Source organism: Sipha flava, unplaced genomic scaffold (assembly GCF_003268045.1).
Source record: "Sipha flava isolate LNK unplaced genomic scaffold, YSA_version1 34_pilon_pilon, whole genome shotgun sequence".
NCBI classification, from domain to species: domain Eukaryota; kingdom Metazoa; phylum Arthropoda; class Insecta; order Hemiptera; family Aphididae; genus Sipha; species Sipha flava.
This window is the reverse complement of record NW_020273045.1, coordinates 2,904,300-3,048,478: the sequence shown is the minus strand read 5'-3', so window position 1 is coordinate 3,048,478 and position 144,179 is coordinate 2,904,300. Positions and strand designations below refer to the sequence as shown.

Sequence of the window (144,179 nt, the reverse complement as noted above, 5' to 3'; positions counted from 1 at the left end):
GGTCGTCCACACCCTACGCCCCAAGACACAATACCTGCAATAAATTATTGAAAAAAACCGTTATAAATTAAAAAAATACCGTTTTCATGATATTAGACGCAAAATTGAGTAGGTATGAATGCAACAGAAATATTAGAAATCATAGAAGTCGATAGCACGGTCGACTCTTACGTTCCGATTTCAAAGTTTATATTGCGCGCTGAAAATTACACTAAAAATTCATGTTCTTTATGTTATAACGGTTCTTCTGAACGAATGACTCACCGACTATTTCCAATTTATCATCGGAATCGCTGTTCACCAACAAAGGACCTCCGCTGTCTCCCTGTAATAATGGTAATATTGATTACTATAATTAAGAATTTCCAGGTAATCAATTTTAAGCATTCGGTTAGAAAGTTCAGGTGTTATGATTTCATCAAACTGTGAATTCCGTGAAATTTTATGACTAGAAGGTTGCATAGGTATTATGCGTGGGAATATTATATAATTATAGCATTGGCATTTATCGATCATCGGACTGGACGGGCAATGTCATGGATGTGGTTTTTTTTTAAAATTAAATTCATAAATTCGTAAATGTATATATACAATTATATTAGAGTCACATAAAACAAGTTTGCTCTTATGGTTAAGGTACTCTTGTACGGCAAAACCGAAAATATTAATAATGCAATCGGGATTGAAAACATCACCAACCTGACAAGAATCCTCAACACCTTTTCCCGCACAAATCATATTGGCGGTAATTCTCTGTGGCCGATATTTCGAAGCTCTGCACTGCGCCAGCGATAATATTGGTACTTGGACTTCTTGTACAATGTCGGCTAAATTTCCGCCCTCGGAAACTCGGCCCCAGCCAACCACCGTTCCTAGTTTTCCAGACGGTTCGCGGGCTGTAATATAAACAAAAGTATGATAAGAATTAAAAAAAAAATATATATACTATCTGTATGGCAAATAAAACTCTTATCAAAGTTTAATTTTTTTTTACCAACAACTTTTAAACATTTCCGTTGTCATTATGACATTATTATTATGTTTGTGGTAACTCAATTATTTACGTAACAGGTATACGTACTTGCTGACGGCAAACATATTGGACGTACTGATTTGGAAAACGATACTGACTTCCGCAGTCGTAAAAGAGCTACATCATGGTTGTACGAATTCACGTCAAAATTTCGATGACGCACGATCGAAGACACCACCCGGGTGACCGTTTCTCCGTCTGTCGTTATACTCTGATCGTGTTCGCCGAATACCACTCGAATACGAGATTTTTTTAACCTATAGATTACATAGGTTAATATTGTGTTAAGCTGTTTGTTGGAAAATCAATATAAAATAAACGAGAACAGATATTCAATCATCATTGAACTATCATAATGTTTATTCGGTCAATGATAAAATATAATTTCATTAACGTGATGTTGTTTAAAGAAAAATAAAAGTATTTTTCTAAGTTTATGGATCTTAATCAAACACTAATCGTTATAAAAGGAAAACGAGTATTTTTTTTTAACTTTCTCCAAGTCTTCAATTAACATCAGGTAAAAACTCGAAATCACGCTGCCTACATATTATATTCTTCAAATAACAAGTAAAAGTGTAAAAGGTGAATATTAAACAAAACGCAGCCGGTGAATATATTTATCATGATAGTTTACATCCAAACAAAAGTATAATTTCTTATATAATTACTCCTAATTTAACTGAACAACTTGCGTTATAAAAAATTAATAGCAATTAATATCGATAGTTACACATGTAAGTATTATAATTTAAAAGTAAAAATTTGTATGTTTTCAAGTCGACCAAATCCGTGCAACCGATATTGTTGTAAACGATGCAATACAAAATTTAAGATTAAAATTTGTGGTTTGTGCATTTGAAATTACTCGTATTTTCATGAATAATTTCGCAATGGAAAGTTATTATGTATGTGAACATTTCTATTGAATAACCTCGTTGTTTATTGCATGCTGGCACAGCAAAATTTAGGACAAAATCTTTCAGTGACAGTGAATTAAAATAATGACAACGCAAATTGGTAGGGAGGGAAGTATACGATTCGGGTTTTCTATATTAAAGTTTACACACATACACACTCGCACACATACTCGTATTTGGCTCGACCGCGAGCTTGTGGTTTTGAAAACCAATATACATATACAATATAACGTTTTGTGAGTACGATATTTAATTTTCACGAAACAATACGCGGTATATTCGAAATCAAACACGTAAAGTATATAGAATCGGTGTCACACACGCGTAGCGTGTACATGACGTATTTATAAAACGTACATGATATGCACGTATAGGTGTACATAATTTTAGATTGATTGACTTCTGTTTAAGCATATATGGGGCGATATTCTGACGGGATGTTACGTATTGTGATTAAAATGACAATTCGTCGTAGTACGACGAGACGACGTGATCGAAATACCGACGAGCGTTTGTCGGAAACATTCAGTCGACGTTACCAGCACACGCGGTACTTGGATCCGAACAGGTATTGTGTATTTCGGACATTTTTTACTTACTTCCGAACACAATGAGCTGCGGTCAGCACGTAATCGCTGTTTATGAGCGACCCGCCGCAATGGAAATGTCCTTCGTACATGAGTCTGGCTACCCATGGATACCGGTGCACTCCGGTAGGACGGCCACCAACTATTCGGATTTCTTGGTTGGGCACTCCGCAATCTGAAACCAAACAGCGATTTTATCTACCACACATTCAATAAAATGTTGGTCGGAACACACACACACACAAATAAAATAGATAAGAAAAATATTTTCGTATCATATTATGAATATTCTACAACGTGGATGAACAAGACTTTATTGGCTACTCAAATTTAATAGTTTATATATCAAGAACCGTGGGCTGGAATACCATCAAGTCCGTATAAGGTGAACTCGCATACGGTAAAAATTGAATGTTAATACTACACTCTTCCGGTTCATTATGTTCCCTTAGCAATTTCTGGAATTATCATTGCGTCGAAGCTCCAGAAGACTGTCTTTTTAGTTTTTTAAAAATTGAGATAAGTGGCAAATGTTCTTTGAATCTATGGAAATTAAAATTACTTATTTTGCTATTTCCAATTTATCATATTATATTAACACGATATGAATATTATGATATATATATATATATATATATATATATAATGAATATAATAGATGTTATAATTATGTTTACAATTTGTAGCAATGTCACGGTCGGTAGTAACTACTCGTATTTTTCTAGTGAAATCTATAGTGATGAAAAATATGCTCTGAAATCTAGCCATTGTACATTGAATAGCAATTATATTCATGTAATATACAATGAGTTGATACTTGTTACGGATATGTTTGTAATTAACGAATTGAAAATATCCATCTTTCAATTATTGTTATCGAATCGCACGTGTTTGTTTATTAGTCAGATAATGACTAAGTATGATCGAGAATAGCAATCCGACGGACTTGTTGAATTTAACAACCGTTAATCATAAAGAACGGGAAATATTCATTGAATGCATAAATCCTAGAGGATAGTAATTTTACCACTCGATGGGAGTTATTTTGATTATATGATAGACAATTATTACTATTCGAAAGTATTGTTTGAAAAAATTATTTTTCAGGGGAGAGGTACTATTTGTTCAATGGTATAGATATATTGAATGTGATTGTTTTGTCGAATATTGACGCAACGAAAAACAAAATGTTAATGTGTTATTTTAAATTTCTTAGTTTTAAATATTATATACTCGTATATATACATACAAAGTTATATCTTACTGGTTGTATATTTGTTCGAACAAAAAACCGGTAATCATAACAACGCAATCTGAGATTCGCACGAAATGTTAAGCTGTTCAGGACATTTACATATATTAAAATTAAAATCTGTTTATTGTAAACCAGAACTAGGCTTAGAGTGCAGTTAAATCCGGTGTTAAAACAAATTGGTTCTTTTCTTAGGGAATTGAATTTCTACATTATACTTGATCGAACCGTGTATGCCGGAGAACAGAGTTGTGGCACGAATATATAATTTGATGTGGGCCAATCTCAAATCAAAAGCTACAATATTTTAGTGCGAATTCTTAAAGCGACGCGAAATACGTTTCGTCGCGACAATATATTTATAAATCAGGAATAATTTTACCTAACATAAACCGTATGGCTGGTATAGATATCAGATATAGGATGTTACTTATCATAGGAACAGTGTAGCGTTCGCAATTGTATTACGCGCGAATTGTATCTATCAATATGGTATTACTGCCGAGGGTTCATAGATACTTACTACAAGTGCAGTTGGACACTGGTAACTTTTCTTCTGGTTCATAGCTGACTGAGCCGAATATGTCGTCAAAGAATATTCGCTTGTCACCCTGTCTGTTGGACAGGACGGACGAGGTGCCGGAATCGCTATCGTCCTGCGGACACAGACAATGCATCGCTTGTATCAGATTAAAATATATACGCGTCATAATTTATTATTATTATCATTCACGTCTTTTCAGAGTATATATATATATATATATATATATTTTTTTTTATATTGTCGTTCTTTTCATTCTTTCTAGGAGACGGCGGCGGAACTACTTTTACCGCAGAAAGTAAACACAAACTCTCGTCGAGTGCGCAGTCTCGAACCAGTTTATACGAAGAACGTTGAGAAAGAGAGAACGCGGTTGCGACGTTATTATTATTATTATTATTATTATTATTATTAATGTGATAATACGAATAGAGATAAAAGGACGTCCGAATTTTCATGAGTTACGTTTATGACGATTTCTCGGATGCACGAGTACCTACAGTGTGCGGATGCCAGGAGCGGATCCAAGGATGATAATCACCCTTTTTCAAAAAAAATAAAAAAACTTTAATTCGAGGCTTTCTAGACGTTTTAGACGTAACCGACACGGTTTAATATACGTATTTAAAATCACTCGATACATTGATATAAAATAATTAAAAATATGGTACAACCGGATGAAGTTATGTTATTTTATTCCAACGTTATGTTTTCTTAAACGTGTGCCTCTTGAATTTTAAAAATCCTCCTCGCCCGGATCTACTCCCGGACGTTTGCGCTTCGTAAGCGCCATGGGCCGCACTGTTCACGTGATCACGTGCAAACGGTTCGCAACCAGACATGGTGCGACTACGAAACGTGCGTCTATCCCGTTAAAAATTCTCTCGTATTTGAATCGCCGAACGCTCGTTACATTTTCGTTCCACTTGAGGTGGCCCCTTAACGGATGTCACTTAACGGGGAACGCTTAGAAGAACGGAACGTTTTTATGGTGAGGTACTTACCGCGGTGTCCGGGATGGTCGCGGCCGTCACCATGAACAGCGACAAACATAACGAGCACAAGTGCAGCGGCAGCTGGTGCGGCCGCATCGTCGACGGCAGCCGAGCACCATAAACGTGCGAGTGCTGGTGGCCTGGTACGCGCGCGGTACACGTGACGCGGCAGCTGTTGGACGTGCTGTTACGGTGCGGAGTCAATGTGGTGCGTAGTCGCTGCGGCGGATCCGGTGGCGACGGCGGCGCGTGCACTGCGACGGAATATTTTCACGCCGCGCTGTCCTGCGACTGCGGCGGCTGCGGCGGCGGAAAGAAAGTGCACCCGTCAGCGGACCGGACGCGAGTAAAAGCGGATGGCCGGGCGTACACCGTTCGCGCGCACCGGTAGCGGCACGCGCGTATCGTACCGTCCACGGCTACCTATACATGTAGAGCCGCTACTCTCACTTTCTTGTGCGCGTCCACGACCTTGACGCCCCGCCATCGACGCGCGATCGCACTTCTGGTACGCATCGTCGTGCACGCTCGTTACAATATTCTAATGATACGGCCGTACGTCGCATTCGTTTTCTTTTGTCGTCTCACCGCCTCTCTCTCTCTCTCTCCCACTCATCGTATCTCTCTTTTTTTTCAACATTTCGTCACCTCTTTTCTTCTTCTTTATTTTTTTTTTTTTTAACGCTCGTTCATGTCCTCGTAGTTTTCATTATCCGCACATGGCACATCACGGCCGAACACCGTCTGACAGCGCTTGTACATCGAACGGTAGAAGGTCCTCAAACCTAACCCGAACTGTGTGTTAAAAGCAACGACGGGTTTTCGGGGGAGTAAAAATAATAATAATATCGATCTCGTGCAAAACCGTTGTCTGCTGGCTGCGGTTCGTTGTATTTCACACGATTCGTATGATTATACGGTGCCGTTTAATTATTCGTTCGAATAATCGACGGGCAAAAAACCTTTTTACTAAACCATTTTCATTATTATCGGGATATACGAGTAGAAATACAAAAAAATAATTTATACAAATATAAACAATATAGAATATGCATGTACAGAAATAGGATATTTAACCATAAAAAATAAAAATAACAAATAAATGAACAATAGTAATACAAATGCCTGTAGACACCATAAAATCAATAAAAAAACAAGTATAAGAACATAAGTAAATAAAAATGAATTAAATTTTATGTTTTAATAATAACAGGATTATAGCCTTAAAAACTTGGGTGGATAAAACAAAAAAGATTAGCGGTGATTTCGTTAGCAATTAAGCTCTGGAAAAAACAGGTTTGTGCCACTATTCAATTTAAATTTAGGTATGTAGAACAAATCCGAATTTCTTGTAGTACTACCAGATATTCTAAAATAAATTAGATATATGGGCTGTCTATAAAGCCATTTAAATATCGTAAACAAATATTATAATGGTTAAATCACGTTTAATGGATAGAGAATCAAGACATGGAGAGTCCTAGATCAACTGAAAAATATTACTAGAGATCGGGCAACGATTAATACAAGCAATATTTTTAATAAATTTAAATTGAACACTATCATAATAAACGAAATTCGAATTTATAAGATATTAATTGAAATTGTAGAGGATTATAATTAGTGCTCTTAAAATTCTCTGTCGTACCTAACACTGTACTGAAGAATATTTAATTTAAGCGTTTTTTTCTTTTTCAATTAAGAATTATTCTCGTGCCCGACTACATATTTATTAATACTTACCCTACATACAGTAATGGTTGAAACCCGTTTTAATAAATAAGTTCTATGCGATTCGGCGTTGGTGTTTGTATAAATTTTTCGTTATGACTGATTTGCACATGAATAATGCACATTTGCTACGGCACCATTGTTTAGCAGTTAACAGTAATTCAACTACTTTCTGCAACTTTTAATTAACTTGTTATACTGAAATGTAATGACGTCTTTAAATATCGTTAAAAATAAAGGTAGCTAAAGATTCTGAGATACACTATTTGATAATCGTTCTAAACATAATGAAAAAGTTAGACATTGTGTGCTTGTAACATTTGTATCAATTCTAATTATTTTTGTTGAAACGTTACTATTTTAATTCAGTTCATACATATTAAACTCGTACAAATATAATGAGTTAGACAAGTGTTAAATAACATACATATGTATTAAGACACTTGTCTCACTATATTAACTTCGTCTTAGCACAGTATTGTATACACTGAAATTTAATGTGACAATATTTTTTACTTTTTCGATTCAGTTTTCACCAATAGGTACATAAAATAGGTCGATTGAAATAGTTTGTATTTGATAGTGGTCGATAACAAAACATATATATGTGTATTAGTAAGTTAAATATAATAAAATCAAGATAATTTTTCATGAATATGGAAATAAATTTAAAAATACACAAGAAGAGTTATCAGAAAATTTATAGTTTTAAAATCTAAAAGAAAATTTGACAAAAGTGTATTAGGTCTGATAAAAGAATGTTTTAATTTAGTCACCATAACGATTTCTTTGAGGCGAATATATATAATGTATTGTATCAGAATGTTGGAATATAGAATTATAATTATTCCTTTCCAGGAAGATTTTTTAAAAAAATTATATAAAAACGAATATAATACTATTGTATTTGAAAAATAATTTAGAATACTTACAATCCTACAACAAAAACTACTAGAAAATCTGCAAATTTGCTGTTTTACAATTTTTAAGACGTATTAACGTTAGTTAATTCGTGTTAGAATTTCAATCTGAAATTATGCTGCATGAAACATTTAAAGTTATAATTTCTTCGAAATATTATCAATTTGAATTATCTCGCCGCTAAACAAGAAATATTCATCGCCACCAATGTAGATATACTAGCTTTTCAAGTAATTTACATACCGTCGTACAATGATTTTGTATCGTGTGGTGTAACTTCGTTATGAGTATCTAATAATTATAATAACAATAATAATAATTAATGAATACGAGTATAGTGATCCGACAAAGATATGATTGACGAACACGATATTATAATATAATAAATATCTATACACCATAACTCTACCCAAGTACTCATGTTATATACCCACGGACTGCCATACTTCTAATGTGTCTACAGTATCCTATGATATTTATATGTAACATATTATGTGGCACACTATAATGTGTATGTGTGTGTGTGTGTGTGTGTGTGTGTGTATGTGTGCACTATATGTAGCTTGGAAAAAAGGAGCGTCGTATTGTAATTTTTTTTTATTAAAATAGAAAATGTACAATCTCTAACATAAATACAATAAGCAAATAGGATATTATGATGTGGAGAATATTTTCACGATAATTAGTATGAAGAGGGACACAATCCTTATGCGGTATTATCTCGCTGAGGCATGGTTTTCGCCTAAGGCGATCTACTACCACATGTAATCTTGTATTAAGTAATTATATTTATGAGTTTTTTCAATGTCAGGCGCAAGTTGATGTAAGTCTTTTCACTCAGTTAATCATATGATACTTATGCATATTCTCAAAGAATCTGGTTTCGGCGAACCACTTTTATCTTGGTTTAGATCCTTTCTTAAAGACAGGTACCAATGGGTAAAAGTTGTTGATGTTAAATTTAATTTGTTTCTGGCTTCTTCAGGTGTCTCTCAAGGGAGTAATCTATCACCAATATTGTTCTCACTTTTTACTAATAATCTCCATCGTGTATTACACTACTGCTGCTTTTTTAGCTTTGCTGATGACATCAAAATTTATCTACGCGTATCTATACTAGATGATAACAGAACACTTTAATCTGATTTGAATCGTTTTTCTAATCAGTCTTATATCTTGGGTTTAACACTCAACTTCCTTAAATACAAAATTATGACCTTCATTAGATCCCGCTCTCTTCTTATATCACAAAACTTCCTCAATGGTAATACTGTTTCCCGCGCTGTCAACTGTATCACGGACCTAGGTTTCAAGCTTAGCTTAATCTTGACCAAAGTAATCACATTGAACATGTGTGTTGTAAGGCTCTCAACATTCTTGGTTTTATCATGCGATCAACAATAGACTTTAGACTAAAATTATCGTTAAAAATGCTTTTTTGTGCACTTGTGTGTCCCATTCTGGAGTATGGGGTTATAATCTGGAACCTTCATACTGATGATAATTCAAGACAGCTTGATAATATTCAACACAGATTCCTACGATTTGCTAGCTTCAAATTGAAAATGCCTTGTACCGCTCACAATTATACGTCAGTAGCTACTAATCTAGGCTTGATTTCTTTAGCTGAGCATCGATGTATCGCTGATATTAAATATTTTGCAGGATTATTAAACAATGATATCGATTCACCTATCCAGTTTTCTCTAATTTGCTTTAAAATTCCATCACATTCGTCTCGTTCCTCAGCCTCCTTCTATGTTCCGTTTTCTACTACCAACTTATGGCTAATGAACTTTTAAGGCGTATTATGTTGATTGCCAATGTAGATCCTGCCTTTAACGATTTGGTAATTACTTGATTACACTATGTTATAAATAATTGTATAATTTTAATTTTTATCTCAAATATTGTAAATTCAAAAAGGGCTCAGTCTATAATATAAATAAATATATAAATTATGGCTGGGGATTTTATAAATCTCTGGACCAGCGTCTTTTTAAACGACGGGGGGGGGGGGGATATTCAGGCAAGTTAACTCGCCCTTGAATGGCTATAAGTGGATTAATGTAAGTGATTAGTTTGGATTGGAATTTTCGGTAATGGTTGGATGCAACTGTATTCATGATTTCATTGTTGAGGTAAGTATGGAGCGAGTTGTAAGAAATATACCAGAGTGCAGAAGTTAATAAATGGAGTATGCAGTATTTAGACTGAGAATATATAACACTAGTACACGAATATGTTTTTATTGAATTGAAAAAATAGAATCCGATCGAGTGCATTTTAATTGTCGTGTTAATTTATCCGCTAAAGCAGCTGCTATTGATCCGGATGCATCAGTGATGACCAGACGACGTCTGGAGATTTGTTTTGGGCCCACTACAATATTATTGTATGCTCAAAAATGTTATTTTAAGATTACTTATATTTTATACGCTTATAAAATGCGATAAATGTACAAAGTCGGGATCAAGACAGAGTTTTTTTCTTTGGGAAAACGAGTAGCAATTATTATTTTTATTATTATTATTTTTTTTTTTAGGCCAGTCTATTCGGTTTGACCACAGAAATTTTCAACCACATGCGTATAACATTGTTGTTATTGCTATTTTTGTTGTGTCTTGTGATCGTTTATTATTTTTCTATTCGTATATTCTAAAAACCGTTCGAAAGTTGGCTGAAAAGAATGAAAAATTGTGGTCGCATAATGACTCTGTAATAGAATTACTTAATAATATATGTTAAATATGTTAGGGCTGGGATTTTGATATCCAAAAATATCTTGAATCTTAATTATACAAAGTTAATTGTAAAAATATAAGTAATTTAATTTATTTTGTATAGTATAAAAATGTAAAAAAAAATGTATTTATTGAAATTATTATTTTGATACCGTTACGACATGAAAAATAATTTATTTCACTTATCTATACACTATTTATTTATAATTCGATAATGTTTTATGTAGTATACAATAATAAAAATTCTCAGTTATACTAATGGAGTTCATAATCACGGAGCACAATAATTAAACAAATATTTTAAAAATATCAAAGGATTCAGAACAAAAAAATTATATTAAAATAATCAGTATCATTTCATTTGAAAAACTTTTTACTTACAATTCTACGATTTTATATGTAAAAAAAATTTGTAAATACATTGAAATTCCAGATTTATTAATTATATTTGAATACGTTTTGGTATAAGCACATGAATTTCACGCACCTATTCGTAATTTTTATTAATAAATGTTATAAAAGCGCAGTAGGAAAATATTAAAACATAATAATTGAAAATCAATTATTATTTAATAATACAAATACAGTAATGCCATAATTACAACTTTACGCAAAATATTGCATTTTTTATATCTGATTAATATTTTTATTATCTAAGTGCTTTCGGCATCACAAACCGGTCTTCTTATAAATATATTTGTATTCGTTGTATTCAATTCGTTCCCCGGATTCGATTTCTTTCAATTTCTACTTTTGTATTATATATGCGATTTACTATTATGTGTTTCCCTGTAATATTAAAAGTATTAAGATTTATTATTAATTTCCAAAATATTTGGTCAAAATCTTTAACCGTTTTAATTGTACTGTTAAAACTTTAGATTGTAAACAATTTTTTAATAAGTTGTAAAAGCTACGGAAAAAAAAAACATTTTTCTAAAATATATATATTGAATAAATTATATAATTTTACAAAAAATAATGTAACTTATGATGTGTATAGTGTTTAAAATTTAAGTTTAATTTTATTTATCCGAAAAAGTTTTCTGATTCAAGAAAAAAAAAAATAAAAAGTCAAGTTTTTATTCAAACAAAATATTTTAAATACCCACTCTAAGGATGTTTATTAAAAACAATAAAATTAATTAAACTTTTCTTTTTTACAATTCATAATTATATTACAATTTGGTTACTAAGAATTTTTTTATTTAAATGTAGTTTACTGTATAAAGAAGTATATTTTTTATTAAATAGAGAATTAAAATATGATTTATGTAATAAGCTGATAGTTAAATTTGTTACTTTACTACAATAGTTCGATCGTATTATAAATAATAGAAGTATATTTACCGAGTGTTTATGAATACTATAAATTCTGTTGTAGCCATAATTGTATAACATGTTCGATCGCTAGACATTAGAAAGTATTATGATTTTATAGATACTTTTTTCTATCGAAACCCGGAGATATTCAAAATGTCAAATAATAACCTTAAAAATATTATAATCATAAGAACAAATGTGATTATTTAAAAATAAAAAAATCAGAATAGTCTTCGTCATAATTATTATACCCATTGGAATTGATTAATCGTAGTGATTATTTTTAATAACAATAAGTATTTGAGTGAAAACAAAAAATTATAATTATATATAATATAATATTTAAAATATGTAATGTTATTTTACATAGTATTGAATGTTAAATACTACATCTGAAAACGTTTCAAATTTTATACTAATTTAAATAACGCAAAACGCTAAATTGTTCAAAATATTTTAACTGTTAATAACGGTAAACGGAAATTTTTTTAAACGTTTAAATTTTTATAACGTTTAAACACTTAAATTGAATAGCATTTAAATTATTTATAACGTTATATGCTCAATTGCTTGTATTGTTTAAATGTCCCATAACGGTAAACATTATGTATTATTTTGATATAAGTCCTGATCCATACTTAGTGAAAAATCAAATAAAATACAAGCGAAACTTTCAAAACACAAATAGATATTAAAAAAGAACTACACAAAAGACCATTCTAAGTGAATCCGGCATTAGATTAAAAAAAAAAAAAAACCACAAATATTAAGAATTCACCTGATTTAAATATTACCAAAAATTTTACTTGTACATTTTGAGCTTGAATTAAAGAAAAAATTTGAGTCCCCCCTAGAAGTCAGTCTAAATACGCCCCTGGTTCTTGAGGATCTATCTCTTATATTTTCCGTGGGTAGGCCCCTTAGAGGGGCACCAATTTTTTTTTTTTTGCGCCGGGGCGCAAAATGTTTAACTGACTATACGAGTACTTACCAACATGATATAAATTTAAGAAAAAATTTGAAAAATTAGAATAATTTAGCATATTTTTCAACCTCACCCAAAAATCAAAAATTAAAATTAACCATTTACACAGCCAACAGATACGTTTTTTTTTTGTGTCAGATATAATACATTTTATTAATTACACACGGTGTAAATATTATTATAGATTTATAAATACAAAGCCTATATTATATTATTAGTTTTTACAATTTCAAGTCAAGTGCTTTGTTTTCCGAAATAATATTACATGTGTAACATAAAGTTGATATAGTACAAATTCTATCAATGTTTAATTTACTTCTAAGAAGTTCAATTCAAGTTATCGAATGTCAATTGCATACTTTTTTATGGATGACGGTCGAATGTTGATTTACTTGGTAACCTAAAATTTAATGAATAAATTAACTTAATTTAGTAATAGCGGTTTACGAACTTATAAATTATATACGAATATGGTTTTATAATGCAAAATAAATTACGTATTAGAATTTTTTTGGTACGTAGTTTTTAAAAATTATACTTATTAGATAATACGATTAGAAAAATAAATTGGAAAATGTAATTTTATTGAAAATATAAAATAAAGTTATTAACCGAATGGGTTGTTAAAAAAATGCGATTAGTAAATTTCATAGGCCCACTATATACACTATATACAGTATATTACTACACGAGTAAGTATAGAATAATATATATTTAATTATTAATTTCACATACAATTCCTGTACATTATTTTTTGGGATACATTCATAGTATATACAATATAAAATAGTGTTCGGAGAGACGTATTTTAAAATCACAAATATTAAAACAAAAAAAAAATAGTATTTTTTTTGTTTGAATACTTTTTGACAAAACAACACTCATAAGTTTAAAAATAAAAATAAATGGCGAATATTACAAACTATAAAAACATAAATAAAATGGACTTAAGTAAATCATTGAAATCATCTGAACTTGTAATATTAGACATATGAGAGATTTGAAATCATTATTGAAATTATTTATTTTATTAAAATTTTCTTATTCACAAAATAAAATCCAATAATGATTGAAGTATTGTAGAACTTGTTTTTGTTCAAACAAAATACAAAAAGCAAACACTGCAGTGTTTATTGGTATATTTTCGGATTAATTTTATTAATTTTTCAACAGTTTTCCAAACAATTGAAAAAGCTAACGAATAAAACGATTAGATTAACGGAATACCAATTTTCGACAAAATCAAAAGTAAGAAATTGTACGTGCGTTTTACTAACACCATCATTATCAACATTTGATTTAATTTTCAATAATTAAATAATAATTTAATAATAATTAAATTATTGTTTTTCAAAAACTATTTATAGATATTTGAAATTGTCATATTTCTTTAGTTTGTTTTGTAAAATATTGATAAAATAATTTTTGTCGAAAACAATCTTGAAAATTTAATACAAATTTCATAATACGTATTGTTTTTACTGGAATAAAAAAATATTGAAAATCATTGAACATTGAATTTTAAAATTTGATAAAATTCGATAAAAATATCAAAAATCTGCATAATTTCTTGATGAATAATCACCAACAGTTTCGAAAATTTCACCTTGATCGGTAATCAGTCCCCGTGGCCCGCCCACCCCTCTATCTGGACTTACACTTGATATTAAACGTACGCAAGAGACTTTGAACACTGACCAATGATTCGATACATGTACAATTGTACAAAAAATAAATTTAACAACATATATGTAACAGGATAATGCCTAGTTCTACGTCGTGTATGATGAACAATAAAATATGAGAATATAATGTAATGCGTTGTAATGATATAAATATAATAACGTCGCTTGTTTGCATCGCGTAAGTCACAAATGCACTATATTATATTATATAGAAAAATGTACGTTAATATTGCGTTATGATGTCACGCATTTGATTGAATGAAATGTTTTTCACGAAGTAGAAATATGTGCGCGTATTTTGTGCCCACGTCGAATGTGTCTACGTAAAAATGCAATTTTATCTGAACATTTTGCACGATTGTTATGCAATTGAAATTGTACATAGCCGTATTTGCGAACGACCGATCCCTTTTTGTGCACATTTTCTTTTCGTGGTATTATTTTTTTTCTAGCGTATTACTACACATACTCTAAACATATATTTGATCGTATGTACAACTTCCACGTAACTTGGCACGACAAGTTTTGTGCGCACGTACATGTTTCAAAAATGCATTTTCCGAAATGTATCGGTTTGCCGCGCTAATACAAACGCATCTGCAGTATGTAAAACTCTAAACCGCGTGGGCAATGAACGTAAACATACAAAGCATACAAATAATAAAATAAAAAAACAAAACGGGTTTTTGCAGTTCGCATGTTGTCTTATCGTTAGTGTAATATATGCATTAGATTTATGGTTATTTTTATTTTTTTCGTTTATGAAAGCAGTAAAAAGATTGTTGTCCGGCGTGCCACCCGTTTTTGCGAAATGTACTTACGATACGATCAAAGTTAATTTATAGAAATATCAAGTGATAATCTTGGTAATAACAACAGGTATCCGTAGTTTGACTTTTGTTTAAAATCAAGTTGTAGTCATTTTCAAATGTTTCTCTGGCCGTGAGGAATTGGGTAAACCCTTTGCGATCTCTTCTCTCAATTTATGGAACTTTTAAATATTACTTCGATATAAACTATGCTACATTTATGCTATGCTAATGAAATGATGTGGGCTTCGTTCATTTGGACCATTTGTTAGCTCTTAACTGTAATCGTCAACAAACGATGATTTTAGTAGATATCTTTGTCATTTTGAAAAAAAAAAAAAATGCAAAAGGTATTCTATATACTTTCTGCAGTTGCGTTTCTCATACATTAAAATAAAAAAATAAATAAAACAGTGATACGCTGAAAATTACAAAAAAATTGTAGTCGAGTGTCTCATTTTTCAGTCCCCTGCGTTCGATCACCACCCGAGCATTGTGTAGGTACGCCGCATGACGTATAATTACTATATAAAAATTTAATTTTTTTCCTATTACGTTCATTGTTGTGAACCAGTGCTCGCGGAATACCCTTACGTTTGCACTTGTTTTGAAAAAAAGGGATTTTCAATAATACGTTTGCGTGTTCATAGACCAGACGCCTTCGTCCGTCTTTAACATACACACGCGAAAATTACAATACATACAAATCACCATGGTAATATTTATATTAATAACGTAATCATATTGTACGTAAAAACGCATACGTAGGATATTAAATATTTTATAATATCAAGATATCTACTATTCACCTTCGTGTCGATCACACTGACAATACCATCGATACATGATTATTATTATTTTACATATAATATTATAAGTACACGCGTAAGGCGCAGAAACTTCTAGTCCGTACTTTATTCGCACTTAAGTATATAGTTAGTATATCTACAACTCACGTGTTGTTTTTCCCACGTATGATTTTCCTACTATTATTGTTACTATAACCATCATATAATATGTATTTGAAACTATCATAACCATCCGGATGATATTGTAAAAGTGGTAAAATGGATTTTAAATGCAATAGTGTTGTACGTTAAAAATAAATTAGGATCATTTTGGGAGTGGCGCATATAATATATCCTAAGCATTATAATAGTAAAATATTTTTTTTATCAAATTAACAGAATTTTGAGTGGATGCACATACTCTTCTTATTGCATCTATAATTTAAAGTAATTTATTTTGCATAGTGATTATATGCAGTGGCGTACTTAAATGGAGGAGGCTAACCACTTTTTTGGATAAGTAAGTAAGAGAGGATATGAGAATTAACCCTTAACCCCCCCACACTATCTACCACCAAGTTTCTAAACGTAATTCAAGCATTCTAGTATAGTTTTAAAAATATTTATTAACATATAATTTATAATAATAATAATAATTTTGGTTTCAGTGTTCAGTCATTTGCTCCACTCTGACAGCTGCATCCTTTTAGGCGAATTTCTGGCAAATTCAGTTATTATTTCACTTTCATCGAATTGCTCTTTTTTATTTATATTAGCCATAGCTAACCAATTCAGTCTGTTTTCCGACATGGTGCTTCTTAAAAAAATTTTGAAGCGATTAAGTGCTGAAAAAGTTCTTTCCGGAGTGAAAGAGGTAACTGGTAACGTGGCGAATAATTGTAAAAGTATTTTAATGTTAGTTCGAAGATTGGTACGATGAGAGAGTGAATCAAGAGCAGAATTCGGTTTTGGAATAGTATTTTGACTCCTTTGTTGCCTCCAATGAACAGGTCAGCTCTGATTGTAGATGAAGAATTATCATGGAGATCTTGGACATATATTTTAGCAGTTTTTATAATATTTTTATCGTCATACATATTTAAATTGGCCGGAATAAGTCCTTCAAGTGGCATAACGTTAATAAGCCTTTGATTTAAACGAGCATCCATTGATTCTATTAAATAGTCAAGATACATTATACATATAAACATAGCCCATGGAGGGGGCTATAGCCCCCTTAGCCCCCCCTCCTTGGCCACGCCACTGATTATATGGTATTTAAATTCAAGGTTAAGATTTAAATAACACTTTGGAACTTAATTTTTTTTTTTTAAATGGATGGTTTATAATATGACTTAAGTTCAATTTCCAATTAATTGAGCTTACAGTACACTTATTTTTTAGTCAAAAAGATAATTGATGAAAATTATATTATGTAAAAAATTGTCGTTTAAAATTGCAGTTACAATAAAAATATGAACATAAATTTTAGTTTTTGTTATTTTTATGTGGCTTTATATATTTTTTTTATATTTTTTTTATATATTTTTTTTTATATTTTTTTTATATTTTATTTTTATATTTCTTTTTTATTAGTATTTACAGCAATAAAATTAAATATCCAACATAAAGAAACTACGAAACTATTGATAATTGTCAAAGGGATGGATCGTGATGATATTTAAAAGTTGCATGACAAGTTTATTTATTATTTAAATTGTCATTTCAACAGAAAAGTATCTCAGGTGAATTGGATTATTTTCCCAATGATTATGATAAGAAACTGAACATTAAATCGGTTTTTTCGAAACACGATCATGATTTAAAAATAATTAATGTAATAAGTTAGTTATTATTTTGATAACGATTATGTATGGACGAGATAATACGGTAAATGGTAAAAAGCATAATGTTGATTTCAAATATTTTTGGCATAGCAATTTCGAGTAGTTTTTAATGAATATTACACCGTGTTGCATACTTGAATACTAATTTAACGGTTCATTAGGGATTAACTTGGTAATGGCAGACAATTTGATTCCTAATCGACTATCGTCGATCTCTGGTGAAGTCTTGAGCCGCACAGCATCAATTGTTGTAACGGGTTTAATACATCAGAACCACCTATAATCATCATTATCAATTGAATTGGAAATCGCCAGTGTTTATTATATCTTAATAACCTACACAATTATAGCTTTGGACTGATCCATTGATTTTATGAAAGTGAAAATGTTTGTACTTCTGATGATGCACTCATCACCTACCTAACGCTAAAGTGGAAACATTTATAAAAATATCTTACACGATTTCTATGCGTTTGGTTCAAAATCAAACATCATTGGTTTTTTAAAACCATTCAATTTATGTATATATGTGTGTGTGTGTGTGTTTATAAAATGTACTATATTTTTATATTAGCTATCAAAGGATTTTTAACAAGACGCGTGTAGTATATTTCAAAAGAAATGTGATCACAGATCAATATTTCAAAATTAAATTCTCTTGGTTTTGTCTTGACTTGGAAAATATGTGGTAAATTACTATATATTTTAACAAACGTTCGAAATAACTAGTTTAAAAACATACGATTAAGTAAGTAGAAGTATTTTATGATGTATTAATGTTATCATATTAAATAGATAACATTTGTTCTTAAAATATAAAAATATTATATATATTAGATTAAAAAAATATACTTATTCACAATTAATTATTATTTGTTATTTATTTTTTGCCTATTGTTGGATGGCGAGGTATGGGTAGGAGTAGGATAAGCTAATGGTTTTTGAATTCCTAAAAATTTTACACCAAATTATACGATTAAATGTACTCTATATTTTTGTAAATCCTTATTGGTTTGTGTCCTATTTACATGCACTATAATACTATAATTGAAAATACAGTTTAATACCTACTGAATAGTAAAGTGATGGGCATTGTTATGAATAATCGAAATATAAGTTATGACTGCAGCGAGTGAATATATTTTGTAGAGCATTTTGCTCAAAATACGTGCAGTATAATAAATACACATTACAAAAATTGCAGCCTTCGTTTAATAATGCATGTATCCTCTCTATACATGCACGTCGCAAAAATATACAATACGCGTTCAATAAATTGCCATCAGTACTTATTAGTTGGTTCTAGTTTATATATTAAACTGTCCGCAGTGCTATTATTACGGTGTATGATTACGGATTACAAAGGATTATTATTTGGCTTTTCCGTTTTTACGTGGTATACCACGATATCTATAGATATCGCTACGTTATTGTGGTTATGCCTTAAGTACCCGACATAAAAAAAAAAATTTAAAAAACAATAAGAGAAAAGAAAGTATTATATTATCGTAACATCCAGTGATTTATATTTTTCCTACTAAAAAGTAAGTATATACATTTCGAAATTATCGTATCGTATTACCTTACATATACTGTTTGCGAAAAACGACATCAAATTATTGGTTACATTTCAAATGTTCAATACGGTTTAGTGTTCCGACTTCTGAGTAAAATGTTTCATTGTTATTTAATGCAAAATGATTTCTTGGTTATTAACAATCCCATAAAATTGAAATATTAATAATAGTTTCATAGTACTGAAGGATAAAAAAAAATTCAATAAATGTTTTATATTTTTTTGTATGCATAAGATTTTGAAAAAATAACGTTTGTGTTCGTCCCGACTCAAAACATTTATATTTTCTCGTTGACCTAGATTATAATTTTATATTATATTATATCTCAATATTGTGCACATCATTATGCATAATAATAATTGCATTTATGGTACTTAGTATTTAATATATAGAATGAGCAATTACTATTTGCTTTTTGATTTTTTTATATAATAAGTCTTGACAGGATAAAAGTTATGGGATAAAATAATATAATGAGTCTGACCTGTGTTATTATATTAGAAACTCTATAACTATTTATGACGCAGATACCGAAACAGCAAATAGCTAATAAGCTATGGCTCTTTATAACAAAATATAAAAACCATGCGTTTCCACTAACAAAACACTAAAAAGCAAAAAAAAAGAAAAAAGACCATTGTGTTTTCATGTAAATATTCTTGCTCTGTGTTCAAAATTTTACATTTCGTGAAAATTAAATATCTCGGTGAATCAATTTAGATTGTTTACCGTTAAAATCAATCTTTATATTTCCTTAGTACCTAGCACGAATAAGAAAATAAAAAAACAAAAATGTACATTTTCAATCATCTTTTTTCATACCGACAAATTCAATTTAAATCTCTGTTAACGCTCGAAGTTTGCGTTCGGAAATAAATATATGTTTATTTTTAATTTTAAAATTATTATATCAATCTTGACTTATGTGAATATAAACCAATTATCGATAGTATACTTTATACCCGGGGCGGCCAAACGGTCGATCGCAGACGATTTCTGAGTCGATCATGTTAGAATTTATTTTTAGGCCACGTGCACTTCAACAATGCCCAGATCAACAAAATAAATATTAATATGTTAATTAGATTTAAGTATTTCGATTAGAAATTATTATACTATTTTTAGTAATTAGTTTATAATACTTTATGTATATTTATATGCACTTCAAGAAAGTATGTTTCTTAATAATTATAATTATTTAATAATAAAAACATTTTTCCAAGAAAGTCGATCTTCAAAGGTGAAGTATATTTTTAGTAGATCGTGGCCGAAAAAAGTTTGGCCGCTTCTGCTTTATACACTTTCATGGTTATAATATGTTACTCTATGAAGTATAAATAAATATTGCTCTCCATGGATTGCATAGTATAAAAAATCAATGTAGGACTTTTGGATGGGTCCGTGGGGTCGTGGTAACATTTCTGTTTGATTGTTTGAATATCAAAACAATAAAAAATAATATTATATCATATCATATACTATATTGTATATCATATAGTTTGTTATATTTCTTGTACATTATTATATTCCTGAAATCTTTCATTTGCCTACATATTTTATCAAATTTGTTAGATATTAGCGCAATAGATTATATTTTTATATCATAGTCCCATTTGATCAATTGATTGATTATATTTTACTTATTAGTCAAAATGTGTGCATCAGTGAAGCTACAAATGTATGTATGTATAGTGGCGTTTTTTAAATTAATATATGTTATACGAGTATTGTATTTTTTTATTTTATGATTCTAGTTCTAGCGAATTAAAATATTTTTGAAAATAAAGGTACAAAAAAAGAACGAAAATCTCGTCTAGATTGGAATTAATGACTTGCCGTGTATAATATTATAAAAGTTCTAGAGAAAGGATGGAGACAACATTTTCAATATTAAAATGAAAATTTATTATTGGATTATCGCAAAAATCTAGGATACTAAAATTTGAATTTTGTTAATTATTATATAATTGTTGTTAATTTATACTTAATTGTTTTTATCGGATTAATACATTTAGGTAGATATCAAAATTATTTATGATTATAAAAAATAACAATTAGATACAATTAGAAGTACAAGCTGATTGAGATGTACTTTTTAGTCCACTCGAAACTTGTTAAATTCCTTTAAAAAATTATAATAATGTATTGATGTTGATAAAAACATGTTCAGAATAGTTCAAAAGTATAAAATTAAGAGACTATCATATTATTTTTCTAGATATTTCCCAAAATATTTAAATTCATTAGTAACAATTTTGTTTTGTTTTGTAATTTTCTATATTTTCATTATTTTCAATATTTTATGATTATATGTTGTTACTAAATTATATGATATTATATAATACTATTTTTATTTTTTTTGGTATTCAAATAGTCACATTCAAATGTCATTACCCATAATAATTTACGTTGAAATAGCCATGTAGAAATGTTCTTATTCGTTAAATTAATACCTACTCAATAACATGAAACTTTAAATAATGATATACATATAATATAAATATGGTATACATATAATATAAAATGTGGATACATATAATAAGGATAACTAAATTACCATACGAATATAAACTCAAGAAGGGGCAAATAAGTGTATCATTAATGGCTGGATATGGCAAAATTAAAGTTATCATAAGACCAGTTTATTATTGTTAAATTATAGCGGCCCAAGAGCTAAAACTAAAATTAAGATTGAACTGTAAAATGTATACGACACGATGGTACGACTACACTATGATGTATGAAATTACTATTGTCGCAAACATGTCATAGGTATTTAAATGTGTGTAATAATCTCAGAATAAGTTAGTTTGTCAAAAAATAATAATTTATATCATGTTTTTACAAGTTACGTTAACATAACATAGAATTATAAATAAATTAACACCGTTTTCTCAACATTTTATCAAGTAAATTTTATTTTTAAACTTCAGTGACATCCAAGGCTGGATTTAGGGTGGGTCTAGCCGAGGTGGTAGCCCCGGGGCCCCCTCGAGCACCCAAGTGAAAGGGGCTCAAACAATTTTAAGCCGATACACATTTTTTATCATACTAAAATTAGTAGTTTTATATACATACATTTTATATACCTATTCATTTTATAATTTTATAATGCAATTGGCAATTTGTGAAATAGTTAAAAAAAATGTATCGTTCTGTGACCGTAGCGAGCGGCTTTGTAAAGCATGTTTTGTCAAAAGAGTCCATATACAATTTCAACCCCGGGGCCCAATAGGTACTTAATTCGGCCTTGGTGATCTATAATATTTTAAAAGTTAGCGCGGGTCAGATCAATATAGTACATGGATCACCAGTTGCAAATAACTGATGTTTAGTACTATATATCCAGTCTTATAACTTTTCTTATAACTATCCATATTTCATGTAGGTTTATGGTTTTCTTCTATTATTATTATTCACATAACAATAATTACGTGAATACTTAATATAGGAATCTAAGGGAAGGGAGAGTTGCCTTCACAAACATCCCTGTAGAGTGTTGATGGTTGTACGTAGAAACCATAACTTATAATAGTTTTGGCGTAGAACTCAATCAGTCAATTCGACGTATTTTAAATACATAATATAATATTTTGTACAATGTAAAATTATTGTACATGTTTGGACTGCGTTGTATTTATAAAATAATACGATATCTTGCAGGCGTCAACGAACGCTATGCGCAAACAATTTCTAATGATGTGATTGTACAAAAAACGTCTTCGATCTAAAATCATATTGACGAAAGGGTGCAGTAGTAGGTACAATATGTATACCAATATAATATAGTACACTAAAGGAGAAAATAGCCGACGCTGTCTATCTTGAGATTGATACCAAGATCAGATACAAATGCTATTATCAATAGATACGTATATGGCAGCACGCTGGGAGATGGACTTGGAACAAAAGAGAAGAGTTAAATACTTATACCATTTCATAACAAACTCGTATATATACTATATTTGTAATTACCGTCGGCCAACGACATCGATAATTCGATACGATATCGATATAGTGGGTATTTTCTCAATAATTTCGATATCGATAACTAAAAATAATTATAGAAAATTTTGTGATATCCAGATGATTAATCAGGACTCAGAATAATAAAGTTGACGGTTTTAGTACACCTTTATTACTTATTACAAATTCCCTATGATCAATATACTTTAAATTGGTGGAAAGAAAATGAAACTAAATACTCAGATGTATCATTGTTAGCCAAAAAAGTATAATTAATTAAGTATAATGGCCACTTGTGTTCCTTTGAACGGTTATTTGGTGAAGTTGGAACAATCATTACCAAAAAAAAGAAATAGATTGTTTCCTGAACTACTCAATCAGTTTTTATTTCTGAATTGGTATTTCAAATAAAATCCAAATTCCGAAACATTGACGGAAAACTATTTGAAGAAGAAAATTCATAAACTGCAAAATACATATCTATTATTTCTACACCTAATTTTGTATATTTTTATTTATATTTCTAATTTTACATATTTTTAAGGTAATACATAAAATATTGTTATAAATAATTAAAAATTAGTATACATATAATTAATAACTATAAATATATGCAAATCGATATTTTTTCGATATCACGATACGATATCGGAAAAATTAAAACGATATCGATAATTAAAAAATATATCGTTAGTCAACACTATTCGTAATGTATACATTCGACTATGTATACATTGAAAAGTAGGATCATTAACTGATGAAATTTTAAAAAAGTGTCCTATACGAGGAATTTAATCATACACGTTCGGTCCATTCGTGCCGCGAACCGTTTACACTCAAAAGAGAAAATTACAATACGCCAACAGTAAAACAAAATATGATAATATAATTAAATTAAGATTTATGAATGAAGAGTGATATCAGTTTACATAACATAATTTTGAACGGATACATATAAAACGGTCAACTGTCGAAACGCAATAATTGTGTTTGGTATTATTTTTCACTATTCGAATTAACAATATAACTTAGTTTATACAATTATAAGTACACTATTATTATAAAGAATATGTACATAATAATTGTCATAAACATTCATATTATACTTAATATTATTCGTTTTTTTTTTTTGCATAGACAATATATTAATTGTTTAATAATTATCATCACAAAAAAATAACTTTTTTATACAGTATTTTAATTTTATTTAAATTGATAATATTTTACACAAAATAATTGTTATAATAATAATAGGTTTCCTATATAGTAATAGTTATAATATCAATATGATAAATTAAAATATTAATTGAATGCCTATTAGCTGCGTAGGTTGACTAGACTTTATGTAATTTATAGTGTATAACAATTATACTATTATAATTATATTCGGTGGTCAATTCGATTGTAAACTAATAATACTATAAATATATATATATACGGTACGATAGATAATATATACATGATCATACTTACTTATGTACACAAAGATAATGATAATAATAATAATAATAAAAATAATAAAATAATTGTAGTAGTAATTATTTTAAGTGTGATTAATTTAAAAAGAAATATGTGGGTGATGTGATGATATGAGGTAACAAAATTATTCAGGAACTTTCGACTCCACAGATGCATTCATTTCCTGTGTGATCCATGATCCAGTTCAAATAATTGGCCACTCTGGTGTATACTCCAGGATAATTTTCTCTGGCGCATCCTTTACCCCAAGACACGATTCCTATTATACAACGAGATCAGTGGTGTTTAATATTTATACAACGAATATTTTCTTCAGATTTAAGTAATCACTAATTTAATGCATATATATTTACGATAATGTGAGTGTGTATGTATATGTGACGATGAATCCATACGATAAACTTACCGATCACTTCCATGACGTTAGATGAATATATATGTCTGTGCATCGGCCCGCCACTGTCACCCTAAAAATAAAATATAAATAATATAAAAATATGTGTAGTATAAAATAAATTATACAACCAAAATAAAGATATATATTTAATGCATAAAAAATAATCAATATCGTTATATTTTTGTTCGTGTGTTAAATAATTTTTGATCATGGTACCTGGCAAGCGTCCTGTTGGCCTTCTTTGTATCCAGCGCATATCATGTTGCTAGTGATCTTCTCGGGAGAGTATCCCATTTCCTTGCAGTCCTCGTTGGATATAATCGGCACGTCAACTTTTTGCAGTACGTTGGAAGACTTCTTACTCTCGCCTAGTCTACCCCAACCAACTACGGTGCCTTTGATGCCTTCGTAGGACACGTCTTCTGCGCGGGTGGGAAAAAGGCAAAAAAAAAAAAAACCGATTACTATAGACATGTCCTTAAAAGAGATCTTTCGCCGATAAGTGCATATATTTATATACAACACATACACTGCATCTCAGATACTGACCGGAATTGGGCAAGCAAGCTAAGCGCACCCACGGGCTCTCAATGGGTGCTGGATCTTTGAGTTCCAGGACCGCGATGTCGTTGTCGAACGTGTTGAGCTGGAAACCGGGGTGCCAGTGAACTTTGGCGACTTGATGCACGGACTTGCGACCGGTATCCGCCTTCCGGTCGTGTTCCCCGATGGTCACGGTTAGTTCTTTGGCTGGAAATCTGAAAACGAATGCGAACGGCCGCGCGTGTAGAGCACATTGTACAGGGGTAGGGGGAAAAATCCAAAGAAAAATGTGGTGAATCTTAGCCATCAGAACTCCACCGAGACTCACTTGTTGACGCAATGAGCGGCGGTGAGCACGTGCTTCTTGGTGATCAGCGTACCGCCGCAAAAAAACTGACCCCGTCGGGCCAAGGTGATCGCCCAGCCGAATTCGTTTTCTCGCGCATCTTTGCCGTTGACGATCTTTGCGAAAGACGATCTCCGTTCCACCGGTTGGGCTCCGCACGGTTTTTCTGCGATCATACGTTTATAGTATCGTTATTTTTAAATAACACCGTTCGTGTATTATTATTATTATTATTATTATTATTATTATTACTATTATCATTATAGTATGACGAAGTCTGATAATTTTCGAATTATTAACCATATCAATGATATCTATTCATCACTCGTCCGGAATAATATATCGAATCGAGAATACGAGATCGAGAGTATCGCTTATTGGTAATCAAAACAACAGTGTTACAGTAATAATACGATCGAATATTTATTAGCGGTAGCAGTTAAAATTTTTACGTTTTTATTTTTCATACATCCGAACACGGATTACATTTACTTCAGCTGCGGTAGGTTCGCACCCATAGTAACGGCGAGAAACCACACGCCGCCGTACACGACTTATGTCATGAACGACAGTAATTATTATAATATTAGTGTCGGAGCGCGCGCGGTATACAGCGGTGTAATTATTATCGGCTTGCGCGCGCATAACTATAATGTTCAATTACACGCGCGTAATGTGCAAGTACAGAAAATCGTGTTCCGATAAAGAGGCATCATAATCACTTACGGTGTGCGATGTTATCCTTTGCTCGTGTTTCCGGTACAAAAATAGTACGGTGTGAACATACACTGTTTATGCATAGCGTGCGAGCGTACAAATTCACCGTACCTACCGCGTTAACGAATATTATACGTCGAAAGATCTGCAGGTTTAAAATGTATGCACGTACGCAGTGTTCTAATCTATTCGTCGGATCGTGGTACGCAGGACGTTATGATTTTAGGTTTAATAACGCGCCGGTTGTTTGGCTGATTTTCCCTTTTGGTTAGCAACCCGTGACGGACATCGTTGCCGGACGACGTTCACATAATTTTTTTCCGGGTTCAATTGGACACGCGAGTCGCGGCAAATGATTTGAATACGTTGTTGCTAAAACCGCGGTTTCGAATACACGCATCTTGTTGCATTGGTGTTGCAAAATGGTTTGATAAAGAATAAAAAATTAACCGAACGGCCGAGTCACGTAACGAAATATTTTATCACGTGTACAGCGCATAGGAACACGCATCTTTACATACATTATACTATATGAAAATAATACAAGCGTCGTAAACTTTTACGTTAAAATATAATAATGCATGGCATTCGAAGAAAAAATAGAACGCAGTTAATGTGTTTTGTGTCGCTGGACAGTAGTAGTCGATGACGGGTTTTTGACGATTCTTTTTCATACGTAAATCATTTCCAAAAAAATAATGTGATCATTCATATTTAAATGTATCTAATGAAATATCGTTTTTTTTTTCCAACTGATCCGAAGAAAGTTCCATGTGTAACTATATATTATTATGACTGCGTAAAAAATTCAATTTTGTGTATTTCCGTATCCTAGTACTTATTTTATTTTATTTTTAAAATCATGTCAAATCGATTTTAAATAGTACTAATTACGTTTTTGTGATTTACATTATGGATATATGACTGCTAATAAAGTTAACCAAAAGATAATGTACCTATATTATGTATAAAATCATAAATTATTGAAATAGAAGTGTAATCGCATACGTATTTAGTAAATCGTGTATATATATATATATATATATATAACAAAAATGCACTTTGCTTGTAATTCAATAATTTTACAGTTAATACAAAACAAGTCACTGTTACTTAACCCTTTAGCTGAGTAGTCCTTTAGATCACAAGAACATAAACGGAAAAAAATAATGATTCGACGAACTCTATTATTAGCTTATGGAAATATTATACTTAATTTGAATACCAATTACACTGCTGTCAAACATAGTTATATAATGCAATAAATTATGTTTTTAAGATATTTTCTAAAATTGAGTGTCAGAGCTGGAAGAGATTAAAAATAATCAACGTGGAACCTATTCATTTTTTATAAAATGTTTACGTGCCGTAGACTATATATTTTTAAAATTAAACTTCTTTATACTAATACTTATAACTTGGGACTTATCACGAATTAAGCCCAACAATTACGATGAGAAATAACTCATTTTTATTCAGATATATTTATACTACTCGTATTAAGTAATGATGTTTACTATAGATTATATAGTAATATATATATGTGTAATATATAAATGTTCAAGTGTTAAGTAAACAACCTATAATTACGAGTACCATTTATATTTTATGAAAATAGTTAAAAAGTTTAAAAAATCATATTATCTACCTATTAATTATGTATGCTAGATAAGTATGGCTTTAGAGTTTAGAAATCATTTAGAATATTGAGTACGCCCTTGGTGGTGTTTCCACACCTTATTTTTGTTATTATATAGATTTCACACGATAACGATTCAAACTTTCGCTTGTGAAGTATCATATCATATGCATTCATATGATATACAGGATATTTCAATAAATTTTAAAAAATATCCAGAAATTATTTCAACATTTGAAATTCAGGTATACCTACTTCGACTAAGAAAACGATTATCGTTTAGAAAAAACAAGGTTTTTAAACTGATGATTTCTTGTTGCGTTTAAAACGAATATTGGAAACTAAATGAACCAGAAACCTTTCACGTGGCAGAGAAGACACCGAGCGAATTGGCAAACCCAATATTCTATGTAAGTCATTTTTCCAAAATTACGATTCTAGAAAAACGTGATGCATTTCCTATAAGGGTTTAAATCACTTATTTTGATTAATTAATTAATTAATTAACTTTATTGATTAATAAAAAAAAACATTATTTTAAACAATTTTCATTAGCTATGTAGCAATGTACGTATAAGAGAATGGTAGATTTCACTCAATGAAGTGTTGACGACCAACGTCTACGGTTCTGAGCCCAACAATACTGTGTATAACGAGATTGGAAAACCCGCAATGAGTTAAAAAAGAATTTACGAAAAATCAATAATGTACGAGCGAGTAGTTTTTCAAAACGATATTTAGGTGAAGGTCAACTATTAGGTCTCTGCCGTTCTGGTCAATTGAACGGTGATGTGTACGAAATTCAATTTCGAACGCTCATTCAATTTATAGCAATATAATAAGACGTTGATTTGCGGAAACAATGTAAACATTTAATTTGCTAGCGCGCGTGCGTATGGTAAATCAATTTGCAGTTTTCGTCGTTTCGCAGACTCGTGGTAGGATGGGATGGGGGAGGGCGTACGGTGACTTCATCAATATTTGTCCTCTATGTTTATTTTGAAAATAAAAGGGGCTCTGGCACTCGGTCTTGGCTCTTTTCCGTCGCCACCGCCGCCGCTTGTATTATGTACGTCGATGATCGCGAAAGTACGAGTGGATATTGCGTATCTCCTGGGCGCGTACGGAAAATCCCTTCGAGGCTTTACGGGCGCGTATCGATCGGGATAGCGTGCGGTAACCGTTGAAAAACAAACACGACCGCAAACACGAAACACGGGACGCCGAACAGCTGAACTATTAACGGGAAAACGCGTGGACGGGGTCCGGGGAATTAAGTGGTGCGCCGCCGACGGATCGCGGTAATGGATCGTTCGTCGGCAAGCGTGATGTTTTTTCCACGCGCGCAAACATAAACACGGCCGTGTTGCAAAGAGCTCGGAAAAGCTCCGACGCGACCGAACAAACAACACGTTTACAGCAAACAAATGCCGCACGGACGGCCGGCGGTTTGTTGAACTGGCGTAAAGACAACACGGATCGCACCGCGGCAGGAAACCGAAAACCTAACGAAATGCGCGAACGATGCACGGCTCTAGTTAGGAATATAGAGTGTCGTACAGGGTGCGCGTGGACGTTCGTCACCGATCGTAACCACGTGCGTCGCGGTTCCGATTCGAAGCGATTCGGAACGTTTCTATCGTCGTGCAGCGTTTCAAACGTGCCCGCCGTATATTACGCTCTGATGTTATATTTACCGCACGCCGTGCAAAATCCAGTCGGCTGTTCCCTGGGCAACAATTCCTTTTGGTAGTCGAACAAATGATCCTGGAAACATAAAAATAATCGCACGTGAATACGGGAGTACGAACGACGCGCGTAAATCGATTCGACGCGTATCCCGATGAACGCACGTTAAATCGCACACCACGCTCACCACCCCCCAAGGCCGCGGGCGATTATTATACGGTCCCGTTAACACGGACGCGAGTTCGTTTCGAAACGGACAAATTCCACCGGACGTAGACCGATAGCGCATTTACCACGCGTTATTATCGAGATATGTTTGGTTCGATTCCCGCCGCGGACGTAGGTGTATCTCGACGACGGCCGCGGCGATTCGCCTCAGTTCGGGGAAAGCGACGGCATGCGCCTGCTGCCGCATACTGCACTTGGTGCGGTCGACCTTGACGGGTTTTTGATTTTTTTTTTTCCTCCATTTCTTTTTCGACACTTGCACCGTGCGCGGTGCGTTTTCTGAACACCGTCAACAACACCTCGACGGTCGGACGCGACCTGAACGTGCCTAACGTTACCGGTGCCTAAGAGTTGGTCGCACGAAGCTACCGATTCCACGTGCGACGCACGAGACCGCCGTAGGCGATGAATTTTAAATTTTGAAACGATCGAAAAGACGCGAAACAATCAAAACGGAGTTGGGCGATAAGGAATCCTCCCTTGTACGTTGACCGACGTATTATTAATATTATTATTATTATGTAAATATACTGACCCACATGGTGGTGTACGCGTCGGTGATTTGAACGACTTGGACGGTGACGAACGTGGCGACGACCATCAACGCGAGTGTCGGGCGCATTTTGCTACTGCTACCGGCGTACGGAACGATGATGATGATGATGATGATGATGATGATGATGATGATGATGATGATGGTGTGAACGGGATACGGCGAGCACGATTATAACTCGCAAACGCGCCGGACGACCGGCGAGTGTTGCTCGTGCACGCGTGTGTTTGGTCGACGGCGTTCGCTGCTGCGATCGGACTGGGCACACGCGGTCGTCGTGGTGGCGGCGGCGGATTACGTGACGAGAGGACAAGACGAAGCGGACCACGGGCGCACAGGATCGGCGGCTCCGGTGTTATATACGCTCGGCGTGGCCGTCGCGCGACTGTTGAAAACGCGTACCGCGCGACCGTTAATGTGGCCGGAGAACAGCCTTGAACGCGGCTGCCGCGTAAGGTTGCCTCCAGATATTATTATTATTATTATTGTTTTAACGCGTGTGCGTGTGTACGCCGCGCGCTAATTGTTGTTGTTTTTAATGCGCGTGCGCGCGAGACCCCGGCTTATCTAATGTGCACGGTTAAAACGGTAAAAATTATGGCGCTAACCCGAGTAGGTCACCGCCGGCACGTGTTGACCGTATAGTTGACCCCGCACCACGTTACAAAACCGATACGGACGTGGGTGTCGTTGCGTCCGCGGAGCAAGGTCCACGCGTTTCCCGTCGGCCGACCGACTTGTTTAGCCGCAGTTAGGTGGTGATTCGGGGGCATAGTTCCCCCAAATATTCATCTATCCTCCGTACAACGTGTCTACGTACCGATGCAAATTACAAGATCAAGAGTCGTCTACCGAAGTGACATAAGACCCCTAGTTTCGTCCATGCCAACTTGTAGCCCCGCAACGTAAATTATACTGCACAGACGTATTCGGTCGGCCGACGGGGAAAACGGTTCGCAACACAAACGACGATCGTGCCGTGATGGTCAATGCTGATAGACGAAGGATACCTATGATGACAATATGTAAAAAAGACATCGGGTGTTGAGGAGTAGAACACTGGTAACGGTCGTAAATGGTGACCAAGTCATATTGTAATGGTATTGTATTCGCTTGAGCCGAACTACGGAGAGAAAACGCTATTTAGGTACTTGTGAATATCTTAGACACTTTAGGTACTTATTATAAAATACACTATTAACAACCATACAGTTCGGTTCTGTTCTATTCAATCGGATCAGCCGCAAGCAGACCCTATGACAGGGATGGCAAATCCATGACACGCGTGCCCGAGATGGCATGCGAAAAGATTTTGTGGGCGCGCGAACATTTTTACTATTATATATTATATAATATATAATATTATAGGACCTATGATGTAATATAATATAAATAATTAACAAAGCAATATTATTATAATTATTATTATTATTTATTATATATTATTATTATTATGTATCTAAAATAACCTTTTTATACTAATACATTAATTATACAATCAAATTATAATATAACAAAATATAATATTTTTAATATTTTTTTCGTGGCACGCTCTTAAAAAAAAAAAAAAAAATTAAAAAAAAATAGGTAATTTTGGGCACGCAGTGTTCAAAAGGTTTGCCATCCCTGCCCTATGACGTTTCGTCGTTGTACGAATCATCACATGGGACAAATGGAAAATTTCCAACTGGTTAACGTGTCGTGGTGGTTTTCACTTGAACTCGAAACCGTTTGCTAAGTCCACCACTCCACCACGTCACATTCTTCTTTCTTCCTTGTTAGGCATTTTTTTTTTTTTTTTGATTATAAAATTATAAACTAGCCGTTATTATGATTATAATTGTTCAAACACTTCGAATCCGTAAACCCGGCAAGTAAAATTCATTATGACTCCGTACGCGTACGTATAGACAATTTTTCGGTCTACTGACGTTAGATCGCATCATGTAGTCCGTATGATATTAAAATAAACCAAAACAAAATTAATTATTTCAATAATATCATTATATTTACGAAAACAGTTAATATCTGTACGTATCAAGCGACAAAATTTGATTTGGTTTCCTATATTATACTAATGTGCCTACTTTTGTATTTTTAGCTTCCTCGAAAGTGTGTAATATAGGATAACTATTGCTGATCAACGTTATTTAGAGTATTTGTACGACGACTGGATGCAGGTCTTATTATAACGAGCAGTACGACTCAAATTGGATTGTAGGAAAAATCAAAAGGCAGTTGACTTTATGAATATGAGCACCTTACAAAAATATAATTTTCCTTATAGAATGATTGAATTTCTACTGAGTATTTGAAATTTGTGTAATTTATAAACCCAACTTAGTACCTAATAAGTAATATTTATGTAAATTTACAATCTTTGCTACTTCGATGATTGCTTAATCTATGAAATTTAAATTTAAATAATGGCATACGTATAACGGAAAAGATTCGTTTTTTAATATTATACCACGCGATGATCAAAATTCTAAAACATCAATATACAATTTATTTTGGGAGGGACTAAGAAATATAATCCAAATAAATTGCATAAAAAAAACTTTTCAGTGTGATTGAGCAGCAGATAAAAATCCTTAGAATAAGCCCTGGCAGAATGTGTGCATTATTGATTTTTGTACAATAACATTTACTGGAAAAATGTTATGGGAAGAAACTCGAATTTTTTTTTTGCTAACAAAAGTATATTCTACTGCAGTATTTTTATGACAGTTAGGTATGAATATTGTCGGGAATATAAAAATAATCAAGGTTAATGACAAAATATTACGAAATTCTTAACATTTATAAACATCACCATTAAAATTACACCCATATGTTTATACGCAGGTGCGATGTATTTTTAAAGGAAATAAATTATTTTTAATGAATCAAATAATTAAAAAATTATAATTTTCTTATTTTTTTTTTTACGCATGGTTCGAAAAAGCTGTGCTCGTTGTGAGTTTAAAAAATGATTATTACATTTTTGTAATACGTTTATTTGATTATTTATTTTAAATTTGTATAAAAACAAAGAAAATATATTTAACTATATACTTATATACACATACGCTACACTAGCGTACATTTCTAACACTGTTTTATTCGTAAAGAATATATTATAATATCTAACTTTTTCGAACTCCGTATTTTTAAAAATAATTGCCCGATAATGGAAAAATAAATAAATAAAACACTATGGTGATGTTTGTATATAATATGTCTGAATATTTTTGTTGACTATTAAAAATTACGAATACTTGTAATTAATAATACCGAAGCTAATCATTGCCGTTTTCCGCCTTATTTGAGCTATTAAAACTGTAGGTAATCGATGTCATTGCAATTACAATGTTTTATCGAATATTATTTGACATAATATGGTATGATATATGAATTCTAGAAATTAATTTCCGTTTTAATTGGTGCTGACTTAATTTTACATGTTTGTGTTTAATACATTATTTTTATCTTATATAGTTTACGCCCAGATGATAGCTACTGTTATCTAAACGTCCTTTACGTTCCTGTATACAATATACTCCGCCGTACACCTGTTTATAAAATACTATAAGTCGACGATCATTTACGAGTATAACAGTATTATACCACATATAGTATACTCTACATATACTATATTATAGTATATTGTCGTGAACATTTAAAATTGTTCATTTAAATATAACATTACGTAGGTCGATATGGAACGTTCATTTAGTCAACATTCTATGACCAAGTCATAGCCATTTCACTTTTTCTAATTTAAGAGAACATATCATAGTTTCGCATTGCCTTCAATAAAAATTTTTTTCTATTCATTACGACATATATATATATAAATGAAGGCTTTTCTGAGTTGTATATGAATTAATAATAAACAATAAAATTTTTTATATATTTTCAGATATGTTATCGCGCTTTTTGGCTCACAGAATTAGTTTTAGATCAAACGATTACGCAGCATTTATGCGGTCCAATAAACGAAAATTTATTGAATATTTAATTATTATTAAATTTGATTTGTCTTCTAATGTTACCTACGTGCTAAAACGTTTCGCAGTAAATATTTGAAATAAAGTTATCACGCTTATATGATTAATTATATGTATATGAAGTAATGCACGCAAATTAATAATGTAGTATACCTCCGTAACGCTTTATGTATTATCCGATTTCGTATAATTAAAAACAAAAAATTAATTAAAATTACTTTTTGACCATTTATCCATTGCATCTGCATGGCTGCACATATATTTTATAGAGGTCATTGCGTGAAAATAACTTAATATTTGTAAGTGATTTAACATTATGTCAATGTGTATGGGTACTAACAAATTTCTAAACTATAAAAAAAATAGAAGTCAATACGAATTTCGATAATAATTAAGACGGTATAAAGTTTATAATCGAAATCGGTTTATCCAGTATGACTGAAAAAACCGAAATCGGTTAAAATCGGTAGAAACCGGAACCGGTCAAGATTGAACTTGGTCAGTCTTCAAAAATTGCCAGACCAAACCGCACTAGTATAAACTGTGGAATGTATAAAACAATTAAATTCATTATGTTCATATTATACCTTAATATATAGATATAAAATTCAAAATATTTTGTTTTGAAGGATTTTAAACAAGAATTTATTTTACTTATAATTTTAATTTTTAGATGAATATTTCATATGAACTAATAGCAGATGAGTTTTACTTTAATGAAAGTAATTATAAAAACAAAAATCATATAGGATTAGTCTTAAAAATGATTTTAGTAATTTATGAAAAACATTACACTTGCTTGAACAAAATTAACTCAATGATGAAAAAATCACTAAGGAAAAGATACTTATATAAATATATATATTTAAGTATTATATATATACTGTCACTTTTGAATATATAGCACGTCGAATCATGCGATGCCTATACGTACTGACATCTCTCCACAGCTTAAAATTCAGTTTTATTTGGGGTAAAAAGCTTAGTGCAGAGTAAATAAAAAGCTCCCCAGAGAGTTTATTCGATTTCGTATGATTTATTTAGTATTCTACTAAAACTAAAATCTGTTCAAATTTCGCTTATACGATTTTTATAACTACGTATTGACTACACGTTAAAGGGGAATTCCAGATGATGCGATGTCATTTTAAATGAAATTTATGATAAAACTGTAATTTGTGATCAGAAATGATTTTTTACTATTTTTAACATCATGATGTTTTTTGCAATTATAAAAAAGCTTTAAAAGACGCTTTGATACGGCGCAACTAAATTGACTGCTTATTTATTATTACTAATAGTAATATAATTGATCTCTAAAATTGTTTATATTAATCCTTTGATGTTCATTTTTATTTAATGTTATCGAGAACAAAATTGGAAATAATAATCACGAGAATATATAAATAAAAAACAAAAAGAGATGTTTGTATAAATAATATTATTACAGTTATTCTGTATTTTATGTACATAATATATTTTAATAAATTATTTTATTAAATATTATATTTTTTTTGTCTCGCTATCAGTTTGATATTTTATGATGGGCAAATAACTAAATGGAAGAAAACGAAATATTATAGCAAACATTTAGTCGCTGATTATTTGATTTTCAATATTTTTATGCACAAGCTATTCAAAGTCAGAAAAAAAATCGGGCATCAACAGTATAATTTATATGATCTGTGTAAGTATTTTCGTTTTATTAAAATGTAATGAAGAAGAGATTGCAGGATAAAACATGAAATACACAAGTATGGTGTAGAATAATATTGATGGTAATAGTGATTGATTATATAAGTATGAGCTTTCGTGTATACAACGTGGTTGGTTCTTTAACGACCGGAAATTACATGGCTCCAGGAGACGTTTTCTCGACCAGTACAGCAACAATTCGTTACGTATTCCTAGGTTAATCTCATTTGGTTCGGTCTCCTGTATCGATTTGACAATGCCTACGCGTTAGTTCGGAATAAATCCGGTAAACCGCGAAATCAAACGGGCCCGAAACCTTTTTGATTAAAAATGGTGCTGACCAGAATCGAATTAAATTCGAGATTTAAAAACGATCAATCCTCAACGATTTTGGACAGCCCTAAATCGCCTCGATTTTTTCAAAGAAGGAAAAATAAATAATAATAATAGTTTGTTCGAAAAACATTATTAACAATTATTACTAGAGTACAGGGTAAACATATTATTATAAAAATGGTTCAGTGAAAACGTGCTGCATACGAATATTATTATTTATAAATCAACAGATAAAAAATATTACAACTAAATAAATTATGAATAACTCAAACAAAAAACGTCCACTACTTAAACACCAGACGTTTTATTGAACGCGCAGGCAATAGTTGCTTAACCGTTTAAATTAATATTGCTGTAATTGACAATCACAAATTCTATTCATGATGCGTATCAATTTCAAAATAAAACTACACGTTTTCCGATTATATTTTGGTACTGAACAGAATTTTCATATAACTTAATGTTAAAGTCATAAGTAATGACATCCGTCGATACATTTCATTACTGTGAACATCGAAACATATAAGCACTTCAGGAAGTATGAATAGTGATAATACTTTTCTGGTGCCGTGACATTGTATATAGTGACAATAAGTATGAACAAGTGTTCACTGAAAATAGTATAATATTTACCAAATTAATTTTATAGCAAATTATGTTGATGGTTAATATGATTTTATTGTTTTTTTATGTTATGAATTCAATATAGATTAAAATACTGATGGGTGTACATTAATGTGCCGCACACGTTCAATACTTTAATATCTTCTACATAAAGTGGTATAGTTAGTGGTTTAATTAAATTTGTTTGTACATAGGTATTAATGATTTTTGCACCGGTTTTAATGTATTCTATTTACGAATAAAATTTAATATATAACTCATTGCAGGTGTGCCGTTGGTACGATAGATAAAAAAAAAAAAATAAAAATGTTTAAGTACTTATTTACGATTAAGGGTTCCGCTTCCTCGGTTAATCTGAAATTCAATTAAAAACATTTGACTTTTACAAAATGTTAGCAATTGTTTTCTGACCACAATCGTACAATACATTCATCCTCATATGTAGTGCATGTGTATGTAAATATTTTATGCTAATCTGGTTTTGCCAAAACTTTGTGGTAAAGACGCGAGTACCTACACTATTACGAGTGTTAATAAACAATTAGTGAATTCAGTAATGATTACTAAACGAAATGAGGGGGATAATGATCACTCCCCATACAAGTTAGTACTAACACAATGTGCAAAAGCGAGAATAAAAAAAAAACATATACTTCGTCCGTCTTCTATTGATATATGAGTGGGATGTTTGGTGATACACATTATAAATTTATACGTTTTCTTTGATTCGTTTTTTATAAGAAACCTAAAAAGCTAATGTCACTTTTTACCCGTGAAAACCGGATAACGGTATAGTATATTTCGTGGTTATGACTTTTCCAATAAAATGTATTATACCGAACAAAAAATCACTTTTAAGACATACATTGGAATTACATAATGGAAAAATAAATTGCTTTCAAAAATAAATATGGTGTATTTGTCGGATTTCTCTTTCATTGGAAATATCATTGCTTTTTACCTTCGTTAAAATAAATAAATATCAGCTCACAATTATTATTCTCCGAAAATACATTGAACTAATTTGCTTTTTGGATCCATCTAGAAAAACGTACAATAAGGTACATTTTAATAGATATGAATCTAATTATGAGTTGAACACCTACAATGGTGATAAATTGAATTGAATATTTCTCTTAATGATAGTAATGTAAAACTACTATTATTTTTATTCGGAAGTTAAAATTGTTCATATAATAGTTTTTATAACTAATAATGGACGTTGAATGTTTCACATTGTATATTTCTGGACTGTTTCATATTATTCTTTAGTGGTATATATTATTTTTTATAACGTTGAAATCAGTAAGTACTATAGAATTAAATAAATACTAATAAAAAATTTAAGGTAATGTCTAAATAACATTTTTACAGGTATATTAATAGTGAAATATAGCTTAATGTGATGAACTGTCGAACTAATATGTTTGATTTTATAGAAAATGAATATAAGATCGATTATTAATGCGTATTGATTTTTATTTTGGTTTTCTGTAATTAAATTAGACAATTAGAACACACGGTTAATTTTAAGGTTTGAATAATTTTATTTTAAATAAATGATAATTCATCAATATCATAATGATAAATCATAAAAATGCACAAACCAATAATGTTTTCTAATGGGTAAACTTTCTAATGAGTTATTCAACTCGTAGGTCTTGCACGCCGAAGCATATAAATTTTGATATTTTTAAAGTTTACACCGCACAGCTGAGTGTACAAGGTTAGTGTGTTCCGAACTTATTATATCTATATGTGGACGAATGATGAACAAGGATGAATAGAACTGTATTGTATACTTGGTAGCCTGTTGCATCGTGGAAATAGTTATAATGATTTCACGAGGAAAGCGATAGCAGTATTCGTCCATCGCTTCGCGATGCGTTTAACATCGATTATCAGTCGTTATGTATTATAATTATTACTTTTCAACATACACTCGTGTGGTGGTGATGTATTTCTATTTTATTGGGAGGGAGGGACAAGAAAAAAAACGACAATGGCAAAAATATCGCTGCGGGGTATATCCAACACTGACGGCTCGCGGAATATGTACAACGCACACGAGCTGTTCGCATGATGCACGGTCAGTGCGTGGTTAGCGGATTATGAAATCCAACATTTTGTACTCCGGTGTGACACGGTTTGTGTCTCAAAAAAATGATTGCTTTGCACGCGTATAAAATAATACGTGCATTATATGCGCGAAAAAAACACATTGTTAGGAGGAATACGGCAGGGGCGTGGAAGTTTCCACCCGGCCGGGTTCACGAGTTCGCCGACGACGGTGGTCGAAAACTTTTTAAAGTGCAAAAACCTTAATATTATTATTGTTGTTCATCCCGTTACGGGATCACGTCATAAGACCGTTTCTCGCATACAAAGGTGTTTTTTCGTGACGCATCTGAACGGACGTAAGTACTACTTATAAACCATAACGATATCGTCGAACACCGCCCGATATTGTAATATAGTTGTCGCGAAAGCCGTTTCTTTATTGTAGTCATAATAATAATACAATGTTCGTCAATGGTCCTGCGGCTTTCCGGTGAACAATCGGTTTTCGTGCGTTTTGTTTTCGCGCAGTTACGTATAGCGTTTTGTGTGTATAGATATTTCCACGAGCTTTATAAGCGGATTTGTCAGAGAATTTTACCGATCGCCGGGACAACAAACCGCACGCCGCGGCACGTATTTGCGACGTTTAAAAGTAAATTCGTTCGTATTATTGGACGTATTTTTCTTTTGTCAGATCAAAATTATTTCATTTCATTTTATTTTTCCTTAGAATTATAAGACGTTTATACGACGTATTGTATAAATTCGAAAAATCGTGAAAATCGGAACAACACACTGTACAATAGACATAATGTCTCGAAGTTAGTACGAACATGTGTTATAACAAAGCCATTGCGTCGGTTCGTTCGCTGCGAAAATCACACAAAAAATATGTACGGAAATTTAGTGCGTGCGCCCAAATATCGCGAATAGTGCCTACTTGTAAGAATAACGCTGGTTTATACGTGATTCGATATTGTTACATTTAGCGCATGTATAATGAGAATAATACTCGTATTTTAAAAACCATACTAGCTCAAAAAAATATCTTTAAGTTAAAAACGTTGAATTATTTTATGATATAACTATTCTGTTAATCATATTTCCGATATAAATTTTCATTTTTGTGATCGGGTGCAGACTGGTCTTGAATGTGAAAACGATAATTTATTTACTTTATTAGACTCAAAGTTATCTGATCAATGATTTTAATCAACGATTAAAAATAATTTTTAATGTACGTTAAATTCTTCTGAAGTTCGTGCAGAGAAAAATGAACTAAACCCATAATGTAATCAAATAAACATTGAATTTTTTTAAAAGTGTCTAGAGACATGTGTTATAAATATTTTCCATTAAATGATGTTAACTGAGTGATAAGGGTTTGCATTTACACTGTTGAACTAAAAAAAATAAAATTTCCATAAATAATCAATAGATGGTTTAAAAATATGAACAATCAATTAATACCTAACATTCATGATTGGTGGCGAGGAGAAGGGGTACCAGAAGGAATATTTTCTTCATCTTGGGTTTTCATTTTCTCATTTTTTCTTTTATAGGTATTTTTTAATCATAAAACCAATATTTACTAGCAAAGTTTTGATGTATGTATATTTTAATATCGTTTTTCAAAGACGATAGTGTTTTTTGAAAATAAGCTTACCTTAATTTAAGTTAAAATTAAAACGAAGACAAATATTAACTTAGCTTAATTAAAAAAAAGTTTTTTTTTTCAATGAGCTTTTGAATTTCATAGAGTTGACTGGTAACTATTATATTTTATTAATAGTAAATCAGTTTTTAAATTTTTTGCGCGTTTATCATAATCGTAACTGAATTAGTATTAGATATGCATATTGATTCTTATTTTACTTCAAAACTGATTAATTATGAAAAAAATCTGTAAAATGTTTAATTTTTTAATTTTCAAGGGATTGATGACTATAATGAAAATAATAGGAAAAAAATTAAATGATTACAATGAATTATTTAATGATGATTAGTTAAATACTGTTTAATTGTGATTAGTGATTATTTGTGATTATCCACATTGTATATCAGCGGATGGAATAAAAAGCGAAAAAATCTTAATTTAGAGATTATGCCATCATACATTATTTCATGTACTATTTCATTTACCATTAATTAACCATAGTTATTACTTGATCTGAAAAATACTATATATTTGAACCGTAATTTCAAATCACTGAATATAGGCATAACCTTTAACCATCCACTAGCCGTAAAATCTAAGATTGGATCTTTCTGACCCTTGCCACTAATGTATATATACTTATACGAGCATAAAACAATATTAAGTTTTCGAGGAACCAACCAAAATATACCGCTCTGTGTGTACATTGCAATACCCAAATAATTGACCGTACGTTGGAAATTACCAGGGTCTGTTAAATGCCCACGTACATCAAAATGTTCGAGAAAAAAATAAACCGTAAAATAAACAGGCGTATCTTCGTAAAATCAATAACTCCGACAGTATTACGAGTATATCAATATTACCGAAACGATTTGTAAGCCACGAGCAAATATATCTACGAGTATGTGTTTTCATAGCTCTCTATATACTCATTCATATCGTGGCCACCTCGAAAACTGCAGAACTTCAAACCATTCGAGGAATATTATTATTATTCAAAAAGTTATACTAAATTTCTAGCGTATTAAACCGATGAATATTTTACGGTCGGATTCGATGGTGGAATGCTAAAGTTTCGCAACGAACTCAAAGGATTGAAGATAGAACTAAGATGTAAATATTCGATTACGAACACTGATTGAGACCAATGAAGTGTGCGGGAAATATTGTATATTCTAAACTCTGAACTAAAGGGATAACCAGAAATGTCTGTTGATTTTACTGTCAAGTATTCATTTTTTATTCATAAACTTCAAACACTATTGATGGTGGTGAAAAAACGCAAAAATATTAAATTTCTTCTGACAGTTTTTTATTTTTTCGATAAAACAATTTCTTTTTTGTTTAACAAGAATGTGTTTTTTTTTCCAAAATCAAAACACATCTAAAATATGTTGCAGACAAATCGTTCTTGACAAACATGATTTTAAATTATAAAATTTAAAAAAAAAATATATAACACATTGTTCCACTGTAGGTATTGTAGTTTCTACTAGCAATATTTTTACCAACAAGAAAAACATTGCAAAAAAATTTAGAAATATGTATATTAATATGGTACAACTGACTTACTTAAAAACTTAAAATTGATGTAAATACGCATTAATTTGTTGCAATATTGAAGCTGTAGTGTATAAGAAATATTTGTTTAAATTTATTTATGATATAAAACATTTTAGCAACAAATATTTTAAAATTAAACATGTATAAGTTATATGCTACACGTATATAGCATATATATTACATTTATTCACCGACGTTTTATCTTCGGTCAGAATTGCTTTCCGTTTTCATTTTATTTATAAACGCATCATCGCTTTCAAATGTTTACAAATAGCATATTACTAGTTACATTTATCCAAGTGAATTAGACGAGGTCCAAAGTGTATAAACAGTATTCTCCTGTCTGTGTAACTTGTGCTCAGATAGGCGAGAGACAGAAATTCAGTTTTAGTATCGATACTAAAATTGAGTTTCTGCTTCTCGAAAAAAAAAAGATCCTTTAAAGGTTGATCTAAAATGTATTAATTTTTTCATTATATTCTGAGGGTTTACGTGGTGAATTTACTCGATTTATAAGATGTATTTAATCGGTCTGCCAAGCCACGCCAAACAATAGGTGTCTTACTCGTTATAATGTACAACTAAAATAGTTAGACTACAAAAAACAGTTATAAAATGATAAAAAAATAAGGAAAAGTGTTTTTTCTACAATTAATAGCTGAATGGTCTTGAAGATATATAAAGTGAAATACGAATATTACGTTGCGAGATTAAGAACCTATCACAATGTATGGGGGTGCTGAAAAGAAAGAAATAATTAATATTTTTATTTACTATCTAACACAATACAATAATTACATCAAGTATAAGAAAAAAGTAGAAAAAGAGAGTATGTATTAAATACAAAAATTGACAATATACAATTATACACCTTCTTTTTTTTTGTATTCTATACCTGTTCAAAAAAATGTAAATCTAATACAATATATTAAAGAGAAAAATCATGTACCTATTCTTATAGTCATTATTTGGTTAATAATTTTCATTTTAAAAATGGTTATTTTTGTTATCTATCTAATAATTTCAGATATTATATCTTTAGAAAATATATTTTATATCTACAGTATACGAATTATTTTTTAGTAGTTTCGATAATTATCTTTAGTAATTCCAGTTATCAATATTCTGAAAAAAGAAACGATTTTGCTATTTAAATCTAAAAATTTAATCAAAAAAAAGTGTTGGATCTCGACTTTGCAGTATAAACCGTCATACGATGACAATTTGTTATAAATAATTGTTTGGTCTTAGTGTAGAGTTACCATACAGTAAAATTATGATTGTTCATTCCGTTATCGCTGTTTTTAGCGTACATCATTGAAATTGAAATGACAAATATATTTTTTTGAACTGTTGTTTGCTGAACTGAAAATCCGAGTGTATATGTACAATATAATAACACTATTCGTGCTACAGCGAACAATTTTATCCCAATAATGTATCATCATCATTATACATCGAATCGTGAACTATTTTTAACATCGATTTAAATTGATAGTGTAAAGTTAGTTTTCGATCGTTTGGATTGGACATGGTTATTTGTGAATCAATTAACTTATTATTAAACGATTTCAAATCGATATACAATGAATAATAAATGCAACGTACACATTACGTATTCACGTACGTACACACGTTTTAACGCAGGCGTTGAACAATATCCATATCCAATCGCATCGAGCAATATCCATAGGACCCGATGTTCATCTCTCAAGTTCACCTCCACTACCACCATCCTATCCCATTACCCACGCACCGGTTACGCACACACGCCATGATAAGATCATCGTTGACGCTGCAACAGATTGTGCCGACCAACATGGCTACAACATTCGATATCACTTTTCCGGACAAGTCACTCCCGGGGCCTTCGCCACTGACTGACTCACAAGCTTCACTGGTCGACTCTCAAAATCAATAGTCCACGTGCGCACGCCATTGTTTGTACGTCAATATCGTATTTCACGTGCTCTTATGCGCGTTTGGATAGTAATAATAATAACAATACGATCGTAATTACTACTACTATGCCGTGGTAACGGCACACGCGCGCGCGCGCGCCCGTACGCGTATCGCAAGGGGACACAAAAGGGTCTTTTAAGGGGACATAAAGGGCTGCTGGCGCCGCGGAGTCGCGACGATGGTAAGATAATATATTAATAATTTGATATTTAATAATAATAATAGCTGTAGTAATAGGCCGATGACGTCCTCGTTGTATACACACCGGTCGAGCGGTCGTTTAATTACGCAGCACGAGGACGGCGCACGATAAGCCGCCACCCCCTCGACCACGTGACCGCCGAAGTGCCGTCCGGTCCCGGTGCTGGTGACGGCGCGACCACGCATCGAATCGCGGAGCCGTTCGATTAAACGCGTGATGTGGGCGTTCGGCTCTTACACCGTACACGTATAACGTTCATGCGTTTACGCTGTACATCAACGTGACCGCACGCGAGCACGTTACGTGTGCGCAAGCGAAATAATCACATTCCCCTGACCCACTTTCTACGTCCACACGTGACATAACGTGTGTTCGAAAATAGAACTCGCGTCGTTCGTGGTTGACGATTTGGACTCCGTTCTGTCAACCATGATGCCGTCGGCTCGTCCCGACCTACCGCAACACGCGCATTCCGTTAGTGCAGTATAACAATACTTATAATAACAATAATAACAATAATAGTAATACGTGAGCGAGCCCAGGTTAACCGGTGCACCGGTGCACTTGGCCACGAAAACGTATGCACCACCGAGGTATAAATGTGTATTGCCTTGTTCCGTAAAAAAAAAAAAACGAAACGTCTGTTTTACATTCATTCAATACACGGTGCGAAGGGTTACCGTTGGTTTAAGACGTTTTTAGAATATGTCCAGTGTCACCACACCGATCACGAATTCTTAAAAAAAAAAACGGAGAAATATGTAGTTACTTACCACCATGTATATGGAATGCATTTTTTTTTTAACCAGAGATCTGAATAGAGATCTATGTGATAATTGTAAAATTAGTATTGTTAGCACACGTGGGGGGTAAAATGATGAAAATACATAGAAAACTCATAGAAGATTAAATGTTATAGGGTTAAAATACAAGTACGGCTTCATTCAACGTTTTATAATAATAAAGATTATGAAACAATCAGTTTTTTTTTTTAAGTTTATTTTCATTCAACAGATAAATATAAAATATGTGTAAATTATTAACCGGTTAACAAACAGTGATTGTCAATATTATTTAAATATTTTAATTATTTTAATCATCATCATTTTCTCTATCATCTTCATTTTCATAGTCATCATATACGAGCGTGCTATTTTTTAAAAAGTATTTTGTACGTTAAATGATGAAGACACTTAAAAATGTGAATCCGTCCTTACAAGATTGAAATACCAAATTCTAAATTTTCCATTTAATCAGTTTTAAAGGTTTTAAGGGTTTTAAGACATACACTCTTAGTTTAGCTGTCAGTTTAACTGTGTGACATTTAAAGACTGAACGATTAACTATGGTAACTGTACAGTTCTTTCCAACGGAACGTCAGTTATTTGGGCTTCGAGATCTTAGTCCTATCCGGTCGACTGACAGCTCATTTAGGTTCAATCATTCAGTCCCGTCAGTTCATTCTGTTCAGTTATCGATCAGTTTTTTCATCAGTCGAGGATTCAGTTAAACGGGCAGATAAGCCAAGCGAGTATAGGCTCCTTTATATGTGTTACTAGTTACAAGTGTTCTAAGTATTGAATTTCGTTATTCTATTAAATAACTAGGTAGTTCATGAATTACCTACGAATGTTAGTTAAAATACGAAATAACACATGAAAATTATACTTTAACTAGTTATTTCAGAGTATATATAGTTATTCTATACAATTTTAGTTTGGTATATTATTTATTTTAAATTTAATTAATAATTATAACGGTGTCAGTGTTCGGAAAAAAATGGTATTTAATTTATTTGAATACCCTCCGTAGATGTTACTTCATTGTAAAAAATAAAATAAATTTACCACTGATATTACCGTTCGATGTACCTAACCTAATGTATCACATCATTGCTAAAACGATTTTTTCCGAAAACAACTTTTTTTCGTAAATCTGAATTAAACTAAATTAAGTGATGCATAAAATAACACAATCATATTACTTCTATATGATGCTTAATCAATTAATGAAAAGAAAATTTCAACTTTGAATTAGTATAATTGCGAGTGACAATTATAAGTGTTCGTAGTTTTGGAATTTTCCCAATAACCATAGTTTTAAAAATTGAACAAATTTCCTTAAATTTTCCATACACAAGATTTTATGTATTAATTTCATTATTTCATTCAATAAAACCGTTAAAAACAAAATGTTTATCAAATCTGTACCATATAGTTAATCCTGTCGTATTTTAGCGCTTTGAAGAACGTTGTGGAGAATATTTCCACTGAAAATAACCGCCTCAAACAATTATGCGAAATCGAACACAATTTAATTTATGTTTATTTCTCAAACAATGGGGTGGGTGAGTTACATTGTGTACAATATTAGATCTGTCTCGGATCATCTGAGACAATGACATGAATCTTTTATACTATAATATCAATATGCAAATAATATTTCCCGAATTCCAAAAAAACCCAACCAAAATAAAAGACTACTTAATGAATAAATCTGATGTCGACGTGAACAATAATTGTTTGGCAAGTGGATTGTTCGAAATTAAATTAGTGAATGTTTCTAAGAAATAATTTTCTTTGGTAATAATGTTGTAGTTTATTGGCTTGTTATAAAAATTTTATGGAAAACTGTAATTATTTAAATTAAATTATAAATATGTCAATTTATGTCAGACTTATATATTCATCTTCATGGTATACTATACAATGCATTCAAAAATATAACCTGCGTAAAAAAAAAAAAAAAAATACATTAAAGCTGATTATTATGAAAGGAATTTTGAAAGTATAAATCTGTGGTTTTTGGGCAGTTAGAAATAATAAAATATGTAGTGAAAAGAGACATTTAAGTTAGTAAAAGTGATATACAATTTGGATAGTGACGATAAATTTTCGCACTTTTGGTTTTCGATTTTTGACGTGAGTTTGAGGTTGGCATGTAACGCAAATTATCCTTTAAATATTAAGACAATTAACATAGTATAATACAATGAAGAAAATATGTATAAAGAAACTATTTATAAAATTAGGTTAAGACTTCATAAGTACTACTAAAAATAAACATATATTTGCATTTAGTCATAATAATACTTGAGTTTTCGTAGGAAATGTAATTATATTCAACTAGAAAAGAGAATTTAATTTCCATCAGATTCGATTCTGTAGATTTTGTGATGGAAGCTAATTAATATTTACATAATAAATTAACTACTGTTAATTGAAAATCACTTGCAGGTAAATTGTTTTCAACCGATAATAGTTTTATGAATATGTTATACAAGTCATGAGATTTGTCAGACTTCACATCACATAACTTCGCAAACCGTATTCATGTAACGGAATCAACATTATAGTGCACAATGAAAATCGGTTTAAGTTATAATTAATATCCCAGAGGAAATATAGTTTATTTTACACATATTGAAAAACAAGAACACTAAATAATTATAATCAATGGTTATGCGTGCTGATTAGTGTTAAGTTTCTTATTTATTTGTTGAATGAAAGTTAAATTAACATTATTTAATAACAATAAATAATTCTATACGATTTACACTGTGAACTGTTAATCGTGGTTTGTGATGTAAAATTGTTGTATTCATCTCCGTGGTTTAACTTCTCATTGAATCATAATATTGTTCATAACATTCAATGAAAAATGATACTTTACACGGTATGTCCGTACTTCAATCGTTGAGTACTACAGTACTAATGAATTCGGGTCATAGTATACACATAGTGTATATTTAACAATTAAATAATATAATTCAATACTTGTGTAAGTATTAATATTGGTCATGACCGTTGTATTGATAAAAGTAATTTGTACAAGTAACGCGTAAAATCGAGAGGAAATTATTTTAACAACGACTATTACCTATGCAGGTGTCAAGTACATTTAAAATTGTCATAATTGCCTAACATAAATATCCATAAATACGAGTATACGCATTTCGATGATATGTTTAATGTTCCGTTCGTCTAATGTTTGCTCTCATTTTAACGAGGCCGTTTTCACGTTTTATTGTAATGGTGTTTATCAAATGGCTGTTGCAATCCCGACCGTGAATATCGTCTTCAGACTACACAGACAGTGAAGATATTTGTTTTTTTTTTTTAAAATAATACTTATCGGTTTAACAAATAATTGTTTTAGAATCGCAAACAAAACTATATTTGTATATTTTTTTACAAACTTATAAACACGGAATAAGAACGCATTATAGGTACTTGTGAAACAAAATAATATAGAATGAACAAGTACTGCAACGAAATTTGTTTTTTATAATTATACACGTATATTAGGGATCTAACAATCTTCAACTTCTTTTTATTTTTGGACATGCATTTATACCTCGAGACGTTATCGATAACAATTTCACTCCAAAATGTTGAACCATTGACTATATTATGATGATCAATAGTATGTTTCCCAAAGAAAATATCACATCATAAAATGTCTATCTTAAACTGTTTATCGTGTGACAATTGAATTATTTGTACGAGTTAAAAGAAAAACATTTTTAACTCTTATTATCCATAGTAAAGGAGTAACTCGTAGGTACGTTTACGAAAAAAAAATATACATCCAATCGTCTTTCCAAATGTTTCGGATCAACCGCCTTAAACAAAAGAAAAATCAAATAAACTATAGTTGTATAGTTATTTATAGTTTTCAAAGTATAGCGTTTTCTTTTCAATACAATGCGCATGTATATATATATATATATTTGATAAATTACACGTGACATCTAAGCAGTGATCGAATTTCGTTCATAACGCAATACAAGGTATATAAACAGAAATAATTAATTTATATCAATTAACTGCAGTTATGAAACATCATCCCTACATCCTCTACAACGGTTATCAGAATATCCTCGAATTCATTAATCGAATGTTTCATCGAACCGAGAGTCGAACGTTCATGAACTGTAAATTATATTAAATCACATATGGCCATTCGAAGAATCAAGATGTTTTTGATTACGATAATGAAATTTCTTCGACTAATCAAATAACCAGCGTACAAACGTATCCTGTCAAACTGCACATAATTATAAATTTTGAAATCTTGTTATGCGTTGCATGTTGTTTTAATATGTTTACTTACCGGTATCTGTGTCATTATTATATGTTAGGCGATGTGCATAGTTAAATAACTTAAACGACTTCGCGTTACTTGCAAGTTGTAAATTTTAAGTAGAATAGTTTATTAATAATTAATACATGAACGAGCGCGTGGTAAACTTTTCAATATTTGTATGCATTTTTCACAAACATTTTTTTCAACGTTACAAATAAAAGAAAAGAAATTTTTTTTAAAAAAATGCATAGTACCTACTAACGGGGTCAAATTAAATATGAATTCCAATGAATTTTATTCCATTTAATTTCGCATCAACGAAACGTGTATAAACGTTTTATGTAGGTATTATTACGTAGAGCAAATTACTTTATACACCCCGTAATTGAAAAAAGGAATATTAAAAATCAGTTCAAGAAAAAATGTCACTTCCTCGGAAATAAGTGTAATTTGATCATTTAGAAGAAAATCACGTTGTTAATATACGTTGCTCTTTGACGGCGAGGGTTGGTTATTTTAAAAGTATATAAAAAATAAAATTACGCTTTATGATATTTTATGAATTTAAATAAGCCCGAGTTATTGCGAGACATGAAAATAATGTCAAAACCAAACAAAAAAAATATCCCAGAAATGTATTTATGGTCTCAGTATTTTTATATACCACGTTTAGCATTGTACATTATTCTTTGTCAAACACATAAAAATGTCATTTGTACGGTTTTATCGACTCAGATAATATTTTTTCATTGAATATACGGCTTATATTTAAATAATTAGGAAACGGAGATTAATTATTATAAATTCCGGTTAATGTTTGACACACATAAAATCCATGATTAGTGCAAATAGTTCGGTAAATATGCTATTTCAATATTGGGAGGTAATCATTGTCATCGACCGATATCAAAATAATTGTTTGTTGTATGCATTTTGAGTTTAGTCTGGTTTGCTTGCATGTTCACACGAACATCCGATTATAACTATGATTGTCATTATATGTGCATAGTATATTGTATTATATATACCGAGAATTTCAGGATAAAATATTAAACATTTTAATAATTAAATTTTATAATTTATATGCCTTTTAAATTAACATATAATTTGATTTTCATATCATTTTAAGAACGTATCGTCAATATTATGCATAAAATATTTATAATATCATTCATAGATAAAAACTAAAACAAATCATGTACACAGGGGTGGGGATCTATATTTATTTTAAATAGTTAAAATCTCAATTCCATTGTGATGTAGGAGTGAATATTAGGGATGTATCCATTTTAGGGTACCAGTGAAGATTTCCATAATCTACCGTTAAAATTGATGAAGATATTCAGTTTTTATCTATATAATCGAGCACTTATTTAACAATTTTAGTCTTACTCTTGTTTAAAATCAGAATTTAGGAGTAAAATTTTTATAACATTGAAAAATACGATATTTTTTTAATTTTTCGTTAACGCTTTGGAAGTAATTTTTCACGCGATTACGGTTCATTTGTACACAATATATAATATAATATATATTTTTTAAGAACCATTAATATGTATTATTTGGTAAGAGCGTTTAGTTGCGTAAGAGTGTGTGAGGGGTAAATATTGCGTATACTACCGTACTTGTTTGTTTGAAAATGTAAAGATCATTAAAAACCTGTTGGATACGTATACAAATTGAACATAATTCGTTAATCATGGATTCATGTCGAATTTGTAAGGCCAATTTACAAGTTACCCATCTGGTTTTATTTTATTTTTCTGCAACGTGTTTATGTACGAGTAATATGTATTATAATTTCCATCTGGAATCAAATATCGTCGTTACGTTACTGTATTCGACAAACATATAACGTCTATACCGTTAGATCTATACACATCAAAGGAGCCACTGGTGTGCGCTGAAATTAACTTTCAGGGAACAGTTACAAATGCTTTTATTTCTATACAACACATATTGAACATAACTTGATTCATGACCACAGAACTTGTTCAAAAATCGCATATACCTACTTATTCGACAAAAGTAATTAATATTTCGGTGTGCGTAAACGCTTTGTATAATGACGCCGTTGCCCAATATCCCCCCCCCCCGCAATAACAACCTTACAATGGCAGGCCGCCGCTTGTGTGCAACTGATGCGAGTTTATATTTACGGATGATTTGACTGACCAGAAAGAAACTAAATTTTTATTATTTACCGATACAACTGACTGGGCCACTATTCGTCAATATTTTTTTATATTTTATTTTTGTTACATTAATGATATGTAGGTATATTTTTGCTTTTAAAATTAAAATACTTATTTCTAATACAACAGTTATAAACAAATTACAAATACAATTGCATTATTAGTAATTAATATAACATAGTAATAATATGAAATGAATACCATTCAAATTTTTAATAGACAGACACTGATAGTTCATTATAGTTTTATTTCGGTGAAAAAATAAAAAATTGTATGAAAAATAATACTGAATAACTTAGAAATATGTTGTACAAGAATATACTCACAACAAATATAACTATTATTTAAATTATTAAAATTTTTTTTCTTCGCGATTCATTATCTTTTTTATTAGAAAAAAAGTAGGTACTATTATGGTTAGAAAAATATATTGTACAGTCATTTTAATTAGAGATGTAATGTATATTCGAATATCATTATTCGATGCTACAATACCTATTATTATTAAACGTTTTATGTTGTGTAAAAACTTAAACGAATAATTTTCGTTACGTATTGTATTATAGCATCGAATATTGATATTCGAATACTCGAATAATTCCCATTACTGATTTTAATGTTTAGAAAGAAGTATTAAAATACGACTATGGTAGTCATATCAAATCGTACCATATGTAGACTAGCTACCAATAACACGTGCCAATATTGTATTTTTTATCCTGTATTTATTAACCCATTGAATTTTGCTTTATCTAATCCGGGATGAATACTGAATGGCCGAAACCAAGAAAGAAGGGATGAATACTGAAAAATAATACACATTAAATCAATTGAATATTAAAAAATTAATACTTCAGGTTCTGTACATTTTTTTCATGGTTTAATCAATACCTTTGTTGTGCACATAAATATGCATTTTTCTTTTTTTTTTAATTTAGCAATTATCGGCTCTCTATAATAAAAAAAATATTAAGCATTTTAATCAAAGCAATGCTGTTATGTCGGTCGAGCGCAATATTAATTTTCGAATTTTAATTAGTTTGTAAACTTTGATATTCCTCATAGTATGTATACTAAAAAACATGGGTATGTTTCATTTTGTACCAATGAAAAGTTTGTACAAATATTATAACAGCAATGATAAAGTAAATGACTGCAGTTATACAATATTAATAGTGTCGCTATACGTATTTCTTATAGATTTGTGCGAGCAATAAATAAATTACATTTTCTCGTCTACTCTTAATCGAATACGGAATGCATTTTAAAAAGGCTTGTGCACCGAAATTAGAGTCTTATTATGTAAATATATATATAGTGCATTCCGTATTCGATTATAAGTAAACGAGAAAATGTAATTAATTTGTTGCTTGTACATATAAATATAAAGGCAGGTATATGCATATACCATTATTGTAAAATGTTTGGATTAAAAGCGGTTCGTTAAAAAATCGAGTTCTGTAAATAAAATTTAATTTGCAGTACATTCTACGATCTAATGAATTAGCCGCCTGGAACGTGAAATGATGCTGCCAAGCAGAGACGTAATTTTGTACAATATCGGAAATTATATAATTTTTATTCTTACCTTCATTATTATAGGTTTGTATACATTTATGAATTATAATTAGTTGTTCGGTTATAAGTAGTTCATTTATCTGAAAGATATTAACAAAATTTCATAGAACGCGCTTTCAGCGCTTGATATTCTTAAAATATAACACATTTATTTATTTTAGTTAATAATAACTGTACAACAAAAGAACACGAAAAAAAAATGAATAGAAACACTTTCTTGTCTCTAAAACAGGTACATCTAAATAAATGATTATTTTTTAGTTATTATTCTTGTATAATATAAACGATAGTAGTACTTACCTAACTTAATAACTAAAACATGATAATTTTTCAATTTACAATAAATTATATTAAATGTAGACTGTTACAATTTTTGAGTGAAATATAAAACAACCATTGTAGAGCTTGATTGGTTATATATTATATTTTATTAATTAATTCAGTTATAAAAAATAAAATAAATGTACAGCATCGTAAAATATTATATGTATATACCAACATTAATATTACGTGTACAAATAATCTATCTAATATTGTACTAAAATTGAATATAATTATCAAAATCGAAGAATTAAATTTGCATAATTAGTTTTACGTAGGTACTTAACTTACGGTCTATTACTACATATTATATCTACATTTCCAATAACATAATTGTATTGCTTATTTTTCTAACTGTTCAGTGGATGTATGGATGGTTAAATTATCAATAAAATAATATGTATATTATAATTACGTGCTATTAGATCAGGTGCATGGTGTAATATAGTATTTCACGTGTTTGTTAGCTGTTAAAAAAACTGACCGTTTTTAAACTGAGAATACCTACTATGAATACTAAATTAACTAATATTTTATTAAAGTATGAAGTATAAAACAAATAAATTGGAAATACATAATCTAGTGTTACTTTAAATCCTGAGAATACTAATTAAATGGTATCTATCATAGAATTATATATAATTGTATACAGTTCTATATACGTCACTTAAAATATCTTGTTGTAGTATCCGATAATTTGTACAACAAATATAAATAAATAATATACTGTATGGAAATGCTATACGAATAAAAGTAATAGCGGTTTCTACATGTGATTTTAAAAAGTAAAAAATATTGATTGGTCCAAACTTGAAAGATATAACTGTTTAGTACATCGTTAAGTCGGATCTTCAAAAGAACTTAACATTACTGTCGTCTGGTATTACTGGCGAAATGTTACAGCGCGATTGACTTATAGAGAAATTTGTTCTACCATTATTTCTATTAAATTTACTGCACGGTTTACAATAAAATGTAATTCTTTATTCTCGAGAAACTGCAATAGCTAAAGAGATTTTTCACTCGAATTCGATATTGCCTAGACGGTTGGTGAATGAATCACAGCAGCGTGGCAATCAAAATAATGGAAAAATATCAGTACATTTAGTATAAATAATATATTAAATATTTCTGGTTGGTTTTTTTGATTAAAATTTTTCACTTATATTTCAAGTAGTATTTTAGTTTTCAATAAAAATTGTTTACGTAAACGTAATTTTGTTCAAAATTTTCTTTCTGTGATCAGCCCTTTAATTTTCAATCAAGGAAAAAAATTATTTATACAGTTTCATAAAATACAATTGTTGAATATATTTCTATACATTTGTATCGTTAAAATAACAATATATTACTCGAAAACTGTTGTCAGTAACGCAAAACGCCATCAAACATTAATAACAATACATACATGTATTTTATTGATCCGACTAATAGTTCATGTTTCGGTTTTGAAAAAAAAAAATTGTGCCCATGATTACACTCTATCTATATAATATTTCAATAAAATCGGTTTTCGAGTGCATTTACCATATTATACAGTTTATTATAAAACGAACGTGACGTTTGTCGAAAAATAAGTTTTCACCCACTACAATCACTTTTTATTCTTTTCTCAAAGGCTTAAAATGAAAAACGTGGAAACCGTGCGCGGGCAAAACTTCCGAGGATAGATGTGCTTAGAGTATTGTAAAAAATAAATATCAATAACGCCTATATTTATCATTACTTATATTATAAGAATGAAGCGTGCGAGCGCATGGAAAAAAAGTATTTTACTCGTATTTATATTTAATATAATTCATATAAGAATATACTGTGGTATAATAAGAGGTATATTGTGTACATTACGTATATGTGTGTGTGTGTGTAATAAATGCACTGTATTGTATAAAATTCGCTGTGTAAATAGTTATTTTATTCTGTGAACTCACCATCAGTAATAAAATACTTATAAAATTGTTTTTCACAAAACACTTCTCAATGAACCCGAACCGTATTGTTATTTGTTCAAGTATGGATTTAAAAACTGAATCTGAGTGAAAATCATGAAAACGCATACGAAATATCTGTATAAAAATGAATATCATCATGATGGTTTTGATTTTTAAAATATATATATCGGATGTGTTGAAATTCAGTTAAAAAATTTAAATATATCATCATTATCAATCATAATGTAGGAATAAAATTACAAAATTTAAGTACAGTTATATTCGTAAAAGAGATTTATTTTCACATTTCATAGAATATGGACGATTATTATCATTTTTTTTTCATATTTACTTAATTAATTATACTTCTTTAGCTTCATAAATAGGGAAGAACACTTGTAGCGTTTGCATATCTGTTGTGCACAATCACATAAATAGCAGAATACGAAACAAATATGTTTCATACTTTCACAAAATTAGTCTTGATATTTTATTTTACATATAAATATATATTTTATCAGTGTTCGTAAATCACGTAAATAATTTAATATTATAATCATTTAGTCTTAGTTTGCAGTCTGCGTATATGAGTTTATTTGTAATTCGTGTTAGCTTTTTGTCTTTGTGTACTGTTTTAACATTAATATGTTTAAAAATAAACAGTATTTTAAAAATCGGTTAAAGAGTTATGTATCAGAATTTGGTATCGATATGTTTTCGACAAACGGTTAAGTCTTAAACTGTAAGTAGTGTGACGTTCAAGTAGGACGTGAAAAACGATTTAATGTTACTCAATACAGGATATCAACATTTAATACCATAACAAATATTAATTTGATTTAAAAATGTCTGTTTAAGTTTATGTCAGTGAATCATCGAAAGAAAAAACTAGATTTTTTTTGTCACAAATTTTTTGAAAGAAAACATTTTTCAATTAAAATGGTTTCAATATATAATTCTAAGAATTTTGAAAAAGAAAAAGGGAAAACTGGGATTATTTTTTAGGAACGTCCTCAACAAGGATTTAGATGCAGTATTTTATATTTTATGTAAAAAATTACACGAATAAAATACAAACAGTCGTGTAAGATTTGTGTGTGCTGAGCGTCTTATAGAACATCTCAGCGTGTGTCTTACTAATGATTGTATGTTTATAAATGTCGATAGTTTAGTATGATGATATTTCTATATTCAAAATACATGTACTGAGTGCCTCACGAAAATTTGACATTTTTCCGCGTCGTATTAATAGGAAATTGTCGTTTATGTCTGTTACACCCTGTCTAGGTCCAATTACTCTAGATTAATTTATAAATATTAAACGTGTGGTGGTACTGATTTAGTGACACTCCTTGTGTGGAATAAAACGTTATATTTACGGAATACGAGTCTATTGCATTGTCATTGCGTGAAAGGCACGCGCAGAAAGGACAGAATCACTCAGTAGGGCATGAAGATTAACAGCGATGAACAAGTATACAAATATAATTGAGTGTGATGTTTTTTTCATAATTTACTCTTCAGTTATTCTGATTTTTCAAGAAACATATTTTTGATACAATTTGAAATAACAAAACATTTTTACAGGAAAATTTAACATAGCTAACAAAATATTAGTCATAGGTTTTAACTATTTCAATTTAAAATTGAAAATTATTTATAACATTGTTTCAAGAACTTTAATTTTAAATGATTTACAATACTGAAAAAAAACAATAAATACAGTCTTTAAATTATTAAAATCATGTATAAAACAGAACAAAAAGATTTTTTTTTATTTGCCAAGTGATTTAATATATATATATACGTATAATTTCAATATTTATGTGAGAATATTAGATAATATACTTGAAGAATATTGTATTTCTTGAACTACGTACACAAACAACGGATACATTTTATGTTTGCTTGAACAATTATTATTTGTTGATAAAGTTGTTTTTTTAACCTTACAATTGTAATTTAATTTAGCAGGTGTTAACAAAAATAATAAAAAATTCAAGTAAATTAAAAATCATATTTTTTTACAAGCCATTTTTATCTTGAATAATTCAATTATAAAAAGAAAGGAAATAAAAATATAATCTTAAAATATATTATTTCCTTGTAACGTAGTACGGTTTAAGTTATATATTAATTAATATTTTTTCATCCGTTACAAAATATAAATATCCAATTTATATCCAATTTAATATTTATTAAATTCTAATTAAATTTCTAACAAAATGAATACCTCATATCTAGTTTTTTTAATTAACTATGAAAATTAATTATACAATACTTGGAAATTATCTTCAATATTTATATTATTTACTAAAAAAAAGCAGGGATAATGAATATTTTTTGAGCCCAGAGATAGTTTCTAACCGTTTTACAAAATAATATTCTTTTCTTTCTTTTTATTAAAAATTATTTTTAATTTATCAACAGGTTAATTTGCTCTTTTCGGTAAAAATACTCTACTATTTTAGAACTAAAAACCATGGATTTAAGATTTTTAGTTTTAACATACATTTGAAAAAGAAAATTGAAAAGTAAAATTTGATCAATTAGCATTTTTGTTTTCTGAATTAACCAGCTTACGATTATTTGCAGCAATTGATGGTGAAATGGATTTCGTGGTTGTCAAATTCCCAGCTAAATTTACCCTCAAAATAATATTCTAGTAGAGGAAATTGTTCCGTTTTGTTAAATGCAAAATTATCAACGCGTGATTAATATTATCAATATAGATTTACATCAAATGCATTAGATATTATTATACCAACGATATATTTTTTTCAAATTATATACTTCTTGAACACATAACAAAATATTTATATATCCTTCGTTATGTGGAAAAAAAAAAGAAAAGTACATCAAAACATAGTTCTATTTTATAGGCATAATTATTTCATGGGTTATAAAAATTATAAACAGACGAGCATGAAAAATTATTGTATACATTTTAGAACTAACAACTCATAATACAAATATGATTGATTGAGTGATCAGTTTGCTTAATTTAACTTTTTTTCATTGCTCGATTTAAAAATTAAGTTGATTCATCAGGATATTTATGTAACGGTAGACTAGCCTTTCGTGAACTATAGTGGTTATATTTTGCCTTCCTCGAACTTATTCTAAATACCACACATTTTAATATTATATATTCATCGAAATGTTCGAGAATGTTGATTTCTATTACACAAAAAAATTTGTATTTTATTTTTTGATGTAACAAATTAGGGTTTTTTTTTTAAAATTTCTATAAAACGTTTATAATAATCTCGTACGCATATAGTAATACTCAAGCTAAAGTAGACAAACTATTAATATCACTGAAAAGTCTAAACATACTTATTTTTTAGATGTTTTTTCCAAACCATTTCAAAAAATTAATACAATTTATCAACGATCTGTATGAAAAAATCATCGAAAATAAAGCTAGTCAGAGGTAAAATAAAAATTGTGTTGTGTGAAAATTATGTATTGGTTATCAATAAGTTGTTTATTAATAGCATAACAATTCTATTATTATTAATTATTGTTGTATTATTTGACTTAGGGCCCTAAATATGTTTCCTAGTTTAATAAAAATGTAATTAAATAAAAGTCAAGTTATTTCGATTTATATAAAATTCAATAATAGATTATATTATTTTTACTAGGTATTGGTTGTATTGGTAATTGTTATATTGCCGTTTAGTTTCTTAACGTTTCAGATAGAATTATAAAGTTTTATTTTAACAAGGATAAGTTTAAATGTTAAAATAAAATGAAAATAAATATTATAATCTTTCAGTTATCTATACGCTTGTCTTCATTAGAAGATATTTTATGTACAGTCAGTACATGAAACATAAGACTACAGTAAAAAAAGCTATTTTTGTTTTAACTATATGTTTGATATTTGGTTTTTGTAATATTTTTGGTTTTAGTAAGAATTTACGTTTAAGTATTTCTTTAGACATTTTCCCGTTAACCAAACAAAAGTATTTTAAACCTCTTCAAAATATCATTGATCACTGGGTAATCATAGAGATTTTATAAAATAAGAAGAGAATAACATTATCTAAAGAAAGATTGCTTAAATATTTTAACTGAATAACTTCAAAGTACCTTCATTTTAATTTGAAATAAATTCTGAGGAAATACTTTAAACATCTATCTTGTTCTAAACGGATTATTACGGAATTTATTTTAAATTATGATATAATTTCTTAAAATTCCTTTTTTTAAAGTATCAAAGAAACGAAATGGAATTTTCTTTGGTAAATAATATTTTTTTACATTTTCTAAAATTACTCTTAGGAAAAAGTAGAAATAAGTAATTTTATTACCTGGGGATCATGTATACAAAACACATAGTGTATATGTATGTAACTGCAGTAGAAAATACAACTCCAAAGTTGAGACAAATTAGCACTTTTCTGTTCCTGGAAATGAAAACTCGAGTTTAAAGACAGACATTTATAGTAGAGACATTATATATAGCATAAATATTCACAGAAAATTATTGCTATAAGATCAAATAATTATATTAAATTATTTATTAGACGAGTAGTTTTTTTATGTAATGTAATGCACTAGTTTTCTATATAATTAATTAAGAAAATACGCCATATTCGATTCGTAATAGTTATGCCAGTAAAGGCTGTTTGTGGATAAAGTAATACATGTTTATATTTTATTCCGTGTGTGGCTATTTAACTTTCATCGAAATATTTTGTATTTTGGAAAGTTATTTGACTGAAAGTATCTTTTTAGAAGCAAATATTGGTTTTGTATTATGAAAAATTAGTAATGAGGCTCGGGACACTTACAAATAACTGATATTTGAAGTTTAACAAAGCACAATTATGTCTATATTTTGATGTTATAAGATAAAACTATTCGTGTTTTATGTGAGAGAATTTTGTTTAGAAGACTAATATTTAATTTCAAACTATGGCGAGAAAGTAGTAAAAAAACATCATGAAGCGACGAGAGTTGATTTGTATATGCTTGAGTTTTATGTAATACATGCATAAAGTTGTTCACGTGCTAAGAACTCAAATCTTAAATACGCTTAAATGCATATACTAAAATGCATTTTAAACGTATGAAGTTTAAAAATTAAATTATTGTCTACCGAAAGATAAAGCGAACCGACAAAACGGTTTGACAAATGAAAGTAAAACACAAACCGAAGTTACAATCTCGTAGTACGAACTTATACATATAGGAAATCAATTTTTAATTTTTAAGAAATAGTGGTTTTTGGCGTTTTTGTCATACCGATGTGTTTTATATTATAATTTGGTAAGAGTTTAAATTATCTGATGACAGTGATGTAAATCAGTGGTTCTCAATATTTTTGAGGCCGTGACTCCCTATAATGTCACCAAGATTTTGAGTGACTCTTGTACTGTGATAACATTAAAAACTAGTGATAAATTAATATGATTTATACAACGTTTTTATCGAAAATCCTAAACTTTTATCAATTATAGTTCTCAACAATCGTTATCATTATGATATATACAAAATAACCTCACTAGTTATTTTATATATTGGTGGCCCTAAAAATATTGCTTCAAAAACATCCCCCAAAGAGATCACGATCCCCAGTTTGAGAATCGCTGATGTAAACGAGTCGATCGGATACCGTGTTGAACACGGTATTAGAAACAATATGAGGCGTATATCGCATACTCTTTCAGAGTATCTTTTGGACTCGTTTTTTATCTCTGCAATCACGTCGATTCAAGAGACAATGATTCAATTTCAAACCTTTTATCATATCGTATACGACAAGAAACGAATTTTCTAACGAGGAACAGTATTGAAAAAGCATAACAACTGAACTTACCTATAAATGCTTGATTAAATTATGATAGTTATAAACTATAAAAATGGTTAAATATTTTCACTTGCTAGATTTCGGTCCTATGCTGGCTGACACTTTTCTGGTATTTTTCAGACATCGTATTATAACACGTTGCGATGACTACAGTGATTTGTATTTGCATCTAAAGACGAGTAGAGTACACGTCATATTATAACCGAACAAAAAGATTGTGCTTAAAACTATTTCGTTATAAATCATAAAGTGTTGTTGGGCTTCAACTGAAAGCGTACGCTGCAAGACAATATTGTTCAGGTACCAGAAGTGCACAACTCGTTATACGCGTTTAAAAATATTTATACTCAGAATCCGCACAGAAGAGATCACGCGCCACACGAATTGACACACAAACTTTTAGTTATTCCTCGTTATATTATTTGATATCGAATCACTGCATCTGTTCCAATTTAACTTTCCAGACATCGTTAAGTAATATAAGTAATATATCATGGATCGCTACATGTATTGTTACGCTGTACGCATCATCGCACTGACGACTCACTGTGAAATTCATCGCTGCCATAACAGTGCATAATATATAATATATAAATATAAGTTTAATACGAAATACCTATATTACGTACGGCCGTATCACATGAAAAACATGGTCTTCCTAGTAATAATTAGAGATGAATATTAAAAGTTCGTGTTATTCCGTACCTGTCAACGCAATTGGTATTAATATTTTATAATACCGTTTAAACAGCTGACGGATTTCATTTTATCTGCCCCCTCGTACATGCAATAGAAAATTCAATTTGATTGTGTCAATATCCCGTCATAAATTATTGTGATCAGATTTAAGCGACTAATTTTAATGGGTTTTCAATCGGATGAACTTTATAATATTATAATATTTTTATATTTTAGCAAAACGCCATTGAGTTTACCTGGTAAAAGAGTTTTTTTTTTATAACACGCACATAGCTGTTTGGAGGAGTGATAATTAACGCACGTGTCCTTTTTAGATAGAACAATATTATAAACACGTGCACAACAGCCAGCCTTCAGATTTAAATAATGACGTTTTTATTACGTTACGATGGCGATGGATGACGACGTATAACACAACGCATAATCAGGTTAAGTGACCATATTCAATTACGATTTCTATTTTCAGTACGAAGACGGTTTAATTATTAAATTTATTGTCCGTTTATTTTAAAAAGTGTGCCTCTGCGAAATGTTTGCTTTTTATCGCTTTGCCGTTTGTTAATACAATTATAAAATATGCCTTTCAGTACATCTACATAATGCAAATAATACAAATAAACAAACAATAAAACAAAAAACGTAATGATTAATGAGATATTTAGAATTTTTATATTTGATGCAAATAGATGGTTATGGTTGAAGTTCCAGTAAATTTTTAAAAAGATCATTTAAAAACACCAGTTTCCGCTAAGTTTCCATTTTTTTTCTTCTAGAAATTCATTCGATTGGATTTGCGTGTCTTCGAAATAAAAATAAATTTGTTTATATTTTAACTCTTGAGAATTATCATAATTTTTATTAATGTCATCACAGTTCACACTAAAAATACTCGTAGTTATTTAAAAAAATGACTAGCGAAGTTTTTTGTGATATTCAAATAATTTTTAGAAATATTATAATAATATTGAATTAAACTATGTATATTTATGATGAGATCATAATAGTAATAATCCTTGAAAGCTCACAAATTACTAAAAAAAAAAAGTACATACTCGCAGTCACCGAAGATTCGAAAATTTTAGAAAAGAGAAGAAAACGAACAAAATCTATTTTATAATACATATATATTTCGCAAATTATTTGTGCGCATCTAAACTTTTCGCTATTTACTGCGGGAAAATTGCTTGCGTTGTATTACCTATATTAAAATAAGCTATTATTATTATGGACTGGTTGAAATTATTCGTCGTAAAAACGTCTATCGTCCGAACACGGCGCCGGTGCTCGAATAAAACGGTTGTGCGGCGAGAAAAAAAAAAAAAACAAACTCGAGTGCGCTGTAAAACCAATAAAATCTCGTTGTCGAGCAGCAGAACCAAAGGAACTGAACCGAGAATGGGTGTACGTACGTTACCGCTCATTAGCACACGAATGCGCGTTAACGCGTCGTCGTTATAAATAAGCGTCGACGCGTACGAGAACGCGTCCCGCCGACGACAGTGTTTCGTGCAGTACACGTCGGTACGAAATAATTGTACTTGCGCGGGGCGAACGAAACGGCACCGGAGCCCTGGTCAACGGCTGCTGTCGTGGGGGTGGCTGCTGCAAGCGGGGCCGCTACGCGTGCACACGTCGTCCTGTTGCAAACGGACGACCGACGCACTATTGATCGGAGACGCGCACACGCGCACACGTGTACGCGTCCTGATTCGGTTAAGCCGAACACTGGAACGGGAAGCTGCAAATTACGGTGCCCCGTGCGCGGTTAATCGAATTAAATCCGCTCGAGTTTCAGCTTTGCAAGTAGGTGTATCCGCGCGCGCTCCGTTTCGGTCTCCGAAAGACGGTGTCGAGGGTTGAGGACATATATATTGTGTGTGTGTGTGTGTGTGTGTGCGCGTGTGCGTGCGTGCGCGCGTGTAATGATATAGTGTAACCGCTGCATTCCCCGCCCCCCCCTCTCCGCCACCGTCGTACCGAAATTATACGATGAGAGTCTTCGCCGTCGCCGTCGAATAATCCGTCTGTTGAATTCGTTTTAATGAGTTAGACCGGAGAGAGAAACAGCTGGCAATAAGTAAATATACTCAGACACGGACAGATTTATTTATTTCGTTCGGTTCGATGGTGTAAAGATTAATCCGATTTGAAATGTCGTAGTTTATAGTTCCTGTTAAATCGACGAAAAACGTAGACGCGCATGTCATCCGACTGTTGTAGACGTACCAACCCTATTTCCGATGATTAGAGATCATTGCGATCCGCGCCGTTTGATGTGCACGAATCGAACCTAATCTCACGGGGGAAACTAACTCGTGTACGAAAACGAACGATTGTTTGCAATTTCCGATCGGATTTGCACGCGTTGCCCGGACAAACGCAGAATGAAAATAAATATTTCCGGTTGCCGACAGATCGTTGCGTCAAACCGTATTTCTAAATCCAGTGACAGTTATATCTACTGGTACTGCGGTCCGCAATTACAGTAACTGTGTACCGTTGGAAGTTGAAAAAAAATAGCACATTCCATGTAACTAGTTGATTCGTTCACCTGACAGAACGAAAACCAAAGGTCTGTAAAATTCACCTTTGAATCAAAGTTCAAAGAACGCCAACGATGTGATGAATATTTTTCAAATAGCAGCGCCGATTTGAGTAGCTAATTTATAATTATAAGTTTAATCAAAAATTACTGTATAAAGTATTAAATTATTTGGTTTGATGTATGTGTAAAATTAAATGTTTTATTATAACTGTGTGTGTAGCTGTTTAAATATAACTCAAAAATAACGCAGTATGATTGACTACGTTGTAACTCGAGTTACAGAATAAAAAGTTACAATATGTAAAAATTATACAAATTAATTTTTTTTTGTAACTCATAGGAATCAACTGTTTTGATATAATTTACGGACTTCGATAAATATAATATAATCAATGAATAATATTATATACGTGTACGCAATATGGATACTTATACTCATGGGCGGATAGGCTATTTTTGGCCTACCGGGAAATTTTAAAAATTTAAAAAACTTAAAAAAAAGTAAGTCGTTTTCAAATACATTATTATATGAATTTTATTAAGTACCACATCAAAACAAAGCATAACACACAATCCAACAATGTATAACAAGACATATTTTAAAAATCATTTATTTAGTTTTTAACTTTAAAATAATAATATTCCACCAAATACAGGGCTTCTAGCTCCTAATTTATTAATAATGTGTTCAGAATTAATTTTTTTGAGAATATCTTTCTCTACATTCATTAACAACATACTCTCTAATACATTCTGATCTATTGTATTTCTTAAATAAGTTTTATATTATTATAATTTTGTTTTTTAATTTAACTAACTATTAATATTATTTCAAAATTGAATACAATACAATTAATGCATCAATTTACTTTCTAGCTTAGTATAAGTCGACAAATTGTCTGTTATATTAGCATCTCAAAAATGCAAAATATATCTATAATATAAATATACTATAACATCCATTATCAATTAAGTATGTATATCTAATTATACAAGTGTTGAAGTTAGGGTTTTATACTTCAAATAAAATTAAAAATTATTAATATAATAGACACATTCAGAACATAATTTGTGTATTAAATATTTTAAGTATATTTATTTGACAAACCTTACTTATTTTATGCTGCAAATTGCTATCAAATGTAAAAATGATACTAAGATACATATATAAAATATTGTGTAATTTTAGTTAATATTCCTACATAACATTGTATAATTATAATAATTAATAAGCACCTATATTGTAATAGATAATTATATATTAAATAATAAAAAAAAATTATTATTATACAGTATGGCACCCATAGTTATACCAATGTGAGTACTTGATTTTACAAAATTTAATTTTTTTTTGCTTAGGGTTTTGACCTTCCTGTATAAGCAAATCTTTCTCCTTTTTTTTCTTTTAGCACTTCCACTTTTATGTATTTTTTTTGGAATTGCCCATTGAATAAAATAAAACAGCAGCACGTAAACGTCTGTTTTAACTGTATGTATTATGCAATATATAAGAACTATGGAATATAGTATGTTACACTGATCAACTATACAACTTAAACTATTAACAAAAATGACTAACGAGTAACTGCGAGTAACGTTATGTCTGCAATAGTGCAATAAGTATATAATAATTAGAGTTCTACAATTTGTGATAAGATACCAGTACCTATAATATATATATAGTACCTATAACAACATATTTGTAAGTTATTACCCACCTCACCAGTTATCAGTTTCAGCCGTGACCACTACCCGCAGCCATCTAGTTATCGATGTTGTAGTTGGTGGTAGCGCGGCAGCTGCGAGTCGATAAGAAATCTTTTGTAAATAGTAATAGATATAAGATTATAATATTTTATTTTAAAATTCAAATTTCTATCGTAGATAATTGCATAATAAAGGGCCCCATTACCAAAATACGAAGAGGGGCCCACCGGGAAATGCCCGGTTTTCCGGTAGGCCTATCCGCCCATGCTTATACTCACGGACACCTCCCACTAATGAAATATTTTTGTTTCTCCCATCGTTTTACTCCCTATTTTATTTCATTAATTTTATTAATTTACATAATATATTTGTAATGAATTAAGATACCTATGTAAATTCGTTGGCGTATAGTACACCGATGTAATTGCATTGAACCAAAATAAACTATATCGAATTTGAACTTGCTTCAAAAAATATTTACACATTCTTTCGCACGGGCTTATGTATATGATTAATTATATTCTATGAAATTTACCATCTACTGCCACTAAAACTAATTTCTCGACAATTGCCCTTGCAAACAGTAAACGATTATATTGTTACGAACAATAAGTTAATAACATACATTTTTTAAAATCTTAATCAAGGTTATCCAGCGCTATATTCCATGAACTTGTACGTATAATACGCTCGTAGCAATTGCACTTTATAAAATAAAAATTATAAATAAATCTAGTTAATAATATTGTATAATATTTATTAAAAATAAAAATTTTAAATTGTGTTTCAATAATTGTCACTAATGTTTTACTAATTTCGATGATATGATTTAGCTGCATTTGTAGTTCGTATAACCTCATTATCCGGAATTTCAGTCCAAATTAATACCTGTTATTTAACCGAGCTACCTACGATTTTGGCGCTTTCATACGATACGATTTTGGCGCTTTTTTACGATATGACTCTTTTTTTTCTTATCTCATATATATTGGCGCTTATGTATTTCACTGACGAGTACAAATGGAAACGCAAAAAATAAACGATGATTTTAATTATTGAAAAAAATGTGAACCGGAAAGAATAGCGCACGCATGCACTCGTATATGTACAAGTGATAAACAATAGGATATATTAAATAATTGATTTTTTTTCCCGAAAACAATTAATAAATCATCATTGAGATTGAAGCTTCCAAGTAACAAGTACATGTGATATTGAATTACTATAAAAAACCACGGGGGTTCGTATGCACTTCCTTTTTTTTTCTTTGGAAGCGTGATTTTTATAATAAAAACCGGTGCTAAAGAACGTTGTTATGATGATCGAACGATCGCGATTGATCTCTAATCGTTAACAACTCTACAAAACTGTTGAATACCGTTAAACTAAGTCCTCCCGTACTGTACCTGGTATTACAATTAATAACAATCGGAAGAAAAATACTCAAAAAAAAAAAATTTACACCAGTGGTTTTGAACCTTTTTAATAATACGGCAGACTTCATTTACAAATAAAATGTTCGCAATACACTAATTATCAATATAATAATAATTATTTATTTCTTGCAAACAACAAAATAATCATATTTTATACATGTATATATAATACGTACACTGATTTACAGTCTACTCTATTAGAGGGTTGATTATTGAACAAAATAAATTAATAAAATCGATCGATCAAGACGACTGCGAAGGGCATACTTACAACAATTAATATTGTATGCATCTACGATTAGTTCGATCAGTTTTCATCGAATATCGATAATGATACCGGTAAATACATACTCACAAAACAATTTATAGATTTATCGCGGCACACTGGTTGAAAAGCACTGATCTACACTTAAATCTTATATTCATGGGTCTCGGTTAGGGCGGATCGTGTCTCTCAAAGTCCTGGTAGTTAACGTGCACGAAAGCGTTTAATTAAATCATCGTTGTATTTACGGGTTATAGATTGACTACGAGCCGCGTCCGTGTTTTATACTGCGATAAAATTACAAGAACGACGTGTTCCCCGGATCGCATTACACCCTTCTGCTCGTAGACCCTTTATGGGTAATGCGCGCACTGACAAAACGCATTGTGTTGTACAGTTCGAGTTCGTTTTCTTATTCGCAATGACTTCGGCGCTAACGAACTCGAAATTTTTATTTTTCCGAGTCCATACAACTGGAATTTCCGATCCAAGCACACAATATTTCAGAAAATCTACGCGCCAGAGCACGACGACGTGACGTCGGGGTAAACTGAAATCCGTGTATTGGGGTAGGTAGGGGGAACAATACAACGGTGATGACGAATAACACGAACTGTTATATTTTCGTTTTATTTTCTTTACGTTTTCCATTAGGGGTCGCGTACCGAGGAAACCGTTGCACGTTGCAGGAGAGTGGTCTTTGATAAAAGTGTTTGTTTTCCAATGACGATAATTGTCTGTACGTATTTCATGGTAAGCTTGTATATTTTCATCGTCAAAACGAACGGATTTCTCGGAAAGTTCGACGACAATAATGTCAATTTACACTTGAAACGGGACGGGGAAAGAGGAAAAGTTAACCGTAATCTCTCCATACTCCTATATTGGTTCCAATGTTGTTTTGATGAAAAATAAATAAATAAAACGTTATTATCTGGCACTTCGCACACAATTTCGACGTACCGTAGAAAAAACAAGAAAATAATATTTTTCTCGTACGTTTTTCCCCGCGGAAAGTAATTGCAGGGGATTTATTTTATTATTTGTACTTCATCGGATACGTTTTTATGGGATTCTATTTTATCAATTGCGCAAGAGTAAATACACATTTATTATTTTTCATACGTTTCACGTTTTACGATAATAAACAAAATAAACAAAATATAAAAATGTACTATAAAAACTATATTTTATACGATCTTAAGCGCAGTGGTATATATCCCCTTGGGGGAAAATCACAGTCGTAACTAAATATGTAAATGTGCAAGGCATTAATATTTTTTTTTTTTTTATATAGCATTATATACTTCAATTTGAAATAATCCATCCCCGATATATCAACAAATACGAGTAAATACACACTAGGCGGTTTATCAGCGCGCGAACGCCATTAAAAACCGCTACGATTAAAAATCGCCTATCATTGCGTACTAGTTGGTTTGTTCACTCATAAACGCGATTTTTAATCGCTTGTGTCAACATGAATACCCCGCCAACATGTAGCAAATAAAATAGCTTACCATTACCTCGTGGTTAATCTTGATGAACTGCCATTCTCTGTGCTATTTTGTATATTTTTTAATTAATTTTTAATACTACTCATATGAGTATACATTATGTATAACATTTAATTTAATTTAATTGAAATATTTTTCAAATATGGAATTATCTAAATTAGATTTTTTTAATTTATTTTTTATTTTTTATGTATTTACATGATATGCATTTAAATATTATTAAATATATAATACCTACTTAATTGTATTCCAAATATTATTTATAATTAACTCTTCAATCAAGATCATATAAATAAACAACATATAACATATTAAATAATAATAAATATAACATATTTAGGTTTTCTGAACTGTCCACCACCAACAATGATAAAATGGAAATGATAAAGATCGACATATATGATGCTCGGTGTGATCAGTTTCAGTAAAGACAATATGTCAAGACATTTTTAGCAGTTAAAGGCGAACATTCGCCTATATGCAATTGAACATGGACCTATACGGTTTTTATAGTGTGAATACACCGATTTAATTATGACTAGGGCTGGGATTTTGATGCAAATGTATCTTTTTTTCTGATGTATCAACATATAGGTTCGTAAGAAGAAAATGTGTTTTAATTGATACTGATTAATTTAATATAGTTTTTATTTTGCATTTATTGCAATATATGACTAGTTTTACTTTATACGCATTTTTTGGGTACATGTTACTGTTTTTAGGGCAATTTTCAAGTTTTTAGAGCATTTTCCAGAATTTATCTATACATTTTTAAATATTAATATATAATTTGATTATGCGTTTTGGCATTTGTTCACTTAAAACTTGCACGTTTAGTATGTAATCTAATAAAGTGATAAAGTAATAAACTTGAACATATCGACCAATGTTTCTAATTTATCAAAAATAGAACTAAATTAATATAGTCAAAAACATTTTTTCTATTTACAAGAGTCCAACAACAATCATAACAGCAAATTAAAAGATAAATTTAATTTAAATAAAGCTATATAAAATGTAAATATTAAATAAATAAGTACTTATTTTGTTATTATCATGTTAAATAATATAATTAAATATGTATGGTAACATAATTTTTATAATAAATAAATTATTTTACACATTTTTATAGTACCTTTTTTATGATTTCAAAAGCATTTTTAATTTTTTAGAGTATTTTTGCTATTTTTTTGAACATTTATGTCTCAGTTCTTATTATGACTGTTTAAATTCCAGCGAATAATCGCGACGATTTTTAATCGCGGACGCGTGTGGATTTTATTTATTCGCGTAACTTTACAATGAGTGGTGGTACTAAAATTATTCTTAATTAGATAACAGGTTAAATTTAATTATTAATGTTATTACTATGATTAATATAGATAAACATTTTAAGGTACAAATGCGTACGGATAAACCGCCTAGTATGTAATGTACTTTAATTTCCTGTCTTATTAAAGAAATCGAACGTTTCCAACTCAGTCTGAATGTTATTTCTGTAAAACACTGTATGGTATAGTTGGTTTGATTTATACTCACGGTCATAATTGGTACAAAGATCGTACGACAATTGACATTAGAGCAAGAAGGAGAGAAATAAAGGCAAGAAAAAGGACATTTATATAAAATAATTTTGGTAATTATTGTACTGAATACATGGAATACCAAGTGCCATGCTGCGTTCGCGTCCAGGACACACGTTTCTTTATTTTATTTTAGCCGCTAACGCTACTGTTTACGATTTCGATTTTTTTTTTCTGCTAGATTAATTAATTAATCCTAAAAATTAGGGCTATTGTTATCCTTAAATTCTATTATCTGTGTTTATGGGGTCAAAAGCAGCATGGTTAACGCAACCGTGACACAAATGTACCATCATTATACATTTTATCTTTGTAAACGGCCTTGTCCGTTTCCCAATGTCATGGAGGCTGTTTTCATTCTTATCAAATTATTTTTATTCTTGCAACACATCAACCGCCAAGCTTTGCTACGCGCATACTCATACGCGCGCGCAGAATATATTTTAGCTGTCGTAAGCTTTTACGGTTTCCGAGGTTGGAGCCCGCGTCTTGTTTGTTCAACGTTAAAATATAATTTACAATAATAAAAACTCATTAAATGTTCTTATCATCGGTGAAACGCGTCTAGAATTTTAAACAATATAACACAATATTATAGGCACGTTTAAATAACAGCGTATTATGGTCGTGTTCACGAGAGATCGTGTATTTTTAGGAGATCCCTTCTCCATATATGTCGGTATCGGTTTTTCAGTTTTAAACACTTTTTAGCTACACAGTAAAATTAATCGTTTTTCATATTACAATATTACATTAATGCATTTTATTTAGAAAACAATGTCATTGAATTTCAAATCTCAATTTTTAACCACTGTTTTGAGTAATATAGTCGTTGTAGAGCGCGTACAGAAAATTTGCTTTTTTGTTTACGTTTTTATACTTAGTCAATGTTGTATATTATATGTTTCGTATTCTTTGAATATATATATACTTTTGCAAAACCTTATTGTTGTTTATTTTCCAGTATGCATTCAATTAGAATTAAAAGCAATAATAATCTTTTATTTATTTTATGGTTGGTATATTAATGATTATAAATATTCAACAATAAAAGAATAATCTTAAATTTTAGTTATATAGTCAAGAATGGTGAAAGGGTAGGGTTGGGAAGGCTAGAGCATCTGGGCCCGTTGTCTCAGCCTTTTACACAATATTATTTTATAATTTCATCCGCCGTAGCATAAGATGCAAATTTAAATATTTTTATTGTACTAAAGTGTGTACAAGTAGATGTATATCTTGGCCAAACAAGTGTAAGTAAAGGGGACCTGGAACCAATCAGCCACGGGACCCTCAAAAGTTTTCGCCGACTCTGTATATAATATAAATAATATATGATATTTATAAATAGTATGATTCAACACATTATTAAGTATATATTCTGGGATATTTTAATGCATTTAATCATTCAATTCTACTAAATTAAATTGATTTTGAACAAAGGTAAATTAAAAAAAAAAATAATCTTGTATATCCAAATAACTTTTGTAAAAAAAAAAAAAAAAACATTATAACTGTAGTAACTGTAAGCATTACAAATACTTAATATGCATACACTTTATAAGAATATATTTTATTATACGATTGAACTTTTTTTTAAAAAAAAATTAAAATAAAATATTATTTCAAAAAAATTATTAGTGGATGATTATAATTCAATAATTAATTCCGATAATATTACCTTCAAAATAACAAAATTGAAAAACACTGGCGTAAATAATTGTGTTCGATTCAGTGATTAAATTTAATAAGAACACCGATTTTGCCAAACATTGTCGTGATGATGTAACTATAGTAATAACAAATTGACCTCATTCAAACTGTCTTGTGAACTTGATACTATTGTACATACACATAAATAGTAGTTTTAAACATTTGCATATAATTAACAAAATATCTAATTTAAATATTTTTTTTTTAATAAAATTTTATGTTCAGTGGGAAATAATCTAAGTAAGTACCACAATAGTGTCAAATTTTTGTTTTTAATACATTATGTTTTTCCATTTTATAGAGCTGTTTTTTCACTATAGTGTTTATATATATAAAAAATTGCAATATCAATTTTAATACAAATCAACTATTACTACTGGGTAACTAATATAAATAATATTATATTATTCCAATGCTTCATACCCATATAAAAATTGGGTCATATTTTAAAATTAGAAAGAAACATTAAAAGTAACTAAATAGCATTTTTTTTTTCTAAAAAATAGTTTTTTATACAAATAATAACAATTATTTACCAATGGTTAGAAAATAATTAAAAATTCCAATAGAATACCACCTATACCTAATTAAATCTAAATATCTAATGAAAACCATAATTAATTATTAATGAATAATTATAAGTGAAATGCGTAATTCAACAATTTTTTTTAAAATACTAATGTTAAAAATAGGTACTAACAATTATCTAGCTTATAACAATAGAACTAACAATTTAACTACGTTTTAAAAAAATAAATAAATAGCATGAAAATTTGTATTTATTTTATGTTTATATTCAATTTTCTAATAAAAATATAACAGTTTTGCTAAAACTACTAATATTTTTAATTTTGAATTGATATGCTTTTGTCTATAGTTCTAATATTAAATTCCTTAAAGGTTTTTAACGTAACTTTAAGCTGAACAATTATTCGATTAAAAGCAATAACTTAAGGCTATGATCAAAAAAAAAAAAAAAAAAAAATTGATCAATATTCTTAATATGATTGAAAAGTACATACTGTATGCTATTGAGTATTGTCTAGTTATTTTTATAACAAAATGTTACACTTTTGTGTAATTTTAATTCAGAATTTAAATCTGACTAAATTATATACTATATAAATGATAACATTCTAGAATTAATTATTTAATATTAGAAATTCTACTTACAAAATAAATCATTTTTAACATCTATAAATAATTTGGAAAAATTCTAAAATGATTGTTGCTTGTTTTATTTTTACCAATCAAAGCATAGACATTGTTTTATTTGTATTATTCTATTTCAATCAATTAAATTCTGTCCCAGGTGCTTTATTAAATGTATTTTTAAGATATAGTATTAGTATTATTTTGAAATAATCCATTATGTGCGCTAATATAATTATTTTCAACGTGTTGATAATGAACATTATGAAAAATTGATCGCGTTCAATCGTATAAAGTATTTATTCTGGTAAAAAGTAATAGCGTTTGATTTGCAACAGCCTTATACATATATATATTTATTTATCGTATGAACATTATCGTATAAAATACATTGAACGAACTATTTTTTTCCATATCGTTGAATAGGATGATCACTGTATTGCATAGTCTTTAGTTACATTTGGAATCGTCTGTTTAGTCCGTCCGTCCTAGTTACGAAATTTTTCATATATTCTGACAATTTTATTTTTACGATTCGTATTATTCTTAAAAGCCGTATCAGATTGTGAACTTAACATAAAATAATTTACTTTTCTAAATTCTATGTAATTTCTCTCCCCTCAAACGTAGTTGTATTATCATCTAAAATTATACATCAACAAAGAACAAGAATAAAATCTAACAGACACCGATATAGTAGCATAATATGTATTAAGTATAGTATTAGTATAGTTACCATATAATAAAAAAAAACGACTATTATTATATTGTGTACATTTGCGTACCGCTACGCATATAGGTACTCTAGGATTATAATTATCAATTTAAAATGATTACCGTCCCGTAAACTGGGTCATTTGATAATCGATATCATATATTATATACTATTATTCTAAAAAACAAAAATTAACTTGTTGACAAAAACGAAAAGACGGTGCTATTTGTATTTGTACTATGGAGAATATGAGGATACAATTATGCAGTTTGGATCCAGACCCTCATAAGGATCCGAAGGAAATTAAACTATTTTCTTTATTAAAAAAACGTATTATAATTATATTTTAATTTATTACACCTGTAGCAGTTGTCTACGTTTTACTGCGTTGTAGCCCGTTATATGCGTGTGAATATTATTTGTGTCAAACGTGTTAATAGGTCCACGTAAGATTGGATGATCGATGACTTCTTCTTAATGAAAATAAAACAAAATCAAACTACCATAGTCGAGACAAATTTTATTCCCCTAGCATTAATATTTTTAAATTTAAAACCGTATTACGTTTTACTAAACAAGACATACGCACTTAATGATGCAAATAGGTACTCGTATTAGTACACTCTAATATTATAATTTTTTTCTCAAAATAAATATGTATATATGAAATTGAATATGCTACGATAGTGCTTCCCAAACTTTTTCGACTCACGCACTCTGTTTGATCTAAGGTGTTTTCAGGGCGCCCTTCCCCAAATCATAACATGACTAATCATAAAGAAAATTTTAGACCAAATACTATTTCATGACGGCGCGGCTCCCCTATATAGACACCGCGGCGCAAACAGGGCTTCACAGTGCACACTTAAGGAACCGCTGTGATATGATATATAATATTTCAAAACAAATTGTTTCCGATCAAAATTTCTTTAAAGATGATTTAAGTGTGCCATTAATCTTTCGGTGTCGGCACCCTGTTATAAGAAATCATACTTTACCTTAACGCCTAACAGTTAGTTAGTTATAATTTCTGTTCGAAAATTGTCCGTATGATAAGCCATGCTATGACTTGGGGAAGGGCGCCCTGAAAAAGCCTTGAATTAAAAAGGGCGCCGTGAGTCGAAAAAGTTTGGGAAGCACTACCCTAACTAAAATACAATTTAACACATATGTAAATGAAATACAGTAGAACCTGTTAAAGTAAAATGTTAACCCGTTAAGTAGAACGATGCTCTTGTTTAAGATGTTTTCTCGCTTAATACGCTCATTTTAACAAGTCCCTTGATTTTGACAATGTTCAATATGCGATTAACTCCGGATAAATAATTTGTAATATTCATGTTCCCAGATAAAACCCTCTCATGGTCAATAATGTAAATATAAAAATATAAAATTTAAATAAATACCTCACTTATAAGACAATAAGTAATAAATATAAAGCAGCGAAGATTTTCAAGAGTCGAAAGAATTTTCAAGATATGCAGAAATTTACGAGGACTTTGTTACGAGTAACACTAGAAGCATTGATCAGATGATTACAGATAAAATGTCATTGACTGAGGTATCCTCTATAGAGGAATAGAGCACGAAGGAAAAGGAAGATGATACGATATCGATTTCTCCTGTAAAAAATATACTTTATTATGTTAATGAACTAAAAATTACATATTTTGACAATGCTGACGAAACATTATAAGAACCCATAAAATTGAGAACTTCCTACAACATATACAATTTTTTTTGACACAATTTAAATTGTTTTTCCTGTGTTATGCGATTTGCCGTTAATACACTATTTTTAGCGGGTCCTTTGGAAAACGTTTTAAACGGGTTCAACTGTATATAATTTTTATTCGGTAATTTAAAAACTTTAAATATTTTTATAGAAACAGAAATTTGAATTCTAAAAAATTAACGTTGTATACAATACTTTGTTTTTGAACAATGTTTCAATGTTTGATATAAGTATACATAGGAACTTTTCTTACTTGCGTCAATATATGCAATCGTATAAAAACACCTGGCGTTAACGAGGCGTCTGAATTTTATCAAAGTGTTATTTTGTGTTTAAAACCGCAAAAATAATACGAGATTGCAATTAAAATGTATGGTTAAACCAACGAATAAACTGATAAATAGATATTGTAAGGCCGAATCACTCACGGTAATGAACCACATAATGAACTATAATATATTACATATTATGTGGGATGTCACAGGTCTGACGCAGTTCTCTTGATATTGTTTTTTTTCCCCCCCTGATGATGATTCATTTCTGTATAATAGATCCAATTCGTCGTCGATTTGAAACGGTTATTAATACATACATGCAAAATTAGGACGTGACCTAGAAACACCACGAAAGCTTCGTTATCTGCGGCCGCCGGCATTATCAGCTAAACGTATATACATATTAAGTAACCTAGGCGGAAGCCTTTGGTCGACACGGGCATTACATTACAGACAGCAGCCGGCCACGAGACCATGACCTTGGTCTTGGTCGAAAACACATGGTCGCCGCCGTCTGTCTGTACAATGACGGAAACCGTCGGACCAATAAATACACGTGTCCGGTGTTCGGAGTGATCAGTGTGGTATACCCGATCGAACAACTACTATCATTATCGCAGCTATATACAGCTACGCAAACTACCGAACAGAACAAAAATCGCCGGAAAACACTTTTTTACCAATTTATTCATCTCGAATCCGACGACAACACGACCATGTGGAACGTTCTGTGCTTGATAACCGTGGTTTTGGTAGGCACGTCTTACCAGAGGGCTCCGGTGAGTGACATCCCGTATAATACCTACTAATATAATACAAGCAGTATAATAGCCATCGGTGGGCATAATACCGACTGCCGACTTCACAAGTGTTCTTCTATAATAACTTGTATTTAAACATATTGGTATTTTTATTTCCGTTTTCCCGTCAGGTACTGCTTACAATTAACCCGCACAGCAACAACGCTGGCGAACTCAGTCAGTCCGCGTTCATCGACTACGTCAATTGGTGGCAAAACATCATCGGCATCATCAGCAACAACGAAGAGCCTGTCGCCGAGCCACCTGTGACGCCGATCGACCAGAGCACTTGCGCCCCGTGCAGTGAGTCTTATTTACTTCATATTTGTACAAACTTTGAAGTGTGTAAGAAAAATTCTTATCGTACTCATGTGTGTATGTGTGTGTGTGTGTGTGTGTGTGTTTAAGCTTGCGGTGCCTTGGGTAAGAAAAACAGAATCGTTGGCGGTGTCCCTACGTACGTGCATCAGTACCCTTGGATGGCAATGCTCACGTACAAGGGCAAGTTCTATTGCGGAGCGTCGGTCATCAACCACAAATACGTCATGACGGCAGCCCATTGCGTTCACGGGTGATTATTTTATTTACCTTTTAATTCTTTTGCGTGTACGTAGAACGGTCATGAAAACGGCGACAGCAATATGATGAATACGAGCCGACACCGAACCGTTGTCGTGTTACTAGTTCGATGGGTTTTTATTGAAAGCTTCTTGGCCTAATGATCGGTTTTCTAGAGACAACTTTTTTTTACTTTTCAACCTTCGTAGAAAGTGATATTCTGAATTCAGTGTTTCGTTGTATCTCGTCGTTAAATTATTTTCGTAAATATCTCCAAATCACAACTACTCATTAATATTTTTAAAACTACTTGAAAAACCAAAACTTTATAACTTTTTCACTCCCTTTACGTTGTTCTATTTGATATGGCATAATATAAGCGTAATTTTTTTTTGAGAAATTTTCTAATAAAATATAAAGCATTCAAATATTTCGAAATTATTCATATTTTTAATAATTATTAATTAAATTATATTATAATACTTTGGGAAGATTATCAAAACGATTTTAAATTTGTTCATGATTCGATTGATATTGACATTGTAGCAATTATTGAATAATATAATTGTTATGTGTACGTTTTCGATTGTTTAATATTTACCAAATGAATATATCAATATTGTCATATACGTAAATTAATGTATTGTGTATACTTCTCAACGGATAGATTCGATGCGAAAAACATCGGTGTACGACTTTTGGAACACGACCGCAGCAGTAACGATGAAGCAAAACACCTGGATTTAAAAGTATTGAGAGTGATCAAACACAAGGGATACAGCCCAACATCTTATAACAACGATATCGCACTGTTGCGAATGGACACCGAGGGTGTGGAATTCGGCCCCAACACCGGTTTACATCCGGTCTGCTTACCGACCGAAGGTAAACATCCATTTTTCGTTTCTTGTCATTATTCTCTCGTTATTAATATGGTATGGTACCAAAGGTAAAAGTTTTGCCGGATACGAAGGCGTCATCACCGGCTGGGGAGCAAGAAAACAGGGTGGATCTTCATCGCAAGTATTGCACGAAGTCTACGTGCCAATTATGAGCAACGAAGACTGCAGAAAAACAGAATATGACGAGAAACGTATCACGGCTAACATGATATGCGCTGGATATCCGGAAGGCAAAAAGGATTCGTGCCAAGTAAGATTAGTTACGATACACTATGGGGACATATAAAGAAAACCTAAATGTTGTAGTTATACAACTAGACAGAATTTTATTTCGGAAAAGGGGATGTCTTAAAAAAAGTTGATTCTCTATAATCAAAATTCGAACGTTTTACAATAATAAATAAGTTTCGGTGATTGTAAACTGCATTCAAAACACAGGTGAATACAAAATCGTATATGTAAACTGGACCCGAGTTTTGATCAAGTGGAAAAAGGTGTTAAGTAAACTGCGCCCGAATTTTCATCTAGTATAATAAGGTTACATATGAACTAATACGGACACGGTTGGGTCAAATCAAAGGCGCCGTCAACTGCTAGTCTATTATGGCGGTCCTTTACGAGCAGTAATTTTTCCCTGAAACGAAACTAAAAAAAATAATAGCTATTAGACGTAGAATAATTAGGATGAATGAATTGCGAATGCATCGTCAGAATATTATTCCTTCGAAGCACAGCCTTTCTTATTGTAGAACATGACACCAAAAGTGTATTAAGATCGTGTTCAACACGCGCTCGTTAACACGCTAATTAGTTTCTAAAAACACTCACAGCGAATTTCATACACGTCTCATACATAACTACGCATATACCTACAACGCGTGTATATAATGTTTACATACTCGTATATTTATATATTGTATTATTATTTTAACGTATACTTGATCGAACCCCACCTTGACACACGGCTGATTCCGACATTTCCAAACTTATATAAATATAATAGTATTATTACTATGTATACGACATACAATATACGAGTATTTATCGTAGTATAGACCCATGCCACTGATGTATAAACAATCCTACGTGTTTGACAGTTACGAAACCTAACCGCACGTGCCTCTGTAGATATATTATATTACGCGCAATATTATATTAATATTACAGTACGATTAGTTTTAATTAAAATCGCAGTTTTGTGTGCGTTGAAGTTTCGCTCGGCTGTTATTGTTTTCGAAAACCCTACAGGTAATCAGATGCAGTCGAACGCGCGAACTGCATGCACCGACGAGAAACTTTTTCGACGTATTTCCAGTACTTAATTAACACTTCGTACACACTCATACTTACACACACACACACACACACACACACATACACACAAGCATAAATTCGATAAACAAATTACATGCCAAAGCCACACTACCGTAACAATTACAATATAAGTTAATACAAATACGGTCCCTTTATAATATGCTTAAAAAACGCAGTAAAAAAAAAAAAGCTTAAAATACGTTCTTCATAATATTCGGGTTCGTTAACTGCACATGAAACGGTATACGCTGTGCTATAGCATAACCATTACATTTGCTCCACCGCGCAAAAACGGTTTCATCTCTAAATCAAAGAAATCTATTACCATTTCGGTTTCCGACGTACCTTTAGGCCATTCACAGCGGTTCGGGGTTGCGAGTACCTTCAGTAACTTCAGTGTTAACGTGGACGCGTCGTGTCGCCGGTAGAGTAAAACAAGTACAATATTGTTTGAACCCAATAACGGATATATTTATGGTGCGAACCGTATAAAAATATTGAATTAAACGCCGCGTTAGGTTGTTGCTTTGTCGTTTGGTCGTAGGCTTTTCGCGTAAATGAATTCCGAGCGGGTTGGAAACGCGTTTACGATTGCGTCCAACGGCGGATATTGTTTGGATAGTACAGATATCGTGTTTATAATGCACTCGAGCGTCATCGCTAACATAGATGTACAATATATCTACCGTGCGGCAGTGGTATAGTACGGTTTTAATTAGATTTCCTTTGTATGCGCAGGGCGATAGCGGCGGCCCGATGCACATTGCCAACAACACGGCCTACCACATAGTCGGTAAGTAATAACACTACGAAGTAATTCTAGTCTCCCGGCCTTCTCCACACTGTCTAAACGCCGTCGAATCGATTATTTTGCAGGAGTCGTGTCCTGGGGAGAAGGATGCGCTCAAGCCAACCGTCCTGGCGTGTACTCCAGGGTGAACAGATACTTGAATTGGGTGGCCAATAACACGTTAGACGCTTGTCCGTGCACGAATATCTACGTCCCGACGGAGAGTGGTGCGTAATTATACATGCGGACGCTAACACATCAGCTTCACACATAATTTGGATCTCACCACGACATTATACATTACCTGTATTTATTATTTAATTTATTTATTTTTTATTTATTTAATGTAATTTATTTATCAACGTTTATTTACCGTTGCATATTCGTATTGTTTATTGTATAATCGAGGACCAACCAAAGAAATAAATGTATTGCGTAACGCAAATGTCATGAAATTTGTAGTATTATTATTTCGTATTAAATCTTTTCCTCACACATAAAAAGCAATAACAATATCCAATATTTTTAAACTTGGCCATAAAATATTTTAAGGTTTAACCGAAAATATCCTTGAGCTAGGTATATATATATATATATATATAAATAAATGATAATTGTATAACGGTAAATACCATTACTCATGATCATGATATAGTTGTGTTAACTGTATCGATCAACGTTTTCTGATTCTGATTTTTGATTTGTTGAATATTTACAGACGGTTGTACAATCGTTTGTTTTGGGTTCAGTTACTGCATTTGGGTCGTCATTTTTCCTGTTAACCCAGAAAGTTTCCATTTCTCCTTTACCCTAAAAAATAATTACAATAAACAGATTCCCGGTAAATCACTATGTAGACAAAACGCACGTAATACAATTACTATAATTTTTTACCTTAACCGTCACAAGTCCTCTTGACGTTAACGTGTATAAATTGTCTGGCAAAAGATTTTTGGTCTTGACGGAAATGTGAATTTTCCCTGGCTAAAAAGGTTTTTGAAAATTAGATTATACCATAATGTAAAAAAATAAACTTCAAATCGTTTCAAGATATACCTCACTGGTGGTTTGCATTCTTGATGCTGTATTCACGGTATCGCCGAACAAACCGTAGTGTGGAACTTTTATGCCAACTACTCCAGCAACGACGGGGCCCGAATGAATGCCTATGCGTAAAACAAACGAATGCACTACAATTAGTCATCTGTACCAAGTTTTTTTCGAATTCAACCAATAATATTTGGTATTTTATTTGTCATCATTAAGATAATATAATATAAAATAATATCGTCAAATAATATTGGTTAACCGTTATGGAAAAAATGTAAATAGATCATTTTACGCAAATACTTCAATCAAATATGAATAAAACGAGCTACAAGACTGATGGTAACACAATAATTCGCAAGATCTGCGATATCGATATTATTAACAACTAAATATTAATTATGTTCTAATTTTATTCAATACGACGCATAGTTGGTTAATTTTGATACCGATTTTGACCTGGATCTGAATATCGCACGGAAACTTCAGGTTTCTAATTTCCTCAGCGTAGCCTAAACCCAGATCAGTGACGTTCTTTGCGTGGTTTTCCGTGTACTCAGGAGCTCCACTGACAACCATATACACTTGGTTAGAAGTTTCCACCTAATTTCGATAAAACGATTTATTTTAATTATTAACATTTTTGTACGAGATAGACACTGGATAGAATTAAATTATTATACTAATAAATATATTATATATGCATTTACATGGGTCTAATATAGGGTGACCAGACGTCCCGTTTAAAACGGGATTGTCCTTTTTTTGATCATCACGTTCTGTTGTCCTGACAAACTTCGAATGGGACGCTTTTTATCCTGTTTTTAGAAAATTGTCCCGTTTTAATCCCGTTATTTCCATATTATTTATTATTTAATGTATTAATGCTTGTAAATAAAATATCTATATATGAAAAAAATATTAAACAGTTTTACTTGTATACTTAAAATGTGAAACCAAAGTTATAAATAACAAATAACAGAATTATTTAGGTTGTTTTACTTAAAAATGGTAAAGTAAAAAGAAAATAATTGTTTATGATATGATAGAGATTTGGACTTAACCCTCGATATTTGTGTGCATATGAGTGAATGTATATGGATTAGTGATTTTTTTTTTTTTGGGGGGGGGGGAAGTAACAGCCTTCCCGTTTTTTTATTTTCTTAATATGGTCACTCTAGTCTAAAAATATGTTTGTCCGACACTACATTTTCCCGACACTACGTTTGCCCGAATCCCAACAATATATTTTACATATTTTTACTGTACGTAATACTGATGTACAATATTTTATTACTATTTCATTATTTTATTATTATTATTATTGTTATTTATTAATATACAATATGAATATACAATAATTAAAAAGAAAACTAAATCAGGCGAATATTTTATCATGGATATTATCGTTCTATTTAAAGAAGTACTAAGTATTAAGTAGTATAGTATAATATATTATAGTATTAAGTTCTCAATTGTGTTACCAAAAATAATGTTCTCAGTCGTTCCGTTCTCAATCTTATTTTACTGCTATTCGCGATAGATTCATAAGAATCGCTCATAACATTAAATTGTAAATATTATAATGTATGTGTTATTATTAATTGTTGGCACAATTATTAATTGCATGGTTTTAAAATTTAACATTAATTTGTAAATAACATAATAGGTATAACATAATATTTTATTGAAATTTTTAATAATTTTTGACACATATTTATTTATAATATAATTTGAGGTTGTCTAGCAAGTGTCGGGCAATTGAATGTCGGGTAAATGTACTGATTCCCATTTACATACATTTATTATATATGCTCGATCATCAGTGTATCGTATCAGTTAAACAAACAATAAACAATATACGATAATGTACATATATATTCATTTTATAAATTTTATGGAATTAAAAATTTAAATTCTTAAATTAGAATAATTATAAGTAAATATAAATAATTAAGCAAATATTTAGGTACCTTGTAAACATCGTGGCGATCAGTGAGGTTATCGAAGTGACTGAATATAATATTCATACATTCGACGAGACACATTACATTTTGCTTTGTTGTCTGTGGGTTTAATCCTTCGATTTCACAAAACATTACTGATATCATATCAAAAGCCTAAAAATTTATATAAATCACAACTGTACTAGCTGTAATACATGTTGTAAACTTCATGTTTCAAATTTGTTCGAAAATTCGAAAATTGTTTAAAATACATAAAATAAATATATTAACAGCAGCATTATAAGTTATAATTTATAACTAATAAGTGAAAATTCCTAGAAATTATAAAAATAGTGTATAGTGTATTCTTATATCACATCATATTATTAACTGCTTATGTGATTTGAAATAACAATAAAAATTGATTAAAGATGTTAGGCTATGTAAATAATCGAGAAAACTACGCTTTAGGTATATTATAATAAATGATATAAGAAAAAAAATGTTTCTGATAAACCTACTTCGAAATGGTATTTCTCGATATTAAGCGATTTGATGAAAATAAATAAATAAAATAAAATATTAATGCAAATAGATATGTATAATTAAAACAAATATTATTTATATTATTTTTTTACCTTGTATGGTTTTAACTTGCTTTGTTCGCTTTGCAACTGATCGGCGACGCTTTTCGGTAACATAGAATACAATAAATCATCCCCTCTTTTTTTCCATTTTTCCAACTTTTGGTAATTATCTTCTAGATCAAGTGACAATTGTTCAGCCCTTTCACACATCAATTCTAATCTAAAAGTCAACAAAAAAAAATAAAAATACCATATCAAAAGGTACAATTAAAAGTTGTCATAATTTAATTATGAATATTATTGAAAACTTATTTTTCCTTGTTATGTGACTTAATTAAAAACGTCAAATGTATTATTAATATAATAAATTATCAAAATCTGGAGATCAAACAAATTACCTTCAATAATTTATAATACCTACTTTAAATTTTATATTTACAACAAAAGTAAATGAAAGATTGTAAAATATTACAACGTTATAGTTGCATAAACCGTGACATAAATTTAATCTTTATAGCACAATGTGATTTCAATTTTTAGAGTTTGTCGTTTTTGTAAGTGATACCTCCATTTGAAATTAATTAATTTTAATTAACTACTTGTCTATCAATTATGATTACTTAGAACAATGTTGCCAGCCAGACAGCAATAATTCTCTACTTAATCCGTGAAAATTGAGATCATTCATATACAATCCCATTGCCTGCAATTCGTCCAAATTATTCACTCTGAAAAATTAAAATATGGTTAAAATAACACTTGATTTCTTGCAAATGATTCTCAATACAAAATATAATAATATGTTATTACAATAACGCTACGTGTAATATAGAAACTGAGTGTTGTAAAATTAGTTAAAACACACCTATAAATAGTATGATATTGAAGCTGTATCACAGATGTATCTTCAGAAATGAAACGTCATAGAAATATAAACACTCAGTATGTGCCTTATCGTATCAAATTATTATTATATGCCCCCCTAGTAAATAAAATAATTATTTTCAATTCACTTACATAGGACTACATAAAAATATGATCACGTCAATCTCCTTGATGTACCTCATCTGTCCTTTAAGAAGTACACTCCGTGATCCATAACTACCTCTTCTATCCAAGATAGCCGGAAATGGACTCCCTGATTTCTTTTCTGTTTTAGTTGAAACAACTTTTTTTTCAGGAAATGAGGCATTTACTCCACGTATAACTTCAAGTTCAAATGTCACCGAAGTCAAATACATCAACTAATAGATTTAATAAAATCAAATACGTAAAAAATGTATTTTCATTTTATGGTGATACTGCTAAAAAGTAAGTATATAATTGTAATAATACTAAAAATAATATGTAATAATAATAATAATAATAATAATAATGTGATAATTTTTACTAAAACATATTTTTTTTTTTTATGTATCTCGACACTAAGGTCTTTGTGGGTCCTCTTTCCTTCTACAACCGTATCATTTATTTGTAAAAAAATAACCTTAAAAACTAATATACAGTAAAAAAAAAAAGCTCTATCTCCTCAATTTTCATTTTTGGTGGCTTTTTACTAAAACTATTCAGTATTCACTGTTCAATACCTATTAAAAAATATTAATTCGTTCAAATAGTTACAGTGCTATTTAATTTTTTTTATTATAGTTCTTTCTAACATTATGTTTTTATTTTGAACATTAATCACGATATTTGGTCTTAAGAACACATATTGTATTATATTTATCAGGCAAAAGTCATGCCAAATATACAGATGTGTTTTATATTTTATATTTATAGTGAAAAAATACTAATTATAATTGTTATAAATATGATATAACATATAATTGTAAACAATATCATTATTGAATATTTTTATGTGATAATAATATTTGTGTTTCCTGTTCAATTATATTTTTGTCTCTCAGAATATTATGCACAACTTCTTTTCAATTGTAGAGCTATAATATCTCTTTTAAAAAAATTTCATCCTTAGATATTAATCCATTACAATAATTCAATTTAGTTTCTATTATGTAATGCGAAAAAATATTATTATTATTTAATAATGCTCTTTATTTTCTTTGAACAAACGTTATATTATTAATATAAATCTATTTATTTTTTTGTTTAAAAATTACATGAAACATAAAACAATATAATAAATGGCGAAAACAATCAATTTGTGTACACACACGCAATACACACGAAAAATAGCGATTTGCCCATATAAAAATCAACTATAGGCGGTTAAAGCCATATGTTCAATGCTCAAACAAAATATTACAGAAAAATGAAAATGAAATAATTTTAAATATTTAAAATTAGCATACGAAAAGAACAACACTTGTATAAGGACGGCGGTTTGCGTAAGAATAAATAAAAAAAATCATGTTGTTGCTGCAATAGCAACTAACGAACGACAAAAAGGCCGACGCAATATTGTCATCAACGTACAAAAATTAGAACAAAAATATTGTATAAGAATCCCCGGTATAATTCTACAATGATAAAAAATTATTATAATAATTCACGTAATTAATAGAAGAAAAACCCCGGGAAACATATATGTAAGATAGTCGTCGTCGCCCGTGCCATCGCATGCTACGTATCTTTGATACAACGAATAATAACAATGATAATAATAATAATAGGATCAGTGAGGTTGCTAATGAGCGCCGTCGTCCGAACACGTATATGTGTGAAAACTAACCTTTTTGTTCGTTTAAGCAAGTTCGAGTTAAGTCTGAAAAATTTAAACATAAACGTGTGTACTCATGAAAATAATACTTATAGGTAAAATCAACTATTTCGAGGTAATGTCGAACAATTATTTTCCTGAATTTACATAATAGAACTTTGGAATGCAAATATATTTAATTTAAATCGAACTATGATAATACCTTTAATTATTCATTGATTATCAAAGGGTTATAGACTACAAACGATAATATTTACAATTCATTAGATCGAGATGTAATACTGTTTGAATCAATTAATTTTATCGTGTAAATTTAAGTCACCGATTTACCTTTAGAAGTGAAAATTATCTTCTTGTTTAATGATTGAGAAAGATAATTTATTTAAATTAATTAAAGAAATTAAAAAAAAGAAATTAATTTTGATATTAAATGATAGACATTTCAGAAATCGAGTTCTGTTAATATGGCACAGAAAATAAACAACGCAATGAACAATTCTCATGAATTTATAAGATGCTTAATTATTTTTGTCTTTGACAATTTATTAACAATATCTAATAGCCTTGTTGCTTTTTTGGCCTTTTTAAGGGCTTATTTCAGAACACTCTTACCAGGAAAATATAAATCAGTGACTTATTACCCGATCCGAACAGTTCCCTTAGGAATAATTGACTGACGTGGTAGGTTTTCTTAAATTATTAAAATGTAGAATACAAAAATAATGTTTGTTAAAGACAATATTTTTGATATTTTATTACTTGAAGAAATAAATTAAATATATGATGTTAAAAAAAAATTAATAAAAGAATAAAAAAATTGAGAATTTAAAATTTTGTAACAGTCGCTAAGATCATTTTATTTTATTTTTACTGCCCGTCTACACGATGATTACTGGAGTATTTTGTTGTGTAACATTTTTCAATATATATTTTATACTGATATAAGAATAATAATAATAATAATAAGTTACAATAAGTTATAATTAGTTATAATAAGTTATTTTAGTGTTTTTGGTTTTTTTTGTGTGACAGGAAAATAAGATAATTTGGAAGATTCCAATATTATACGACGTTGAAAGTTGAAAGATATTATGGTATTGTTTTGCTGTCACCCGCCGTGGACCATTACCGCGGAGTTGAGACGACCATGGTTGAACATTGGTGGATGATTTCATCAGGTTGAAAATAGAAAAAATTTGTTTGAAACTCAATGGTCAGAATGGCTACTGTTTGGTTGAACGTCGGAAAATAAAGAGCGAAAAACGTTGCCTTCTTCGTGATTGGTGATGTTGGATTTCGTATAATGTTATCACTGAATAAATTTACGAGGAAAGGAAAATAAATGTACGGTTAAATTAAAACAATTTTAATTATGTGTAAATCCAGCGAACTCGGTCGTTGACGTGGACTTAAGGTATACCATTTCGTGCAGTATGGACTGAAGTCAAGATTGATATTAATAATGATGATATTGATATTATAGAAAATATTTAAAATTCTTGAACGTTACAGCCTATACATAACTAATATAAGTATTATCATATGCAAACATGAAACTACACATCGGGCCAACCAAATAATAACCCAGTTAAGGTTTCACTTTAAAATCTACACAAACATTTTATGAAAGTTGTCATTTATAATTTACCGTTTTTAGTATTCAAATGGTAAAAATCTTCATTCAGCGTTTCAACACTTGTGCTGCGACGACAATTTGAATGATGCAGTTTAATAATCTGTTTGTTTACTGTTGGACAAGAAGAATGAAAAAATTAGCTCGAATGATAAAAATTTATATTTTGGAAAATATAACAAGACAATGTTATAAATATGACTCTCACTGTGGCCATCTGATTCAGTTGGATGATTAGACGTTTGCCTCACTTACGTGTGGTTGAATCCGAAGTTAACACGCAACAGATGGCCGATAGTCTTTGATACTAAAAATAATTTTTACTCTTAAATTCAAAATATGCTAGATTGTACCGTACAAAGCCAAGGTAACAAGTTCAAGTCTTAATTAAAAATAAATCTCTATAATAACATTAAAATTTTAAAGTTCGAAACGATCAAAGAATATATATCTTACTATAATTTCGTTTTAATTTATACTATGTATACAAAAATTAGAATAACCTATTGCATTATTTAATTATATACACATTTTGAATAATAATAAAAATAATAAATACTCACAGATTTTTAATTTTTTAATTTTTTCTATGAAAATTCTTAAACTAAGATAAATTTTAGGAAGTAGCAGCTAACAAAATAATTCCTCCTCTTGTTTTCATCATCAATACTTAAGATAAATTAATATTCTCTACTTGAGGTAAAATGTTTTACTTAATTTTATTGAAATTTCTAGTTTCACCCATGTGTATACTGTATATGCATATGTTATCTATGTATTTGTCTCTATTCATAATATCAGTCTAAATACAGCAATAAATTTACTTTCGATATTATTGCTTTATTTATTAAAAAAAAATAATAATTATAATAATATTTGTTCGTCATTTGAAACCGTAATTAAACATGGATAATATTATTTTTCCTATTGATGATGAATAATTATTGGTAGTCATTTATATTAAAATATACAAACAAAATTAATATTTATACAAAGTACTCTTAGTCCATGTAGCGCTTTCGTTTTATATTCAAAATTGTTTTTAGTTTTACTCGAGCATAAAAATAAACTAGTATACTCAATATACATATTAAGGCGATTGGTAGAGTAATAAATTTTAATAAGGAGTTTTATTTTGCAATGGACATATTTTACGTCATGTATTAACTGTAGTTATACACAGTCCGAAGTTTTACTTTATGGAATGAAAAAAAATCATATTATTTTATTTAAAAGCTGCACTTATGCATACATAAGTTCAAATTTTAATTTAATTAATATTTAATGTTTACCATTAAAAAGATAATAATTAGTTTGAAACTAAATTTTGTAAAAATACTCTTTTTACTTTCTGAAAAAAAATCTTGAAATTAAAAATATCTGAAATTTAAGATCAGCGAATAATAATATCATTAAGATAAAATATTAAGCTAATGCAAGTAAACTAATGAATTTGAGCAAATATTAATGTTTACATCAAAACAATACAATACAATTTTTTTTATAATCATAGTAAGCAAAACTTATGGACAACAGTATATTTCAACTAATATTGATTAAATTTTAATGAAAAAAATAAAATAAAAAGTGGTATTAACTTACTATTAATATAGAACTATTTTAAAATTATTAGATTTTCAGTTTTCTTAAAAAATTCCAATAAAGAAACTATATAAAATGTAATGTTGTATTTAGTATTGTAACATTGTTATTACCTAATTTTAATATACATAAACATAATATTAGTTTTCAACAAAAACAATATTATTTTTATTGATGTCAATTTTTTTTTTGAAAAATAATAAATTAAAATTAATAAAACAGATTTTATGCTATTTTAACACAAGTATTTAAATTTTGGTAAAAATACAGTTAAAAAATATTCAAATACTTAAAAAAAACACATAAAAAATTGTATTTAGAATACCATATAAATTCTTCAAAAAGTACTTTAATACAAGTATTCAAATACTTGTATTCGAATACTTCACAAGACTGCATATCATATAATATACTTTTCTAATTTCTTTTCACTAGGTTCATTTATGACGGTAGACGTATAGTTAATATAAATCATTTATTTGATTCGATTTAGAAAATCAACCACCCACTTTTTGGCTGCTCATTTAAAGATCTTACTTTAATAAATGACAAAAAAAAATGATTTTTATTCCGAATTTATTTTTTAGTGTATGATGTGCAACAAATTAGAAGTCATAACAACTGAATGTAATAATTCATCGTTGGTGTGCATAAATATAGAAGTGGTTACAGCAGTTGTAAGTACTGGACAAGGATACAATACAATGCGCGTTGTGATGCTAATAAAATTATTGTTGAACTGTTTACTGATAAAACATAAAAATTACCCGTTTGGGGAACTTACACACACTAATAATCAGTTACTACACACGCACTCGCACAGCAATTCCCAATGATTATAACATATTGCCTATACTCAACCCCTTAAAAACGGTCCACTTTCAACCGCCTTAATGTTTAATTTTTTTTTTTATTACATTTTAAAATAAGACGTTCCTAGCCTATAAGCTATCTACATCTAGTGATATTTACAAAAACCTTTTTTTTAACTTTTCTAACTTGATAATTTTTTTTTTTTTAATAATAACAAACATGGAGGGATAGCATACATAAAATTGTGGTAGTAACTAAAGTGATTGTTACACTGAATGATGTAACTATATCTTTAAATTAAGTAACAGTAGGTTAATTTCTAATAACATATTAATATAAAAACATAACAGATATAACATATAATACAAGTGGAGCATAGGTATATATGGTACTATAAGATTTAATAGATATCATACAGCTGCGGCGTAATTTCGTGTTGTTGTTAATCGAGAAGATCATGCGGACGTCCACGTTTCAGTCTACGTTGGGATGGTAATACGTACAGATTATAATGAAGTGAGCCAGATGAGTTGAGAAGTGAAGTATGGAAGTTTTTGGATAAGGTTTTTATGTGGTCTACGATTTCGTGGATTTGAAGGTCTTTATGAAGGTTTACATTTTTTATAAACCAAGGCATTTATAATAATTCGTAGCACTTTGTTTTGAAAGATTTGAATTTTACTGATGTGAGAGGTCGCACATTTTCCACAAACTGGACAAGCGTAAGTGAATAGTGGACGTAGAATTTGATTATAAATTAAGAAGAGAGCATTTTTTATGAATTGAAGATTTTTTTATTAAAAATAGGGTATAACATAAAAAGGTATTGGTATGCTTGTTGAAGTTTGGATGAAATATGGGGCTGCCATGTTAAACGTTTATCCAATGTCAAGCCGAGGTATTTAACTGACTTATTCCAAGGTATATTTACATTGTTAAATATTAATTGTACAGGGGGGTGATATTGACGAAGACTAAAGATAACACTAGCGCTTTTTGACGCATTTATTTGGATTCTTCATTTTTTACACCAGTAAGATAATAAATCAAGATGAGTTTGCAGATTTGAGGTTATTGCTTCTATGTTGTGTGATTCAGTGAAAATTTTTGTGTCATCTACAAAGAGAGCAATATTTGTATGATGTGACTGGGGGATACCATAAACATAAATGTTAAATAGTATGGGACCAAGTTTTGAGCCCTGGGGTACACCGTCAAAGATAAGCATGAGGTCAGAGGTGTTATAATTTATTTTAACGGAGAACTGTTTATTAAGTAGAAATTAATTAATATTATTGAACAAGATAGAGTATTTATGGATTTTAATTTATACAATAGTCCATTGTGCCAATTAATGTTTAATAACAGTATATATTTAATATAGTATTATTTGTTATAAAATAGTAAATCGAATTATATGATTTTGTGGGTTAGAATTATTCAGTGCACTATTGTGGTTATCACTTTCAAGTTTCTAATGAAATTGTGTGTATTGTCAACTGTGTTACTGTTATAAATTATAATTATTATTATACGATGTTCGGTCAGATAGTCTGTATAGATTATATATAATTATTATTATAATGTAATCACTAGGCTGCACAACTCGTTTAGCATGTCTAAATAAACATGTCACATCAAATACAATATTATGATGAGACGTAAAACGGCTGTGCGGTCGCGTCAAAATTACTCCAGAGTACACAATATAATATATTATTACACTTTATTCAAGGGATGTATCAGCACAAAATTATAGTATACAGACGAGTGCATACGTCGTGATAAATACAACAAATCCAATCACCAGCGTAATATTATGAAACAAAAATATATTAAGAGGACGTGATAACCTATAATTAAAACGTAAAAATATGTTTTACGCGGGAAAAAAATCATTCCGTGTAAGTCCATAGTAAAGGGTTATTGGATTTATAAGCGTTAAAAAATTCGTTAAAATCGGTTATTTCAACGAATTTCTATTTATCGATAGTAGTTATTTATTATTATATAAATCGTAAAAACTCATAGTGACTCGAAAACCATACTGAGTACTTATATTTGCATTTTATAGTTTTGAAATATTCTAATAAAATTTGTGCTATTTATTTTCGATTTTTCAAAAGTTAAAACATTAAAAGTTCAATGTACTTTATAAAAAATTTGGTTTTTATTTTATATCATCAGTTTTTAGAAGTATAAACTGATCCCTCCGACCTCTTACACTCAGAATCGTTTTTTCAAGTGCTATGGTACATTGGTCTCAAGTTTGAAAACCGACGTAACAATATCATTCACTTATCTCTGTATCTCACCCGATTTTAGAATTTAGTCATTTTTTTTAATTCTGTTTTAATGAGAAGAGCAGTAACATTTAACATCTAAAAATGGATTTTAAAATATTAATATATTAGTTTTTTATTTAGCTATAGAAAATAACTAAAAAATTTGTTATTTATAAAATACTTTCTTTTAAAGTCATAACTTGAAATTTTATTTCAACGTTTACCAAAAATAAAATTACACCACACGTCACGATTATTTATAAATATATATGTATTAGGTTACTCACACAAGTTATATGTGAACGTACATTCTCGAAGCTAAAACTTTTAAAGACAAGAATAAGGTATACAACTTCACAGGAAAATGTAGTGTTTATTTATAATTCAATGTTTGTAATTTTAACAAGATATTTTTACGAAGAAAATCACATAATTAATAAGATTGATCATATTAAAGGCTCTTCAAGTCAAAAAATACGTTTAAATTGATTACTTTCTCTCTAAATTATAATAACTTTTTTTGTATGAATTTATAATTTTAATTGTATTAAACAAAGATTTATATATATATATATATATTTCAAGATTATATTTATTTTAATTACCTATTTTTTATGCGAAGAAGCTAACAAAATTAAGATTCTTTAATCTGTAATATATTGGACCTTAACCTAAAGGATTAAATAACAAAAGTTAAAGCTCTTTTTAATGTTTTCAAAACGATCCCATAAGAGCATCCAGTATGGTCCTAAGTACAATTTAGCAATTTATTGAGCTTTTGGATACGAAAGATAAAAGGGTGGGAACCACTGTATTATAATATTGTGCTAACGATGTTGTCAGTTTTCGCATGATCAATTCCACGCGTACGTCACTCCGATCGAAAATCGATTTTTCAGACGTGCCACGATTACAAACCACAGCAATAATATTACCATTTGAAAATAATCGCATTTGACTTGTTCGTGTCCATGTTGATTTTAGGGTATTGTTTTAAAAATAATTCCCGTGTGTCGCGACTATTCGAACATAATATTTTGAAAATCTTTATTATCAAAAATTCACGCTCGAGTGATATAAATCACGTAAAGGTCTATAATAATGATATATTTTATTTTAACGCGTCAATTGTAATACTTTTTGTAAAGATCAAAAAATATTTTAATACTTTATTATTCATTTATAAGTCTATTGTTCATACAATTTTTTAACTGTACAACTAACCAAACCTAGCTGTTTTCGGATTTCACTCGTAAAACAATGTTGACCGATTAATTGTACAAAATTCGTATTTCACCCATAAATTAATATTTTCTAAAATTGGACAGGAAATTATTTCTGAAAAAAGATGTGTACAGTAATGTATCGTGCACAGGTTAAACGTTTCGTGCTGGGCACATTATTATTTTGTTATGGCACAGATGTACATCAAGTTGATAAAACAAATATAATATGCAGCAAGTTATACTGTATAATATTACGCTTTAGTGGATAATCAATACGCGTGCAATGACAACTATACTTACATTATTCCATGTGAACGGTATGTCCCGGGGTCTCCGGATCAAGAAGTGATCGACCATCGTGTGGCCGCGGACATCGTCAGTCGTGGCCAAGCCCAACACGTTTAACAGTTTCTCACCGGCATCCACGATGCGTAGGTCGCGGCCGACGACCACTCCGAACGGGAACAGTAGGAGTAGCACGCCGATGTGTACGGACGGAAGCTGAAGCCGGTCAAATGTCTTCGCCGTTGACTGGCAGAGGAACGCGCTGTTGTCGAAGTCCAACCGGAACTTCACCATCACGTTATGCGGACCAGCACCTTGCAAGGATATGGACTGCGAGGTCACGGTCGTATTCTCCTCATGAAGCACGCGGATGCAGAGCTTCGTGTTGTACACATCCTCGGCAATCTGCTCCAGTTGTCCTGCGGTACGAAACATAGAGGACCACAACCATGATTAAAGACCGAATTCGATTATTGATGTATTGTCAAATTGTTTTTTTTTTTTTTTTTTTTTTTTTTTTTTATCGTTGGAATTAATAGAATTAAAATATATATTATACTTAGAAACAGATTTAATCTAAGTACATAACGTTATATGTAATAATGGAATATTCTTAAGTTTTTTAAATTGCAACTAATTAACATGTTGAGCCGTTTTGTGTGATCAATGAAATAACATTAACGAATTATAAGCCAATTTTACATACGTACGTTTTATTTCGTGAGGATATAAAATAAATAATATTTATGTATTACTAAAAAAAAAAATCGAAACTAGTTTTCTCTAAATTGCTGCCGAAAATATAATTATGTACATATATTAAAAAAACAAAAATAATAATACCTATTAATAATATCAATATAAATTTGACTATATTTATAGTAATACTGTAAATTAATATTAAGTTTTTGATTGCATTAGGTACTTAGTTGTTCGTACGTGTAAAATTGTATACGTTTGCAACTACAGGAAATCGTGATAAGTTAAAAGGGGTGGTTTTGAAAACTGAATCTGCAATCTCCACAAAACATAGGATAAAATAAAATAGGTTTATAATTTTTAAAAACTCTGATCTCCATTTTTCAACGATTATTCCGTTATAATACACTTTGATTTGTTGTACAGTTTTCGCAAATCAAAAATAATGCTTGAATAATTATATGAATATATTAGAACTAAATGTATTGTATTCATTCCGTATTCAACATAATGATTCGGGGTTATTATTGTTATAAATCAAAGAGCATGGCTAGCGAGTTCATATTGTTTGGTGTTAAAGCTTTCCCGGAGTTTGTCTTGCTTGATCAGAAAATAACGTGCAGTATATTTTCCCAAGGTTCATGCGAAATATAATTACGTCGTGTCATATTTATAATGTAACATCTAGACAAGTTTGGTTGAATATCACAAAATAGAAGGGCTTAAAAAGTTACTCGAGCGGCATCGTTAAGTGCATTTCTGAGTACATAATGGTTTATCCTAGAATATTGAAGGCACGCGCATTGATTGGACGCAATATTAGTTGTATAAATTTGTGATAACCTCTGAAAGTTTAGGACAGTTGTCAAGTGGAATGATAAGTGGGTAGAATTCGTAATTCGACATTTTCAACGCAACGCTCACAAGTGTACAGTGAAATAATGAAAGGGTATATCGATAGCGAAAAGTTTAATTAAACCTCTGCAGCCGAGGAGTGATGTGATATGCATGCCAAGTGCATTTGTTTTTGGGAATCAACTAGTCATTATTAAATGCGAATAAGGACTATTGATTTATACATTCTTTTTTTAATTTCTGCTCCTCCTAGTCCTCGTACTCGTATGCAAATTGATTTTGTACACTAAGTATAAAATTATGTACGTTTAACCTGTTTTTTTAACAATTAATTTTAGGGAACCGATATTTTTCTGACAATTTCGTGTGAACTTTATTACTAAACTATGGTGCAATAAAAAGTGAAATGAAATACATTTAGTTTAATTATAAATTATAATATTAACTATAGGAAATAGATAAATCTGATTTTATCAAACAAGAAAAAAAATGGTATACTAATGGCTTATTTGATCAAATGTATCTTAAAATCCTGTACAATTCATAATTGTTGCATTATTTTCTAATTATTTTGTACCATTCATTCGAGTATATTTTGTATTGAATTAGTTATAATATATAGAACATCTTGTTTAATAAATCTTAAAATTTATTTCAACATTTCTATTAAATCTGTCTATTATTAGCGAGAATTTTATTTCACTGGAGGGTCGGATGATGGAATGTTAGAATACGATCGTTTCGCAAATAACAGCGGAAAAACATTAAATAACGATTCTATGAATTTATAAAGTTAGATACGTTTTTTCACGTTCTTAATACAAACGATGAAATGTCTGTGGTTAGAAGCCAAAGTAATCTTTGTAGAAAAATAATTATTATTCAAATTAAATGAATGAACTAAGAAATGCAATCGCTACATTTCCGGAAACGTGAAATGTAATAAAAATATTATATACGTTCAAAGTACTACGGCACATAAATACGGACAATCAGCAAAACTTCATGGTTGGATTAATTATTAATTAATATTCGCTATCAAACATTGATGGATGGAGGGGGTTTAGGGGATTTATAAGTATATACATTTCCTGACCACTTTCTAAAACATGATTCTAGAATACTAATATTATTTAATTTGTTGATGATTGCCGACTACATAAATAAGTCATTCGTAGGTGGAGGCGTCCCGTTTCTAACGGCGACTGTGTCTAAGACTACATACCATGATGTAGTTTGCTGATTTTTGTAATTTATTTCGCCTATAAGCACGGGCGGCAAGTGCGCGACTAGATCAATATTTTTGTGTGTGCGCGTATTGTGAATTGCTCACAAACACATGGCAGATTCACCCTCACGCCACACCGCCCTTGATGCTGTACATTTCATCGGAATACCTTGGGGTCGCGCGAGTCCTACCTCCCCCTGCGCATCCCGCGGTCGCGCCGACAGCATTCGGACGTTTAAGCGCTTGCTGATTTTTTTCGTAAACTCACGACCCGCTTGAGCGCAGACCACGTTGCACGCTTACCCATGAAATATTGCGTGAGCCCGCGCCTAGTGCTCCGGTAGACGAGCACGCAACCGTCGCGGTCCGCGTGCGACATATACATGGACGGGCTCTTCATCTTCGGGAACCGAAACCGGATCTGCAGGTGCAGGTTGTCCACGTTCTTGAGGAACTCGCAAAAGTACCGGCCGGTGGCGCGGATGTAGTCGTCGTAGTGTTTCAGCGTGCTGAAGAACCGCACGAAGCAGCGGCCGAAGTACCGCATGAAACTGTCGAACGTCGGTTCGCCGCCGTCATCGCGATCGTCGTCCTCGTCGTCGTCCCAGTCGCCCTCGTCGTACTCGACGGTCCGGCTCCCGGGGTCCGTGAGTATTTTGGCGGCCGCGGCCGCCAGCTCCGGCATCACCCAGTCCGGGTATATTTCGAACGTGTTGAACTCGGACCACTTGCATCGAGACAGCCGGACCACCTCGTACCAAGCGTCCTCGCCGTACTCCAACTATAACGGTGCGCAATGCAAAACAAATACCATGTCTAAACATAAATTGGTTGGGGAGAATAAACTGAAATAAGTTATCTGACATTTCTAAGTAACTGATGAAAGACCGCGGAAAATATGGAAGGACAACGTCAAGGAATCATTAGAAGAAATTTGAGGGGACTGGGAAGAAGCATACGATAGAGAGCGATGGAAGAAATTAGGTTTCGCGGTCAAGAGTTTAAATAGCTCGTAAAAAGCCTAAAAAAAAATGGTGAAAACATTAACTCATTAGATAATTTCTTCACTATTGAACAGAAAATAATTAATTATTTTGTCATTTAACTCACGTGATAGCAGCTTGAGGTTAGGTGTGGAATACATAAAAATAAGATACAACAATTTATGTTTATTGTTATTGTATGTACAACAGAAATGGGGTTACGTGGTAAACTCGCACCCAAATACACGTTACGTATTTAGTCAACACATTTTCAGACATCAGTTAATTATTGCTGCCGGGTAATCGATAGTGTAATAGATTTCCTCCTCCTGGGAATTTTTCGTCTTGTATTTTTAAATTATAACATAAACTAATTTTATCTTTTAACCCTCGACACGTTTTTATAAATATTACTAAGAGCTATTATTTGTTTCTATTAAAATTGCTATAACATAAAATAAAAAAGTGTAAAAAAACACACAAAATAAACGATTCACATGTACCATTAATATGTACTATTTATTAATTTAACACGGAATATAACAAGTATTGTACCATGTTTGCCGGTTAGTAAACGCTTAACCTAGAGAAAACACGATTGTAAAATATAAAGATAGTAATATTGTTTAGATCATGAAAATTGCAATTAATAAATAATCAAATTAATGTATATTTACAAGTGATTCCATTTGTAAAAATATATTTATTAAATTTATAATATATATTATTTATAATAATAAACACATACCTGAATGAAGTGATGTACGCTTTCCAATAGCATTCCGTACATTTTGTAATATATTTTCTTATACGAACCGCAACATGGGCACGACGATAGGATACTGAAGATTATATTTACCAGTATACATAATGGATCCACAGCAAGGCACGATTCTTAAACGCGCTTAGCATAATTAATGTATAATTGACGCAATCATTGCAACCCGTAAACATTAGTATAAGAGAAAAAAAACACATAAACTCAACTGCGAAGGACACTTGTGTTTGGAATTATTAACAAAGATAGATTTTAATAAAAATAATTGCGGATTTAAATCGACAAATTTAACATCTGTATACTTTGTGGGATGTGAACTACCTGACGGTTTAAAGTTTCACTCACACAACGTATAATAAATTACACTTTGCTTATGTATGCTATTCCTTTCAACTCTTTGTATTTTCAAGATTGGGTTACATCCCCTTATTAGCAAACGTAAGGAATATAAGAATGTAAATGTCGTCTAGGTCCATTTATCATCATATGTTAAACCTAATTTTAAAATTTAGTTTGAAATTCAAATTAAATGTGTAAAAATATAAAACTAATTATTTTTTAACAAGCACCTACATTAATTTATCTTAGCTGTGTATTCGAATGTTTGTTTACGTATTTGCAGAACTGCATTATAAGTTGTAAATGTATAATTTAAATATGTTATATTTATATTATACTAGCTGACCTGGCGAACTTCGTACCGCCTAACAGTCGATTCTTTAATTTTTTATTTTTTTTTAATACTTATTCTGTTATTTGGGACACCGGGTCAGCTAGTAAGATAAAAAAGAAAAAAGTGAGTTGATAAATCAATAATTTCAATATGAATAAACGTACATGGTTAAATACTTTTATCGTTTGGAAATATATTATCGTTTTTGTACTAAGATATTAACTTTATGGCTAAGTCAAACTGAAAAATTAAATCAAATTAAATTGATTTTTAATTTTATTTTTTTTTTAATTAACTTTTTTTAATCTTTTGTATGGGAATATAGAAAAGTGTTGTTTTTATACTTTTTCAAGCAATTTTTTAAATTTTTTTCTCCGTAAGAACCATCCTCGTACTTTAAGGAATATTATAAAAAAAGAATTAGCCAAATCGGTCCGGCAGTTCTCGAGTTTTAGCGAGACTAACGAATAGTAATTCATTTTTATATATATTTATATTATATTATATATGACTTTAAGTCAGTGACGTATTGAACTAATTTTTGGTGAGGAGTAATAATGTACACAAGGTCTCTCTCCTCTTATCCAATCTAACAGTATTTCTACCACAATAAAACAAAATATGCATATATATTAATAATTTGTACCGTGTATATGTCAGAATTCTTAGAAATCGCTAGATTCATTTTTTACTAAATAAATACATACACGCTTAGGATAGACAGTATCTGTCAGCAAATCTGAAATTCCTAGATGTAAACCTTTTGTGTTGAAAATTACGGTTAATTAAGAAGCGAATGTTTCAATCAATTCGGACAAAAACATTATAACTATTCGTTTCCAATTTGTGTAACACTACCCGTTGAAAATTATATTCTTAAGGGGAATAATAATAATAAAAAAAAAAAAAAACCGTAAAAAGCATGTTCACGTTAAAATAATTAACAACCAAATTTAAAAATTATTATTTAGCAATTAATTTTACAGATTTTTATATTAGTGTATAAAAAGTATGTATATAACAAAAACTAAAACTAACCAGTACGTTTAATTAAAACAATTTAAACAAGACCATTGACGAGTTACGTTAAAAATATGAATCAACTCAGCTAATATTATTTATATTGTACGTGTTTGTTTCAATCTTTAAAATAACATTAATGTTTTGAAGAATGTAATAATTTTTTTTTTCCGTGGGCTAGTCTTATGGCGAGAAAACGTGCTATAAAGGTGACTAAAAAGCTAAACTAAATAAAATATTTGAATTTTATAAAACCTAACTTTTTTCTGCATTTTTTGTGGTTTGGCGCCACTGGTATGAGTGTTAGAATGAGGAAACACTTCACAAAATTATACTTACGGAGTGTGACGCATTACGGTTGCAAAATCTGGATACTCAACAAGGCAGAATGACGAATCCTCATAAATTTTGAAATGTTGGAGAAAAATGCCGCGATTGAGTTGGATGGCACAACATACGAAAGCATAATCAGTGAAATAAATGAATGCAGAGAGATACTCAAAATTAAAGCAAGGCGATGGTTATGATGATAATATAATTGGTCACAAATTGAGGCACGAAAAATAACTAGTTTATTAAATAATAGAAGGGAAAATTGAAGGTGAGAGAGACAAAGGACATGCGAGAACTCATTTGTCGAGCTTATTTGATCTGTGATGATGAACTGTCAAGCTACATGGAACTAAAGAGCTGTAAAGAGGGAAAAGTAGGGAGAACGTGTCCGACTACGAAACCAATCATAGCGTTGAATACAAAAACATAGGGGAAAATAGTACCAAATAAAATAAAATATCTACACCGGTATCATGTCTGATTTTTAATAAGTAGGTACTCAGCATGAAAATATTAAATAAAATAAAATGGATTTTAGTTATTTTGCATAGATAGTACTCTGAAATGATATTAGGTAAACATAGCTAATACCTATTTAAACAGTTTTAACTTATTAGGAAAATAATCAGTTATAAATCAAAAACATGAAAATATTAACAAGACCGTGCGAATTTTCATACATGTATATACACACAAATAGTTATCATATTTATCAATGAAATGAAACATAGGTAAACATCACTGTTTAAGATATACTATATATCTTAAACTATGGTAATCACAATGTATAAAATAAACCCGAATTCACCAGAGCCGAATTATAGTTTTTAGGGCCGTAAGCATATTCATATAAATGGCCTACACATAATTTTCATACACTTAAAAAAATTAATTTTATTTTCAATTATTTATTAGGTATCACAAATAAAATTAAAATAATTATAATTTACATTTGAATCTACATTTAAAATTTTGAATTCTTATATTAATTTTCTTTATTATTACATTATTTTTAGGAAAAACCCGAGTCGCGATAGTATTAAACTAATAAACTTCTAAGTACTGATCATATCATAAAGGCAAATTAATATGATGAAATATTTTTGGAACATTAGTTGGAATAATGAAATAATTGATACAAATCACAGTTACAAGTTTACAATAAATTTGATAACCATAATATTAAATTATTTATGATTTAAAGTCATAAATTCATAACTACTCACGAGAAAAGAATTCTTAAATTTTATTTTTAATATAAATACATTTGATTTTAAAAATTATGGGCAGAATTTTTTTTTGGCCATAAGCAATTGCTTATTTTGCCTACCCTTTAATCCGGCCCTGGGGTTCACACTACATCGTGCCGTGTCGTGTCTTCTAAAATAATTATTTCTGATTGGTTGAACTATATTGTTACATTAAGGTATACCGTATAATAAATCACAAGTTACCACATTAACCATAAGATAATGTGAAGTTGATTTTATCCAACTTTTGAGCATGTGGTTACCGATTTTAATAGTAATAATTTTATATTCTATAATAACAGTATTCATAACAACAAAGGGTTCGGGAGGTGTTGCATTTGCATGATTTTATTGGGCTATTCAACTTATTGCTAAGTAATCTTGATATTATTTTCATGACACTATGAAAAAACCTAATGGGATCATTTTGAAAGAAAATTTTAAATTTAAAATTATTTATTTTAAATTAAATTTGAAATTCAATTATTTTTATTTTATTTTATCTTATATATTTATACCTAGAAATTATGTTTAGTTAAGTATAATATACTAACAACATTTGTACTGTTATGTACAAGTATATTTAATAAAATATCTTTATTTATGAACATTTTTGTGTTAAAAAAAATTAAGTGCATATTTTTGAAGCATATTTGTATTTTTTTTAAGCGCATAAGTGCATACATATTTAGTACTTTTTAAGTGCATTAAGTTCCGAGCCCTAATAATAATATAACACATACGGTCTACTATATAATTTAATATTCATCAGTTATTATTTATTGAAACTTATGAAAATATTTCATATCTATTAGAAAAAACTGCGAAAATATGTAACCAACATTTGATAGCCTCACTATTGGTATATATTGGTATCACAGATTTTCATAGTACTCGGTCTTGTAAAATACACTTCACAGTGTAATGATTTTCATAGTATCTTTGACACTTTGGCGCAAAACGAATGCATATACTTTGAGTTGAAAATTTAAATCATGATAATTTTTGATAATAAATATTGTGATATCGTCTTATCACTAGATAATAAATCACACAACCGTGAATTACAGACCAATATAATGTTAGTATTGTTCTGTGGCATAATCGTGCCGTGAATTTCAATCGACAGACGCGAATTAGTATTACCTATTGATTACAGAAATTACCTATTAAAAATAATAAATGTCAATTACATAATGTTCGTGATTAATTTTTCGGTGATAAAAATGTAATTAATAACAAAAAATGTGTCGTGAAGTATAGCGCTAATGTTAAATTATAATTAAAATAATTAATAACTAATAACCATATGACATTAATATATAATATTTATATGAATCAGTGTTTAGTTATCATAAGCGTTAAACCTAATTAATTTAAACTTAACAAGTTTATAACATGATAAAGTAATTGCAATTTTAATATTTATTTTGTTTTTAACTATTTAGTTGTTTCAAATTTGGAATTTTCAAGTGTTTTCATGTTCTACATTGAAATAAGATGGAGAAATTAATTGAATTATGGCTGGTTGTTACAAGTGGTAAATTTTATATATATTTCAATTCTCTGTATTTATAAAAAATTACAATGATTCGGTAAAAGTTTATGAAAAATTAGTAAATTTGAAATTGAATTGTATAGTTATTTTATGTTTGGATTTTTTTTGTCATTTACGTACAAATCGTTGAACTAAACATTTTAAATTTGAATATAATAATTTTATAATTTATGCTGTCTAGTAGTTTATGTTTAAGATCTGGAAACTATTACGTTTAGATGAATTGAGTGTAAAATGAAAAAACAAAATATTAAGTGGTTCATTTTAATTTTAACATGTTATTTTGAATTTAGTTGTTCTTTAACTAAGCAGTTAATTATTCTATATATTTTAGATTAATTTTATATAGTATAATAAGTAAAGTTCTTACTGTTTATATATGTAGATACAAATATTTTACAACAGCATTTATAAGCTTATTAAATATTAATAAATTATTTTTTATTGTGCTGTACATCATTGAATTTCTTTAATTCCTAAAATTACTTTATTTAAAACTATAACTTAAACTAAAAAAAAAATTTGGAACAAAAGTAATTCCTCTTTTTTTAAAAAAAGGGATTGCTAGTTATTTATTATTGTTTCAAAATAATAATATGAACATATTCAAAAAAACTTTTAAAGGGTAATTTTATTTAAATTGCCATTTAAACATTCCATTAATTTGTATACATAAAATTTATCAATTATTACTTTATTTTAAATTTATACTAATAATAGCCAAAGAGGGTAAAATATCATTAAATAGGTAGACTTTTTTTGCTCAAATACTCATATAAATAAATTCTGATACTTTTTAATATATCTTTTAAAATTTAAGGTTAAAATAACAAAATACATTTTGATATTTAAAATATATTTTTTTTATAATTTTACATAATCATAATTTTTAAATATCTATTGATTTAATATATATATATGATTATTGAATTTATAAATTTGTATGTATACAATATTTTTGTAAAAAGTGAATTTGTGTTGGTAAACCGCTTTATATAAGACATATCATTCATTTATATATATAAATAACTTATTAAAAAAAAACTGTTAGTTTATATTAATATTTAATAAAGATAAGTTTAAAAAAAATCTGCTCTTAATAATTTAGTTAAAATATTTAGAATTGTAGAATATTTTCCGCTCTCTGATTTTTATGTGTAAAATATTTTTATAGATTCAACTTATTTATATTTTCATTCAACTTTAAAATCTGTAAAATAAAAAAACCAAACTTATTTTGATGGATTATATTATTTTATATACGGTTTATTTTAAAAATTATATTAAAAATGTTTTTTTTTTAAATATATATATATGTATATAATGAATATTTCTATCATACTATATTTTAAGTAAGCATCCTCATAATGTCAGTTTGGAATAACAAAAATATAAAGTAATATCAATAATTAATTTTTCTATTTCATTCAGAAGACAAAATAATATAATTTGGGAAAATGCTTATATTCTCCTATAATGAAAATAAATGCTGTGATCTTTATTTAACTATGCCTAAAAAATACAACAACTAATTAAATATATTTGAAGTTTAAAATTAAGAAATTGAATTGTAATTTTACCTGCCAGAAAAATAATTAAAATTAAAAATAATTCGAAATTAAATTCAAAAAAATATAAAAAATTATTATCTTATTTGTTAATTATTGTTACATTGAAATATATTAAGTACTTAATTTTAGTTAATGATTATTGTAATAGATTGAAGGAAAAAATTTGAAACCCATGACGTTTTTCTAATTTGTCGTGTGTTTTTATTTTTATTTTAAAAATTAGATCTTAGATAACTAACTGGTTATTTTTACATCTCCGCCCTTATTAAATGTATATAGGTATATCTATAAAATAAACAATTTCTTTATGAAATTGGAAGAATGACTGCGCTACGTAAGTGAAACCAGCAGAATTTATATTTTTTACTGCCATTAGTTTGTAGAACTTAAAACTATTGACAATTGTTGTAGAATTGTTTGGAACTGTTTAAATTAATTTTATTCGTTAATGACAATTTCAAACATTTTACTATGAACGGGCGCCCCTAAAATTTAAAATATTCGACTTTTCGCCGTATGTGTTCGTATCATTCTTCCGATATTATTGATTATTCAGCTTTAATGGCTAAGAAAATGTTATCGAAAATTTTACTTGTCGTCGATCCCGCGACGTGTCGCATTTGCCGAGGAGCGAATTCTCGGACGTGCCGTAGTGGTGCGCCCGGACGGCTACTGCGGTTCGCGCTCAAGTCGCACATCCAATGCGCCGACCACGTGTTTTGCGTCGCTCACACCCCCGCGTGCCTGGGACACGCCTTTCTACCATTAAACTTGTAATATAGGCGTGCCTTCTAACTACCTCATTTTCAGTTCCTCACAGCCCAGGTCACGTCGTCGTACCTTTTCATTGGCCCGGTAAGCCTTTGACGTACGAAAACCGTCGACGGGCGCAAAACTGGCCCCCCGAAGCTACTTATAAATAGGGGTGATTTTCCGGCACCGACGTCCATTCTACTCCAGGATTCAGAGTGTGCACACTCGTCTTGCTCCACGTCTGTCCTCTCTCCTCCTGGGACCATCAGCTTGAAGACATCAACGTATCTGTTCATCTCCATCCTTATACGTTTCGGTGGCATATGCTGATTTCACTTTCTATTTCATTCCCTGTTCAAGTCGAATTTCGTCTGCAAATTATTATTTGCTGCCAAAAAAATTGTCGTGATCACAACATCCCTCCTGGTATTCACGTGTTTTTCAAATTTAATTCCTTCGAGTTCGACGATCAAGTCGTTCCTTGCAGAAACGTTACTCGTCGATTTTGGTAAGTACAATATTTTATTATAAATAATAATAATAATCCATTAAAAATTTATCATTCTCAAGAAATATCGTTCAATTCATGTTTTCTGAATTTACTACCACACAATATTTTTCGCCATATTGTCTTTAACGACTTCTATCAGTTCAGTAAAATTACATTAAAAACCATACCTTTATGTTTGAAGTCGTTTATACCTATGTAATTTTTTTATCATCGTTAATTTTTTTATTCCTCAATTAAAACTATCATCTACATTAAAATATAATTTTACTTTTAAGTACATAATCTTACAAGCTTGCACTCAAAAATAATAATTATATGATTCCAAAAATGTAATGATAATTCGTTATAAATATCTAAAATTCGATTAGAATAGTTAACTATTAGGCGACAACATTATACTTCAGAAGTTGCTCGTGTTGAATAAATATGTATCTGGAGTGAAATTATTTTATTGTTTCCCCCCTCCCTCCAACTTGAATTGAACGAAATTTCTTTAACTTAAGTTTTCATTATAAAGTAAAAATTTAAATTAAGGAGGTTCCTTCATTTACATTAAAAGTAAATATGGAATAACTATATAAATATATTTTTTTAATAGTTATTTTTACAAAATACATTTAATTTGAGCAATGTATTTGAATTTTAAGTAATAATGGATTAAAAACATGACGTATATTACAATATTATACATGGACGTTGCGGTTAAGCACTGTCCGTCACTGTGAAATTTCAGGTGACTTAATCACCTGTAAATTTCTCAGTGACAGGGTCACCATGTCCTCTGACATAGTGACTGTATAATAATGTCCCATTGACATGACGGAAACCTAAAAGTTGTTCACTCAAAATATCATCGAATAGGAAACAAGATTAGGCCAATTTCGCCGTATATGGTTGATATTATCGAATATTAAAATGTCCATCGAACTAGGCTATTGAAAAATATTTCGCGGCACGATTTCATATTATTAAATTCAAATTATTAGAAATATATTGTTGGTTAGTGTTGAATCGTTAGTCTAAATTGGGGATTATTAAAAAACAATGGGATATTGATTAATGTGAAATAAGTATTGAATAATGCTAATTATCGATTTACCTTAATTTCAAATTTAATTTAATTATTTAAAATAATTGAAATTGGTTAATCGTTAAAATTGTGGACATGAAAATTGGAACAACTTGCATGATAAGATATTTTTACTTAATTTACAAACATGGTAATTTAATTTTATTAATTTTATACTTATGCAGACAATTTAATTTTTGTATTTTTTATAATACAATAATTTATTTAACGTAATTATTTAATTTTTAATTGGCCGACATGAAAAATGAGCCATCTAATGTATTGTTTGAATTTAACACACTTTAACTTAATTAATTATTATGTATTTAAATTAAAACGAACTATTTAAATTAATTATTTTTATTTAATTAATGTTTTCATCTCAATATTTATAACTTAATTTTTTTTTTATATTTGCTGCAATAAATTAATCAATTTAAATGAGTAATTATTAAGTAATTATTAAATTAATAACTATCGAATAAAACAAAACTTTTATGAAACATTGTTTACTATTACCATGTATTAATTTTAACTTAACTTAATTTTATTTTGTTCATATCAATTCTTTGTTATCAATTGTTAAATTAATAGAAATATTAATGTATTCTGGGATAACTTGTATCTTATCATTTATAAATATATAATATTTTACTAAAGAATTTGATGAACGCAAAGTGCTTACTGGAGAATTTCAGCAACATTTTGATTTAGGTAGGTTCACAGCTGTAATAATTAAAAAAAAAACCTATTAAATTGTATACAATAATTCGCAAACGTGATTGGTTGACATATGTTAAGAACATAAATATTTTATATTTATGTTTATGTTGATTACAGTATTTTACTGTAGTACTAACTGCAAGACGTCAAAAGAAATAACATTTTGTTTTTTATTTATCCTATTCCTAATTCATACATGAGACAAGATGATAATATTAAAGCAGAAAGAAATATTCTACAACTAAAAAGTTGTAAAACACAATGGTTTGTATAAGTATACATGGTTTTTTTAGTTGCTGATGTGAGTTATCAAAAACAAATTATTATTTAATGAAATCGCCTTTTATGATTTATTCTATAATCCTTGTTTTTTGTTTACTAATTTATATTATACCGAATGCAGTTTCAATGTAATATTTAAGATTAAAATTTATAATATAATACTTGTAACTATTATAAAACATATAGGTTAAAATATACATTTCTTACAATGAAAACTTCAACATTTGTAATTGTACCTTGATTAGCGAATATGTTACTCACGGCGAACCATAGAAATTATTTTAGGAGAAAGGAATGAAATTTAATCATATTTTATAAGTTCTATAAATTATACATTTTAATAAAGCTTAGTGAGTACCAATTATTTGTGTTTTTTCTCAGGTGTGGTGGTGAATGTCTCACCACCCCTACAGCGTTCGTCGCAATAAACACAAGTAAATCTGGTTATGAAACCTTAAGGCTTAATTAATAAATTCAAAAATATATTTGTAGTTTTTTTTTTTTTTTTTATTATTATTATAATAGTTCTTATATCTACCATTAATATTTCATAGTAATATAGCATATGTTTTAGTAAAGCGTATAATAGAATAGTAATTTCTGTAAAACAATGTTCATGTAAATTCATTTTTACCATTGTCTTATTATCTAAGAATTATTTCTATAATTATTCTTTCCTCCCATATTGGTCGCCAAGTGACAACTATTCTCTATACTATAAATAGTTTCCTTGACAACCAAGTCTGTGAAGCTAAAATTTGGGTGATAGAAAGCGTATAGAAAAGAAGGAGACTTAAATTTACCAAGGTCTTCATTTTTCCTTAACTGTTGTTAGGTTATGACTATTAACAATAGTCAAAACACCGGTTTGTTGGAATTGTTAATTAAGTAATAACTGTGTGATAGAAGGGCAATAAAGATTAAAAAGTTATTTTAATCTTTTTTAGTACTCTCAACAGTTACCACGAAACGACTTAACTAATAATATCCATAACAACGAAGTCTAAGGAAAATGAGTAGGAACCATTGAAGAGAAGAAGAAACAAAAATGAATATGACTTTCTACCTCCCATATTAACAGTGGTAACATATAGCTTGGTTGTCATGGTACATTATGTAGGTACTATAGGTTTAATCGCTAAAAACCGTAATTTATTTTTATTTTTATTAATCGTACCTTAAAGATTAACATTTTTCAACGATAATATTGTATGATACGAACTTATTTATTATTTATTTATTTATTAATAATAATATGCGCCCAAAAGTTGGGCTCAGAACAGTTATTTAAGAATTTATACAGACTTAAATAATACAAAACAAGTAAGTACATATGCTTGACTAATTTTTAGGGTATCGTTTACAATAATATTTAAGATTTTAACCTAGTTAAGTTATCATGGAAAATGTCAAAAGCCTAATGTATTTATTGTAGTTAACATTTTATGACTCGGAGTAAATTGACTGTGATTTTGACTTTACAAGGGTGTGTAAAACGTGTGTAACATACGAGTATAAGTTTGGGAGATATTTAATTTTTTTGGTTGATTAATTCGGAACATGTAATTTCAGAATTCAGTAGTTTATGTAACCAAACCATATTGTGTAACTTTCTTCGGTTTTTTTTAAGTAACTTAATACCGTATTTAGTCGCTAGGTGCTTGAATGATACGCCAATTTTGTATTCGTAAAAATAATTTTTAAACTAGTTCAATTATATTAACCACTTTAGTGAGGGTTTCAGGTGACTGAATTCATGCCATAATCTTGCGGTAAAAATATAAAAATTACAGTTTATGTATAATATACCTACATATATTTTATAATTAAATTAAATCAATTTTATCATGTACGTACAAAATAAATAATCATACTACTCATACTTAAAATGAAAATTGATTAGGAATTTATTTTTAATTTCCTAATCAATTTTCAGTTAAAAATATTGTAATAATCAAAGTAATAAATTATATTTTAATATTGAAAGTTGTACAACATTTCACGAAGGTAGTCGTTAACTGATCGGTTTTAATAATTATCTCATATGACTTTAAGTCTAATCACAGAATTTTCGTATTTTTTCTTTGACGGAGGTTTCATACTAAAAATATACTGTTTATCTTTTAAACCAGGGGTGGCCAACACGCGGCTCGCGAGATTTATCAAACATTTATAAAAAAAAAAAATGTATTTTTGTCCCAATAAAATATTCTGGAATGCTCGTACAACGCTAAATCCGTATTATTAACAATGTAATCGAAACTAACTGTTGATTCATCAACAAAATCTTTGTTCCCAAGTGTTGTATATGAACCATGTTATGCAAGTAGTCATAAAAACAGTAAATTAAATTCGATCACACGTGTTTCCGTACCGACAATTTAAAGGGTTCTTGAAAGAATTGGATTCAGAATACGGTGATAAAAACAATAATGATTCATTCTGTTTATTTCAAATGATTAATACACCAAAACTTATTTTGTAATAATAATCAATCCTGTTTAAAATGTTTACTGTAAATTTTTTTGTATTGGGGCAAAATACTAATATAACATTATATGTGGCCCGCGGGATCGTAATGTACTTCCAAAGTGGCCTGCAAGATCATTTTGACTATCCCTGTTTTAAATGATTCAAGCTTTCTTTCTTTTTCAAAGAACCGATAGAAATCCAGATTGAATGATGACGAGAACTTAACATTGAACTAAAACAATTATTCCGACCCTCAACCAAATTGTTAGTTCATGGAATATCGTATTTTAATAATAAATAGAAATTTCTAACATTTATAGAAAATAAACGGGCTATTTTTGCTCTCTGAAAGGATCTTTCAATCCGTGTATCTTAAAAATAGTTAATTAAATCTGATAGACTCTCTTCATTTTCTCTGTAAAACTTGGAATCTAACTGACATTTAAATGCTAAAATTAAATTATTTTCGGCTACTTACATAAGATAAAGCTGCTTTTTTCTTAATTCAAGTACAAAATTTTAATAGTTTGTATACCTAAATTGTAGCCCATTTAGCTGTTTATGCCGCTTAATGAATTAGGTTAAATGCAAAAATCACCCTTTAATGTTAAAGTAAATATATATTTTGAATCGTTTATAGCAGATTTTTTAAAATCAAACGTCAATTATTTTAAACATTTTAAAGCAAAAAATATACGTTTACATGCTTCTTTTTTTTTATTAGAAAGAAATATATATACAGCTGGTATAACTTTTGAATAAAATATTCCATGAATAGTATAAAATTGGTTGAAAATACTAGGTAGGTACGTAAGAAAATGTATCATCGCATAATTAATGTTTACATTTTTCCATAAATTGTAAATTATTATCGGTAGTAAAAATTAAAAACCAGTCTACGTTATCAATGCTATCATATTTTATAAAAGGCTCACTGGTTGTAGTTTTTGTGTAATCATCAAGTAGTAACTTCAGTTTATTATATGATTTTGGATCTGGAGGAGCTAAACATGCAAGCCAAAGTCGTTCCATCCTTGATCGGACAGTCTGGACGCTTCTCGAAACTTTTTTGGTCTTAATGCTAAATCTATGCAATATCTTTTTGGCCCTCTCGTACCAAATATGGCAATTTTGCTTACTCAAGTACAGACCTCCTAAATTCAGACTATCCGCAAAGATATCACTCCAGTATTATTCACAGTTCCCCCTGATCTTTTCTCTTTTTAAGGATGCTTTGAACCTGTCTTGTAGCCTCGTTCTCATACCAAGTTAAGTTCTATCAGTCAAATATGATTTAAGCCAACCAAGCACTTATCCATCAGACATTTTTTTTTTTTTATTAGAATAAAATTGATACTATCAAATGCTTTCCAAATATCGGTGTATACATCAGCATCAATCTGAATACCTCTCCTAATCAAATACGATAGATCCTAATAGTAACCTACTAGATTAATTATTGTTTATGACGAATCCTATGTTTTTTATCTGATTAACTTACCAAACACAATTGAAATGTAGGCACTAACATTTTTCTTAAAGTTATTCATAATGAACTTAATCGTGATATGATGCGATAATTAGATAAAATGTCGATTTCCTGATTTATGAATCGGATAGATAAAACTAGATTTGCAATGATCTAAAAAACACTCGTTCGACAGCGAAAGGTTTAATAAATAATAAAGCCTAGTTATGAGAAATGACATATTTTAGGGAGTTGGTTCCGATTATTTTTTTTAATAAATTATAAATTACGAAGAGTTTCAAATGTTTTGATAAAAGTAAACTTAAAGCTACTAAATCTAAAATCAGTGTTATAGCATTATATGAGAGTAGTATTGCTATTACCATAACTACAGACAGATTCAAAATACGTTTTGAATAAGTTCATGGTGTCATCCATATTACGTATATACAAGCTAGGGCATAAACGAATTAAAAAGTTAAGTTAAAAGTTATTTAAAGTTAATTTTAATTTTCATTAACTTAATTTTTAGCTAAACTTATTTTAATTGATGTAAACTTAATAAATAACGAGTTACTTTTAATCAAATTCAAGTTGAGTTAATTTATAAATAATTAAATAAAAAATATAATAAAATTATTACTGATGATACATATTACATAAACATTTACTTAATAAATTATAAGTATACAGGGACGCCGGAACGGGGGGGGGGGGTGTAAGAGTAACAGGGACAAATAGTATGTTTCGCCGCTTCAAATATAGGTTTGAACTTAGTTGATACTTCTTGTGGAAATTTCAGTTTGGAAAGGAATCTGGACTGGGTATACGAGTAGGTAACTTGAATTGTTTTTTTTATCTTACCAGAAAAATTATAATTGTTGTCTTGAAAAATAAGTTTAAAATAATTAGTTTGTTGATTAGTTGCTACCCTCAGTGTGCCCCCTCCTCAAAATATATTATGTTCCGGCGTTTCTGTAAATATAGTTAAATTTAACCAGAATTCTTCAATAAAAATACATCTAGCAATAGCGATATAGCTAATAGGTATATATTATATTATAATAAATAGATGTATCGTACATATAAAGATATACCATACCATACTGCGGCATACGGGCATATTGTAATGATAACAATTATAATAATTAATAAATTACTGATGAATTATTATATTCATATAGATACAAATCACAAATGTACAATTCTCAAAAATATATAAAAATTTTTCGTCATAAATAAGTTATTTTCAAATTAAAATCAATTGGGTTATGCTTTAAACTTATAGTTCCCTAAAAAAAATATTCAGAATTTAAAATAATGTATAATAATTACCTATCTATATTAATAAATCAAAAGATTGTATTTATTTCAGCATTTTGTATACTTTTGGTACCTACACTACATAATTATATTTATTAGTACCTAATAATTTGATTAAATTTATAGAAAAGCTATTGGTTATTTCCTGTGTTCAATGATATTCATGATTTTTATTATTTTCAATCATATTACAGGGTATATATAGATATTAAAAATAAATAACTTAAGTTAATAAGTTAATTTAAAATGTTCATATAACTTTAAACTTCTTAAAATTTTGTTCATCTACTTAACTCAGTTAAAAATTATCATTAACTTACCCAGACTTGCATATATATATATAAATAAATATATATTAGGTTGGTCTTTATACATTTCTGAATTTTGATTTTTTTTTATTAGACCCTCTAAAGTCATTTGATAAGAGATAAAATTATCTTTTGTAAAGTTTCAGATGAATTGGAAATAATTATCCAATGCTATAAGGGCGTCTAAGATTAGTATAGGTACCATTGGTGGATCTAGGAATGAAATAAGGGGGGGGGGTCTTGAAATTTTTTTTTTTTGTATTTCGAATACTTATAAGAAAGTGTTAAAATTTAAATAGTAAAAAAATCATTTTCTAATTGAACATTACAATTTAAATTTATTACTAATAAATAAAGTAATAAAATAAGTCAAATAATATATTAATCGGACCAATCATCCAACTTTATCCTTCTAGATATTTTTGAAATTATGTCTCTAACTTCACTGATATTCACAGGGAATTCTTTGTGACCTCATATAATTTTTCAAGCTCCTTAATGTTGAAAAACTTCTTTTAGGACTAGCTGTGGTGACCGGTATAGTTGTAAATATTTGTAATAATATTTGTATACCTGTATCTAGTTTTATATATTTTTTTTCTTTCTGCTTCTTAGCTTTCCAAACTGAAATTTCTGATTGTATATGAATTATTGACCAGACCAATTTTCAAATTTCACCATTGCTGCTTTAACTAAATCTTCTTTATCATATTTATCAATATTTTATGGAATAAAACATTCTAAACGTATTACTTCGTTAAGTTTTTCGTTGAACCTTGTATTTAGCTGAGAAATCAAATAATCGATAAAAAGTAAAAAAATATTTATCCTATACCATTCTATCGAACTACTGGTGTCAATATTGGATCTTGTCGTTTGACGGCCACATAAACGAGGTATTCTTATTTCTTCACCAACTAGAGCTAACTTATCAGAAGCATTTTTAAAATATTTTTCAAACTCATATAGAATTTTCTTTAATATTTCCAATAACATCAATGACATCTTTTACATGTGAATAAGCTTTAGACAACTTTGAGCTTTGTAATACTATGCTTAGCATTTTAGTATAAGAGAATAGTTCAGCTACAATTTCTAAAGATATTGAAAAGTCACTTCGTCTAATATTTACACTATAGATAACAGCTTTACATACAGTCTCAGAGTCCGACATTTTTTTCCAATTCTTCTAAAGTAATTGTAATATAAGAGTAAAGTTCTCGAACAATTATTAAAGAATCATGGCGTTCGACCCAGCGAGTAGCCCATAAATATATATATTAGTTTCTTTTTGTTAGGATTGATGCTGAATCATCTTTAGAAATTAAGTCTAAGATTTTTATTGTTAATAATGATATAATACTATTTTGTCTTTTCTTGCTCATTTTAAATGCCAGTTATTATTATTGGTTGTAAAGAATTAGAAAATTATATTTATCAATTTCTGACTTTAATAATAATTGATAATATCTCTATTGATAATAAGTCTGGGCCGATAATCTATCACCGAAAAGCTGTTATTTAACCGCGTAGCTGTAAGTTTTTGACAAGCGCTTTTCAACTACTGCATATCTACTACTTATCAACCACGGTTAAAGATAAGATAGTCTATTAAGTGTATACATTATATTGACATTATTTTGATACAACAACTAACATTTTAAATTTTCCCAGAATTTACCCTAGAAAAGGTTAGTAATAGACCTAAAAGATAATTTAAAAAAAATGTATGTTCTTAATGGGGAGGAATGGTGTTCAGCCCCTCTAGCTACTTTAAGACTTCTCTTGGCATTCTGTCATACGCCTTTTCTAAATCTATAAACACCATGTATCATTTTTTCTTCTTTCCTCTAAATTTCTCTACTAGTAGGTCTAAATAAAATAATGGGTCCAATGTCAATTTTCCTAGCATAAAACTGATTTTCCGATATTAATGTCTCACTTCTCATTCTCATTAATTCTGACTCATCAGTTTTATTCCTCTATAGATCCTTCATTCCTGTATATCTAATTTGCCTTTAAATATTGATACAATAAAACTCTTTCTCCAATCTTCTGGCATTTTCCCTCTATTAACCTTAAGCCTTATTAAAAAGATTCTTCAATCATCCAGTACTTACATCCCCTAAAATTTTACACACCTCTACAGACAATCCATTTAGTTCTACTGATTTTTTTGTTTTTCATCACCTTCACCGCAAGATTCATTTCTTTGTCACTAACTTAACCAATATCTTTTAGATACTCCTCGTTAATTTATCTCTCATAATACTCTTTCCATCTTTTTTTCACATTTTCATCATTTGTTAACACCCTTTTATCCTAATTTTGTACACACCAAACATTTTGAAAGTCCTTGTAACGTTTATCTTTAAGATTAGCCAGTCTATACATTTATTTTTCTCCTTGTATTTCTAGTCTCTCATATAACTCATAATACCTATAAAACTTCGCTTTACTTACCGCACTCTTCACTATTTTACATACATTTTTATACTCTATCCAATCTTCTCTCTTCCTGCTTTTCTGCTATAACTTAATTTATTTTTTCTTATTTGTTATTACTTTCTGAATCTTCTCATCACACCATCACGTTTCCTTTTTTTTTGGCATTTACTCCTCGTTTCACCAACAACTTCTGTTACTATATTCTTATCACAAGTTGTCATTCTTTTTTAAACCTCATTCATATTTCTCTAAATTATTTTACAATCTTTTACTTTTTATATACTATCTCTCTTTGACATAAAATAATCAATCCATAACCTAGTTCTTCCACTCTTACATGTTATATATTATTTATTTGTATAAATTATTGCAATCTCATACGATGATGCAAAATCAAAAACTTTATCTAACCTACCCTCCATGCTATCTTTCATACTCTAATCTATCACTAACTACATGTCCATTTATATTACCACCAATCACAGCACCTTCATTTCTTGATATTCTTTGCATCATCTCATCTATCTCTCGTCAAAACTTTTCTTTTTCCCTTTCTTCACATCCTGCTTATGGGGCATACGCACTTATTACGTTAAATACTTTTTCCTCAAATAATAATTTTACGATAGTAAATCTATTACTTTTTCTTCTTACATCGACTACCTACCTTACTTTTCATCTCCTCATCCAATATTACTCCAACCCCATTCCTAGTACTAGTCCTACCTGAATATATTATTTTATACCAATTTCCCATTTATTTTGCTTTTTCTTCTTTCCACTTAGTTTACTTAGTTTCTTGAACAAAACAAATATTAACTTTCCTTCTCTTCAATACTTCCGTCAATTCTTTACTTCTGCCTGCCTATTAACGTTCTAACATTCCACGTGCCTATTTTCTCACTTTATACCTATCTTTCATACCTAGACGCAAATTTAATCTGAAGCGCAATGGTGATGTCCCTACTTTACTCGTGTTGGGTAGACCTAAGTACATAATTGGTGAACCAACTGGTACCACAAACTTTATAATCTAGACCTCTACTTCTAACTATGATTAGAGCTCTTGAATTTGAACGTGAATTAAGATTTACGTGATCACGTGTTTTTTGTTCACGTGTACTTAAATTTAAAAATCCGTGTATTTAATTCACGTGTAATTAATTAGTAACTCATGGATATTTATTTCACGTGTGCTTGAAACAATATTTACTGAATTCATTTTTTTTTTTTTTTTGCTTATTCCGGGTCTTGAAAGTCCATCGCCGCTTCTACTACACCTCTACACAATTCTCTGTTCTTTGCCAGTTGTTCTCCCTCTCTAATCTCCAGGAGCTTGAGGTCTTCTTTAACTCGGTCTGTCCATCGCTGCCTTGGCCTCCCTATCGGTCGTTTCTTATTTGGTTTCCACATTGTGACATCATGTACTGTTACTGAATTCATTAAATTTTATTAATATATTTAAAAAGATATGTTGATAATTTCCGTAAAAAAAGGTAATATAGTTATATCAAAAAGAAGCTGTTTGCTGTCGGAAAATGTTAATATGTTGATTTTTCTTTATCAAAATAGAAAACTATTAGAATGAAAATTATTATGTTTATTTTTTACAAATTATTGTTATTTAATTTCACATAACATGTAGTATACTATAAATATATACTATATATACTATAAATATATTTATAGGTATAATATTCTAATTATAAATTATAACACAAATACATACACATGGATATCTGTTTATCTGTTAGGATTTATTAAACTATAACATATATATTATATTATACGAGTAAATTATGCACGTGAAAAAATTGAGCTTATTGTCCAAAATTAATAAATAAATAAAATGAAAAACATGTTCTTATTGTTATAAATTTTAATGCTATACATAATTGTTCAATTATTTTTGTATGTATGTAAAATGTTATTAAGTTTCAAATAATAAACATTTGTCAAAAAACTGTATTCTAAAATACTAGTTTTCCGTGGATGTTCTGTTCATAATAAATAATTGTTAACCGATCACTGCCAATTGTCATGTAAAAAGTAGGAAGTCATTGGAAGATATTTAATGTATTGAAAATAAAATTTTAAATGTAATAATAAACGCGTGATTTAATAACAAAATTCACGGACTCACGTGAAGTTAAATTCACGGATTCACGTGTATTTAAATTCATAAATGCACGTGAATTTATTTCACGTGATTGCGTACGTGAATTTTAATTTCACGTGTATCCGTGAATTTAACTACACGTGAAATAGAGACCTCTAACTATGATACTTCCTTTCACTTTTCGTCCACGCGCACATTTAAGATTGGACAAATCGCCTAAATTTTGATTTAGACTCCTAATACTTTTCGATACAATTTTTACAACGGCTGTCAACCAAACGCAAGTTCAGTAGTTTTCTCTTACGGCTGGATGAGGAATTGTGGAAGTATTCTGACCCCCTTCCACAGGGATTCTATTGAAAATCCATATACACCTATTATATTTATTTATAAATATTTTCTATGTTTTCTCATTTTGATAAAAATAGAGTTTATGTTACAAAAAATATCTTAGCTTTTTTTATAGATAATAGCATGTACTAAATTAATGGTAAAGTAAATGTTTTGACTTTCTTTGAAATTTAAGAAACTTTTTTTTTTTTTATTTGAGATAAACAATCTATACCTTAGGGGGCACAATAAGTTTATATGGTTAGAGTAATTTACAACATGATACGCTTGAGGTGAGAAGTCATCCACTAATGACACTCAAAATTGATTGATTGATTGATTTTTTTTTTTTTTTTTTTTAGAATAATTTGTTTAACAACTGATGGTCTGTATTTGAATTAGTTGAAGGCAGGGGGGTGAACAAGTAGGTCACGACACCATTTACGTTTTAAACGTCTAGGTGGGTTTCCAGGAATAGTATGGACTGCAAGATTACGTATTAGCGGGTTGCTATTTGAGGAAAGACGATTGTGGAAGCGTTGGTAATGATCTATAGCTACTTCGTGTAACAGTTTTATTTTTAGATTAGTGTGAATAGTGTGGTTTGAGACGTAAGGAGGAGCGTTTAGAAGTTTCCTGAGTGCTATGTTTTGAAAAATTTGTATTTTGTTTATGTTTGATTTTTTTGCATTACCCCATAGCTGTATGCCATAAATCCAGACTGGTTTGAGTGAAGATTTATATATGAGCAGTTTCGAGTTGATATTAGTGAATTTGTTATTGTTAATAAATGTTTTAAGAAGGCGTAAGCGAGAGTTTAAGTTTGTTCGTTTAGACTTAATATGGTGGGCCCAGGTTAATCTACGATCTAAAGTTAGTCCAAGATATTTAACTGTTTGAGAGTTTGGAATAGGGATTCCATGAATGGAGACAACTGGGCAGGGAGAAGGTCTAAGGGTAAAAGTACAACGCATGGATTTGGACTGATTTATTTTCAACCGCCAGTTGGTGTACCATTCTTCCATGAGGGAGAGGTGATTTTGAAGATGGTGGGAGGCAATAACCGGATCATTATTTATTGAGATTATAGCTTTATCGTCAGCATAGTCGGCGACTAGCGTATTCGGGGAGGTTGGTTGATCCGAGGCGTAGATGTTGTAGAGCACAGGCGAAAGAATTCCACCTTGTGGAACGCCTGCCGATATTTTGGCTATACTGGAGAGGGTTTCACCGAAACGAGTACTGAAATATCTGTCAGAAAGATATGATTTAATGATCAGGAAGTATACAGGATGTAAAAATTTTTTCAATTTGAAAAGGAGCCCATGGTGCCAGACCCTATCAAAAGCTTGAGAGATATCAAGAAAAACGCAAGTGCTATATAATTTTTTTTCTAAAGCATAAGAAATTGCATCTACAACTCCATGAACTTGGTGGATTGTTGAGTGAGTAGATCGAAATCCAAACTGAGAGTTGGGAAGAATGGAATTTAAATTTAGGCATGGTAGTATTCGTTTAAGTAAAAGCCTTTCAAGGATTTTAGCGAAAAAAGGTAACAGACTAATGGGGCTGTAAGAGGAAATGGAGTCAGGAGGTTTATTGGGCTTTGGAACCAGAATAATAATTGAGAATTTCCAGAGGGTAGGAAAATATGAGAGCCTGAGAACAGAGTTAAATAAATGTGTGAAACTGTGTGAAAATAATTATAAATGATTACCGATGAAAAAAAATAACTATTATAGAACCCTTAAATGAAATTTACAAAATGTTTGTTTTATTTAATATTAATTATTATAAAACTAGTATCTATTTTATTCATATCTTATTTTATATTCAACAATTTGCTTAAAAGTTAAGAGCTTACCTGCCAATAAATATGGTAACAAGTATGAATTCTGAATAGTTTCTCACGATGACTCAGAGATTCATAATGGAGAGGAAATAAATTATTTATTATCATTTCTATAAATTACATGGGCGCCTAGAGGGAGATAAGACGGGGCATTTGCTTTCCCCTGGAAAAAATTAATTGAACAGTTAATAACAAGGTTTGAAATTGAACAATTGCGAAGACCAGTTTTTATTTAATAACGACTAGAGTGTGCATAATTCTGACATATTTTATTGTTTACTAAGAATACATTTTTCAATATACTTTTTGGTATTTGATTTAATTATCCCCACCTCCTGATAAATTTCCTATGAGCGCCCATGATCTATTAGATAGTAAATAAACATGGAACATTCTGTATAATATCCATTGCATCTCATAAATTTATCCACTGCAAATACCTCCTCTTCAGTTACCACATATTTACTACAACTTCAAAGAGTCCTGTTTTTTATTCTTTTTTATTTTCCCAATAGTAAATCCATGTTATGTCACGTCTTTCTGATTACTTTAATTTTTATTTTACATTATATTTAAATAAAAATTGATCCATTCCAGTACATCCACTATAGTAAATCAATCGAATTTTGTTGCATATATTCAGTTTCTAATTTTCAAAACGGTTAAGTATATCGTATAAGTATACTTTTGTTCTACCAATTGTTATGTCGAATATACGTATTATTCAACAGTCTGACAAAACATTTTTCAGTTCAGTCTAGATGTCTGGTGGCTGGTCTAAACTCAATTCAACTCAGCATCAACCTGATCTTATGTACCTACCTTATGGTCTAGTCCGGTCTTGGTATTTTCAGTTGATTCTTAAAAAGAATGGTCAAACTCGGTCTGATCTCATTTATTGTTTTAACAATCTTGTCCTGTATATTTTACTCTATTTTTATGAAAATATATACAATATATACAAAAAATGTACAAATGTAGTATACTATAATAAAGGGAGAGGAATCAACAATACAATAACAACAATCATCCATAAATGATACTTGTAATTAATTATAATATACTTAGATTAAAAAATCTCACAATTTCTTCAAAGTCTGCCATATGGTTATTCAGGAAGTGATGATATATTAAACTTCATTTGATCAGATTATATGATATACCACATCAGATTATGTTGATTTTATATTCCTATTTAAATTTATATTATCAGTTCAACCCGGTATTTTTATAAGTGTTAGGGATTGGTCCAGTTCTCATCTGACTTAAATCTTTCACTTATATACACTTATGAATAAATAAACATATATACCGTGTGTTCAATTTTAAAGGTAACAGGAAATATTTCGAACGCAAGACCTTGAATTTAATTGGGGTTTTTTTATAGGGTATAGGATTTATAAATACATATTTTTTTGATAAATTCTAATTTTTAACTTTTTTTTTATCTGCGCATGCGCAGTAAAATAAAAATTTCTTAAATAGGAACCACCATTTTTAACACCGTATTTGGTTTGCTCTATTTTTTTTTTGGAGCAACTTTGATCTTTACAGTTTTTATGACATTTTTAAGACGGTCGAAAGTTTTAAATTAGATAATTCGTATTATCGCATATTTCAACGCTCTACGTATCTTAATCAAACATTTACAGATATTATTATAATAATTTATTTTTATTAAAACTACAAGATGTATTATAAAATTGAATTTATAAACAAATATCATAAAATAATAATAATAATAATTTATTATTCCATAAACTGTTCAAAATTATTGTCATTATTTTCAACGCATGCTTTCATTCGTCTTAGTAGTTTTCTTTGTGTAGCTGCTATTATTTGATCTTCGGTGAGTTCATTACTGCAATGATTATTTTATTTTTCAAATCATCAAGATTAATAGATGGATTTTCATAAACTACTGTTTTTAAATGTCCCTATAAAAAATAATCCAACGGTGTTCTATCAGGTGATCTAGCGAGCCATTGTACTGGACCATACGTATCCATCCATTTATTGCTAAAAGTTTGGTTAAGGTTTTCTCGAACAATAATTGCATTATGGGCGGGAACAACTTGTTGGAAAATGCTTTGAAATATGCGATAAATACGAATTACCTGATTTAAAACTTTCAACCGTTATAAAAATGTCAATCTTGAACATATCAAAAAACTGTAAAGATCAAAGTTGCTCAAAAAAAAATAGAGCAAATCAAATCCAGTTTTTTAGTACATTTTAGTACAGTACCATGTTCATCGTTAAGAACCACTTCTTTTAATTGTTTGTCCAACTTCTCGTAAATTTTCTTTTTTTAACAGATAGCCACCAGACATGTATTTTTCAATTTTTGCTTCTTGAAGGCCTAAATAATCGTAATATCGTAATGTAACATTATTGTAATAATATTACTTAAATGAAAATAAAAAAATATAATAATTATTCATATAATTGTATATTTTATTTAACTTGCTCTAATTGGAGACACTTGATAAATTTCCATATCGATGCATGATGAGCTCCCAGAGATCCATTAAAAACGTAATGCCATCCTTCAATAGCATTTTTTGTGCGAGGCACATTTTATTGTCAATAACTGATTTATAACAATTTCACATTTCAATTTTAAAATGTGCTCCTCTTCGTCCTCTCCGCCTTAAACGTCCAATCCACGTGTCTTCAAATTACATGATTATAGAATATAAGAGTTCTTCATTTTGCGTATAATATTCTGATTCAACAAGCTCATCAAAGGTTTCGATTACTGTATTTTGTGGTATAAATGCCAACGCACAAAGAAGTCGAACTTGTAATGAAAATTCAGAAACCTTATCATATTTAGTTTGTAGGCCATTATTTTGTATTTTCCTCAAACACATTGAGTAAAATGAAAAAAGCAACCTCTTATAATCACCATTGGAAATCCTTTAAAAGCTGATATAAAAGCATTTTCGAAATCAACCATTAACATAGATGGCTTCATGTTTGGTTTTTTAGTTTTTAAAAATTTAAAAATTTCTGAATATGTTTTTTTTTTTGTTCGGTCTGTCATTAAAATATAAATTAAAAGATATGTATTTCTTTTACAATCGGGTATGGTATATAGTTGAGAAAACAACGATGGAACAGATTTAAAAGTTCCATCAGCCATCCAAACATCTGATTCACTTAAAAAATCTAAATTGTTTTTTGTAGTAAATATTAAACTACGTTTTTCCTCCTTGTTAATATCATGTAACAAAAATGGAATCCCCGTCTTGGTTACCTTATATTGGTCTGGTAATATTAAATCAGTTATGTTGGTTGGATTCGTTGAGTAATCATTATATTTATTTATTGTTCTGCGTACAGTCTGAAATAACATATTAATTGGTAGTAATTTACTTACAGTTATCTAGATATATTTGAAACTATTTTACTAACTATATTTCTTGTAGGTACACATGACGTCATAGCTTCATTTTTTAATTTATCAATCGCTTCTTTAACATTAACCTTATCAGCATTTGGAGAATGATCATGCATGGGTATTTTTATATTTCTCCTAAAAATAAATAAAAAAATTGAAGAAACAATTCTAGTTTAACACACTTTCAATTTTTTCAATTTTTTTTTTTTTATGTGTGTTTTTGTATGCTGAGTAAGAATATAAATAAAACAAATTATACTAAAAATTTAATTTTGAGGCAAATGCATCTCTGACACCAAAAGTATTAATCTGTTTTGACGTACCTGATTCTTCGTCATTAGTTGTATGACAGCGTCCTTTACATTGGTAATTCATAAACTCAATACAATGCCAAATACATTTATTTTCAGTTGATCGGTGTAAGCTATGTAAATATCCGTCGTATTAAAATAGCTTTTTGGCTTTTTACAAAAATTAAAATTTGACATTTTTCGTTTTCGTGGCTAAGAAACGGCCAACACGCACACAAGTGTAATGCCGATATCTTAAAATCGAAAATTTCAACGGTCTGTACTTGTCAACGTATTTTATCATTTTTATTATTTCAATAAAATACAGGTATTCTTATTACAAGTTCTATTAGTACCTGATTATGTGGCTTAATATAAATATAGCGAAAATGAGATAAACATAAATGACTATTATATTGAATTCTACTGATATGCATTATATACTATGATATACATCTAGTATATATGTTAGTATGACTAACCTAGTTTACGAGAAGTTAAACAGTGGTTCTTAACTATGAACATGTTACTGAAATTAACTATTTAAGGTATTGCGTGTAATTTGTATGTATATTGTTATGAATTAAGGGATAATATTGATGGAGATATTTTGTATATAGAATATTTTTAATTGGGATATTTTTAAAGGGAGATATTTTGAACGAGGGATATTTTAAGGATGCACCAATATATTTACCTAAAGAATATAAATATATAATATAGATATTATAGTACCTATTTATTAAATATCAGTAGATCATCTGATAACATTCAAGAATCTCATTTTTTAACTGTGTTAGTTAATTATGTCTCAAAAAGTTTTAAACTAAAGCACCATTTTGTAATTGGTTTATAAATAATTTCTAATGCAGTTTATGACAGAGTATTTGAAAATAATTTGTTTCTTGAAAAGTCAAATTGCCCAAGTTTTTTAGAAAATGAAAATGTATAAAAACTGGGAACGTACAACTTTTTAAAAGGAATATTCCGAGACTGATAATATAGTGCATCATTGTAGATGAAGATATTAAGAACTTCTTTATTTAAGAATAAAGTAATTAACATATATTCTTAGTTCATATAAATCAAAAATCAGCCACCATCAAATCTTTATAAGATATTTACTCTTAATTATTATATTTAAATCGACGTACTATCGGTATTTTGAATCTATAATTTCAGCATCCTCATTATTCTCAGCCTTAGAGTTGCTCATATGCATGCCTTTCAATGCTATTTTAAAAGTATATTACTCCAATAAATTGGAAAACATATAGAAGAGCTTATAAGAACGGATTTAATATAGGGTAGTGTTATATACGAGTAGAACACTCAATCGTTATAGAATATACCTACATAAATTATTTATTTATCTAATGTAACATATCACATGAGTGTTTTATGGAGAATGGGACGATTAAACAATTTAAATAGCTAGGTACTAAATTATAAAAACACATCAGTCTAAAATCAATACAGTATTGTTGGGGTATCAAATAATGTTCTTGGAATACTGAATTCACTCAGATAAGAACTCGTTGGAGTGTTTATATCCAGATAGTAAGTAACGTAACAAAATAAGTAACTAACTGAAAATAATTATTATCAACACATGTAACAAAAACATGTGTATTAAATTTTTCTGATAATAGATATTAAAAGTTTTCCATTTAAAGGTACTGTAAAAACTATTAAACTATTATTGGTATGAATGATTCATATAACAATATTGAATTTCACAGGGTTAATAATTAATTTATCTAAGTACCTAAGACTATGAAGAAAAATTTAGTTAAAAAAAAAAAAAAATTCAACTGAATATTTGGTTGTGATACAAATAATACAAGCAAAAAATTATTGTCAGTTTTAGTACCTTAATTGCACCATAATTATTTTACAACAACATGGCATATTAGTGTAATAAATATCTCAATCATCCACTAAGACGTGAATAACACAATAATATACCTATTTGTTTTGATTGGTATAATTTAATCGTTAATTGACAATAAAACTATTTGAAATTGGGATAGACCTTTATTTACAAGTTTTAACGTTTAATTTCCTGAGTAATTGAAATTTCACAAAGTTCAACGTTAAATTATGATTGCAATAATTTTTACATAACACGTTTTGTTCCAGTAGTAGTGTTAAAGTCAAAAACTTTCTTATAGTTTATGATAACTGAATGTAAATATTGAATGTCAAATATTGGTACCACAATTTCAATAGTGGTTTAAAATATATAAGTGTGACCAACTCGTTTATGATTTAATAGTAACAAATGTATTACATTTAATTATCCCTATTTATGTCACTGTTAATTTTTTGAAGTTAGAATGTTTTTAGAATTTTATTGAATATTCAAAATAACTAGAAAATTTTTTAAAATTCATAGACAAATCGAGAACCTAATTATTAAATACGAATGTAATTGGCAATGCAAAATATCCATGCTCTAAATATATATATATATATATATATATGCACTCAAGATCTTTGTAAATGCATAAAAAAATCATTTTTACTATTATTATTATAAATGTTTAAAATAATTTATTAAAAAGTATCCTCAATTTCTATGGCATATTTTAGATTTTAACTAAAACTAGAGAGTGAAAACGGATTTAAAAATGGTAATGAAAACTGAGAACATTTTTCGAAACCGTTTTCGAATCGAAACCCAAAAAACTTGAAACCATTTTCAGACACTAAATTCGGAATTTATAAAAAGATTTTAAACTTTCGACATAAAGTCGTTTTCGATTTTTGAAACTTGAAACCAGGGATTATAAACTAGTTTGTAACTAAACTCCAAAATCGAGTACCCTGGAATAATTCAAAACTATTTTCGAACTCAAAATTCGAAAGCCTAAATTATTAGAATCCGTTCTTGGACCCGAAACTCGAAACCTTGGAATTAAACCGTTTTCGAATATGAAAATCAAAACTCGGGATTGAAAACGCATTTTAAAACCAAAAAACTCGGAATTTTTTTAAATCATTATCTGACACAAAACCGGAAACACCGGTTCTTAAATAATATCAATTTTTACAATATTTTCACCAATATTTACATACTGAAATCGTTTTCGGTCATGAAACTCAGAACCCAAAATGTTTGGAACCGTTTTTACTTCCTTACTAAAACCCTCCAATAGCTTACAAAATAAGATTGAGAAGAAAGTGAAATATTTAATTTCCTACAAGTTTCCTAATTTCAATTTGGTATTTTATTTTTAAGAATATTTTATAAGTGTTGCTTAAACCATCATAAAGCTCGGTAGTTTTTACACTAACAACTACCAAAATATACATGCATTTATGCATTTAAATTTGTCCTTATTTTTATTTAAGTTTATAAATACATGGAAAAAAAAATTATAATATTACTTACGATTTTATTTCATTATCTTTGACTAGTAAATAAAATTTTTATTTAATACACATTTTTATACATTAGAATTCACAATCAACGACTTTGATAAATTTTCAAATTTAAAAGACCACCGGTTATTTTATAACATATTTTTATACACCAAAATGCTCCGTTCCACATCAAGAAATTGGTGTGTATTTAAAATATATAAAATAATCACTAGAAAAATCTTCTGGTAGATTACCTATTGTGATTTCTTCTCTCAGCATAATTTTTGAATTTTTAGGTCGTGTTTTAAAGTCTAATTTAATAATTTTTTTCTGTAGTCTTGGACAACATGAAAAATGAGTTTTTTTTTGTGTTATTTTATATTCATAAATTATTTAATATCATAGTAAATATAAAATTTATAGAAACAAAATTGTAATAAGTATTGCTTTTGATCTTCATTTTTTACAGCTTTTTGATTAAATTCTTCTATCAATTTAACCTTTCATTCCGCTGTGTCGTTAATAGGCGCGGATCCAGGGGGGGTATGGGGGTCATGACCCCCCCGAATATTAGGTCCTTCGTGTTTATCTAAAAATTAAACTATGGATAAATTGCGTTTTTAATTTTTTTTCAATTAAATTTTTTCTTGCAATAAAAATGCTATACAACATAAATATTTATTTACATTTAAACTACATCACCACTTGTTCATTAAATTATGATTTATATCCAACTTCTAAGAATATTAATAGCGATTATAAATTTACTCATATGATATTGTTGACAGGTAAATATAAATATAATAGTAAATCTGCGGAAATGTTCTACCTTTGACGGAAAGATAACTTATTTTAGATAAGATTATTGTCAATCCGTTACCCATGAGTCTATATATTATAGTATAATAATATAGAACTAGAACGCGGATCTAGAACTCAAATTGGGGGGGGCGTCATTTTTTTGAAAGGACAAAAAAATAATACACAATTACAAAATAATGAATGTACCTAAATTATTAATTAAAATTAAAACGTAATTAATAAATAAAATTTTCCATTTTTAAAATTAAATTGCAAAGTTTAATCTTCTTTGTTTTGCTTTTCCAAATGTATAAATAAAATGATCAACATTTATGTATATATTCTTGTGAATATTGAGCAAAGCGAGACCTGCTAAGCATTCCTCTCGCATTTTTGAACGAAGTCTTAAGGGAGTTGGAACATAGCAAGTTTTAAGGAGTAATATTTAGGCATTTCGTATAGCATTTATATTTAAGCTGTGTCAATGTGTGAGAAGTAAATGAACGTTAGTGTGAATATTCCATTATCGCGCCAACGCAACCTGAGAGTAGAGAATAATCGCATGTATAGTACATTTGTAACAAATTATTAAAACCCAAATTAGCGATTAGTGGTGCCGTACGTAAGCAAGCATAAGCGTGCGCAAACTTTGTCCGCAGGGAGGACCCCTTGAAAAAGTGGACCAAAGATTCTTGTACTAAAGACTACTAGTATAATTAAATATTTTAAATTTAAAAATTATTTATTTAATTCAATATGCAAATATAAAAATAAATACTATTTAAACTTGCACAATTTATATGTAAGAAATCCTTATTTACATATTATTATACTATTTAAAATTTCATCCTTCTGTCCACGGGAGTAAGGTTTTTGAATGTATCAATTACATCTTCAATTTTTATATTATATGCAAGTTCTGATTAGTCTGATTAATAACTAATAACTTTATTACATTTATTCACAGATATCAATTCTATACTATTAGATTAAAACTGGCTTTACTTTATTCATGTAAAATGTAAAAATGTTCGCTGTCTTGTATAGTATAGATATACATTTATTAAAGAAAAAGCCAGAGTCCGCAGGGGGGCCGCGGCCCACCCGGCGACCCCGTTCGCACGCCTATGTAAGCAAGTATACGGTTTGATTATTATTACAATATAAAAATTACAATTTCCATCTTTGAAACCATTGAACCATCCGTTGCCTGCCTTAAAATGATGTTTTTCTAATTTTAATGCGAATTAATCAACTATTGCTCTTATCAACAGCCCATTCAGTGGAATTTTGTAGTCATGTGTCTGTTTTGTTTAAACCATTTGTAAACGCACTCAACAATATCAGGATTTTCCGGTTCTCTTGCCCTTTTTCTATCTTTTTTACTGAACGTAGCTAACTTACATAATATGTTTTTTTTATTATACGTGTTAAGTGGAATACCAAATTCTTTAGTTATCAAAGATTTTGTTTACAATCCTTTTTCAACTTCTCGTATTGCTGCCGCTTTTTCTCGTATGTTAGCGTTTTCAGCATGCGTTTTTATGACGATATTACGAACGAAAAATTATGTACGACCACGTTGAAATGAAAAGAGCATTGAAGTTCTTATGTATATAAATGTATAATGAATCGTTGTAATGTAGTAAACCAGTTAGGTAAACCAAATATACGGTAACATCAATGACATTATTATCGATAGTAAATATGCAAAGATATATGAGGGAAGTATCATAATTTTGTAATATATACATATTAATAAAACTTGAAACTTTGAATTAATCACAAAAATATTTGAGTTAAACAAGATTTTTTCGCATTGATTAATAAGAAATACTAGGGATGAGGGAAAAAGTTCGACTGTATAAAAAACTTATTTTTATATATGTGTAAGAAAAGCGTCTACGTAAAGAAAACGGTCGACGATAACTGTAACACTGAAATAATGAACTATGAAAAATAATTTTGAGTTTGCGCTAATATTGTTGCGTTTATTTATTGTATATTTAATTAGTGTAGTTATCTATCCCGATACACTACATACTAGAGCTCTTAATACACGTGAATTCACGGAATTCACGTGTCACGTGTCACGTGTAAAATCCAAAATAAAAACGTATATCCTTAACTTAATACTGTACTATTAATATTTTATTAAAACTTCAAGTGTATAACATAAAATTACTAATTTTACCATTGTAAAAATGGATATATATTTTGGATAAACATGTATTTCACGTGTACACGTGAATTCCGTGACGAGTGTTTTAAGAGCTCTATTACATACAGCTCCTGAAATTCGCTGTCGACACTTGTCACCATCCATCGTGCAGTAATACAGTGTATACACGTCGCATGCATACATACTTGTTAAATATAATAGAAACAAAATTTCATTAATAAATTAAAATTTACCATCGCTATTTTTATTATTTTTTAAAAATGGATCCTTTTAGTGTTCCGAAGATTTCCCGAAGGGATAACAGGACAAAGATATAAAAAACGGGACATATGGTTCTTAGTCATACGCCCTTGTGACTTTTTGTGTAAATAGTGTAGTAAATTGTCATCTTTTTTATTTTTAATAATTACCAATCCATGGTAATTACTGTACATTATATAATACTGTATATATGGTACCAAGTGCATTAAGTATATACTGATCAAACGGTAAATAAAGAAAGATCAGTAAATAGGTAAGTGTAAGCATCCGGTATTTATAATTACCGGTAGTTTGAAATACCAGTGACTTACCGATATATCGAAAATACCGTCAACTGTATGAAAATGTACAGATTTTTTATTATAATCCCTACAGAAAGTATATACATACACATCTTCCTAATTCGCATATCTAAATTTAAAATGTAATCATTCCATAGTTTTGTACCATATTTGCATTTATTTTTATAACCATTTAAAAAGTATAAAGAAGTATGGTAGGACCCGAGATATGTTTCTCCAGCATTCTAGGATTTGAAATGTTAAAATAAATCTTACATAGTTTTTGTATTATAAAAAAACCTAGATAATTCACAAAGTTTATGTAGGAGTACATTGATCAAATTCTGAGTTTTTTATTTCATTATTTGAAATAATAAATCCGAAATTGTATAATGTATTTTTATTTATAATTATAATTTTTACATGTAATAAAATATTACAATTTTACAAATCCAGTACCTACCTATTTAAAAAATAAATTATTATTTTTATATTACCTACTCATCTTATTTTGTATTCTGTCAATTTGTTTGAATTATTTATAATTTATATACTATTTAACATATTATCTTCTGCAAAAAATTGACATAACAATTAACATAAAAGTATGAAGTATGCATTTTCAAGTATAAACAAATGGGTACACGTGTCGTATGTTATGTACCGTTATCTACCGTATTAATATATAAATAACCTAACCGTGTTCGTCGATAACCGAAATCAAACGTCGTAGTAGTGTGTTTTTCATTAGTTGTAAATTTATAGTTTTATAAAATGAGTACTTTGGATAAATTATATAGAAAATTATTTTTAAAGACGAAACTTGTATACAATTTTTAAAAGATCGTGATTTATAACCTAATCATAGGCGCAACTAGGGAGGCTAGTTGGCTTAGCCTCCCCCCGGACCAAGATTTAGCCCCTCATAAATATTCTATGTTATACATGTCATACCGCATACAGCATACTTAACTCACAATAGTGTCACATATAAAAAAAGACACATTGCAGTAAATCCAATCTGATTCAGAATCTAAAATATATTAACATAGTATATAAGAGTAAGGGTAATTTACAAGTTATTTTAAGTTTTGGTAGAAGGACTGTAACCCCCCCCCCCCCAGATTTTTTACCCTGGTTGCGTTTATGAACCTAATACAAAACTATGTTCAAAGTTAAATTCTATTGGAGAACAATGTAATAATGAAATGAAAGAAACTTAAAAAAAGCTGAAAACGTAAAGTAAACGGAGATATTATTATAACAAAATATTTATGAAGTATAAATATAACAATCCATAGGTAAAAAAAAAATTTATTTTTACTTACACCGACAAAAATGGAAAAAATAATAGTGGTTTAATTTTATGCAAAATATTGGAACTTGTTTAGTGCTGTTTTTCAACCATAACTAGTTTTATTAGGGTGTGTAGTTTATGAGTGAGTTGACTCAAAGAATCGATTGTTTTCAGTGAATTGAATGAATTAAATCAGTATGTCACAAATCAGTGACTCGGCAATTCAGTTCAATACTACCAATTACTAACACTGTAAACGAATCATGAATTGATTTGTAAATAAACTGAACCAAGGCTGTAAATGAGTTGAATTAGTCAAATTATAAATTCAAAATCTGTAATTTTCGTCTTATCAGTAAGTTCAGTATAAAGCCACGTCCTCACCTAACATACATTTGATCAAACATTCATCAAATATTCAAAATATCCAAAAACATGTTTATTGAATGTTTAGTTGGTATAGACGTGTTCCCAAATAATTTTTTTTTATCAATGTCCCAAACAACATATTAGAAACATTTTCTCAATTTGACAAAAAAATATTATATTAAATCTATCATCTTTCTTTAATCATACAAGCTTTTTAATATAACTATTTATTGTTACTATTTTTTCTTTTCATATAAACAACTATTATATTATATTAAATAATTATTGAAACTTATTATATTAAAAAAGTATGAATAAAAATTAAAAAAAAACTGTTTTTTACTATGTATTGTTTTTTAATATACACTTGGTTGGAAGTGGGGTTGATATTTCAAATCGCCTCCTTTTTGAAGTTTGGTCAAAAAAAAAAATTAATTAATATTTTAAATGAAATTAACTCACGTGTCATGTGAAATTTGTATAGCTGAAACCCGTATATTTAAATACAAGTGATTTACAGTAGGTACTGCCTCGCTTGTACGCGAGTACATAATAATATTATTATGCTACTATTATAGACATGGACATTTTGAAAATAACTGATACTGAAATACTTTTGCGAAAATTTGTATTTTATTTTTTAACTTTGGGTCCAATTATACGTATTAAAAATTCAAATCGGCACTTTACATTCTTATAAAATAATTAAAAAAATCACTTGTATGTAAACCCAAAATGAAACGCTCACCACTATACGTTTTTCTGCGTTGTTGTAGTTGTCGTATCTACCATCGTCTCTTATTTCTATACTTCATTTTGTTTTTATAATGGTTATGAATAATAATTATTCATGACCATTATAATATTAATTATTATATAATAATTATAAATGCAGCTCCTACACACGTGACTTGCTCTAGAGACGCCATAATCAAAACTATAGATTAATGAATTTAGCGAACAAATAAAATGTTTGTTATTTTGAAAAACTATTCAACAAACATTTGACAAACTTTCAGCAAGCAATGTTTCCCCAGTTGTTTGCTAGGTGTGTACGCGGTTTAAAGTTATACTGGGTAAATTGTTCATCAATCCGTAATCTGGTTTGAATATTTTATGAAGGATATAATCCGAAATCCGGCTTATCCGGATTCACGGATCCAATCAGTCAATCCGAATTTTGGATTGAAACCTGAAATCCGGATAAACAAATTGAATCCGTAAACCCAGTTAAACCAGAAATAGATAATAAAAATAATGTACAAATTATATCATTTATTCATACAGAAAAATTAAACAAAAATTAAATTAAAATAAAAAACGTTACTTACAAATTTAATTATTGTGAGATAAGAAAATCAACCATTTAGCGGTTTCTGCCAGACATTTTGAATTCCTGTCTGCATGCATTACAAACAACCAGATCTCTTTCATTATTTTTGATAAAACTATTCCAAATTTTGGACATTTTAAAGATAATCACTAGGTGTTGAATGTGTAGGTACTAGGTACTGAATGCAATGAAAACTGAAAACAAGCAGTACTGTACTATGCAATATACACATACGATGTGATAAGAACGAGAATACGTGGATTTTGGGTTTTTATTTGTTTTATTTTTAGAATTGTATATGGTATAAATTCGGATTTATACCATAATTCGTATTATATTAATACAGTAGTCTCAATCCGGATCGGTAAACCGGATACGGATGAATCCTGATTTGGTGCCCAGCACTAGTTTAAAAGTACGGTTTCCTAATCTGGAAACGTGGTTTTCAATGTACGATTAACTTTTGCATGTCAAAAAATAGTCGTTGCGGATTGCGACTATATTTATTTGATAATAGTGATCGGTATTAATCGCATGCGATTATTCCATTATCAATGATAGAATGAACATAAACTGATCATAATTTAAACGAAAAAATTCGCGACATTTCAGTTAGTCTAATCTATAGTGGCGTATATAGGAATTATTTTCACTATAGGCCAATTCACCCCCACCATAGTCACAATTAGAAATTTTTTAGGGAACGGGTGGTTTTAATTATAACATAAATGATACAAGTATAGTAATTTAAATGTACCTATTAATAAATATATATTTATTATTAAATAAGATACATAATAAATTAAGCATTTTTCTACAGTAGGTACGAGGGACGTCCAGAAAATAAAGATACAAGGCTTACCAAAAATACACAAAACCATTTTACTTAAAAATAATTATATAGCATTAAAGGTATATATCTAATTATTTTTCGACATAATCGCCATTAAGTTCCAAACACTTTTGGTAACGTGTGATGAGTTTTTGTATGCTGGCGTCGTACTCCGTTCGCGCCAGCTCCTGTAGCCATGTGGTCGTGTAACGTTTGAGGTCCTCATCGTCGTCGAATCTTTTCCCTCCCAAAGCTTCCTTCAACTTGTTGAAGAGATGGTAATCGCTAGGGGCCAAGTTAGGACTGTGAGGTGGGTGGAACAAAATGTCCTAACCAAATTGCTGTAGTAACTCCTGTATTGCTCGAGCAGTATGGGGGTGAGCGTTATCGTGAAGAAGACACACTCCTTTTGTCAGCGTTCCCCGTCTTTTGTTCTTTATGGCACTTCTTAATTTTTTAAGGGTTTCACAATATACTTGTGCATTAATGGTAGTTCTGCAGACCATGTAATCGACTAGGATAACCCTCTTCCTGTCCCAAAAATGGATGCCATGACTTTCCGGTTTCAAAGAGTTGTTCGGAATTTTTTGCCGCTGGGAGAATGTGTATGGCACCACTGCATCGATTCTCTTTGTTTCTGGCGTTGTGTAGGAAATCCAAATTTCATCCCCTGTCACTACACTGTCCAAGAATTCCACTCCTTGTTCGTCATGACGTTCTAAAAACATTCTTCCTGCCTCAATCCTCTTTTGTTTGTGTTCTTCCGTAAGCATTTTTGGGACCCAACGAGCCCTCAGTTTCCTGTAATCAAGTCGATTCGAGATAACTTCGTGCAGAACAGATCGAGAAACACCTGGACAATTCTCGAGAATTTCGTCGAGAGTCAAACGACAATCTTCACGAATGAATTGTTCGACTTTTTGGATGAAATCGTCGGTCATCAAAGACGGCCGGCCGCTCCTCTCCTCATCGTGCACACTTTTTCTTCCTTCTCGAAATTCTCATACCCATTTGGTGATGTTTTGGCGATTCATAACATCTGGTCCATATGCCTTGACAAGTTGACGATGAATTTCAGTGGGAATAACTCCTTCTTGAGCGAGAAAACGGATCACACTTCTCACTTCACACTTTGAATATTCATTGATGGAGGTGGCGGTAGCACGTGATGACTCGCCCATCGTGAAAATGTCTCACGGACAAAGAACGTAACGTACTAAAACCGCTCTGGTCTAAACTTGTTTGTGACATGTCATTGAAAGTTTCAGTAGTGCCAATGTTCGAAAAAAAAATTCCCTGTTGCCATGGGGGGGAGCTTGTATCTTTACTTTCTGGACGTCCCTCGTAGTAAACGTTTTTGCTTTAAAACACAATTAGTCATGACTAGAGCTAGGGACTTCATGTCCTTAAAAACCTTAAAATATGGATGCATTTATGCCCTTAAAAATTATTATATACGCTATTAAAATTTACAAAAATGCTAAAATATGCTCTTAAATATGCTCTACATTTTTTTATATTTTTCGTAAAAAACGTAAAGAAATTACAAATTTCTAAAGGTACACTAATATTTTCTTTTCTTCTTTATGCTTGCCTTTAAACAAAAAAAAAAAAAAAAATCAAAAACTTCAATTATAAATGCATATTGTTTTAATGATTTAATATTTTTTTAAATCTTATCGAAATGAATTGCACTGCGTCACTAAAATTTGTTTTATATTTTTAAACTTAAATGACCGGCGATTGTTCGTCAGTAAATTGTTGTATATTGAAAATTAACGCTCGACATCAACAGATGTTAGTGGAGCGAATTTATAGAACTGTAAGTCGCTGACTTGTAAGTTTTCAAGATTTTCCATAGAACTGTCTATTCCTTCTAAAATATTGAAAATTTTTTCAATAATTTTAAATCCTTCATTTTTTGACAGAACATTTTCCAATTTTTTGTAAATAACCTTTCCTTTTACTCCTTATGGACTTTGTAATTTTTCCTTAACAATTTTTACGACAAAAATAGACTCAGAGAGCATCATGTTTTGTTTTTCCAAACGTGTAATATAAATCGAAAGAAAACTATAGTTTGAAGAAATAAATGCCAAGTTTACTTTCAAATCTGGGTTGTTAAAAATATCTTTAGCTTTTTTTATGCTACTCGCGTCATTTTCATCTAACTTGTAAAAATATTTTTTATTACTTCATAATTCTCACAATAATATTTAGCAACATCCAACCATGTTCCCTAACGAGTTAAAATCGATTGCAGTGGCATTGGAATGTCAGGAGCTTCATTTTTAAATATACGAGTTCGAGATATTGCTTTTAAAAATACTTTTTTTACACTTGATATAAGTTGATCAAATGTGTTAAAATATGAACGTACTTCTTTGGCCACTCGATGAAATCCATGTACTATTATATGCATCATCTTTGAGTTAAGTGCTTGAATTACCTTTCCCGATTTCACCATATACGGTGCAGCGTCCAACAAAAATAACAAGACGTTATCATGTTGAACGCCTTGTGGCCATAACAAATTCATGGATTTATCAAAAAGTTTAAAAATAGTTTGATGGTTAGCTTTTTCTAATTCTTCTGTATTTAACAAAAATATCTCACCCGGTTTGTCAGTTAGTAAAACTCCTATAATGACATTGGCTATGAAGCGACCTTCGATGTCATTCGTCTCGTCAATAGATACCCATATTTTGTTATTTGATACGTGATTTTGTATTTTTTCTAATTTTTTCTATAGTATTTTTATAAAATTCTTCTACGTAACCTTTACGAAGAGTAGCTTTCTTTTGAATTTCTTTTCCTATATACTCTTGTAAAAATTCTCTACATTTTACATTTTCTAATTTGTATAAAGGAATATTAGCAAATAACATAGCTTCACATAAATCTTTGTTAAATTGACATTTTTTAGTTGGCAGATTAAATTCAAGAAGTTGTTGACTTTTTTTTTGCTTATAAATACGGTTAACTGACTTAACATGTTTTTCGGTTTCAAGATGTTGTAACACAGTAAAACGTTTTTGAGCACTAACTTTAACTTCACAAAGTTTACTAAATAGTACTGATTCATCAATTAAAAACACAGAACTACCGAATTCTGAAACATATGACTGTAGGCGACTACATGTATTTTTTTTTACTTTAAGCATTTTTAATTTAATCTTCAAAATAAAAAACTATACGAACAGACGAACTATACTAATGCAAGACGAAAACACATGATTCAAACGAATAAACGAATTGACATCAACTGACCGTATTCGGCGTTTTATTATCGACCAACACACACTAACAACACACAAATAATTGGAAAAATACAGTACACACACATGGTATAGATTAAATAATAATTTATATTTATTTTTATCTATTTTTTCCAATTTCTAGAAAATTCATATTAAATGTTGTATAATACATATGTATAAAATATTGTTTTCTGCCGAATATTGTCTTAATTTTAATAAAATGTGTGAAATATGCTTTTTAAATAGAAGTATAACAAAATATGCTCTTATAGGGAAAAAACAGCTGAATATGCAAAATATGCAAGATAAAAATGATTTCTTTAAATTCCTAGTACAATGAAACGCATTTTTATATCACTTAGCTATGTTTAGAATGATTATTGAAAAATATGCAAACTCCTATAAGTCCCTAGCCCTAGTCATGACTAATACTGTTTGAGTGTCCACATTTTTCGTTATTCACAACTAGACAAGAAAGAATTACTTTATTATTCATGTGTATTTTGTACTTCGTATATATTTTTAATAATAATTTTTATACACTTATATAGTTTGTGATAGGGAAATACTAGTAATTTTACTGGAAATGTGACCAACCATTTATGATTTTGGAGACAAGGACCAAGTTTTTATTTAACGGATGAATCCATAATTTTTTCTTTTTTATAATTCTGTTCTTAATTTTGTTATGTGTACCACATGCAAATTGCAACAATTCCATCAGATGACATGATGACAATTGATTTTTGTTTTTTCTAGGTAGGTAATGTACACTTGATAAAAACAAATTGTTTTTAGTTGACTAACACAAAAATGACTAACACTGTCTAACACAGTTTTGCCCTTTTGGTGTGCGATTGGCCTAAATCAATCGAGTATAGACAATCGACGAAACAATTCCTAGCAACCCGTGATAAATTGATAACATTTTACAATAATATAAATACAATAGTAAACAGAAATCCATTTCTAAAAATAGAATGCGGTATCAAGGTACTATGTAAACCACTAGAGGATCGCGACAGGAACGTGAGCTAGTTTTTTCGGAGCAGTTATCATAGCTAAAATTATTGATATTCATTATCATCCTGTGTTTGTTATCACTAATATATGATATCAAATAGGTAAATATTTATTAATTTATTATTTATTTGTGATAAACGAGTAATAACCTTTTTGTGTGAGCAATATCAGGTTTACATTTTAAGTATTTTACAGTAAGAACTAAAATTAAAACAATAATAATGAAAATCAATTGCAAAATAATAATAATTAGACAATGGTAAATGATAATAGTAACAAGAAACAACACTAAATTAATAATAACATAGTAATGGTTATTAATTTTCAACTAAGTTTAAAGTAAAATATACATTTCTATTAAAAATAATACGTAACATAAAGAAAAAATGTACATGATCAGTAATAAAATTTGCTAGTTTTAATGCTCTAGGGAAGAAACAAGTGGAGCTATAATTATTTTTGTAAAACGGTACATGAAATAAGTTTGAATTTCTTAATCGGTAATTTTTTATATTAAACTTTATCATAGAAAGCAGAAAAAATATGACCATTCAACATAAATAAACATTATATCTACAACTTTTCTTCTTACCTCACAAGATATAAGGCCCAATTCATTTATTAGCATATTATACATGTTATTTGAAATAAATGGAATATTTAATTTGTAACTCAATAATTTTAAGAATTTATGTTGTACATTTTCAATAAGATCAATAAATGTGATATAATTAGGTGACTAGACTGTCGAACCAAACTCAAGATGAGATCTAACAAGCGAAAAAAACAATGTTTTCAATGCATTCATATTTTTAAAGTTAGTTGTATTTCGGTTGATAAAACCAAGCATCTTAAAGGCCTTTTTAGCTATAGAATTTATATGAGAAGTGAAGGACAAAATGCAATCAATAGTAATCCCTAGGTCTCTAATTGAAGTAATTCTTGTGACGGAACAATTATCAATGTTGTATTAAAAACTAATGGGATTTTCGGAGCGTGAAAAAATAATAACATTAGATTTTTTGACATTTAACGATAAACTATTTTGGTGACTCCAAGTTACAAATTTATTCAAGTTTGCTTGCAATTTTAATGGATCTGACGGAGAATAAATCGTAGAAAAAATTTTCGCGTTATCAGCAAATTACAGTATATCGACCGTGTTATCAAAAAATAGAGAGTAAATCATTGATAAAAATTAAAAATAAAAGGGGACCTAAATGGGAACTCTGTGGTACACCAGAACTAACTGAGAAGTAAGTGGAGGCACAATGTGACACTTTCATCGCTTGAGTTCGACAAATTAAATAGGACCAATTTAAGATATTTCCATGAATTCCAAATGTAGATATTTTCTTAAGAAGTAAGTGATATTGGATCTTATCAAAAGCTTTTTGAAAGTCAGTATAGATTGAATCTATTTGGACATGATCATTTAAGGCTTTAAGTATTTTGGACTGGTAAAGTAGAATATTAGTGGAAATTGACATTTTTGGTCTGAACCCATGTTGGTTATTACAGATGAAAGGAGAAACAATTATGGATAATTTTTTAGTTATTAAGGCTTCAAATATTTTGAGAATAATAAGCAGTTTTGAAATTGGTCTATAATTAGTAATATTATTATCTCCTGTCATATGAATTGGGGTCACAAACGATTTTTTCCAAGAATCTGGAAAATAACTCGGGTTCAGTGATTTATCGAAGATAAAATATAGTGGTTTTAAAAGTACAGAACAACACTGTTTTAAAAACACTGATGGTGTACCATCGGGTCCTATCCTTGCATGCAGATCTAAAGAAAATAAATAATCATAAATTTCATCTGGACCAATAGACCAAGAGCTTAAATTAATATGATTAATATTTGAAGAAAGAGTGGATAACATTACATCAGAGCTCAAAAGGCTTTTTTCATAGACACAGGAAAAATAATCTGCAAATAATTTAACCGATTCAGAGGTATTGGTTGAAGTTTCATTATTATATTTCATACAGTCCGGGATATAAGTTTTCGTTTTTTTTATAGAATTTACATACTTCCAAAAAGGTTTTATATTTATTTGTAAACTATTTTCTTCATCCGAAATGAATTGATTGTGACAGATTTTAATTAATTGTTTACATTTTTTCCGAAGCTCAGAAAATTCTATATAATTGGCAGGAGAAGAATATAGTATATATATTTTATGGGCACATTTCTTTTTAATTATAAGATTTCTGAGCTCTGGATTTGCCTATACAGGGGAGTAATTATTAGTTGAGTAAATTTTAGTTTTTGGAATAAATAAATTAAATAAGTGATAAATAATTTCGTAAAAAGTATCAACTATTGCATCGAGTGACAGGTCCTTGTTAAAATTTAAATAAAAATCAATAATGGAAAGAAAAACAAAATATATCATTGAAATTACATTTTTTAAAATTGAAAATATACAGTGACTCATAAGAATCACTTACTGAGGAATATTTAAATTTAATTATCAAGTCTAAGGGAGGATGATATTCATCAATTGTATGCACTAGAGAATTGACCGAATGAGAGATAAACGTAAGTTCAGCGTCCTCACTAAGCATTAAGCAATCGAGTGTTCGACCAAGACGATTTTTAATAATATTACATTATTTTAGATTCAAAAAATTTATATAACTATTAAATATGATGCCACCAGATCTATGATTTTGTATATTTGGATCAACAGACCAGTTAAAATTACTTAAATTAAAATCAC

At 29.7% G+C, this 144,179-nt stretch overlaps 4 protein-coding genes and 1 pseudogene across 5 annotated transcripts in view; 1 reads left to right on the top strand and 4 right to left on the bottom strand.

The window, feature by feature from the left end:
- Positions 1 to 6,312, bottom strand: part of LOC112687465 (transmembrane protease serine 9-like) — an 18,460-nt gene extending 12,148 nt beyond the window's left edge. The window contains exons 1-7 of the mRNA XM_025560185.1: positions 5,338 to 6,312; positions 4,316 to 4,448; positions 2,553 to 2,715; positions 1,082 to 1,290; positions 700 to 896; positions 265 to 325; positions 1 to 34 (exon numbers count right to left, since the gene is read on the bottom strand). The exon at positions 1 to 34 is cut by the window's left edge and continues 77 nt beyond it. Of these exons, the coding sequence (XP_025415970.1) occupies positions 1 to 34; positions 265 to 325; positions 700 to 896; positions 1,082 to 1,290; positions 2,553 to 2,715; positions 4,316 to 4,448; positions 5,338 to 5,424 (884 nt within the window). The 5' untranslated portion in view covers positions 5,425 to 6,312. The remainder of the gene's footprint in view (positions 35 to 264; positions 326 to 699; positions 897 to 1,081; positions 1,291 to 2,552; positions 2,716 to 4,315; positions 4,449 to 5,337) is intronic.
- Positions 6,313 to 24,966: 18,654 nt separating this feature from the next.
- LOC112687508 (trypsin-like) lies at positions 24,967 to 31,702 on the bottom strand. Its single transcript, XM_025560244.1, has 7 exons — positions 31,278 to 31,702; positions 30,523 to 30,592; positions 26,452 to 26,635; positions 26,130 to 26,338; positions 25,797 to 26,002; positions 25,590 to 25,650; positions 24,967 to 25,442 (listed from the first exon to the last, which is right to left on the bottom strand). The coding sequence occupies exons 1-7, from the start codon at positions 31,362 to 31,364 to the stop codon at positions 25,312 to 25,314; spliced, it is 948 nt and encodes a 315-aa protein (XP_025416029.1). The 5' UTR covers positions 31,365 to 31,702; the 3' UTR covers positions 24,967 to 25,311.
- Positions 31,703 to 78,154: 46,452 nt separating this feature from the next.
- Positions 78,155 to 82,488, top strand: LOC112687368 (trypsin-1-like). Its single transcript, XM_025560021.1, has 7 exons — positions 78,155 to 78,448; positions 78,601 to 78,772; positions 78,878 to 79,040; positions 79,695 to 79,912; positions 79,977 to 80,179; positions 81,982 to 82,036; positions 82,120 to 82,488. The coding sequence occupies exons 1-7, from the start codon at positions 78,170 to 78,172 to the stop codon at positions 82,266 to 82,268; spliced, it is 1,239 nt and encodes a 412-aa protein (XP_025415806.1). The 5' UTR covers positions 78,155 to 78,169; the 3' UTR covers positions 82,269 to 82,488.
- Positions 82,489 to 82,576: 88 nt separating this feature from the next.
- Positions 82,577 to 102,264, bottom strand: LOC112687367 (soluble guanylate cyclase 89Db-like). 2 transcript variants are annotated; one of them, XM_025560020.1, is made up of 11 exons: positions 100,651 to 101,645; positions 99,223 to 99,700; positions 96,153 to 96,556; positions 86,631 to 86,857; positions 86,234 to 86,341; positions 85,665 to 85,833; positions 85,054 to 85,200; positions 83,530 to 83,683; positions 83,090 to 83,199; positions 82,928 to 83,017; positions 82,577 to 82,843 (listed from the first exon to the last, which is right to left on the bottom strand). In XM_025560020.1, exons 1-11 carry the CDS (start codon positions 100,690 to 100,692, stop codon positions 82,694 to 82,696), a joined length of 2,079 nt encoding a protein of 692 aa, XP_025415805.1. In that variant the 5' UTR covers positions 100,693 to 101,645; the 3' UTR covers positions 82,577 to 82,693. The 2 variants fall into 2 exon arrangements, 1 of the variants encoding a protein (XP_025415805.1); XR_003148970.1 differs by lacking the exon at positions 82,577 to 82,843 and having other exon boundaries at positions 83,540 to 83,683; positions 100,651 to 102,264.
- Positions 102,265 to 125,001: 22,737 nt separating this feature from the next.
- Positions 125,002 to 126,964, bottom strand: LOC112687464 (annotated as a pseudogene).
- Positions 126,965 to 144,179: the final 17,215 nt, after the last annotated feature.

Coding starts and splice junctions, on each gene's coding strand:
- LOC112687508 (XM_025560244.1), bottom strand. CDS start 31,364: ATGCGCCCGACACTCGCGTTGATGGTCGTCGCCACGTTCGTCACCGTC. Junction 30,593..31,277: donor ACGCGTACACCACCATGTGG/GTCAGTATATTT, acceptor TTATGTTTCCAG/GATCATTTGTTCGACTACCA. Junction 25,651..25,796: donor GCCAACAGGACGCTTGCCAG/GTACCATGATCA, acceptor TTTTATTTTTAG/GGTGACAGTGGCGGGCCGAT.
- LOC112687368 (XM_025560021.1), top strand. CDS start 78,170: ATGGTCGCCGCCGTCTGTCTGTACAATGACGGAAACCGTCGGACCAAT. Junction 78,449..78,600: donor CGTCTTACCAGAGGGCTCCG/GTGAGTGACATC, acceptor TTTTCCCGTCAG/GTACTGCTTACAATTAACCC. Junction 82,037..82,119: donor CACGGCCTACCACATAGTCG/GTAAGTAATAAC, acceptor ATTATTTTGCAG/GAGTCGTGTCCTGGGGAGAA.
- LOC112687367 (XM_025560020.1), bottom strand. CDS start 100,692: ATGTACGGAATGCTATTGGAAAGCGTACATCACTTCATTCAG. Junction 85,201..85,664: donor GCAAGTTAAAACCATACAAG/GTAAAAAAATAA, acceptor ATAAATTTTTAG/GCTTTTGATATGATATCAGT. Junction 83,684..85,053: donor ATCGCCACGATGTTTACAAG/GTACCTAAATAT, acceptor TATCGAAATTAG/GTGGAAACTTCTAACCAAGT.